General features: G+C 48.0%; 2 protein-coding genes across 2 annotated transcripts; one reads left to right on the plus strand and one right to left on the minus strand.

Moving 5' to 3' along the window:
* Positions 1 to 23569: 23569 nt before the first annotated feature.
* LOC121157003 (5E5 antigen-like) lies at positions 23570 to 24622 on the minus strand. The gene has a single exon (XM_040980956.1). It carries the CDS (start codon positions 24620 to 24622, stop codon positions 23570 to 23572), a length of 1053 nt encoding a protein of 350 aa, XP_040836890.1.
* CEMIP2 (cell migration inducing hyaluronidase 2) lies at positions 24501 to 92134 on the plus strand. The gene is made up of 24 exons (XM_040980941.1): positions 24501 to 24724; positions 38461 to 38805; positions 42331 to 42471; positions 43499 to 44060; positions 48773 to 48942; positions 53353 to 53541; positions 55660 to 55829; positions 57138 to 57347; positions 57644 to 57849; positions 57984 to 58053; positions 60880 to 61008; positions 63452 to 63540; positions 68553 to 68684; positions 71066 to 71101; positions 71535 to 71690; positions 72736 to 72913; positions 75044 to 75259; positions 77285 to 77493; positions 80913 to 81095; positions 83200 to 83419; positions 84445 to 84543; positions 87679 to 87833; positions 89907 to 90010; positions 90384 to 92134. The coding sequence occupies exons 2-24, from the start codon at positions 38475 to 38477 to the stop codon at positions 90578 to 90580; spliced, it is 4152 nt and encodes a 1383-aa protein (XP_040836875.1). The 5' UTR covers positions 24501 to 24724; positions 38461 to 38474; the 3' UTR covers positions 90581 to 92134.
* The last annotated feature ends 50293 nt before the right edge of the window (positions 92135 to 142427 follow it).

Genomic DNA, 142427 nt, shown 5'->3' on the forward strand with positions numbered 1-142427 from the left:
CTAGTTAAAAACAAAACAAGCAAACAAACAAACCTGCCTCCGGCACGGTTTCCCTCAAAGCACCTTCCTTCTCCCTGCGTATAGGATGAAGTTAATAAGAGAACTGACCTCAGAGGACTGCTGCGGGGGTTGGACAAGTTAGTGCCACTAGGTCATTTGGTTCAATATCTTAGCATTTCATTAGTATCCAACATATAGAACTTATTTGTGCTCTTTTTTTAAGGTTTATTTTTAGTTGAAAGGCAGAGTTACAGAGAGAAGGAGAGACAGAGAAAGAGAAATCTTGCATCCACTAGTTCACAGCCATCATGCTGTGCAGCCTCTAGCCTTTTAGAGTGTGCCTAAGAAAGAGGCTGTTCGTGAAGGTAGAGCCAGACCCTCTGATCCGGGATGGAGGTGGTCCAGGCCGCGCCTTGGCCGCTGCGCCGGATGCGGGTGGTCCAGGCCGCGCCTTGGCCGCTGCGCCGGATGCGGGTGGTCCAGGCCGCATCTTATCCTATCGCTGCACTGGATGCACCATTCGTCTTCCTGTTGTGCTGCTGTCACAGTTCTTTGTCTTGATGAGACATGCAGGTTACTCACACCCAAAACCTGCCCCCCCCCATCTTCTCTGCTGTCCCTGGGGCACCACAGACAATTAGGAAGGTCCATTTTCTGTCTTGAATAATCTCTCCTCATCCCCAGAGATATTCCTCATTTGATGACTTATTATTTGACTTCAGACGCTGATAAATCTTTTTGAAAGCCTCCCTGCATTCATGAAATACAAACCTGATTATGTTTCTCCACCAGTGAAACCCCTTCAGTGACAATAGGTGACATATTCTTAAAGGATTCAAAAATTACTCCTGTGTATATAGACAGTCGCATATAATGGGGCAAATTGTTCACAGTAATTAAATGGCAGACAGATGTTGCAGCAGGTTTGTGTTTTCTTTTGCATTGTGTTTATTTGAAAGGCCAGGTGACAGTGAGAGAGATCTGCCATCTACCGGTTCATTTCCCAAATGGACCAGGGCGAAGCCAGGAGCTGGAATTCCGCTGGGTCCCGCACACTCCGCTGGGTCCCGCACACGGGTGGCCGGGGCGCACTTGGCGCTCACTTGCTGCCTCTTAGATGGGTTAACAGGAACCCTGAGCAGCCAGGACTCAAGTGCAGATCCTGCATACAGGATGCGCTGCAGTACCTGTCCCTACCCCTAGTCTTCATTGAGGATTACAACTTCCGCCAACAAAATGCCGTCCTGACTTTTTTCTTTGCAAAGCCCTGCCTTCTCCACAGCCAGGAGAGTGCAGGTGCAGCTCACCCCTCTCCCCCACCTCAGGATGTCAAGCTTCAGTCTCGCACTCGCTGCTCTGCAGGTGCAATGCTATAACCCACTCCTCCTTGTTTATTTGCAAAATTCTTACTCCTCCCTTACTGCTTAGAGGATAATTCCTCCTGTGTTAAGTGACTAGGTGAATTGCTTGCTTCCTCTGTGCCTGCTGTGTTCCTCATTCTGACCCTTGTCCCGTTTTCTCAAAAAGCAGGGTAACTCCATTTCCTCTCCGAAAGCCCACTCTGCCTTCCCCGCTGTTGTGCCACCAAAGCCGGATATCCTGGCTCCTGTCCGCTTGTGTTGGAATGGCCACAGCGCGGAATGGGCTGCCGCTTCCTGCTGTTCCCAGCTGTGGCCTGGCTGCTCTCCCTAGCGTGTTTTGCTTTGCTTTTAACTTTTTCCCCCTGCGGAGGAAGTGAGCTGCCACTGAGGAGGAAGAAGCTGAAAGCCAGTGGTCAGCTCCCGTGCTCACCCTGCCGTCGCCCTCCCCCACCAGGGACTTCCTCCCGCTTCCCGTAAGTCAGGTGGTTTATAGCCAAGAGACTTAGCACTGGAAAGCCCACATTTGCACATCTGTAAAGAGGGTACACTTTGTGCCAGCAGCTTCTGTAACACACGTATTTTCTGTTGCATTTGTTTAGTCCTCTTATTTGGATACACTGTCCCTTGGGTACACAGACAATTAGCAAGGCCAAATCCTTTGTGCTAATTTGTCAAAATTCATCACGTGTTAATAGAAATTAGAAAGTTATTCTTCTTTAGAAATTAAAGTGCCATATGCAACCTGCTTCGCTTATGAGTGCTTCTTCAAGTCCCAGTTGCTTCGCTTCCTGCTGATGTGCTGGGAAAGCAAAAGAAGTCCCGAGTGCCTGGTCCCCTGAGCGCGTCGGGGAGGCTCAGACAAGCTCCCTGCCTTGACCCAGCCTAGCCCAGCTGTTGTGGACATTTGGGGAAATGCACCAACAGATGGAACATTTCTCTCTCTCGCTAGCTGTTTCTGTCTCTCTGTCTCTCTGTCTCTGTGTCTCTCTGCGTATGTGTGTCTCCCTTTCCCTGTAATTCTTTCAAATAAATAAAAAGTACACTTTAAAGAAAAAATATGTCCCCCCCTTTTTTAATTTGAAAAGCAGTCAAGCACACACCTCACCCACTCCCCAGTTGTTGACAAGCTTGGCAGGACTGAAGCAAGGGGCAGTGACTCACAGGCTCACCCCCCACCTTCAAGTGCCAGGATCCCAGAGGGACACCAGTTCCTGTCCCAACTGCTCCACTTCCCATCCAGCTCCCTGCTCGACGCCTGGGAAAGCGGTCGAGGATGGCCCAAAGCTGTGGGAGCCTGCACTCACATAGGAGACCCAGAAGAAGTCCCTGGCTCCTGGCTTTGCATCAGCTCAGCTCTGACTATAGCGTCCACCTGGGGAGTGAACCAGTAGATGGAAGATCTTTCTCTCTGTCTCTTCTATCTATAAATCTGACTTTCCAATAAAAATAAATAACTCTTTAAAAAAAAAAGGACTGAAGCCAAAACCAGGAGTTCCCTGTGGGTCAGTGGTTGTCAGAAGCCTCTTCCGTTGAGCCCTCGTCACCTGCCACTCCTAGAGTCTGCCTGGGGGTGGATCAGGCAGGAGCTGAGGCGGGACATTGACCCCAGCGCTCAGCTATGCAACGTGTGCATCTGAACTGGCAGCTTAGCCGCCAGACTAGAGTTACCTAACACAAGACCAGCGGGCCACACTTCTGGTGAACGTGTGTCTCTTTGGATTCTTACATTTTCCATTCTATAGAGATTTTAAAGTTGGATAATCTTAGCACAGTTTTCTAACAATAAATGACTCTTTTAACAGATCCAAGTTTTCAAGGCTTCTTTGTTTTATTATGTATTTATTTATTTATTTGAAAGGCAGGGTGAGAATGGATCTTCCATCTGCTAGGTTCAATCTTCAAATGGCTGCAGTGGCTGCGGGAGGCAGGCACTAGCCCAGAGCGTTGAGTCTGGAGTTCATCCTGTCACATTCCACAGCTGGCAGGGATCCAAGTAGGTGTGCTGTCTTCCACACCGCAGTGCCACAGTCCAAAGCACATGAGTAGGAAGCTGGGTGGGAGGCAGAATATCTGGGACTTAAACCAGCACTCTGTGGGATGCTGTGCCACAATGCTGGGTCCATCCTTGCCTGTTTTTAGTGTCGTTCAAGATGATATATTTTGTCGGCTAATAAAATGATGATTTAGCAAGCATCATGGACCATGGAGGGTCCTGTCTTTCTTGTTCAACACTGTACCAATGCCTTGGACAGTGCTCGCCCAAAATAAGAATTAAGAAAGAATTTGGCAAACAGACATATGTGTAAATCAAGTCAAGGGCCTAGACACATCGAAGCAAGTAGAATAGAGAATAGAATAGAATAGAATAGAATAGAATAGAATAGAATAGAATAGAATAGAATAGAATAGAATAGAATAGAATAGAGCTGCAGTTTGGAGAGCCCCACGGTTATTCTAAGGCACCGCCTGATGCTTCCTCTTATCTGGAAACATCTTGCACTGCACCTCGCCAGGGCCTTGCCACTGGGCGAAACGACGCCAGGATAAAAGGTGCTAACAGTATTTTCCAGTCCCTTCATCGCCTGTCATTGTACATGATGGCATTTTGAGCCGGGGCTTTTTCTGTAGTCATTTTACTGTAATAAAGGGCGAGTTCCTGCCAGCCATCCTCTTTCTCATTGGTTCTTTATCAACCCAGTCCAGGTTCCTGGAACCACGAGTGACAGGGAAATGACACAGCGGACAGTAGCGCCTGCTGGCCAGCAGAGTCACACTGCTGATCGGGGTCGTACGCCGTGACCTGATTCATATTGTACATGATTGCTCTTACTTTCCTGCACACACATCTGGCTTTCGCGGTGGGTTCGGGTTCACTTGCTCGGTAGTCAAGCTCCAGATACTCAGGCTGTTGTGTGGCTCCAACTTCCTAAGCATCTTACTCCCTTTGCTTCTCCTCTCGTCTGTGGAATTAACAAATGACAATGTTTGGACAAGGGGAAAGAGAAGATTCAGATTTGCTGTCTAACTCAGCACAGCAGGTTGCCTAGACAGTCTCAGCATGATCCAGAGAGGAGAGAAAATGCTCCGAGCGACTCCGTGGGGCTTGGATCGCGTTAGCAGCAGCACGGACTCTGCTGTGGGTTGAAGCCATTTTCTAGTTTGGTCCAATCCGCTCTGTGGGGAATAGTGGAGTCAGGATTTAGCAAGATCCTGGGAGCCGGCCAGCTGCTGCATCTGCTCTAAGTGGGCTGGAAAACCACTTTGGACGAAAGCCAGCAGGGGACCGAAGGGGAGCGCAAGAACTTCTCTCCCCAGGCCACAAGGAACGAGTTCACTGATGACAAGCAGACTGGACTTAGACAAAGTTGTTCTAGAACTCATTTCCTCATATTCATCTGTTAGGTTTCACTCTCTTTTCTGAGGGGGACTCATCATACAAGAATTAGAATCCGAAGGAAATTGTATTTGCAAAAACTTATGTGTTGCTTGCAATACTTGGGCCGAATCTTACAATGCCTTAAAAAGAGTGGGTACTCGACACATCTGAGTGAATTACATAGTGGACTTTTTATCTTCAAATACGTGACTGTATCATCTTATAGGAAGTATTTATTTTTTATTTTTCTAAAAGATTTATTTATTTATCTTTTTCAAGATTTCTTTATTTTTATTGAAAAGGCAGATTCACAGAGAAAAGGAGAGACAGAGAGGAAGATGTTCCATCCATTGATTCACTCCTTAAGCGGCCGCAACGGACAGAGCTGCACCAATCCAAAACCAGGAACCCAGAGCCTCTTCCCGGTCTCCCACGCGGGTGCAGGGTCCCAAGGCTTTGGGCCATCCTCCACTGCTTTCTCAGGTCAACAAGCAGGGAGCTGGATGGGAAGCGGGACTGCCAGGACATGAACCAGCACCCATCTGGGATCCTGCCACGTGCAAGGCAAGGACTTAGCCACTAGGCCATCATGGTAGGCCCTATTTTTTGCATTTTAAGAATTTTTTTCTTTTTTGGCAGTAAGATATTCTACCAGAGGATGGTTAACAAGGCAGAGGGTGTAGTTTGCTGGAAGAATAACTTCCATTTTCTGGTATACAGTAGGACCGTAACTGAGGTTGATCATAACTAGTGGTGTATTTAGAAGACTCAATTTTTCACACCAACATGAAGTAACTTTTGAAAAAAAATATTAAAAGTTAGAGAGCTGGTGGTTGGTAGTGGAGAGACCATTTACTTGTTGGCTCCTGCACGGCCTCCATGGCTGGGGCTGGGCCGGCTGAAGTCAGGGCCTGGAGTTCCACCTGGGCTTTTCCCATGGGTGGGCATTCGCGTGCTTAGGCATTTTCCACTGTGTTCCCAGGCACATTAGCAGGGAGCTGGAAGTGGAGAAAAAGGGACTCAAGCCAACTCTTCATGGAAAGACTTCCTGAAATGGCGGTTGGATTTCAGCAGACAGCTGACAGATGATTCCAAATGCCTTCCACGTCCTTCGTGCCTTTTGGTTTTTTTAGCTTATCAGAAACCCTCTTACATTTACTCATTAATGAATCGGTTATATAAAGAGAATGAAATAGGTCCCTGTGTCTGAGTCACAATTTCCTTAGGTTAAATGAAAGTTTAAAATGAAATTGACAGGCCCAGCACTGTAGCCTAGCAGCTAAAGTCCTCACCTTGAACGCCCAGGGATCCCATATGAGCGCCGGTTCTAATCCCAGCAGCTCTACTTCCCATCCAGCTCCCTACTTGTGGCCTGGGAAAGCAGTGAAGGACAACCCAAAGCCTTGGGACCCTGTACCCGTGTGGGAGACCTGGAGGAAGTTCCTGGCTCCTGGCTTCAGATCAGCACAGTGCTGGCCATTGCAGTCACTTGGGGAGTGAATCAACAGACAGAATATCTTCCTCTCTGTCTCTCCTCCTCTCTGCATATCTGACTTTGTAATAAAAAATAAATCTTTAAAAAAATGAAATTGACTATTCCTAAAGTCCCTGTTTATTATGTTTAACTTTCTAAGATTTGATACTTTGCTGAAAGTGATAATTTATTTTTACACTTCCCCTATTAACAGGAAGCAGTGATTTACTAAGATCTCACTTGATGTACTTCAGGAAATTTACTTGCTACGGTAGTACCCAGGAAGTAGGTTCTGTTATTATTCTTATTTTATAGCAATATTGTTGGGGTAGTAGAAATTAAGAAGATGTAAGTAACTCTCCAAGGTTACCTAGTTAGAAAATGGTGCAGGTGCGGTTGAACTGTGATTTTCTGAGTAGCTAATTTGGCCTTTGAACCCACATTGCTTAAATGACCGGGGATAACAAGCCTGATGTCCAGCTTCGGTGGACGATGTTCTCTGCAGTAGATGGTATGGACTGCGAACGTCAGAGCCGCAGGCCAGGCAGGGATGCGCAAGGTGCGTCCGCAGGCGGGCAGTGTGATTCATACTCGGCTTCTCCTGGCCGGGGCAAGAGGCGTTTTGTACCTTTTTGCTGCCTGGATGCGGATTGCCTTACATCACTGTAGAGCAGTATAAAGGCTTCGAAGGCTACAAGCATACTTGTGGTCTCTTTCACCCTCGCATCCCCTACCCCCAGCCCCAATATTTTATCAAAGACCTGAAATCCAGAGGAGGTGGGAGTGTGCCAAGTCCAAACATCCGAGCTCGCGCACCGGGCCTCTGCCCACTTGGCTGTCTTAGGGAATTCTTGGTTTCGCAAAGGACTACAACTTCCTGGCAGTGTGTTCAGGGTACTCGAAAGCCCCCCTCCTGCCTGGTCGAGATGCTCAGGCCTCTGGTTGAAGCCATTTGCATTCTTGCCCATTATTCACTCTTGGAACAGGCTGGGAGCATGGCAGGAAGTGCCAGCTGGCACAGCTCAGCAGCTCCTCTGAGAGAGGACTCATTTTTGCCTGGCCTCGGAGAACTCACTTGCCTTTTTTCAGCTGTGTCTGCATCAGTGTTGCTGGATGGACAAGGGCTTAGTGGATGTTTCGCCATCTGCCTGTTCAGTGGGGAACTGGCCTTCCTGCTGTTGTAACCGGGATTGGGCAGGCTCGGTGGCCCGGAGCCAGGGCACTGGGGTGCTCTGTGGAGCTCCGTGGGGAGCTTGCTGCCCAAGGGGACGGAACTGGGAGCTCCAGAGGCACGGTGCAAAAATCCGAGAGTACCCTTCCAAGCCAGATATGTAATGAATATATCATTGAATAGAAATAGAAATCTCTTAAAAATGTGAGTGATTTCTCCACTGAGTTTGTGTAGTAAAAACCGAAGCAAAGCTTCTGATATATGTGGAGCTGGGTTGTGCAGAGCGACCCAGGAATGAGCAAAACCGAGCCGGGCCAGGTCTGCTCACTCCTCGTGTGGTCAGATGTTTCTGTCTAGACTGCTGCAAACACCTCCGAAAAGCTCCCGCACCCTCTAGACACTGGCCCCGGGGAGAGCCACCGCACTGCTGTAGCAGCCAGCTCCCACTGGCTGGGCTCGTCCCTAGACGAGATGGGTCAAGGCCATGGCCCTCTGCCCAACACGCACATGGTACCCTCTGCTGGCAGCGTGAAGACATTTCCTGAAAGGCGAGAGGCTGGTTCAGTGCTGGCTTTAGGATGTCTGTTAGACAACACTAAGACAGGTTTTTGCTTATTGGCTTTTTATAAGCTTTGAGTTAAAGGTACAAAATGGTATTATTTTTAAAAAAGCAAAACACTTTTATTTAGTGATGCAAGTTTCTGTGGCCATGTAACATGGTTTACATGAATTTACTTCACATACTTTTCAGCATTTTATTCTTCAAAAAAATATTGTAATATTGGGGGAATTAGGAATGACAGAATTTATGTAGGAAGTTTAATGCCAATCGGAAATTTTTCAAAAGAATTTGTGTGTTGTTGGAATAAAGTATATTTACATCTATATTTGGGGAACAAACACAAGTTATTAAATAAAAACAAAAGCATATTTTAAAAAGAATTAATTTATCTGAAAGTTCACTTGTAAGTGCAGTGTTCATTTATAAGCAACTGATGAGCTTTGAGAGCCCAACGACTTCGCCCAAGTTCTAGTATAAAGTAGACACCCTTCCTACACTTGCTGGATTAAAAATACACAACAAGACAACTGACAGTCACCCTGCCTCCCCATGTTTCTTCACCTCGTAGCTTCAGATTCATTCCTAACACTTGTTATGAAAAGTGTTCTATTCCTGTAAGGAATTTACACCGCCCGTCTTTCCTGCCCATGCGCCCTGTAACAGCTCAGGGGTTTGCTGCGCATGGGGATTACACGTTCAAAGTATTTCACGGTTTGACTCTCAGCTCTGAAGTGACCTCTCTCACAGACGGGAAGCGGAAATACTCCACACACACTTGACTCCTCCCGCCAAGACTGCGCGGCAGACGCGGGCGCCACAGCATCTTTCACTTTATCCCCAAGTCCATTACATTCTGTAAACTTGCTGCATTCCTTTCTCTTAAATTATTGTTATTTTTTATTATTTTTTAATTAATTAATTAATTAATTTTTATTTATTGGAAAGTCAGATATACAGAGAGGAGGAGAGACAGAGAGGAAGATCTTCTGTCTGATGACTCACTCCCCAAGTGAGTGCAACGGCCGATGCTATGCTGATCCAAAGCCAGGATCCAGGAACTTCTTCTGGGTCTCCCACACTGGTACAGGGTCCCAAAGCTTTGGGTTGTCCTTCACTGCTTTCCCAGGCCACAAGCAGGGAGCTGGATGGGAAGTGGAGCTGCCGGGATTAGAACCGGCGCCCATATGGGATCCTGGCATGTTCAAGGCGAGGACTTTAGCTGCTAGGCCACGCCGCCGGGCCCAAATTATTTTTATTTTTGATGATTTGAGCCTCACAACCTTTTCCATTGTACACAAAATGACACCCCCTGTGGCACTGGTGGGGGTCTGAGCCATGAAATCCACCCTGTTTCTGCACCCGCTTCTGCTTCTGCTCATGGTTGAGTCAAGCAAATCAGTAGGACGGGCGGTTCCACGCCTGGGTCCACCTCCTGAGCTCCCTGTCAACTCCCCTTCCCGCCTGGCCACGGTGGAGCTCTGGCTGCCAGCTGCAGGTGGTGTCTGCTCATTGCACACTGCTCCCCCGTCTCCGCTGCCTCCCCATGCCCGTGAGTCTCCAGGTGGCCCTCTGCCCCCTGTACCACTATGCTTAATGTGGTTAGTCCAAGTATAAATATGACAGTTTTCAGGATTATTTCTCAGGAGTCTTGAAAGGAGAAAGAGCAGGAAGCAGAGAACGAGAGAGAATCTTCCACCCGCTGGCTCATTCCTCAACTGGCTGCACTGGCTGGAGCTGGGCTGGTCCCAAGCCAGGAGCTTCTCTTGCTGGGTGCAGAAGCACCAGCACTTGAATCATCGTGCGCTGCTTTCCCTGGCACATGAGCAGAGAGCTGGATTGGAAGTGGGGCAGCCAGGACTCAAACCTGTGTCCATATGGGATGCTTGTGTCGCAGGCAGTGGCTTAACTTGCTGTGCCACAGCCCCAGTCCTGTATTGAATACTATTCTTATCTAGAATGTTCATTAAACTGATGGGTGTTTGGGGATTGTCAACTTCTACTTCAGTTTTGTTAAACTCATTCTGGGATGCAGGAAGTGGCTTCTCTGAAAAGGTGGCACGGACCCTCCAAGGCAGTTGGTCAGGCAGTTCAGGAGTGTTTGCTGGCACATGGGATTCTTATCACAGCCTTCAAGTAGGTTGCCCTGTTCTAGAAGGTTCTGCAAACTAGCACCTCCAAGAACACAGAGTTACCAAGTGGTGGAGGCAAGTTTCGAACTCTAAATTTTTTGTGACTCCAAAAGTTGAGCTCTTTTTACACACTTGAAGTCTTGTCAGTTCTTTAATAAGCACTCTGGCCGCTCCCGGGAATGTGTAGCCCTCAGCAAGTCCTACCTGGCACACGTGCTGGTCTGCCCAGGTCACAGGGAAACACGGCAAAGACGGAAGTCAATCAAAACTCATGATGTTCTTCTTGGCGCCTTCACCTCAAAGGAAAGGCCTCAGCAGAACTTAGATTGGGACCGCCTGTTGTGCAATTCCTTCCCGTCCTCCCTTTACCATGGCAACCATGAAGCCAAACAAGCAAACGCTCACTGGGGAGGAAGACAAGAAACGGGCACCAAGTCAGCCTCCATTCCCAGGTCCAAAGCTGGGTCATGGCTCTCAGCTGGTGCTCCGCCTTCCTGTCTGCTGGCATCTCAGGACCTTCTGCCCTCGTGTAGTCCCCGACGGGCCCCAGGGCTCCCAGAGTTTGGAGCCAAAGGGACTTGCCAGGGTTTTGCAAGTCTTTTCCAACAGCTGGTCTCCATGGATGAAAACGCTGTCAGCGTTCCATAAATGCTACCAGTCAGGGAAGGGGCAGTGGAAGAACACATGTTTGGCTTAGTAGTTAAGATGCCAAAAAGAGAGCCAGGTCCCTCCTGAGAGTTCCAGAGTCCCCATCCTGGCACCACTCCGGATTCCAGCTTCTGCCGCAAGCGCGCAATGGGAAGCCGTGGCGATGGGTCAAGCGGGTGGATCCATGCCACTCATGTGGGAGCTCTGGGCTGGATCCCTGCCTTCTGTCACCTGGCCTTGGTCTGGCCCAGCTCAGGTGAGATCCTAACATCCTTCAGACCCGCTGCTGGCGGAGGGATCTGTGCGGCTGCAAGGCTGAAGATGCTGTGTGGATCTGCGCCAGCCCCACCAGGAGAACAACAGCACTTCAGGGACTGGGGAGCAAGGCCGTGTCCCCTCCGACGGGGAAGTGTGTGGCTTTGAACAGAACTCCTGCCACACTGCAGGGCGCTGGTAGAGATGTAACACCTCACAGTGGTCAGCAAGAAATAGTGCAATGAAACTTTCATCCAAGCTGGGCAGTTTAGCCAGGTCATATTATAAGGAAGCAGTGGGGGCAGAAGTGAGCCATAGCGAAACAAAGGAACTACATTCAAGGACTGAATACAGGCAGGACTGGCAGGTGCAGGGAAGCTGCATGACCAGTGGTAGCCCAGATGCCCACGATGCACTGTGTTCTCCCGTGCCCACCCACTGTGCACACCTGTGACTGCATGAAGCCGTTCTGTAGGACCCATGAAGGACACAACGCGAAGCCTCAGCTTGCTTTGAAAGGAGTTTACCTTGTATTTGAATGCAAGCTGGATGTGAAGGGCAGCTTGTTAACATCACCTCTGATGCAGCCTTGAGGGACTGTGGCAGGACAAAGTCTTCCCAGTGGACAGAGTTTCGCGAAGCGTCCTTGATCACCCATGCTGTGGAGAAAGAGAAAGAGAACGGCCTAGCTAATTAGCCAGGGGTCTGGAAGGCAAAGGAGTGGAATCTGGGTAGAAGCAGACACAGACATAGAGGGCTGGGCCAGAAGCACTTGAAGAACTCCTAGGAGACTCAGTGCAAAGCAGGCAGAGAGAGTGACCTGGCCAGCACTTGTGGCCAGCCACCTCCGAGCTGACCCAGTGGACACAGCAGCCATGGGAGGAAGGCAGGCAGGCAGGGAAGGGCAGTGTGGAGTCCTGCTTATTAAGACTGCCATTGTAAGACGACCAACTGCCCTCACAGAGAAGTGGGCTACCCAGGGTCCCTTTCATCCCAGAAGTGCCAGCGAGTCAGTCTTAGGAATACTCACATATTGTGGGTGTGGGTTTGTCTGCATTCTGCGGTTACAACCACACTCTGAGGACATAGCAAGTGGCTTTCTGGGTACGCACTTAACGGAGCCCTTACCTGGGTTCAATACCTGGCCCTGGCTCTGAACTGCCTCCCTGTTAAGGAAGGGCTAATAGTGGTTGGTTCCTGCCACCCCCGTGGGAGAAGTGCATTGAGTGCCTGGTCCACAGCCACAGCACCTCCAGCACTTGTTGCATTTGGGGAACAGATAATGAAGCAGAAAATGGGAATGCTCTGAGTCTCTTAAATAAATAATAAAATGCTCATTTCCTGGCTTGGATTCCAGGTGAGTTTGCATCAGACCAGGACCTACCACGTTACAGCCCAGCAGATGTGAGAGGAGGCCACCCAAAGCCATCACCCTGAGAGTGTGACGACCCTGGGAAGGCACAGCTCTGGAGCTAGCTCACAGGTGGCACAGTGAGGATGAGAGCTCCCATGGGACTTCCTCCCATGCAGCTCGGCACCGTGCCATCTGCCTGACCACATGGTAGCAATGCTGCTTGTACCAGAGCCGCACGGCCTTGTCGGGCCCTAGGTAGCCTTCTTGATACCCAAGACATGGGCCTAGTCAGGTGTGCAATGTGTTGCTTTCAGAACCCAGAGGTCCAGTGGATATTGTGCTGATACGGGGAAATTAGGCAGGGAGTTTCGTAGAAATAGATGAGCTGGGATTTTTGCTGGCATCGTACGGTAACTTTATGCCATTGCCTGTCCATCCAGTGACACACTCACCTGCCCAGGGTGCACTTGTGTGTCAACAAGGACCAGAAAGGACACACCATATGGCCACATGGAAGCATTATAAAAAAATCTGCCAAAATTTCACACCTGCTAAGGCCCCAGCCCTTTGTTTATTCAAATAAGACCATCCCCTACTTCATAAACAAGGCTCAGGATGAGCCTCTTGGATGGATCTCTCTCTGATCTTGTTCATGTCTCTTCGGCCCACTCGGGAGGGGGTCTCTCTCCGTATGCGGTGGCACATACTCCCAGGAATCCATGTTCAGTCTCTTTAAATAAATCTGACCTCCCTGGTGCACTCTGTGGATGCCTCTGCTTAGGCCCCCGTTAGTGCCTAAGCAGTCATTTGCTTTGGAGGGAGACCCTAGCAGGCTCCTTACTGTGGTTGGGCTCTTGGCAACTCTGCAGATGTGTAGGATTCTGAATTGTTGCAGGGTTTTTCTCCGGTCTCTGGAATGTCTTCATTGTCAGTGTGCTAGCTGCTTCTTGCTCTGCAAGCCCAGCTCACACAATGTTCTCAGTGTGCTGGACATGCCTGACCCCTTCCCAGATGGCCCTGACTTTTCTCTGGACTCTATTATGACAGGCAGCTCAAAGTTAATATGCCCTGGGGGACAAACTGGGGACGTATAGGACTATCTGTGACATGGGACTTTCAACTGTTTCAGGCTGGCCTCTCCTGATTGCAAAAATCAATGGCCTCATTCCCTGTGCCCGAGGCCATCTCAGACCTTGCATGAAAGCGTCAGACCCAGACCATCTGCTAGGATTAGCCCTCTGCTTGTTGCCTTTCTCTAACGTGGGAGCTTACTACAATGTGAGATTGTGCCATAAATCATTTGTTTGTGTATTGCCTACCTCCCCCGCTTCAACAAAACAGCGAGTGCCTCGTGGCGGTCAGTTTGTCTATTTTGTTCGTTGTTAGTGCTAGCTCCCAGAACGAGGCCTGGAATATACAGTAATTTCTGTATCGATGTGTGCATAAATGAATGCATCTTCTGTTTTTCAAGTTCTCTTTGTAAGGGATTATGGGCTCTTGCCCTCATTTTCTCGGTTGGAACTGTGGTAGATTATTTTTGTTGTTTTATTATTTTCTGAAAGGCATGTCTCCATTGTGAGAGACACAGACGGGGATGCACTGGGCCTGCTACCTCCTCCATGCCAGTTCAGCATGGCTGCAGGCTCAGCAAGCCCCCGCCCTAGCGCATCTGAGCCTCCCCTCCTGTCACACGCCAGGCACCGTGAAAGCATTTGTCCCACCCACCCCCAACTCCTCGACCCTCCCCACTCTAATCTGTGCTGCTGGTGGGCATGTATCCTTGTCAACTATATAAACAACATCAAAAATAAAGTTAAATAAAAATGAGATGTACAACGATCAAGTGCAAAATGTGGTCTCCCATTGGATTCTGATGAAATTTAAATCAATACACCAATATTGGAATTGAATGGGAACATCCGGAAATGAATGCTGATCTTCTTAGGTTAGATCGTGCTGATTCGTGTTTTGGCTACAAGCAGAGGATGACCCAAGTCCTTGGGCCCCTGCACCCATGTGGGTAACCCAGAGGAGGCTCCTGGTTCTGGCTCCTGGCTTCTTACTCGCCCGGCTCTAGTCTTTGCAACCACTTGGATAGTGAATCAGCAAAAGCAAGATCTTTCCATCTCTCCTTCTCTCTATAACTCTGCCTCTTAAATAATAATAAAAAAATTAAAATTGGATTGACACAAACCCTTGGAATTACAGTTATTGGATTGCGTACCTAAATTATGGGTCATATGTAAAACAGCTGGCCAGTGATGCTCGTACTTCATATCAGGATGATGGAGAAAGCCCGAGAAACTTCCCAGCAATAGGGAATCAGATGTGACAGCTGCATGGATTCTGAGTTCTAGATTGGGAGAAAGATCTACTAAAGGTAGTCCAGCACGAACGGGTTGATATCTGCCATTTGGGTTCAAATGGTTCAGAAAGCAGGCCCAGAGCTGGACGCTGGCGTGGGGTGAAGGAAGCATGCCCAGCCTACGGAGCTGGGCGAGAGCTGCACAGCAGCCTCAGAGTATTCTTGCCTGTCCTGTGAATTTGGAAGGACTATAAGATGGCAAGGATAATAAATTAAAGAGAAGAAGAAAGGTCACTTAGAGCACTGTTCCCAAATGGGATGCAGAGGCGGGTGATTAAAGATAGCTACAGCTATAGAATATTGCGTCAAAAGCGAGATCAGGGCTGTTGCTCAGTTTATGTCTCAAACTCAGCAAATTTTATATACCCTGAAAGGGAGTCAAGGAAGAGAAAAATAAAAAGTATATGAAGGCATTCAAGTGAAAAAAGGAAAAAAATCCGTGTTTCCTAGCATTTTTCTTAAGCTTTTATCGTGACAAATGTGACGTGTAGTGAAAGGTTATGTGGGAGGTAACCTGCAGTTGACAGTGATCCACATGCTGCCTTGTGCGCTCTGCTCGTTTCAATTATACAGAGACGGACAGGAGGATTTCCTACCTGCTGGTTGGATAGCCAGGACCAGGCCAGGCCAAAGCCGAGGTCTGCCACGCGGGTAGCAAGGACCCAAGTAGTCCAGCCATCACCTCTTGCCTCCTACGGTGCCATCAGCAGGAAGCTAGAACTGAAAAAGGCACCTGCATTTCAGGAATTCAGCACAGGATGCAGAAGCCCCAGGAGGTGTTCTTTATAAACACTGCAGCAGACACCTGCTCCTCTATTACTTTTGCTATGGCCAAAGTTTTTGTTGTTTTCATGTAGCTAAGTGTAGAGCACCAACATGAGACCTTCCACCTGCTAGTCCACTGCTCTAGTGATGGCCGCAGCCATAAGGGGGTCGGGCCGGAGCTGAGCTCAGGTCCCCCGTGTGAATGGCAGGGCCCCAGCACCTGAGCTGTCTTCTGCCGTCTCCCAGCATATGCATCAGTAAGGACATCGTATTAGAAGCATAGGAGAGAGACTCTGGTCTAGGTACCTGAGATGACACGTGGCATCCCCAGCTCTACCACCTCACCCTGCTGCTGTATTTTAAAGTAAAGATGTCATGGCATTCCACTCCTAATACTTTAGCAGAAGACTATTTAAAAATAAGCAAATATTTCCTTTGTAACCACATTACTGTTCACATCAAATGTTTGTTGCTACATTGAAATACCTGAGGAAACCAACTCTACTAAGCAACGGTTTTCTTGGTTTGTAATTTGAGGGATCCAAGTCAAGATGAGGAATCCGTTGGTTTGTCCTCTGAGAACAGTGCATGGTGCAGCAGAAGGACCCCACAGCAGGCCAGGAAGCAGAGGGAGTGTCTAGACCCAACCCAGACTTTTAGAGCCACTGCTCAAGGAGATTACCCTGTGACCCAGTGGACTAAGAACTTCCACTGCAGCCCCCTGCCTAAACACCACACTGTAATTGGATTAAGTTTCCATCCTCTTAGAGTCATTAATTTATGTCTTTGGACTATGAAATCTGTCTGGAGTTTGGGAGTCAAAAGGGGAATTAGCATGATCTAACCTAAGATCAGCATTAATTTCCTGATGTCACCTATTTCTTGGTCCATGTTTAAACGTCCCCATTCCATTCCTATATTGATGTATTGATTTAAATTTCATCAGAATCCAATGGGAGACCACATCTTGCCTTTGATCATTGTACATCCTATTTTTTATTTAACTTTATTTTTGATGTTGTTTATATAGTTGACAAGGATACCTGCCCACGAGCAGCACAGATTAGAGTGTGGAGGCTCAAGGTGTGGGGGAAGGTGGGCAGGGTGTGCAGCGGGGGTCAGGGGCAGGGGGAAGGGAATATGGAGCAGGGAGAGAAGGGCTGCCAGTTGTCAAACTCCATCAGAACCTGGTTTGGAGGATGCCAGTTGATGTCACCTTAGAAACCCCAATGTGGAGAAGAATGTTTTGAGGGTATGGATTGAGTGGTTTTGGTCCTGAGACACTGTGGGTTAAGTGTTTTATAATCTAGAAAAATAATCTAGAAAAATTACATTTTTGCTGTGTTGGAAGTTTTGATAAGGTGTCTAATAAGGCTACATCTTCATGTAGAAAACAGGGCTAATTTATACAACAATATTTAATTTCGGAGTTGACAATGGGAGCTGGCATTTGGCACAGTGGAGTAAGTTGTGACGTTGGTGTCCATGTCAGAGTATGAGTTCAGTTTCATCGTGTCCATTCCAGCTTCCTGATAAAGGACCTGGGTAGCTCTAGGTTGATGGCCCCAGAACTTGGGACCCCAAACCACCCAGATTTCCTGGCTGCTGGCTTTGGCCAGGCCCAGCCCAGCTGCTGCAGGCTTTTGGGGAGTGAATCAAAGAACAGTTGTTGCAGGAACAGAAGAGGATCAATTAATGGAAGATGTCTCTGTGTCTCTGCTCTCTCTGACCGTCTGCCTTCCAAATCAATCAATAAACAATCTGTAAAAAGACTGGGACGGGGGAGGACAGTCCTGGTAGGACCTGCTAATTCCCCACCTCCTCTCAAAACCCAAACCTCAAAACAAGTTGACGGTATCGACTTGCTTACAAAGCTGGGAATAAGTGACGTGGTGGTCCCCCTCCTCCCAGGTGGGGTTGTGTTTTGGATGAGCAGCCGCCAGGCAGGCCCTGACAGGAAGCGTGCTGCAGCAGGCAGAGGGTCGAGACGTCATGCTGGCGTGTAACATCTTGGCACAAACAACCTGCGGGCCCACCTCCGCCCTTTCCCTGCTCTGTGCGTCAGTGCCCTGCAGCACACACCCAGAGCCGCTGTTACTTCCTGTGCAGCAGAAAATACAAAAAAAGATGAAGGATGACAGGGTGCCCTGTCACAGTGGTGACAGCCAGGGGCTGGCTGTAGGAGACAGCTCCCAGGTCTGCCCTGCCTCGGACAATGATGTGCCATCTGCTGAGCAGCCCTCTCTCTCAGGAATGGGCTGTCTCCCCACTTGAAGACCCCAGTCCTGCATGGATATTTCCTTCTTCCCCATTCTAAGCTGGCTTCTCAGTCTTGTCACTGCTGGATTTCTTCATCTATTCACACCTTACAGACACTGTGGGGCCATGGGACCCAACTGCCAAAGGCCCTGACACAAACAGCCAGCCAACAACTAGGTGTGCTGCACAGCAAGGCCGAGAGCCAGCTGGTGAACTGACTCAGAGCCAGGCCGCGCTGGGGTCAGATGTATGGTACCGACTTGCTTTGTAATCTTGCACAAATTACTCAGCTGCCGCCTTGGGTCCCGCAGTTGTAAGATGTGGCCAATAATCCTTCCCCTTGGTGTGTGGAGCCTGTGAGATACACGCTGCTGTGCCCGGCCCATCGCAGCGAGTGTCACCTGAGTGCAAGAGCTGCCACTTGCACAGAGCTCGCCATGTGCTTTGTTAATACCTCCAGGGATGGAGGACTCCCCAGCTCACCAGCAAGCCTTTATTCCTCGGTCAATGCCATCCGCCCTGCTCAGCTGCTTCTATTGCGTGGTGGAGAGAAAGAAAGGAAGCATGGTGCCAAGACTATTTTACATAATGTTTTGCTGGCCTGTTATAACTGTGTGGAATGACTTTATTTTATTCCTGAACATGTGCCTAAAAGAGCATGGAGGGTTCAGGAGACTGGTCCAGTCAAACACAGAGTAGTGGTTGGATCAAGATTTGGACTTTGCTTTGGAGTGCCAACAGCTTCAAGCTTGGAAGACGGCTGCTGCCTTCCTGCAGTTCTACGTCGGCACATGGGGAAGTGCTCAAATGGTAAGAATTGTCAGTTTCTACACCACAATGTAGGGCTCCCCAAAATTTCTTTAATTATTTGAGAGAGAGGGAGAGAGAGATGACATTTGCTGGTTTACTCCCCAAATTCTGGGGCCAGCTTTGGCTTATTCCAAAAGTTGGAAGCAGAAAATTTAATCTGGATCTTGCATGTGAATGGTGGGAAGTCAATTACTCGAGCCATGACCTACTTACCCCTGGGATGAACGTCTCCAGGAAGCTGGAATCAGGAGCCGCTGCGACACTGCTGCGCATGTGTCACGTAGGACAAATGCTCACCTAGGAAATGTTCTTGGTCATTCGTGGGCTTAGGTGCCAGCGCAAAGCAGAATCACTTTTAAAAAAAAAAAGATTTATTTATTTTTATTGGAAAGGTAGATACAGAGAGAAGGAGAGAGAGAGAGAGATCTTCCCTCCACTGGTTTACTCCTCCAAGTGGCCACAATGGCTGGAAATGAGCAGATCAGAAGCCAGGAGTGAGGAGCTTCTTCTGGGTCTCCCACGCGGGTGCAGCGTCCCAAGGCTGTGGACCATCCTCAACTGCTTTCCCAGGCCACAGGCAGGGAGCTGGATGGGAAGTGGAACAGCTAGGATATGAACCAGCACCCGCATGGGATTCCAGTGCATGCAAAGTGAGGATTCAGGCACTGAGCCATTACTCTTGGCCCTAGCAAAATTAACTTATATAAAGATTGTTGAATTGGCCTCAAAAGAATGAAAATATTAGGGCTGTGCAACTTAAAGAGTTTTATGTAAGTTTTGCAGATGTCAGATGGGGGTCAAAACAGGAGATCACTTTTTTCGTTCCTGGTTTTGAAAAAGGAAAAAAAGAAGTTAAAGGTGTACAATCTCACAAAATGTAGAAGTTAGAAAAAGAAAAAAAAAGTTCTCTTTTCCTTGAAAATACCAGGTCAGAGTTGTAGCTGAGCTGGAATTGCTTCCATCATAATTCAAAGCTAGAGTTCCAAGAGATCAACAGGAAACACGCAGCCTTCATAATGAGCCGATGAAGTGTGAGAACGAGGTTGGTTGGGTGGAAAGAAGCAAAGAAAGAAAAGACAGTTTTGTAGACCCGCAGCTGGGACGCAGTGCCGAAAGGTCACACTAACATTGTGTAATGTTATTGCACCGGGCCAGCAGGGAGGAACTCCTCTAACATGCGACATTACGGGGAGGAAGCTGAAGAGTCCGTGGACGCCTTCCAAGTGAGGGTCGCCTGGGATCTTCCCCACCCCTGTACGCCCACCAGGTGTAACAGGAGCAAGCGGAAGCTGGGAAGAGCGTTTCTGCAGACCCCTAGGAAGAAACACTGAAAGAATTAAATTCTAGCAGTCTCAGGGTGGGCTGGGTGGGCAGAGAGGGACAGTGCAAGATAGGCAAGCGACATTCTGCCCCTAGAGGATTGGAAATGCAAGGCAAGCAGAGGCCCTGGCAGTGCTGGGCAGGGGTGCACACCGCTGGCCTTGGGGAAGGTTCTGGTTTTCCCGCCTTCATCTTTCACTGAGCAGGCACCTCTCGGTAGATACTGCGCTAAGCCCTAAGCATTTCAGAATGCATATAGTTGCGTTTTAAATGTCCAGGTGTCCATTCTGTCCACCCTGGTAGAGTGGGCAGGATGAGAACCATCCGAGGTGAGGGTGGGAGGGAGGACCACCATGTTGTGGTGGGAGCAGTGGCAGGTGTGCACTCGGTCTGGCAGTGGGATGTTTCAGAGAGGGCTGGCATGTGGTCCGGCCCACAGCAGGTGCAGTGGCAGATCTGGTGGTGGCTGGGGCCGCAGGGCTACAAGATGCGGCAGATTGGCATCTCAGAGATAAGGCAAAGAAGCACACACAGAGGTTTGAAAGAATAAGCCATGTTTGGAATGCGGCTGCTGTTTCACGCCACTGAAAACAAAGTGCCAGCTTCCTCTAGGCTGTGCTTACTGTCCCTGGAAGCTGACTGACAAATCCCGAGTCAGCCGACCATGGAGGGATAAAGAAAAGAGAACCAGAGGTACCAATGATGTCATTTGCCAAACACAGTCGATAAATCCACCTGAGCCCTTACAGCATGGCCAGATTTAATTCTCACAGTGACTCTCTGGCCTGGGCGCTATCATCACTCCCATTCAGAAACAAAACCCCTCAGACAGGGGGAGCCATCACAGGAGGTTGGATAAGTCAGCCAGCTACGGCCCCAGCCTTGACCCAGGGCAGGCTGATGGGAAGACCTCACCTCTTGGCCAGAATGTTATCCTGGGCGAATGCCCAGTCCTCATCCCACAGGCTTGGGGACTTTCTCTCCTCGTTGGAAAAGTGGCACCTCCAGGGAGGTGACACATACTGTCAGCGTCATGGGAGTGAAATGCCCACATCTGTCAGCACGCAGGAAGGGCTTAGTGGACACAGCAATGCTGGCAGCCAGCCCTTCCGGAGGCACCTCACTTGGCCAGGGTCATGCCATCGCCCGGGGTGGACCATAGCCAGTGAGAGCGATTCAGGAGCTATGGGAGGTTCAGCTGGCAGGCCCAATGAGACTGAAGCACCTCAGCGGCACCAGGGTCTTCCTGGGGTCTGGCCGGCTGCCCCATCGGTGCCTGGCGCCCCGTGGGCTTCCGGCCGCTCCCTCCACATGGGCCCCAGAGGCATTCCTTCCTGCACATCCTGCTGTCTCGCAGCCTGCCGCCCTGGGAACCCAGTCTGTGTCCTCAATCCCAGCAGCCAGACTCACTGCATCTCCTTCCTAATTTCCTTTCACATCAGTTTCCGTTGATTTCTCATCTTCCAGATAAATAGCTAAGAACAAAATGTTATTAAATTCCCAGAGCTAGATTCTACAAAGAATCAACTTCCTCTTTGTGTTATTGTTAATTTTTTTAAGAGCAGTTTGAGTTTCCCAAGAAAATGAGCAGAAGGTTTGCAACGTTTTCTTGTCCCACGGCCTATTAACATCAGCTTTGTTTGATAACAGGTGTAGATAGTGGCAGTTAGATCCCTAAAGACAAAACTCATTAAAATTGTCTACTGAACTTTGTAAATGCTACTTTCCCCCTAAACTTAGTCATTTGAAAGAAAAGAGAACTGGCATGGAGACGGGAGTGGAAGGCAGAAACAAACATGCTCTCGGCTGGTCTGCTCCGCACGGTTGGCCGGGCTGCAGCCTGGACCCCAGAACTGAGTCTGGGTTTCCACAGGCGGGAAGGGCCGGACCCTGCGCTCTTAACCCACCCTGGGCAGCCTGCGAGGTTCCGGGGCAGCAGGAAGCCGGATCGGAAGCAGAGCGTCAACTTGATTCTAAACAGGCTCTCTTGTGGCCTGCGTCACAGTGAGCCATCTCTAAAACAGGCACAATAATGAGGTGGATTTAAACATACAATGCATCCTAACTCCAGGCAAGGATCCCGAAAACGGCACACATTTTATACAGAGTTGGCACAAGACCCTGGGAATGTTGGTTTCCTATGGTTGCTATAACTCATTGCATAAATACAATAACAGAAACTTATTCTCACACTTCCAGAGGCTGAAAGACCAAGCTCCACTTTACTGGATCAACGTCGAAGTTGCGGGGCTTGGCACTGTGGCACTGTTGGCACCAAGGGGCTTGCTGCCACCCTGGCACCCCATCTCAGAATGCTGCTTTACGTCTCCCAGCCGCTCTGCTTTCCATGCGGCTCCTTGCTCAGGTGCCTGAAGAAGGAGCAGAAGGCTGCCCAAGGACTTGGGTCGCCGGCAGCCCTGTGAGAGACTCCGGATGGAACTGCGGCCTCCAGGCTTCAGCCTGGGCCGGCCTCGGTCCTGCAATCATCTGAAGAATGAGCCACAGATGGAAACTGCCCTCTTCTGCTACTGTCCCTTCAGACCGAGAAACCAACCAACAGAATCAAGCCTCTTGGGAGAATCCTTTCCGTCCCTCCGCTCTTGTGATGGCTGCTGCCATTCCTGAATGCATGGCCGTCTCACCACAGACTGCTGGATTCCGCTGGCTCCTCAGGTGTCAGCATAGAACCTCTCTCTGTCTTTTTCTTCAGGGTCAAAGTCATCGATGAGAACTCGGAGCCATCGCCCAGTTCAGGAGCCGATCCTTAAGGCATTCACGGGGGCCAGGCCCCGGGCTCCTGTTACCGTGGAGGAGGCACACCGCACACGGTGACACAGCTCCTGTGTTGTCTTCATAAGGTATACCTTTGCTTCTCAGTCACTTCCAGTTTGTTGTTGAAAACCACATGCCATAAATATGTATTTAATTATATCTATACATATTTATATATTAATTGTATTTAATATATTTATATGTAATATAATTATATATAACTTGAAAGGCAGAGAGAAACAGACCCAGCTCTTCCATCTGCTGGTGCTTGGCTTGGGCCCAATCAGGGTCTGCTGTGCGGGTGGCAAGTACCCAGGTCATGAGTCCATCTTGCAGCCTCCCTCTGGCTGCAGAAGCAGAAAGCTGGATTAGAAGTGGAGGCAGCAGGGCTCAGTGTGTCACTGGGCTATGGACATGTGGGCCTGGCTAGCAGCGACATGATCAGACAACAAATGTCCTCCCCTCGGGAACCTTTCTTTGCTTCTCCTGGAAGAGGCCCTGGCGGCCAGAGGCGGTTGATCAAGGCTGACGCCGGACGCTGTCCCCAAGGCTTCTTTCCAAGGCTTGAACTTATTTGCTGGTGCATTTTAGCACCGATTCCCCAGAAACGTGTCCCAGACACCTGTGATTCAGGAGATGAAGGGGACATTTGGAAATGTAATCCCCCTTTCCGCCACCCCCGCCCCAAGTGCCCTTAGAGCCAAGCGCTGGAGACACCTAGTACTTCCACGAAGTCCGCACAGGGATTGTCCTTCTCACCTGAGGAATGCATTATGGTATAATGACAACTTTTAACAGGGTGGAGAAAAGAAACAAAGTAGAACAACCCTGAGAACTGAATGCTTGTGTGAGTACAGCGTTCGCTGGACCACTCTCCTACTGGCGGACTTCCAGTGCCGACTGAGGCAGAGGGTGAGGACGGGCGGACGCTGCAGCCTCGCGGGGTCACTAGCTCGCCGCCTCGGGGATCGGAGGGGCCGCCCGCACTGCTGCCTCGGCGGGAGCCAGGGCTTTCCGCGGGGAGAGGGGCGGTGCGGCTGGAGGGCGGGGGTGTCGGTGGAGAACTTGTGCGTTGGATGGGCTGGGTTGTGGCTTGGCGCACCGCCTCCGCGTGCGACAGCGGCTCTCGGGGAAGGGGAGGGGAGACGCAGGTATATTTAATCCTGGCCTGAGACCGGGGTACTGGGTCGTTTCCAGCCACCCGAGGAGCTGGCTCTTCCTAGGGGCCTGCGAACTCAGCGCCCGTGGCTGCCCAGGTGGGGTGGACCGTGGCGCGGCGATCCGACGCATGCACAATTGGGGTGGGAATGTGTGGGTTCCTCTGGGGGTGATGGGGCGCAGAGTTGGGCTGAGCCCCCGGCGCTCCACCGACAGGATCCAGCTCGGCGGGCGGGCGGGCTCAGCGACGGAGCTGGAACGTAAGGTGATGGGGACGACCGAAGACGCGCGCCCTGAAAGCCGCCGGAGCCCGCAGCTGCAGCCCGGGGCCGGGGCGTCATTCCTGCGCGCGGCAGCGAGCGGCGCTGAGCGCCCGCCGGCCGTGCACGCCGAGCCGGGAGGAGCCCCGCGCGCCCGGCGCCGCCCCCCGCGCCGCCCCCCGTGCGCCCCGCGCCGCCCCCCGCGCCCGGCGCCGCCTCTCTCCCCGCCTCCCCGGCTCCGGCCCAATCCGCTCCCCGGGCCCGCGGAGCCGGGTAGCTCGTCCGCTCGGCCGAGGTGGAGCGCGAGCCCAGAGAGCCGGCGCCCGGCGACCGGGGACCCGCGGCCTTCCCTGTGCCCCTCGGCTCTGCCCCGGCCGCCACCTCCTGGCACCGAGGCGTGACGCGCGGGCCGAGCCCCCCGAGGGGCGGCTGGCCGGGAGAGCGCGGGCCGCCGGGCGCAGAGCGAGCCGAGGCCCCGGCGGGCGGCTCGGGCGAGGGAAGTGCGCGGCCGGAGCTCAGTTTCCCCCGCGGGCTGCGGCTGCCCGGGCTGAGAGGCGCGGGGCGGCGGGCGCTGCGTGGCCATGGCGAGGCGGCCCGGCGCCGGGGACGGCCGCAGCCCTGCTCCGCGCCCCCGCACCGCTGCCTAGACACCTGAGGCCACCGACGCCGAGCGGGGGAGGGGAAGGTAAGCGCGGCTCGCCCGCCGCCCGCCCGGGCGCTCCCGCACCTTCCCGGCCCCCGGGCCTCCCCTTCTTTGGTTTGGGAGCAGCCAGACGTGGCCCGGAGTCAGACCTCCTCCCTGAGAAAGGATGCCCGGGAGCCGAGTTCGGGTGGCTCCGTGGCCCTCCGGCTTCTCGCCGGCTCCAGGGGGAAGGGAACAATGGGGCTTTGAAAGTCCGTGTGGCCGGCGCTCCCCTTTGCGCCCAGGGGGAGTGAGCCCCACAGGAAGCGGCCGTCGGGGCCAGGTTGCTGGAATGTGTACGGTGGGGTCCCGGCCGCAGTGCGCGCGCACGCCTTTCGGGGTGATCTTTGTCTCCTCTCTACTCGGCGGACTTGGTGGCCCCTCCGCACCCTGCCGAGCTAAGGCAGGGCTCTGAAGGCTCTGCGTCTTTTCTCCCAAGCCGGAGGCAGAGCGGTAGCACCAGAGCCCCAACTGCCAGCTTTTCCTTGCAGAGTCGGGGGCGGGGATGTCTTGGCAAGGCAAGGGGTGGGGGGGCCTTCCAGGGTAACCCCAAGTGCCGCAGTTCCTGCAGAGGACGCCCCCTTTCTCAGTAAAAGCCGGGTGCGCGCTGCCTGGGGTTGATGGGTGCCGCCCGACCTTGCCCTGCCGCGGAACAGTTCACTTCAACTCCCGGGGTAAGGTTAGGAAAACAGTCTTTGATCCGGTTCCCCTTTCATCTGCGCTTGGGGCTGAGGATGGAGCACCCCGTGGTGCTCGCTGGCTGCCTGCACTTCCCTCCAGCCGTGGTGCGCCCTGACAGCGTGCTGGGACGCCGGGTTCACCTGCTCGGCGTGGGTTCAGTTCCTGTGGACCTAGTGGGCTTTCCGGTGCCAAGTTAGACACCAGGGGAGGGGCAGAGCACCTGAGCTGAAGCACACCTGAGCTCCCTGTGGGCAAGCGCGCGCGCTCTCTCTCTTTCTCTTTCTCTCTTTGCTTGCCTAGGGTGGAGATAGGAACGTGACCCTGGAAAGCGTCCTGTTCTCTGAGGAATTGGTCTGGCGAGCACAGCTCCAAGGGCGTATAGACCTTTGATTCTGACTTTGCCTTTCTGGCCACTCAGGAGGCTTCCTGAACATTGGGGTGCACCGTGCGGGGCATTCTCCTTTCTGCTGAGTGAACCCCTCGCGGTCGTTGAATCTGATAGACTGAGAAAACCTCTGTTTTACTTCATCAGCCTGTGATGCGAGTTAAGCCCCAATTGGCATGTGTGTGTGTGTGTGTGTGTGTGTGTATGAGAGAGAGAGAGAGAGAGAGAGAGAGAGAGAGACAGGGAAGTAGAATTCTCACTGCCTGCTTGCCTGAATTCCTGTGTCAAGGTTGGTTGTTTGAGGAAGGTCTCTTGATCCGGCCTGTAACTTGCAAGTTTTCAAACAGGTCAGAGGTCACAACAGGACAACAGAACGGGCAGTTCCTGCTAGGCAACACCAAGCAGACCTGGTCAAGCCTCAGGCCTGCCCTCCTACAGCTCCCTGAAATGCAAACAGCACAGCCTGGGGGAGTGAGCTTTCCCACTTCCCTCCCTCCTTCCCTTCCCTCCTCCCTTCCCTCTTTTCCTCCTTCCTTTTTATTTGAAAGGCAGTTAGAGAAACAGAGGGGACAGGGAGGAAGACGTCTTCCATCTGCTGCCTCACTCTGCAGTTGGTCACAGTGGCCGGGGCTGGGCCAGACCAGAGCCAGGACCCCTGGAGCTGGCATGCTGGGTCACTCAGCTCCGCTTTCCCAGGTGCCTGGGCAGGGAGCTGTAAGCCGAGTTGGCAGGACCTGAACCAGCATGCCTCTGGAGTCAGTGCCCCAGGCATCAGTTTAGCCAGCTGTGCCACAGCGCTGGCCATGTGGGCCGTTTCTGTACTTGGGAGTGTATATGTGTTAGCTGTGTGTCTCCGTACAAGTTTCTGAAGGTTAGAAAAGTGACTCACATTTCAGAAAGAGAAAACTTCATACTCACTGTCTCGCGGTGGTTGTGGTATCACCTTTGGGATGCAGTGTGTGAATATGTGATTGTGAATGGTTCTGAAGTATATGCGAGTGTCCCGTCCTCCTTGCATCCAGTGAGCACGTGTTATTTACCTGTTGTGGAGCCATCTTGACACCTGCTGGGGCAGTGCGCCTGCTGATTGGGAGTTGGATGGCTTGTGTGTGTGGTGGTTTCTGTAAGATGCAGCCTCTGCTTCTGGGGAAGTGAGTGTGGCCAGGGAGACAAGGAAATGGACAGTAAGGTTCAAGGATCTGTGCACATCAGGGGCTTTAATAAGGCGTAGGAGGAACATCACGCTGGTGGATTTAAAGTAAGGGAAGTGTTTTGTGAAGAATAAGTTTATTAGATCCAACAAAATAGCGGAGATGAGAGACTGGTTTAAAAGGTGCAGCCTGCAGGCCTGAGGTCAGCCTTGGGTGTCTAACAAAGGCTGTGCGAGTGCTGCCTTTGTTAGTGAGGCCAGGCCTTTCTTGCTCACATTGTTTCTTTCGCTGTGGGATGAGCTTTAAAATGCTTTATAGAATCTTTGGAGGGTCAAATTTGAGATGTGTATGCTAGATGCAATATAAATTAGCTGGTATCAAAAGGAACTTTGAAAGTGTGTGTGTGTGTGTGTGTGTGTGTGTGTGTGTGTGTGTGAGAAAGCTCTAAATGGAGATTAATCCCAGCTTGATCCCGCTGGTCTCAGCCATGCATTTCCATTTGATTGGCTCTTTTCCAGAATGTTCAGAACACCAGAGTGAGCTTCTGAGCTGGTGAGCTGTTGTGGTGTGGTGTGCCTTCTCCGTGCAGGCCTGTTCCCATCCCGCCCCAGGAGACTTGATTGCATTTGGGCTGTGAGCATTCATTAGCGGCTGGGCTGTCTGAGGGCGGTGCAGGAGGCGAGGAGGGCTCGCCGGGGATTGCACGGTGACATCTGTGGTCTTCTGCCACCCCCTTGCCCAGCTGGCTCCTCTCCTCTGTCCCAGAAGATGACTGTGGGAAAGGAAAAAAAAATAGGCTCTGTTTCTGCATTTTTGAGACCATGAAAATCTGATCTTACTAGGGTTCTGCGTTTGTGAAAGGGTGTAATTTTTGACTAGACTGCTAAAGAAAGGCTAATCACACCAGAGCAACAGCTGCTATCTAGGTGTAATTTGAGTCTGGAAGCAGTGCTTGATTTAATTCTCGACTTGAAATGGACTTAAGCTCCTTGGACATTTTAATAAATTGCCTTTGATATAAATCCAAACTGAGATATTTGGAACCATCAAGTTAAAAATGACTTTTTTTTTTTTTTTGAGGGGAAGGATTGATAGGAATGTGAATCCCTTTTCTGGACCATGCTTACCGGCAACAATGCTTCACAAAGTTTGTAGGAAAAAAGAAAAGATAAATTGACCTTGCAATTTTTTTTTTAATCTTGGCATACTGTTTTTTTTTTTTTGTATTATATATTTTCCATGAACTTTTGGAAGATTCCCTGGAATGCTGAATCTTAGCATGTAGTTCTGAGAGATTTAAGAATTTTGCTTGCTTGCTTTTTATTTATCTGAAAGGCAGAGCAACAGCACGCATGCACAACCCTCACATTGACTACTTTACTTCTCCAAGGTTTGCAGGAGTCAGGGCTGGGCCTGGAGAAAGCGGGGAACCCACCGCACCGTCCTGCTCTCCCGGGTGGGGAGCACACTCCTGAGCTCTGAGCCGCCCAGGGTGCATTGGCAGCAAGCCAGATACACAAGCAGGGACTTACCCCAAGGTGCTTAAAAGTACTGAACTAAGGGTATCGGGCCCAGAGAGGTCAACTGGGCAAGCAAGGGCACCCCAAGGTACTTAAAAGTACTGAACTAAGGGTATCGGGCACAGAGAGGTCAACTGGGCAAGCAAGGGCACCCCAAGGTGCTTAAAAGTACTGAACTAAGGGCATCGGGCCCAGAGAGGTCAACTGGGCAAGCAAGGGCACCCCAAGGTGCTTAAAAGTACTGAACTAAGGGCATCGGGCCCAGAGAGGTCAACTGGGCAAGCAAGGGCACCCCAAGGTGCTTAAAAGTACTGAACTAAGGGCATCGGGCCCAGAGAGGTCAACTGGGCAAGCAAGGGTACCCCAAGGTGCTTAAAAGTACTGAACTAAGGGCATCGGGCCCAGAGAGGTCAACTGGGCAAGCAAGGGCACCCCAAGGTGCTTAAAAGTACTGAACTAAGGGCATCGGGCCCAGAGAGGTCAACTGGGCAAGCAAGGGCACCCCAAGGTGCTTAAAAGTACTGAACTAAGGGCATCGGGCCCAGAGAGGTCAACTGGGCAAGCAAGGGCACACAGGGAATGAATGACCACACCTTCTGTTTCCAAGGAGCACTAGTCCCTCCTCCTGTTGTCATTTCTTACTGTCTGGCTCTGTTAGCAGTTTTATCACTTTCATGTTTGAGTGGTAAATCAGTTTTCTTTTGGGCTTAGAAACCCATGGTGCCCAAGTTTATGGCAGACACTGTATGGTTCTCACTTCTTAGTACTTTCATGTGATAGGGTGACTGTGCTAGGACTTGTGGAGAAGTTCTGTTTGAAAAGGAACCAAGTGTAAGACAGGTTGACTTGGATTTTCCACAAACAGGATGAAAATATAAAATGCTGTAGATGTGTGTGTTGCTTTTCGGAGAGGCAAGTTTCTCACACTGTGATTCAGATGTGTACATGTGCATCACAAGGACAGCCTGGTCACGTTTGCTTTTTCTGAATGCGCTGTGGGAAGGCTAATGCTGGCTGTCCAGTGTTTAACAGGCACTTTATCTCAGTGAGCTGGTGCTGGCCATTGTGGAGAGAAGCGCAAGGTGTAAGTTCTGCATGAAAATGTCTCTGCAGAAACAGTGAAATGGGCTAGGATGCCGTGTATATCTTCAAACACAGAATTGCTGCCCCCGCCAAGTGAGTGCTTTGATCAAGAACATAAGTCTGCTTTGATATTATTATCACCAGACTGCCTTTGCAAGCAGAGTATAATGTAACGATCCACTTTGTTATGTAGTGATGTGGTTAGCTTTTCATATTGCCCACTCAGGGCTCCTCCAAGGCCTGGGAGTGCAGAGGGTGAGGGAGAGCCCTCCTTAGATGGGGGCCTGGCTCTCTCTGCCTGGTGTGTCTGTTCAGTATGGGGTTAGCTGTGCTTACATGTGTCATTAAGACATTGCTAACTAGCACACTTGCAATTTAAGACCAACTGCACTGCGTCCCTAGGGAAGTACTGTTTGGGTTGACGTAGAGTTTGATGTATATGTCACACAACACAGACGTAGCCACCGTGCTCCAGACGTGGGCAGACCTCATTTCTCAGTCGCCCTTACAAGCAAAGTTGGGACTGGTTAGGGTGGTTTTTACCAGATTGCTGGGTTACACTTGGAAGACTGCCTACCTGCTGTAGTCAGGATGGCCTCTGCTCACGGTGACTCACTTCTCTGGGTAGTACTCACACACAGTGAAATTGGGAAGTTAATGATTAACATTGTAGACAAGGGAAAGATGGAGTGTAGCCCCAGGACAGATGTCTGATTCCTGTTGCAGAAGCAATAAGAAAGAATGAGTCATTGAGTTTCTTTTTTTCTTTTTTTTTTTAAGTTATGATTTTAAAAAAAAACACCATTCAATATAACTCAACTCCAAGTACCACTGTATGATCACCTTTGATGATTTGAAAAAGTCACCGATTATTAATAAGCAAGAGGGGGCATTCATTGCTCAGAAGGTCTGGCTGTTCCCCAGCCTCCTCCTTCATAGACCACATAAACACAGCACTGCACAGGTGGAGAAGCCGACAGTTTGGTGGGAAATAGCATGTGTGTGAAAGTAGCGCTCAGACGGCCAAGAGCATGAGTCATCTTCCCACCATGCTTATGACATATATTGGTTAATGACAATGGCCACTTTTCCTGGTGCCTCTGCTGGTTGAAAGGCTGCCTCTGCTCGCCATTTGGCCACCCTTGCCAGCGGGAGCCGAGAGATGCCTTTTCTGGTTCTGATGATCGTGTGTGTTTAACCGTCCAGTGTCTCTTCTGGCTTCCTGTTTGCGCTGTGGCCCTGACTTCGTCATATGGCACCTGTTTTCATGTTTTTCTGGCCTCATCCTGTCCCAGCTGAGCCTTGAGGAGTTCAGTCATGGCTCAGTGTGAGGGCAGTGCCTGTTCACTGCAAGTCCTGCCTCTTAGAACTCTCTGCAACCCTCATGCTTGTTGAGCGCAGAGGGAGCTGTTGAGTGGTGACGTCCCTTTGACTTCATGCCCTGGGAAGAGAGCTGGTGGGAACTAAGGCTGTTGGGGTTTGGTGTGCACCTCACCTGCAGGGCGCCCTGCCTCCTAGCTCAGGAAGTCTTTTGGGCATTGCTGGTCAGTGTTGGCATTTTAGTTCAGACCCCATCCCCCTCCCCTAAATAACACAGTTAATTGGTAACGATTGATGAGGGGTGCATCCCAGCCAGTAAATTTGCCAAGGCTGTTAGACAGTTTCTACGGATTTAATAAACTCAAATGATCCCCTCAGATCCACCACCTTGCTTTCTTGGTGCCAACATACATTATAATTAAGTTGTTTATTCAGGTCGTCTCCCTGTCTCTCCATCCTGTACTTGGCAGTCCCAGGAGACACTGTGTGTGTGTGTGTGTGTGTGTTGTTGTTGTTTTTAAACACTGGACCTCCACTGTGCAACTGAGTCTTTATTAGAGATGCTCAAAATTGAACTGTTCCCAGTTTGGCAAGACTAGTTCCACACAGGCTATAGGTTCAAGTTCAGAGGAATAGTGTACTCAGGACCTGATTCTGGAGCTGCTGTTTGCAAAAGATGTAACTTTGATGTTGGATTGAGTAGCCCTGGGCCATTTCATTTTAGCCTGATCATCTTATATTTGTTATCCACAGGATTTCTTGGTTTGAAAGGCAATTCAAAAAGAATCACTCCATGTTGCCTGTTACTGCACACAGGTGATCTGTATACCACCAGACTGTGAACTTGGGGTGCTTCTGGGTTTTGTTTTTGTTTTGCTGACTTTGTATCTGCTGACTTGCCTTTCCCCACATTTCAGCATTCAAGCCGGGTAACTTTCCCAGCCCTTTGGAGTGTGTGCCGGCTTTGTCTTGGGGCTATGGGGAGCTGCGGCCCACAGGCAGCCCTGCGGGGTGGCTGTGAGCTTAATTAAACCAGCCCCGGGCCACACTTTCTCTTGGTCAGCCGAGAGGCTGCTGACAGGCCTGCACCCTGCACGGTGTCCTCCAGCACAGCCCCCAGCCCTCACCCACAGTGTACCGGCACAGCCTGCAGCCCACAGCCCTTACCCACGGTGTCCCGGGCACAGCCTGCAGCCCACCGCCCTCACCCACGGTGTCCCGGGCACAGCCTGCAGCCCACCGCCCTCACCCACGGTGTCCCGGGCACAGCCTGCAGCCCACCGCCCTCACCCACAGTGTACGGGCACAGCCTGCAGCCCACAGCCCTTACCCATGGTGTCCCCGGCACAGCCCACAGCCCTCACTGTCTCAGCAGGATGGAATCCTGTGTTGGGTCTTCCCAGCTGTTTGGGAGCCAGGGTGAAGGGGCTGGTGGTGGGAGGAGGGTGGTGGACTGGGAAGCAGGGAGAGCAAGGATGGGGAAGAGGGATGGTGTCTGGAGTAATCCCAGTAGGAAGAGAGGAAACAGAGAAGAAAGAACACAGGAGCCAGGTGAAGGTGGGATGGCCTTCTCCCTCGGCTCTTGCTTTTTCTTTCTTTCTTTCTTCCTTTTTTTTTGCAGAGTGAACTACCTACCTGCAGATGATCTGCTAGTTATGTCGAAGAGAAAATGACAACATGTTTACGGATTGTGCCTCATGATTTCTGATGGGGGGCAGCCTCGAGCTGCCAAAAGCAAGCAATGAGGGCTTAATTCGGGCTACTGTTGTAAGGGTTAGAAGCAGAGGGGTTCACTTATGTCCCTGATTCAAGTGGACTGGAATACTTTCAGTCTGTTTGAGAATCTATCTACTTCCTTAAAGTTTTGTGGCAGCCTGCTTGTAGAGGCTTAGGCCCCAACTGTGTTCATTGGATTGTTCTTTTATTTTTCTTTCTTCTTTTCGTCTTCTTTTTTTTTTTTTAAGATTTATTTTTATTATTTTTTTATTGGAAAGGTGGATATACAGAGAGGAGAGACAGAGAGGAAGATCTTCCGTCCGATGATTCACTCCCCAAGTGAGCGCAACGGCCGATGCTATGCCGATCTGAAGCCAGGAACCTCTTCCGGGTCTCCCACACGGGTGCAGGGTTCCAAAGCCTTGGGCCGTCCTCGACTGCTTTCCCAGGCCACAGGCAGGGAGCTGGAAGGGAAGCGGGGCTGCCGGGATAGAACCGGCGCCCATATGGGATCCCGGGCGTGCAAGGCGAGGACCTTAACCACTGCGCCACCGTGCCGGGCCCCGTCTTCTTTTTTTTAAAGGCAGATTTGCAGAGAGAAGGAGAGGCAGAGAGAAAGATCTTCCATCCACTGGTTCACTCCCCAAGTGGCCACAATGACCAGAGCTGTGCCGATCGGAAGCCAGGAGCTTCTTTTGGGTCTCCCACACAGGTCAGGGTCCCAAGGCTTTGGGCTGTCTTTGGCTGCTTTCCCGGGTCACAAGCAGGGAGCTGGATGGGAAGCGGAGAGCCAGGATTAGAATCGGCGCCCATTTGGGATGCAGCATATGCAAGGTGAGGACTCAGCCACTGGGCCCTGCTGGATTGTTCTTTACCTCACCTGAGGCCTGTGGTCTTTATATACACACACGCACACACACACACACACACACACACACACACACACACACACACACACACACATTTATTTAAAGGGGACACATTTCATGTATTTTGTAGTGTTTATTCAGGAAAAATGTTTACATGCCATGTACTGTGAGAATAGAATATGTAATACGTTTCTCTGAATTATATATGAAAGGATCTCCTTCCGTGGTACTTTTTGCTGCTGTGCTGTGGAAATGTATTGAAATACGGAGTCTTTGGGAGAGCACTGATCACACATATTTATTTGACTATCTGGGAGACAAAAGGCGTATTTCCGATTGAATGGTGTTGTGTGACCAAGGCTTTTGAGCTCGGTGTTTTATCAGAAGCTGTCATCTGAATCTTCAGGCAGAACCGAATCAGAGGGCCTACTTTCTCTCCCCATCAACGCCGCGCTTTCCCCTTCCTCTGCAATACGCAGTCCCAAATGTCTCCTAGCTCCTACAGTTGGGAGCTGGGAACATGCGAACCCTTAACCGAAGAGACTAGGGGTGCACACTTGGCTTTGGGGCTCTGATGGCCCTTGGGGTGCCTGCATCCCGTATTACATTGCCAGGGTTCAAGTCCTGGCTCGGTTGCCTATCTCAGTTTGTTGCTGGTGTACGCGAGGAGGCAGCAGGTGCCAGTTCACATGGTTGGATCCCTACCACCTGCGTGGGAGACCAGGAATGTGATTCCAGCTTCCAGGTTAGACCTGGCCCCGCCCTTCCGGAAGTGAACTGACAGGTCGAAGCTGTGCCTTTGGGTCACAATGACCTTGGATGCGATCATAATTCCTGTATAGTGTCTGCTTATGAATATTTTTCTTATGTCTTGCTGTGTGTATTCACTTGTTGATTATGCAGTCAGTATATGAGATGGTTCTTCAAGAGCTGAACAAGAGAAAAAGTTTTCTTCAGCCAAATTTTGGCCAGTTGTGCCAAAACTCTTGGAAAGCAGAAGCTGTAATCTGTACCGCTGACTGTTAGATTGGACACAGTCCCCCAAGTTCCCTTCCTGATCCAAATGGAGAAATAAATGACTCAGCGGATGCCAGCTTCTTGGCTGTTCCTGTGAGACAATTTTTCCATTCAAAAAATTAAATTCTCGTAAAAAGTATCGTCAGGATTTGAGAGAGCTTCAGTGAGTGCAAAGAACTGCGTGTTTGGAAGGTGTTTGGAACACCTTGGCTCCTGTCATGGAGCAGTGGACGGAAGAGGACGTGCACTGTGGGCCAGCCTGAGCTGGCAGTCCATGGCTCACCAAAAACTTTGAACTGTTAGGTTCATTGCTTTTCATCAAACCCCTCAAATCCAGAGATCCAGCATCGTCTGCCTGGTTCCGTGCTCTGTGCTTGGCAATAAACACTCTGGTTTTTCCCTACCATTGTGGTCCTTGGTGATTGGTTTGCATACCATTATGGATACTCAGTAGCAGTTCAAGAGGCTGGCCATCTGTTGCGGGAGATGGACAAGGCTTGAGTTAATTGAAACGTGAGACAAAAAGATGGTCCAGTAGGAGTTCTAAACAGCTCAGGGAAGAAGCGGCAGAGTGGGGCCTTCGTGGAATTCTGGGAAGGTATTGTAGAGGATGAGACAGTGCAGTGATTGAAAACTTTAAGTGAGACTTTTTCTAAGTTTTAAAAAATCCTGCCTTTTTTTTTTTACAGGTTGTAAAAGCAAGATTGCCTCTAACACAAATGAAATTTAAAAAATAATTGCTTTCTATGATGACTGTGATTTGTTCTCAGATAAATTAACTTCCTGCTGCTGCCAGCTGTGCAGCCCTCTCTCCCCTTAAGCTACTATTGTAGATAACATTGTTATTTTCCTTCCAAGAGACTTCAGCTTAAAATGCAGTGATTTTTAAAGACGTATTTTAGTCCAAAGCATTAGGTACTTTTTTGGAGGTTCATTTTTTTTCCCCCAACATTTTTAATTTGCCTTTAAAAGTGTACCCCTAGTCTTAGTCATTTAATTATGCATTTTAAACATTTACCTAAAGTACTTATGCAAATTTATAATTGCTTGCTTGATGTAGAAATGTCACTTGCTATCACCCATAAAATACATACTAACAAAACAACTCCCAGGATCATCTACATAGGAAACATTATGCTGTAAAAATTCTCTGGAGGGCACCTCCCGTTTCACATTCTCCCGAATGTATTATCTGTTTGGTCTTAGAGGTGCGGTCAGAGTGTACCAGCCCTGAAAAAAGAATCATGAAATTCTGACATGCTTCTGGGTGGGAATAGTCCTTTAGAAGTTACAGAGTGTTTTGAAGTCTGTAGAGAATTGCTGGCCTGCTGGCTGTGTCCGCCTGCAGGCATGGAGAGCGGGGAACTGTCCTGCCTGTACCCCTGTGAGAGCCCGCCCCAGGCAAGCAGGGATCCACTGCCTCGTGGCTCACACAGCTGTTGTTGAGGTCACCTGGGAACCCGACAGTGTTTCCTTGACTTGTTTCACTCTGCCTGCTGTTTCAAACAAGTGAAATAAAACTGAGAAAACGAAGGTTCCCAGTGCTTTGCCCAGTCTCCCCTTGTGGCGTGGTCCCTGGCTAGGGTTCTCTGCTGCGTGTTGGCATCTGCACCTGCAGCCGGTGCTCTTTGCTTATTGTTGTCAAGTGTATTCTCCCCCTAAATTATTTTTGTTAAAAAAATCCAACCAAATATTTTTTTAACATATGATTTTTTTCTTATTGATATGCCCATGGACTGTTTTACAGAGAAGAGGGGAGAGATGGAATCCTCTGTCAGGTGGTTTGCTGCCCAGCTGGTTGCCATGGTGGGCACTTAAGGCACCATGGCACAATGCTGGCCCCTTGGGGAACATTCTTTACCCCATGGAAGATCAGCATGTAAGGGCTGGCATTGTGGCACAGTGGGTCTAAGCCTTTACTTGCAGCACTGGCTTCCCATATGGATACGGGTTCCAGTCTGGGCTGCTCTACTTGCCGTACAGTTCCCAGCTAATGGCCTTGTGAAGGCAGCACAGGCTAGCCCAAGTACCTGGGCCCCTGCCTGCCTGTGGGGACCTGGATGACGGCTCTGGCTTCTGCCTGGCCCGCGCTGTAGTGCATGGGCTCTGGTCCTGGCTCTGCCTCTGACCCAGACCCTGCTAGCCTGCACCGTGGGAGAAGGCAGGTCACCTGACATGCTTGGCTCCTGACCTCCCACATGGGAGACCTGGGATTAAGGTACAGGCTCTTGGCTTTGGCACTTGGGACCATGCAGGGTATAAACCAGAGCTCGCTCGCTCTCCCTCTCTCCTCCTTTTCTCTCCCTGTACCTCTGCCTTCTAAAGACAAAAGCAAAGCAGCCAGCCGGTCAGAACAGCCACAGTAAGCAGCAATTGCTGATGAGATCCTGGTTGTGTTTCCATTAGTTTCCGGGCTGTGGTGGTTCTGGGCATGCTTACTTGTGGCTTCTGCAGTGTCCGTGTTGGGTTAACTCAGTTTGTGGATAGTTGAGAGCAGTTTGGAGTTTTCCTGAGGCCTGCGTTCTGTGAATTTTTGATGGAAGGGGTAGGGGACTAGTTGGGGATGCAGTGACTTCATTCAGGTGACTGGTCTCGGGAGAGGCCGGCCTTCTCCCTTCCAAAGCCGTTGAGGACGGCAGTGTCGTGCAGGCATTGCTGTGAGAAGATGGTTTAGTGGCGCCTGGTGTCTCACTCCTCTCCCTCTCTTTGGTTGCGAATGAAGGCAAGAAGTTCATTCAAAACTTCCACTTCCACTCAAAAACGTCCAAGTGTCCACTGTGAAAGACATAAAAAGTACAAAAAGGCCTTCTCTTAGTGTGTGTGTGTGTGTGTGTGTGTGTCGGCTCCGGTGTAGTCTGGCGGACTTGCGTGTAGGATTCCGGGAAGATTGATTTGGCTTCCCGGCTCAGCACGGTGGTAATTGTTGCTCCCCAGACTCAGCTTGGGTGTTCCTCGCCTCCCAAATGCTTGGAAAGACTCCAGTTGTGTCATTGTTAAAACCTTGACTTCAGGAACACAGTGTTTGGGTTTGAGTCCTGGTGCTTTATATCTTTTTCATACTATATACCTTTTTGTGAACTTTTAAATATTTGTGAGAAGTAGAAGCTCTTGACTGGGCATTCCCCCTCATGGCCATAAAGGCCAGAACTGAGCTGAGCTAAAGCTGGGAGCCAGGAGCTTCTTCTGGGTCTTGCAATGCGGTGCAAGGTCCCAAGGTCTCAGGCCACCCTCCTCTGCTTTCCCAGGCCACAAGCAGAGAATCGGATGGCATGTGAGGCAGCTAGGACAGGAACCAATGCTGGCACCACAGGGTGGAGGATTAGCTCGCTATGCCACTGCCCTGACCTCTTGACCTCTGTCATAAACACTTTAAGGATCCTTGGTACTCAAAAGTGTGGCCACCTGATTTAGTGTCACTGGGGTACATTTTTTTTAAATAAATGTAAGATTCAGGAATCTGTTGGCATGAACTGAGCCCCGGGCACCAAGCTCAGGCATGTACATTTGTAATGGGCTTCCCTGGTGATTCCAACAGTGTTAGAATGGAGAACAGTTGATTTAGGAGAGTGGCTCTCCACTTAGATGTAAGTCATGGGGAGGGGATTTACAAAACACAGCTGCGTGGGTTCCGGGCTTTGCTCTTGGTTTGTTGTTTGGGGTTGGCAGTGGGTACCAGCATTAGGGAGCCATTGGGGAGTGCAGGCGGCGGCCAAAGATGAGTAGTAAGTAGGGAGATTGTTGACATGTTTGTGTCTGAGACATAAGGCTAAGTGTATATTCATTCTGTGGAAAACTTACTATAGCACTTGCCAAGGGCTGGAGGGGGCAGGATGAGAAAAAAGTTCTGGCAGTGCGTAGTGGTGACGATGGTACGACTCGTGCAGATGTGTTCGCTGCTGTTGAGCTGAAAGCACACTGAGCTTTGCGTTATAGGTGTTTTACTACGATTAAAAAATACTAAGCCGCCTTCTGAATCTCAGTATCTTTCTCTTTTCAGAGTGACAGGGTATCATGAATGCCGCTGGTTCCAGGGGCCCCTCCCCGGCGTACCTGCAGCCTCAGAACGGGAGCAGCCATCGCTCGTCCGGTTATGTGCCAGGGAAGGTGGTCCCCCTGCGGCCCCCGCCGCCTCCAAAGAGCCAGGCTGCGGCCAAGTTTACCTCCGTCAGACGAGAAGCCCAGGCCACCTTTGCCTTCTCGCCGGAAGAACAGCCCAGCCAGAGAGAAAGCCGGAAACAGAAGAGACACAAAAATACTTTCATTTGCTTTGCTGTAACAAGCTTCTCATTTTTTGTTGCACTTGCCATCATTTTAGGAATATCCTCAAAATACGCTCCGGATGGTGAGTGTGTATTTGTGCGTATATACTTGTGTGTGTGTGTGTGTGTGTGTGTGTGTTAGTATGCTTGTGTGTGTGCACAGGCGTGTACATTCAGTGCAGTCTTGGAGAACAAAGCAAGGGAGGAAGTCGGGTAAAACTTTGTAGAAAATTTGCTCTGTTGAGTTGGCCATAGCTACCAGTTGTGTTATTAGTATGAGGTGTAGCTTATTGTGAATGAAAGCAGTTGTTCATGGAGTGCACTGAATATTTTAGAATTGAAGGATTATTTTTTCCTTTCCATTTCCCAGTCTGTCCCTGTCTCTTGGATTCTCTTTTTTTCAAGAGATAATTTTTTTTTTCATTTACTTATTTTACTTGACTGAGCTGCTTTCTCCCAGGTGTGTGTTAGCAGGACTGGCATGGGACCCCAGGCCCGCCAGGAAGGAGTGCAGTGCTTTAAAACTTTTACTGAAGTTTTAAGACAGTGCAGTCTCATCCTTTGTAAAAGTAGGTACGATTTGTGATAGATTGTTCTAAGTGCTAGATTTGATTTATTTTTTAGGTAAGTGACTAAAAATAGTAAGATTTGAAATGGAAGACAGTTCCAACCGAGGAACTTAAAATGCTTTTGTGTAACAGTATTAACTCAAATATCTTATAATGTCTTTGCTTCTTAAGTTGGTATCAATACTTTGAGTGGTTTCAAAGAAGTTTGCGCATCAGCCTCAAATCCAAAGAATCCATCCCTTCTTCCTAAAAACCAGAGGGCTTCGGGGTGTAGAGTCAAGCCCTGGCAGTTCATATCGGGCACCTGATTTATTTGAATGTTTTGGTAAGCTTTACATATTTGAAAGTTACAGATGGACAGAGAGAGAGAGAGAGGAAGATAGAGATTGAGAGAGAGGGGGTTCGATTCCTTCACTGGTTCACTCCACAGCTGGCTGGAATAGCGAGAACGGTGCCTGGCTGAAGCCAGGAACCAGGAGCTTCTTCCAAGTCTACCACATTGGTGCCCAGGGCACAAGCACGTGGGCTTTCTGCTGCTGGTTTTCCCTGGCTGCGAGCAAGGAGCCAGATCAGAATGGAGCCTCCCAAACGTGAACTGGCTGTGGTCATATGGGATGCTGCACTTCAGGCGGAAGCCCTGTGGTGTTGACTTTGTGGGCCCTTCTCCCAGCAGAAGAGCCAAGATCACCACTTCTGTTCACACTGCCCCAGGTAACTGGAGGAAGGGCCTGGTAGTCCTGGCGGGCAGTCAGTGCCAGATCGCTGGCCGTAACGGATGTTTTCCTATTCCCGGAATGGCTCCAGTTGTTGATGGAGTTCCTTGAGTCAGCATTTTTCAGGTCTGCATTTTGGCAGCGTCCGTGTAGATGATCAGTGGAAAGATCTGGCACATTGAAATAGTTCAGGGTCCGCTGCTCTGCGGTCATTGCAGCTACCTGCACGCTCACTGCTGTACGGGTGGGCACCCACGAGGGTGAGGCTGCCCAGCTAGCGCCCAGTGCTTTCTGCCAACCTGGCATTCACTCGTTACCTGCATTTTCCTGGGAGGAAGTGGGACTTTTGGTGATGATTCTAATGAAGACAGTTTTCCCGAGGGATAATTAGAAACAATGAGGAGGAATTCTGTCACCATGGAAACCGGCTCCGCGTCTCTGGTGCGGCGCTTGTTCTGGCTGTTGGCTTCTTGTGCAGCACCGTGGACAGTCTTGCTGCATGTCTCCTAGGAAAGAGGTGGAAGAAAGCTCCAGAAGTCCATGGTGGGGCTGTGGGTTAAACTGCTGCTCGGGTCACTCACACTCCATATCTGAGTGCCTGGAATGAGATCCCAGCTCTGCCCTCATCACTCCCTGCGAACACCTGGAACCTTGGCACGCACATGGGACACTTGAGGAGTTCCTGGCTCCTGGCTTCAGCTTCGCCCAGCTCTGGCGATTGTGGGCATGTGGCTATTTGGAGAATTACCCAGTGGATACAAGATTTTTTCTGTCTCTTTCCTCTCTCAATCTCTGCTTCTGTATCTGCCTCTAAATAAGAAAACAAAAAGTGGTTGCAGGAAGCAGGAGCGGCTGCCCTGCCTCGGCCTGCAGTCACTGTAGTTACTGTCCAAGGGAAAGCCCCGGCTGGGCGTCCTGGGTGCTTAGCAACAGAAGGGGTGGCTGTAACTCCTGCCCAGATGCAGGAAAGAATGTTGAAATCCACGTGTAAGTTTTTAGTAATCTGCATCTTTTCCATGAATGCCTGGAGGACCCTTGGAGAATCCATCCTTTGGGGTCTGCGTGCAGTGCCGCCTGCAGGAAGCTGCCGTGCTTACTCAGCCCCTTCCTTTGTGCTGAGTCTGTTCACACCTAAACTACAAGGTGGCTCCCCCACCACCCACACATTCTATGCTAGACTGTAACCTCTGAGGGAATGGGTATTTATCTTATTCTTCATAAGGTCAAATACAGGCTCCCTGTCCCCACCCTCCCTGCCCACATCTTCTAAGTTATGTGGCAATGCAGGCTACTTTCATGTTTCATTATTAACTGTTGGAGTAGCAAATTCTTACTCTAGTACAAGGACTGCATTAGTAAAAAACCTCATTTCATAAATGGGGAACTTCCAATCACTGTTTGCTGAGTAATTGTGGGGGTTGCTTCTCAAATGTGTCATTTCCTCATCTTTGAAAAGTCATGGCTTTGGCTGTTTGCTTCCTTTAAGTATGCATGGGGCCCAGTGCAATAGCCTGGTGGTCAAAGTCCCCACCTGACATGTGCTGGGATCCCATATGGGCCCTGGTTCGAATCCCAGCAGCCCCACTTCCCATCCAGCTCCCTGCTTGTGGCCTGGGAAAGCAACCAAGGATGGCCCAAAGCCTTGGGACCCTGTACCTAAGTGGGAGACCCAGAAGAAGCTCCTGGCTCCTGGCTTCATCAGCTCAGCTCAAGCAGTTGTGGCCAGTTGGGGAGTGAATCAGTGGTTGGAAGATCTTTCTGTCTTTCCTTCTCTCTGTAAATCTGAATAAACACTCAAACACATAAAAATAAATCTTAGAGAAAAGGGTGTTAGTGGAGATGATGATGTGTCTTGATCTTTGGCCTTGGAGAGAGATTCTGTTCTCGCCTACTCAAGACTTGAGTACACAGGAAGGAACTTGTGAAAACTAGCATACTTATTCAGCAATTTCCATTTCTTCTGGTCAGTATGTCACAAACATGCTCAGTTTTCTACAGACTCTCCAGTCAGTGTCTGAGGACTGTTCATAATTTTGCCTCTTACTCTAATAGCGATTTGTTTGTGGAGTTGATGACTCAGGAGAGCCTCAGTTTTATCTTGTGAAGTTTGACCTGAGCTGGATGCTAACAAGTTGGTTTTGAAGGGAACATGTGTTGTTTCCCGAGTGTTGAAGTAAAGGATTTGATGTTCCTATGAGGGCGAGAAGGGTTGGGATTTTCACGCTTATAGTGAAGGGTCAAAACGCATAAGAACAGTCTTTGGATTTGGCCAACAGTGTCCTCTTTGTTGGGTCAGATCAGTTATAAACTGCATTTGTTTTCACAGAGAACTGTCCAGATCAGAACCCTCGTCTCAGGAACTGGGATCCAGGACAAGAGTCTGTGAAACACATTGTCGTTAAGGAGGGAGACATGCTGCGTCTGACCTCAGACGCCACGGTGGATTCCATCGTCATTCAGGATGGAGGTCGGTGATGGTTTCTGCCTGTTGGAGCTGCCAGGCTGCTCCTGAATGAAGTGGATATTTGATATTCCTGACACAGAAAACTATTCTTAGATTGAATAATCTTTAGGATGTAGTGTCAGTTTCACCATGGACATGAAAAATTCCCCCAAATCCAAGAACCTTAGAGATCACTTGACTTATCAGTAAGAAAACAGCTTCAAAGAGATACTTTTACTTAAATTTCTGTAACAAAGTATGGAAAATGATGGGAGAGTTAGTACAAATTAGCATGCAAGGGAATTTCAAAAATGTCCAGAAAATTGGAATTAAATTTATTTTGGTGCAAAATCTTTGCAATTGGCAGAGAGGGGCATTCCTTCTGAAAGTTGATGAAAAGCATGTACTACGGAAAGAACTATTCATGGATTTCAGCATTGTTTTTGTACCAAAGTAAACTTTGCATACACACATGAGTACATATATGTATGTGCACACAGGTATTATTCTGTTTTAAGAAACGGATACACAAGCATTAACTCCCCAAATGTCCGTAAGAGCTGGCCCAGACCAAAACTGGGGGTCACGTGTCCCTTGTGGGAATCAAGGACCCAGTTACTAAGTTGTCTGCTTTTCCCAAGCGTGTGCATCCCAGCAAAGCGGAGCTAGGGAGCTGCCACTGGGACTTGGACCCGGGCACTCCGGTGCGGAGTTTGTCTCAACCACCATCTTGACTTTCAGGGCCAGTGCCCACCTCTTGGAATTATCTTTCTATTTGTTTTCCCAGAGGCTTTGGAAGTGCCCTCATGTGTAAACTCTCAGATATCTTTCTAGGAGTGATTTACCTTGAAGCCGACTGGGTTAAGATTCATCCTTGTAGGTCTGTATTAGGTTCAGACATGGGCTGGCTCTTCATGTTTTTCTTGACTGTGTTTTGGAAGCTACTTTGATTTCCCGGACCCAGAATTCTTTGTCCCAGCTTTATGGAAGTGTGTGTTCCCCCTCGGAGAGTGACGTACAAGGCGGCTTACCGTGGTGTCGTTCCCTGCAGGCCTTCTTGTATTTGGGGATGACAAAGAAGGATCCAGAAGCATCACTCTGAGGACTCGTTACATCCTCATCCGGGATGGTGGGGCGCTTCATATTGGAGCAGAAAAATGCCGCTATAAAGCCAAAGCGACAATTGCCTTGTACGGCAAGTCAGACGAAGGCGAAAGTATGCCAACATTTGGCCAGAAGTTTATTGGTGTGGAAGCCGGCGGGACACTGGAGCTGCACGGGGCACAGAAGACAACGTGGACGTTGTTGGCGAGGACGCTGCATTCCTCGGGCTTGCCTTTCGGTTCCTACACCTTTGAGAAGGACTTCTCCCGGGGCCTCAACGTGAGGGTCATTGACCAAGACACGGCCAAAATTTTGGACAGTGTGAAGTTTGACACTCACGAATACCACAATGAGAGCAGGCGGCTTCAGGAGTTCCTGCGGTTACAGGAGCCGGGGCGGATTGTGGCCATAGCTGTTGGAGATTCGGCAGCCAAAAGCCTCTTACCAGGAACCATCCAGGTGATCCAGGACCGGCTGGGAAGTAAGCTGATCCAGGGCCTGGGTTACAGGTAGGGCCTCTTCCTCACCGGGCACGGCTGTGTCTCGGGGTGTTCGCTGGGGGGGAAGCACAGGGCTCCCTGCCCGGTGAGACCATCCGTGGGCACCACCGCAGTGGCTCTGGTTGTCCTTGGCTGTGAACGTGAGATTGTGGAACAGGGGTTGGTAGACAAAGAGTCTGGTGTTGGCTTTGGTCTGTGAAGTCCTTTGTGAAATCAAAGTGTCGGGCTTGGGAAAATTTGCTGCTGAGGAACAAGCAGGTCGTTGAAGGGCAGTTTGCCACAGAAGCAGCTCAACGAGGGCAGAAATCCCGTGCTTGGCTTCAGCACCTGTGTTAAAAACTTAAACAGATACAGTATGCACAGGGTTGTGTTTTTTTTCCTTTTTTGAGGGTGGGGTGGGGGATTCTTTTCATGCTATTTTGATTTTGCTTGTTAGACTGGTGCAGATCTGTGGAATCTTGGCAGAAATAAAAGTTGGAGAACTTGGCAGTTCATACAGATAGAATTTATTTCTACTTTTATGGTGTCTGCCATGTTGTAATTCATGATTTCCTGATGTGGTCCTGTGTCTGCAGGAAGTAGCTGGTTCAACATTCAACTAAAAAAAACAGAAGTTTTAATTCTGCTGAATGTTCTTAATAAAACAATATCGCAGAGAATCCACACACTGAATATTCTAGTTCTTTTTTGATGCTAGGTTGTTGGCATGAAATGCTACCTGTTTAAAAATTGCGGAGTAAGGAGTAAGTAAGTAAGTAATTGTGGTATAAGAAGACAAAAATTAATGATGAGAAATAAGTACATTGATAAAGACATTGTAACCCATTATTTATTTTCATTTGTAAATCCTTTTTATTGATTTGAGAGATGAAAGGTTCTAAGCTGCTGATTTATTCCCCACATGCCACAAAGCCAAAAGCCAGCAGCTGAAGGTGTGGGTAACTCAGGCCCCTCTCACTTGAGCAGCCCTTACCCCTCCTGGGGTTTCCATTAGCGTAAGGGAAAGCTGGGAGCAGCACATGGATCAGGCACTCTGATGTGAGCTGTGGGTGTCTTATCCAGCGTGTGAGCCACCAGGCCGAACACCTGCCCGTTTCACGTCCTTGGTAAAGACCTGTGATGACCACGCGTGGAGACACATGCCACTGTAAAAGGAGCTGGACAGAAGGAGCCCCTGACTGACCCGAGGAATCAGTGCGAGCTTCTCAAAGGCAAGAGATCTGAAGGCAGTGTAGGGGTGTGCTCTGCAGCCCCTGGAGAAGGGAGGCTTTCTAGACAGAGGGAATGCCATGCGTAAAAACTCAGAGGTTGTTTTTGTTTAGAACATACAGTACATAGACAGAAAAGTGCATGTTGAGCCTAATGACTTGTCCCAGCGTGATGCCTGTGTGACACCATCCGGGTCACAGAATAGCCTGTGGCCAGCAGCCCACGGTGCCTTCTATCCCTTATTGTCCCAGCGTGATGCCTGTGTGACACCATCCGAGTCACAGAATAGACTGTGGCCAGCAGCCCACGGTGCCTTCTATCCCTTATTGTCCCAGCGTGATGCCTGTGTGACACCATCCGGGTCACAGAATAGACTGTGGCCAGCAGCCCACAGTGCCTTCTATCCCTTATTGTCCCAGCGTGATGCCTGTGTGACACCATCCGGGTCACAGAATAGCCTGTGGCCAGCAGCCCACGGTGCCTTCTATCCCTTATTGTCCCAGCGTGATGCCTGTGTGACACCATCCGGGTCACAGAATAGACTGTGGCCAGCAGCCCACGGTGCCTTCTATCCTTTATTGTCCCAGCGTGATGCCTGTGTGACACCGTCCGGGTCATAGAATAGACTGTGGCCAGCAGCCCACGGTGCCTTCTATCCTTTATTGTCCCAGCGTGATGCCTGTGTGACACCGTCCGGGTCATAGAATAGAGTGTGGCCAGCAGCCCACGGTGCCTTGGGGCTCCTTAGCAAACACTCGGCACTTCTCTCAATTTTTGGATACGCTGAAGTTCCTTTTTGCCCGTTGTTGACCTCTGCTGACTTGGAAGCAGTTTAGGGCTGGCTTCCTTTCTGGGGTGACATTTGTGGGGGGCACAGTGCTCTCTGTTTTCTGTTGAGTGACTTTACGCCAGATTCCTGGAGGACATCTGAGCGGGTCCAGTCTGGGTCTTTTGCAAGAAATGCTTCTTTGAATATTCATTTGTTCATCTCTTGATGCACAAAGGCAGATGTTTTTATTAATGTATAGAACTAACAGTGGAAAATACTGGGGTTTTTGTTTGTTTGTTTGTTTTTTAGCAGAAGACCTACTTGCTTTCTTTTTATCCTGTCATGCCAGGAACCGCAGCTTCTGTTTTGTGCCATCGTTATTTCTAGATAGGTGTGATCATTCACCGTGACTAGTTGGGCTTTTTGGTTCCTTTCCAAGCTGGGCTCTAGGTGCCCTTTCCACTGCTGCGCTGCCCTGCTGGAGGAGCGGGGAGGGTGGGCTTTGGGCAGCCCCCTTTCCTTTCACGTTGTCACCAGGGCACATGAAGACAGAGCCCTTGGAAGGTGACGCTCCAGTCGGTCGAAGTTGTCCTTCTGCGGAGGAGGGAAGTGGCCGTGTTGGGGAGGTAGTGTCAGTTGCCGAGGCAGTCCTGGCCAATGCAGGAAGCCTCTGACGCTGTCTTTTTCCCTCTCTCTCCAGTAACAGGTAATGATTGGAGGCAGTGTTGATTTGATGCTTTCTCCTGTATTAAGGGTTAGGAGTAGAGCTGGAAAGCATGGTTAGCCAGAGAGTAGCTAATCCGTGCTGGGCCCCCGGTGGGATTTCTGAGGGCGGGAGCCTGCTTTGGCTAACTTTCCTCTGTGAACATCCAGCTATCTGTCTGGCTTAGATTACATTTACTGTCAGTATTTTTTCCCTCCTACATAGGAAGTTGACACTTTCCTTTCCGTGTTTTGAACTAGGAGCCGAAAGGCAAGCATCTCTGGCTTTTCATTCTTGTCCCTTCCCTTTGATTTTGCCTACAGCTTGGGCAAGTCCCAAAAGGAAAATGGCATTTTTCAACAGAGGGCTTTCAGTGAAGAACTGTGTATTATGGACAACCGCAGGCCTGTGGGATCGCGACTGCATGGCTTAAAGCCTGGGACAGAGGGCTTCTCAGCCTGGTCCCCAGCTGCCGAGTATGAGAGCTCCTGATTCCTGGGGCCCCCTTAGGACAGGCTCTGCTCACAGAGCGTGGGACCTCCAGGCTATGGCATTGCAGTCTCGGTTAACCAGGTCTCCGTTAACTGCGGGACCCTTGGCCGGCAGCAGGAGCATCACTTGGGAACTCTCTGGTCCAATTCTCCGGTCCCACGCTGCCATTGGCAGGGTGAGGCCAGCAGCCTATGTAAGTGCGCCCTCTCCTCCAAGTCATTCTGATACTTAGGAAAGTTGCAGAGTTCAAGCTCAGTGGTGCGTGTTCATACCTCCTGGGAACAGCTATGTATCCATCTTAAAATGTGGTCTTGACTGTATTTGGAAAGGAGGGAAGAGTCCCCTATCTGCCTGTTCATTCCCCAAATGCATGCAGGAGCCAGGAACTCAGAGCGGATCTCCTGTGGGGACGTCAGGGACCCAAGCACGTGGATGTTCCTGCTGCCCCCAGGGTTAACAGCAGCAGTTGACTAGAACAGGAAGTACTGCAGGCCCCATGCGAGGGGATGTGCAGGCAGGCTGTGCATCCAGTGTCAGCTCCACAACTGGAACGGGAAGTAGTGCAGGGCCCATGTGAGGGGATGTGCAGGCGGGCTGTGCATCCAGTGTCAGCTCCATGGCTGGAAACTTGCAAGCCACAGTGATTCTGGGTCCAGCAGCCTTTAGGGATTCTGATGACCACGCTGTGGTTCCAGAGGGAGTATTTTGAAAGGATCACATAAAATGGGAATCAAGAAGTTATTTTTGTGCAGAACACACACACACACACACACACACACACACACACACACACATTTATTCGAAAGGCAGTATTGTGCACTCACAGAGAAAGGGCGATGAGGGAGAAGAGGTATTTTATTCACTTGTTCCATCTCCCGAGGACTAGGACAGCCAGCACCACGAGCATGGAGCTCCACCCAGGGCTTCCCCGGGACTTAATCGTGTTCTGCTGCTTTCCCAAGCACAGTAACAGACAGCTGATTCAGAAATGGAGTAGCTGAGGCTTGAGCTGGTAGTGTTGCTGTGCGATGCCACAGTTACAGGTAGCAGCTTAATGAGCTGTGCCACAATGCTAGCCCCCAGTACAAAATTTTAAGTTAATGCATACCAGGAGTCTTCAGAGAGGGCATGAAGAACACGTATTATGAAGAACTATGCTTGCATTTCCAAAATAAATTTGGCTTTTGATTTCAGTTTCCTGCAAACTTTGATACTGTGCAGCTGGATTTCTGTAAGATTGTAGAGAAGGTGAAGGAGGGCGGGTGACAGTCACTTGACAACAGAGCCCGAGTGAGCTTTCAGAATGGTACGTGCTGAGGCAGGAAGCCCTTGCACCTGATGGAGCACAGTGCAAACAAGTGTGTTTCCTCTTATGAGGTCAGTTACCCCAGGGTGTGCAGTTGACACCAGTGTGCAAACAGGCTTGGGCAGGCAGGAAGGCAACGGTTCCACAGCACCCCGATGTGACCCCGATGTGACGTATGTGTGAACGGTTTGGGTCAGGGCCTTGGCAAGTAACCCAACACGCGTTCTCTGTCTTCCTTCCAGGCAGGCTTGGGCGTTAGTGGGTGTCGTTGATGGGGGAAGCACTTCTTGCAATGAATCTGTGAGAAACTACGAAAATCATAGCAGTGGTGGGAAGGCTCTTGCCCAGAGAGAATTTTATACTGTGGACGGGCAGAAGTTCTCCGTGACAGCCTATAGCGAATGGATTGAAGGTAGGCCAGCACAAACATATACTCTTGTGAGATACCCTGGTAAGTATTAAGAGTTTTTTTTTTTTTTTAAAGAAATGTCTCATTGGGCCTGGCGTGGTAGCCTGGTGGCTAAAGATCTCGCCTTGTACGTGCTGGGATCCCATTAGGGCACTAGTTTGTGTCCCATCCAGCTCCCTGCTTGTGGCCTGGGAAAGCAGTCATGAATGGGTCAAAGGCTTGGGACCCTGCACCCGCGTGGGAGGCCCGGAAGAGGCACTTGGCTCCTGGCTTCAGATTGGCTCAGCTTCTTCCATTTAGCTCTTGTTGGCTAAACCAACCAGCTGGGCTGCTGTGAGTATTGGATGTGAAAAATGTTGTTTTTAGCACAGTGCCTATAGTAAATATCCAATAAATATTATTAGCAGTTTTTTACAATTTTGATCTAATTTTATTTGAAAGGCAGACAGAGATGGAGAGAGATCTTTCCTTCGGTTCATTCCTCCAGTGTATCCAACAGCCAGGGTGTAGGGCACCAGACCCAGGAGCTGGGAGCTCACTGTTGGAGTCTCCCACTTGGAAGGCAGACGCCCGAATGCCTGCTGCCTCCCTGGGTGTGCGTTGTGGGCCGCTGGAGCCGCAGAGGAGCCAGCACTGCCAGCAAGCACTCCGGATGGGGTGTGGGCGTCTCCGCGGCAGCTCAGCTGCTGAACCAGCACCTGCTCTGGTGTCAGCTATGTTCCTGCTGGTGCAAACATGTCTTGGGTTATAATGATTGTATTTTGCATCGTTATTACACAGAGAAAGTCTTTTTGTCTTCAACAAGCTAGTAGAATTTCTGGTTTGCAAAAGTTGTTGGTTCTGACACCTCTTCGGTTTGGGGGTGAGGCCTTGCTTTGCCCCTCCAGGACTGCTGGCACTTCACGCCCACCGTGGTTGCTCTGGCAAAGAGCCTTTGTGGATGGGAAACATTTTTGACAGACACTGGATCCTTCAGAAAGGTTAGGTGGTCCTGCTTCCAGAAGATTCCAGGCAGGCCCACAGTCAGTGCTTCCCCCATCAGCAGCATGTCTTCATTTGCACACTGCCCATGATGCCTAGTTCCAGGAGACGTGAGCTCACCTCTCACCTCTCACCCCTCACCCCTCACCCCTCACCTCTCACCCCTCACCTCTCACCCCTCACCTCTCACCCCTCACCTCTCACCCCTCACCTCTCACCCCTCACCCCTCACCTCTCACCCCTCACCTCTCACCCCTCACCTCTCACCCCTCACCTCTCACCTCTCACCCCTCACCTCTCACCCCTCACCTCTCACCCCTCACCTCTCACCTCTCACCCCTCACCTCTCACCCCTCACCTCTCACTCCTCACCTCTCACCCCTCACCCCTCACCTCTCACCCCTCACCTCTCTGTCGGGGGATGTTTGTGCCTGCCGTGCCTCATGAGGCTCACTTTCTGGAACAGGTGAAAGCTGTCTCCAGGAAGTGGGAAGAGTGAACTTACTTCCTTTCCGCCTTGCAGTTCAGGAGAGCTAATGGGAAATCATCTTGGGCAGGATTTTTTTTTTAAAGGTGAGAGAAAAAAAAAGGAATTATGAAATAGTCCAGTCTTTCCTGTGAATCCTTCAAACAAAGTGACAACATTAGTGGTAGTCTTTCAAATCAAATCCTCATTTTCTAATTTTTTTTTTACAGAATTATTGAAATGTCGCACAAAAAAGATGTTTTACTGACAATTTTTAGAAGGACTGCTCTTTGTTTTGTAGCAGATCTGAAATTGCGATAATGATTGTTGCTCAAGTGAGGCTTTTCATGATTTTTGTTCTCTTTTTAATTTTTAAAGTTCATTTGAAAGGGTTAGAGGAGGAAAGGTGGGCTAAGGGAGAAACAGGGAGAGAGAATCGTCATGGGTGACACCGGGTGCCCAGAGCAGGATCGTCATGGGTGGTGGCACTGGGTGCCTGGAGCAGGATCGTCATGGGTGGCACTGGGTGCCTGGAACAGGATCGTCATGGGTGGCAGTGGGTGCCCAGTGCAGGTTCCAGTAGCAGGTCCCCAGCAGGGTGGCAGCAGCCCAGCCCTTTGGACCCTTTCCCACTGCGTTCCTAGGCACATCAGCCAGGAACTGGTTTACAAGTGGAGCAGCTGGGACATGAACCTAGCGCTGCCTACTTGGGATGCCGGCATCACAGCCCATGCCTTTAACACATTCTTCCACAGTGCTGGCCCTGTCGTTGTTCTTAACTTGCCTTCTTGGGAAGGCAGTAAAATTAGAGGTTGAGAAAAATGGGCTCTGAAAATAGTGAACATTCGATTCTAATCTCTACGGTTTGTTGTTGTTTTTTGTTTTTTTAATTTTTAGTTATTTGTAAAGCAGAGAGAAAGGCTACTGGATTGTAGCTGCTATTCAGAGTCTGACCTTTTGCCTTCTGCTGAATGATGAATGCAACATTAGCTGGAATGAACAGGCGGTTTCCCCACGGTTGGCTTGGTGAAAGGTCATTGAGCACGTGAAGTCCCAGCAACTGTTAGCCATTGTTGCTGTCGCTCGACTTACCAGTGTCACTATTTGGATAAAATTCCTTTCGGGGCTTGCATAACTAGACTCAAACAAACAAAAATAAGGCCACACATCTTTTGGTGTGCTTTTACAGCAGTAGAAAAGTAGGCTAGGTTGGAGTCTATGAAGACTAGAATTCCAGATTTGCCCTGTTCGGTTTTATCTCAATAGTTAGCTCAAGACTGGGAACATCTCTGTTATGTCTCATTTCTTGCATGAATTTCCCTGCCTTTTTTTAAAAAAGGACTTTATTTTTTATTTGAGAAACAGATTTACAGAGAGAAGGAGAAAAAGAGAAAGGTCTTCCTGCCACCGATTCACTTGCTAAATGATCACAATGGCCAGACTGAGCCAAACCAGGAGCCAGGAGCTTCTTCTGGGTCTCCCATGCAGGTGCAGGGTTCCAAGGCTTTGGGCCATCCTCGACTGCTTTCCTAGCGCACAAACAGGAAGTTGGATGGGAAGTGGAGCTGCTGGGATTAGAACCAGTGCCCGTAAGGATGCTGGCACTGCAGACTGAAGATTGGCTGGCTGTGCAACCACACCTGATTTTGATGATTCTAACTTGGGGAGGCGTGTTCCTTCACTTATGTCTCTTTTTCTTAGAGTAAGCATCTGAAAAGCTACCACTAGGGTGGTGTATTATTAATTTGAAGAATTATAGTAAAGTACAGATATTTATTAAACAACTACCCTGGAAATGTAATTTTTTTTTTACATTAGTGTTAGCAAGTAATTTTTCCCTAATTCATGCAGGTTTTCATAAAATTAACTTTTAGCCCATGTTATCTAACTCACAACCTGGTTGTCACAGAGTAAGGAAGTGCAGTACCCTGTGAGTTATGGAGAGGCTGGCTCAGCTGTGTAGTTCCCATTTGCCTCATTCTACCTCGGTTTGGAGCTTCAAAGGAGACGTTGGGAGCTTGGAGTCAGCTGTCCCCAGATTCCGTAATTTACCTTGTCTTGGACTGGCGCCCTGTCACGTGACCTCAGGTCCTGGTGCCAAGCATATACGGGGTGTGCTCATCCATTCAGCAGGTGCCTGTGTGTCCGGGCAGCAGAGTCAACACAGACACCAGCGGAGTCTGACTGGCTTCATGGAAGCAGTTCTCAGACCGAGAAAATAGCATGGGAATGTTGAAGCCTGGTGGCTTCTAGCAGAGATATTTGGGAAGTCTAAAGAACCTCCTTAAATTTATTATTTAAGAAAAAAGTGGATAGTATCTTAGACTAAGAACAGATAAAGCCTGTGTTGTGAGGATCCACAGAGCAGGTGTCGTTTTTGAGAAACCGAGTCTTCTCTAGATAAGATCCTTAATGTGCCGGGATCTGTGGGCTTTCCCGGCTCGGAAACTGTAGCAAGTGTGTGTTGTTCGTGAGGGTAGAGGAATGATGATGAAGGAACAGTGGGCGAGGGCACACTAAGGAAGGGTTTCTGGGACACACTTTGCTCTCCCCATGAAGCCCGCCTGTGTCCTGGTTCTCTGCGTTTGCATCGGGCTGCAAGGCGGAGTTACGCTGCAGACCATTCTGGGCCTGGCAATGTGGCCTTGAGTGTGATACGTTCTTGTCATGTGTTAAGATGGTCTGGGAACAACATCAGCACAGTTTGAGCACTCTGTTAAAATGCAGAAAGAGGTTTGAAATGTGGGAATCTTTTCGTGAAAGTGGGGACTTGTGCCCCTTCATGACCGGGGCTCATGGGCCTTCCTTCCCATGTGAACAGGATTCTACGTTTTTGTATTTGATATTGTTCCATATGGTTATTGAATTGCATTGACCTTAAGTTTTTCATTTGCGAATCAGTGAGATTGATGTTAGCTTAAAGAAAGGGTCCTATTGATGCATCTTGTTTTTCCCTTTCTCGGTAGGTGTTTCTCTTTCCGGTTTCCGGGTGGAGGTTGTTGATGGAGTGAAGCTTCATCTGTTGGACGATGTTAGCAGCTGGAAGCCTGGAGAGCACATTGTGGTTGCAAGCACAGACTATTCCATGTACCAGGCCGAGGAGTTCACACTCGTCCCCTGCCCCGAATGCAGTCGCTTTCAAGTCAAGGTCAAAGGTAACAGACGGCTCAGCGTCCTTTTGGGGAAACCCATGGTTTTTGTGGATTTGATGCTTGTTCTTCTTCCTCCCATTCACAAGCACCATCTTCTTCCTCACCCTGGTGCCTTCCACTGCCGCCATCCTCCCGTTCACCTGACATGGTGATCAGTACTGAAGGCCGCGGCAGTAGGTCCGGGTGGCCAAGGGGGTTTGAGAGAAGTAGACACTGAGCAGAATTTTTGCTCTGCGTGTGAGGCAGCGGGCAAGTGAGGGCTTTTGTTTCTCAGCTTTCTTGTTAATAAGTAAATAAATAAAACAAAACACACGAACTAGCTGAATTGATTTCCCAAGGTCCTTTCAATTTCATCTTTACTCATTTTCCCCTGTTGGATAATAGTAAGCTTAACTGTGTTTTAAAAATGAAAGTCTTCCTCAACTAAGATGAAAAAGAAAATTCTGTGCTTTTTAAGTGTCTACTTGGCAAAAAAAAAAAAAAAAGTAGATTTTACTAATATTGAAAATGAAACCAAAGCAAGTATTTTTTTTAAGACTGCATTAGGGGGCCTTAAAAAGTTCTTGGGAAATGTGTATGATGAAAAAAGAAGTCTAGTTTTTTTCTATTTTTGTGGCACAACAGACTTTCCTTTCTTTTTCTCCATGAGCGTTTTGAAGTGCCCTAGAATTACCTGCCATAATCTTGTGTAATACTTTTTGTGAAAGAAGACAGTGCAGGAGAGTTCTCACTATTTGCGGGGATGGCGGATTGCGAGCATTTCCTGGGCACTTACCTAAGCCTGATACATCTGCGCAGTGCGTTCCATTCATCACATGGCTTTTCTGGTTTCTGTACTCAAGATTACACATTTATGGCAACCAATGCTAGATTTACATTAACCGATCAGTAATTACCGAGTTGGTGCTTTACTAATTTATTAAAAATTTTACTTACATAAAAGACACAAATTTATATATCATACATGCAGATTTTTAAAAAAGATTTATTTATTTTTATTTGAAAGGTAGAGTTTACAAAGAGAGGATGAGAGACAGAGATCTTTTATCCACTGATTCACGCCCCAGTGGACTGACGGTCCAGTGTTGAGCTGATTCGAAGCTGGGAGTCAGGAGCTTCTTCCAGGTCTCCCATGTAGGACGGGGACCCAAGGATTTGGGGCAGACTCTGCTTTCTCAGGCCATTAGCTGAGAGGTGGGCCCCAAGTGGAGCAGTCGGGGCAAAAACTGACACCCCTTTGGCATGCCGTACTTCGGGGTGAAGGTTAGCGTGCTGCGCCACCATGCTGGCCCTTCAATATAGAGCCTTAAGAGCCTAAGAATGCTGTGCTCCCCTCCTCCTCCTCCCTCCTTCCCACCTTCTCTTCATTTTTATGAAAATTTTATTAGGATATACTTTCAGCTTTCTTTGTAATCATGAGCTGAATAACAAGGGGAGTAATCCTCAAAAGTATAAACACGGGCCCTGAGCAACAATCCCGTCTCAGCATCTGTCTCACTCATTGACATTTTGTTGTACTCTGTCAGTTACCACAAACCAGGCTTGTTTCACTGAGCATAATGCTCTCCAGTTGTGTACATTTTGCTGCAAAATAGAGAATTTCAGTCTTTTTTTTTTTAATGGTTGAGTAGAATTCCATTTGGTATGAATACCACAGTTTCTTTCACCCGGGTGGTCTTACATGTTTGAGATGAGCTCCTGTAATGACGGGGCAAGCTAACCCTCCTGTGCTGGCTTTTGTTGTTATCTGGACAGATTTTCAGGAGCAGGTTGGCTGGGTCCTGTGGTGGATTGACTCTTAGATCTTTGAGGAATCTCTGCAGTGGCTTCCGTAATGGGCAGGACCTGGAGAAGGAGGGATTATTACTCAGACTTTGCCTGATGAATGCTGGTGGAGGAAGGACTGGCTCCTGCAGGAAGCAGCAAGGGCTCTGGGTTTGCAAATTGACAGCACAGCAGGTGCTGGGAGTGCAGGCAGTGGGTGCCTGCTTCCCGGGAGAAAGGGACAGCAAGAGAAGTTGTCAACAATGCCTAGGGTTGTAGATTGAGGAGACGTATCCTCCAGGCAGGCTCCGTGTTTCCTTTGTTGTAATGTTCATCCCTCTTGCTCCTGTCCGTCAGAAACCCCTCAGTTCCTGCACATGGGGGAGATCATCGACGGCGTCGATGTGCGAGCGGAGGTTGGAATTCTTACCCGGAATATTGTGATCCAAGGGGAGATGGAGCACTCGTGCTACGCGGAAAACCAGTGCCAGTTCTTTGACTATGACACATTTGGGGGACATGTCCTGGTAGGCGAAAGGGCTTGATTATTTCTTTAAAATCCTGGCTGCTAAATACATGTGTTGCTTCTTCAGATTTTTCATTTTCTTTATTTGAGCAGCAGAGAGGGCTGGGGAAGGAAGAAGGAACTCTCCCATCCCCTGGTTCAATCTCGAATGCCCCCATCAGCGGGACCTTGATCAGACTGAAGCTGGGAGCTGGGAGCTAGTTGGGCTCCTGTGTGGGCGGCAGGACCCAGGCAATTGACCCGTCCCTCGATGGCACTCGGGGGGCACGGTCGCAGGAGGCTGGAACGGGGAGCGGAGTTGGGTTCCAGCCCATGTGCTCGGACGGGACTTCTGCAATCCCTGCGTATCCTCGCTGTTACACCAGAGAGCCACCCCTTCATGCTTGATTAAAACAACTTTAAACTTTTGGAATGACATATGGATATTAAAAAAATCATTTTTTGGCTGTTTCAAATGATTGTAAGGAGATCTTATATGGCTAAAGAAAAAAGTCATACATTTATTGAGGTCATCAGGCTGGGATTCAGTCATTTAAAAAGGGGCCAGTGCTGTGGTGTAGCAGATGAAAGCTAACGTCCTCGCCTTGCACACATCGGGATACCATATGGGTGCCGATTCTAATCCTGGCAGCCCTGCTTCCCATCCAGCTCCCTGCTTGTGGCCTGGGAAAGCAGTTGAGGACCGCCCAAAGCCTTGGGACCCTACACCTGTGTGGGAGTCCTGATAGAGGCCCCGGGCTCCTGGCTTCGAATGGCTCAGCTCTGGACATTATGGCCACTTGGAGAGTGAATTAGTGGATGGAAGATCTTCCTCTCTGTCTTCCCTCCTCTCTGTATATCTGACTTTCCAATAAAAATAGATCTTAAAATTATGATTGAAAATCCAGTGTTGAAAATTTCAAATGTTCAGACTTTGAATTTCAGAGGCATTTTAGAAGAGAAATTAATCTAGTTTTAGAAGTTAAATTAATCAAAGGGGGGGGGAGAAGTTACAGAAATGAGAGTAAGAGGAACTAAGAGTGAACGAAATATTTGAACAGAGTGAGACGCATGAACAGAAGCCATGCGCGCAGCTTTTGGAGAATGCTCCCTCCCCTTCACGGGGGCTGTGTGTGGCTCTTGAACGCCTGTGCTTACGGACAGGAGCGAGTGCCAGCCTGCTGATGGGGAGCCAGGACAGCAGGGCCCAGAGCGCCTGCTGAAGAGGCGCTCTGCCTCAGACACTCTGTGGAAGTGACCGTGTTTGCTGCTCCCTTGCTCTGAGAAGTACAGGTGGATTCAGGTGGATTCTGGTGCTTTTGTCATGCAGATCCTGAGGAACTTCTCGGCAGTGCACCTTTCCCACGTGGAGCTGAAGCACATGGGTCAGCAGCAGCTGGGGCGGTACCCGCTGCACTTCCACCTGTGTGGAGACGTGGACGCCAAGGGGGGCTACAGGCCCGCGACGTACGTGGACGGACTGTCCATCCATCACAGCTTCTCCCGGTGCATCACGGTGCATGGCACCCATGGCCTGCTGGTAAGGAGCGTCCCCGAACTCCAACAGTGAGCGCTCCTGCAGTCGCTCCTGCAGTCTCCTCATTTCTCAACTTCATGTACTGCCCACATGCTTTACTCTGCATTGAGAATTCTGTTCTTTTGTTAGCTTTCAATGAAGCTCTTAAGAGATAATATAACTTTCTGTTTGACTTGGCCTGTTCTGCCAACACTGACGACTGCAGTCTGGGTTTCTGCAGAGCAGGCTCTCTGCTGAACAGTACTTGCTCCTTAAGTTCATTTTGTTACCAATGACATGATCCACTTGTGTCTCTGCAGATAAAGGACACCATTGGGTTTGACACACTGGGTCATTGTTTCTTTCTGGAAGACGGTGTTGAACAGAGAAATACTTTGTTCCACAACCTGGGGCTCCTCACCAAGCCGGGCACCCTCCTCCCTACGGATCGGAACAACTCCATGTGCACCAGCATACGGGACAAAGTGTTTGGGAACTATGTCCCTGTACCCGCCACCGACTGTATGTGAGTCACTGGGCGGAGGGCGGCACATACACGGGAGCATCCAGGTCTTTGATCTGCAGGGAAGATGTTTTGGGGAAGTTTTTGGTGGGTAGGATTGCATGGGAGGAGTGTTAATCTTCCACACTGCTTTGCAGGGCTGTGTCAACTTTCTGGATCGCCCATCCCAACAATCACCTGATCAGCAACGCAGCTGCAGGCTCCCAGGTAACCGCTGTTCAGCTTTTGTCAATGTCTGTGTGTGTCCTTACTCATGCTCGTAGATACGTGGATGCGATGTCGTACGTGCCAGGGATGGAAGCGCAACGTTCTTTCTGGTGCTGCTTGTTTAGTTCTGTGCTCACCATGGTTCTTTTATTGCATCTGAATCCTTTGTCTCTGAATCCTTTGTTACTGTCGGTCTGTCTGGTAAGATAGATGCAAAGAAAGGAGAGAGGTGGGGCAATTTCAAGGGTTAAGTCATCTTGAAGGCTCGTTTTAGTGTCTTCGTTCAATGCCTCTGGCTTCTTATGTTAGGGGTTTCCGTTGCTAGTGTCGGAGAACCAATCCTTGAATATTCTCAGTAGAGATGCAGGATTGGGTAGGAAGGTGTGATGGCTGTCCTGGTGGAGGGGCACGTCCTCTTGTTACACACAGCGTCATCTCGGCTTGGAAATGCCATCCCTGAGTGAGGCAGCCCACCTAACAACCTGTCAGGAGTTAACCATTGGCTTGGGCCAACACCAGCCTGAGGACCTTACAAAGGACCCCCAAGATCCTTTGGGCTGACCCTGCCGAGGGGGTCACAGGCACGACTCAAAATTCAGTTACTGAGTTGAGAACTTTGTATGGCCTGCAGAGGATGTTATAAATATCCAAATGGCCTTTTGCAGCAAAAAGCAGCATGCTGTACCCTGGTTTAAGACACACATATACACGTGAAGATGATTTTTAAGACAACAAATGAACTACTTTTAGATGATAAGATGCATTTGAAGAGATGTACATTCATAATTTAAATTTATGATTTAAAACTAATTTATGACATAATTCGTCTTTTATTACCTTATCATGGTAATTATTTTGAAAACTAGAGTATATAAACAAGGACATCAAAGCAGTAACTTTGTATTTTGATATGTAGGCGGGAGAGGTCCATCCTGGATCATTTCCTAGAACAGGGTCAAGGCTTTGTGTGGTCTTACTGGTGCCATCTCCTGGCCTGTTTGCCAGTCAGCTGACCCGGAAGGACTCCTTGCAGCTGCGGTAGGAGTCAGGGGCTGAAGGTTAGAGTCAGTGTAAGGTGAGGGTACCAGCCATCCTTCCTGGGCTCCTGCGGGACCAGAGGAAGCACCTGTACTTGCCCTGATTCCTGCTCCAGCTCGGCCCGCTCGGACTGCGCCTCCCCAAAGCTGTGCGTTTGGCCATTTGTCTGTTCCATCGTATTTCCTTTTTTGTTTACACTTTCTGCCTGTTTGACAGTTGTGTAGCTTCCTCTCTGGCCCCGGGGCAGCGCGCGGTGGGGTCTGTGCCTGCGAGGTGTGTGGTAGTGACACCAGGTGACTGGTCAGCGGGGCTGGTTCTGGATGCGCTGTGGACAGCTCCTGCCGCAGGCTTGCTTGGAGGCCCAGTTCCCTGTGGGCAGCTTTGGAGAGGGCCGCACACGGGCTGTGTGTGTGGCCGGGTAGTCCTAGCTCCGGCAGCCAAGTGTCTGAGCCTCCGTTTTCTGTCCCAGGGCTTTCTCTTGCCTCTGGTTTTGTGGCTCTTGAGCCTGTTGTCCCCAGCGATGTCTGTCGTTTCTTGCTGGCTACAGACTTCTTTGTTTTCTCTCTAGAAAGACTGTTTGAGTAAAGCTTACGTTTGGCAGGCCTTTTCCTCCTGACGTAGATCAAATGGTTTCTTCTTTGTAGCTTTCCACTGCCTTTGACCACGCTCCCTTTACCTGTGTGGACACAGCTGCTCTGCCCGCACTGCGCAGAGAGACGGTCTGGAACCTTCCTGCTGACCCTTTGAATTTTGTGTTGAGTTGTCTGTTGTGTGACCAAAAGACTGAAGGTGTGGCAGAAATTTTCCAGAGTCCTTCATTGCATTAAGACCCGTTTTAAGACTTTCAAGGGAACATGTTGACTTGCGTTCGTGTTGGTGTGTAGGCATCAGTGCTTTTCATAGTTCATCTGACTTTCCTGCTCTGAAAAGGATCTCTCTGTTTGTTACAGATAAGCTAGTAGTTATGGTATCTTTTCATTGCTTCTCTATTTTCCACTGGGCTGTGAAATGTGTAAGAGCAGTGAACTGTAGACCTGGGCCACAGTGCACACTTGCTTAGGTAGCTGTTCTCCCTCGGTGCTGTGTGTTGAACACTTAATAACCTGTTTAATCAAAGTCACATGCAGTTGTCCTCCGCATTGGCTGAGTTTTAAATTCCTTGTAAAATTTTTAAAAAATAACTGCCCTGGGAATGAAGGCTGGTTTCTTCCACTTTTGCGTGTCGGTTTGCGTGGCAGACCCTGGCTCCTGTGCGTGGTCAGTAGTAATGAAAGTGGACAGCAGGCCAGGCTGTGACGGCGTCTTGGTTCATGTATGTGGTACTTTTTTTTTCCTTTTGGCAAAAATTTGTCTCAGGACAGGAAGGGCACTGGAGTGGCTTGAAAGAAGGCAGTGAGCTCTGTGTGTTGGCGGCTGGTACTTTAATAGGCATGACTCAGCTGTTGGTCAGGCTAGGAGGGAAACGGGAAACGGGCTGCTGAAACACTGTGCTGTGCTGGGCGTGTGGAAAACCTGGTTGGTTTGAATTCGGGCTAATACTGTAAAACAGATAGAGTGGTATTTTGAATGCATATTTTGCTACTAGCCAGTCCTGCAAGCAAAATTGTATATATTTTTCCTGTTTAAAAACACACATGATAAAATCACTGTGAGGGTGCTAGGTCTGCAGTCAACTTTTTCATCCGTTGTGAATCTGAAACAGCTCACGTGGCAGAGGTGGCATGAGCTGGCATGGCAGTTGGCTCTCTGCCATGAGTGTTTTTAATGATGTTACTCTTTGAATTACAGGATGCTGGAATATGGTATTTATTTCACAAGGAGCCTACTGGGGAATCGAGTGGATTGCAGCTCTTGGCAAAGCCAGAACTCACTCCCTTGGGTACATTCTATAACAACAGGGTGCATTCAAGCTTCAAGGTAAGTTCCTAAGTTCCGGCTGGTCACATCTGCCAGGTCAGGGATGACTGCTAGACTCGCGGCTCGGCCTGCCTCATGCTGTTAGAACGGAACACCGCAGGCTGGGTCATTTGTAATGAACAGGAATGTCCTTGGCTCGTGCTTCTGAGATCCAAGGGCCGGCATCGAGGGAGCCTTCTGTTGCCTCCCATCTGTGGTGTCTTCCCGTGGCGGAAGGGCCAAGAGAAGGCCCGAGAGAGTGAGAGCAGACTTGCAGCTCGAAGCCCTTTCGTGATGTGCCTGAGTTAGTTCATGAGGGTAGAACCCTCACGCCCTAAACATCTCCTTTAAGGTGCCTTCCCTGCCGTCGGGGCTAAGTTTCCCACACATCCTTTGGGGGGACTCGTTCACACCACAGCCGCTCACCCCTGACCGTGTCGGGTTTTGATAGGACTTGTCAGAGAAGGCCGTTTCTGGTTGCAGGAAGGATGCCAGGCCTTGCGCGTTCAGGGTGGATGGCACACTCACAGAGGTGTGCATGGCATGGTTGCCACATGTCTGAGTGGCGGTGACGTGCATAATTTCCTGTCCCTGCCCCCTTGCCTTCCGCCCTCTCCCTCGGCCTCCGGCCAGGCTCCAGGCTCTGCAGGGCTTCTTGGCTTGTGCATATTTGACATACGCTCTTCGTGGCCAGGAAGCCTACTGCCTTTCCTTGTTTTGGTCCTAGTGCCGCTTGGATGTCTTTAAGCTATTTAACACTAAATATGTAGATAGTGAGATATTGCTTAGAAGTATTTTAACTTATTTTCAAAAATCGAAATCAAGCCACCTACAGGCCATTTAAGAGGCTCCAGGTGCTGGATGTCCCCTATCTTAAATATACTTTGTGCCCACATAGTATTTCCATTATGTGTAATGCCTCAATTCTCTTTCTTTTTAAAAAGATTTACTTGTTTGAAAGGCATTGCCACACTCAGAGAGAGAGAGAAAGAAGGAGAGAGCGAAGGACATCTTGTAGCTAGTGGTTCACTCTCCAAATGGCTGTGATGGTCAGGCGGGCTAGGCCAACGTCAGGAGCCAGGCGTCCCGTCTGCGTCGCCCAGGCAGGTGTCCACGTGCTTGCTTCTCCGATGCAACGGCAGGGAATTGGGCTCAAAGCAGCCTGGGGTAGAAGCGTGCTCTCAGAAGGAAGGCCGCCGTGGCGAGCAGTGGCTTCACCTGCTGTGCCGTGAGAGTGGCTTGGAGCCTGGCCTCTCCCTCCATCAGAGTCGTTCAGTGCTCTTCCTCTCTGGTTCTCCGAGGAACCTCTGAACACCTGCACGGCGTGCTGTGCTTCAGAGAGCTCGGGGCGCGGGGGGAAGCTTGCAAAGGGAGAATACTTGACAGAGCAGTGTGGTCTCTGAGCTGTGTCATTGAGGCAGCCTGAGAGTTACTGAGAGGCAGGTCACAGTAGAAATGATTATTTTTTATGATCGTAAGCAGTATAAAATGCATCTCCTTTAATTTATGTGTAATATCTTGTACCGTGATGACATTTAGTAATCTGATCTGAATTATAAGAGCATTAAATCAAAGTAATGGGAGTCGATAAGTAGGTATAAATTTAGAAATGACTGTTCAAGATAATACTTTGGAGGCAACTTCCTCTGTTGCTATTGCCCTGGTTGTAGTCTTCATGTCTCCGCTGGTTTCTGAAATGCTCTCCTGACTCCATTTGAAGGAGTTTGAGAGGGAAAGACAGAGCTCTCCCACCTGCTGTTTCCCTCTCCAAGTGGCCGCAGCCACCGGGTTGAGCCAGGCCTGAGCCAGGAGCCAGGAGCTCCACCCAGACCCCCCCACCTGTGGGTGTTAGGGACCCATGCGCTTCGCCCGTCCCCCAGTTTTCCAGGCTGTTGGCAGGGAGCTGGACTGGAGGTGGAGCAGCTGGGGGGTCAAGCACCACTCAGAGGATCTACTGTCGCAAGGAGGCAGTGTGCCTGCTTGGCCACACCACTGGCTCCTCTGCCGCCTTCTCGCCCGTCACCCCTTTTGTTCATCATCCGGCTTGTAGATGGCTGTGAGTTTTTTCATCTCTCCTGAGCTCCAGTCTGTCAGGGTCCAACTATGGTCGCTTCTGTGAGCAAACATTGCTGGAATCCTGTCACCCAGAGCAGAGGCATCAGGCTCCCTTTCCCGTAGCTTTCCGATTCTGGACTGCGATTGTTTATTAATTGGTAATAGCAAGGATCATGTTCTCATTAATGAGTGTGAAATACTAAAGAAGTGTATGTAGAATGACCACAGGAGTGATTTCACAAAAACGGCCAGGAAGTCGTTCTTTGTGTTCACACTTTGACTTACTGCCTGCTTTCTTCCTACTCCCGTTTTGGGGGTTAAAGTGGTGCACTAAAGCTTGCTTCTGTGAATCGTTACATCTGCAGGTACTCATCCCTTACTCATTTCAGTCTGTCATTGTATTTCCCAGGCTGGCTTGTTTATTGACAAAGGTGTCAAAACGACCAACTCGAGTGCTGCTGACCCGCGGGAGTACCTGTGCTTGGATAACAGCGCAAGGTAAAATGGGCCCCTTCCGGTCACACTCCGGCCCTTTCCGGTCACACTCCGGCCCTGTCTTTGAGCCACAAGCATGGTGCTGCCTTCCTTTCTCGTCTTACGTTGCTGTTTTCATTGTATGTATTTATGAGGTTCAGTGTGGTCATTGAGTATTCAGCGTGTACTGTTTCAATTTGAATGATTCGTGTTTCCATGATCTTATGGTTACATCTGGGCCCTTTGAGCTCCTCCTTTCTGTTTGTTCATAAATAATGCAACAGTTTATTGTCAGCATCAATGGTACCTGGAACAGCGGGACTTCTTCCTAACCATGTATTTGTTACTGTCTTCTTTTCTCTGGTAACACATTTTGTTTTGTTTTCTTCAAGAAGCAGACACTCATACAGCTCCATCTGTTGGTTCACTCCTGAGGCTGTACCAGCCTGCTCCAGGCCGCGCTGAACCCCAGAGCCAAGTGTGCAATCCAGGTGCCCCACATGGGTGACAAACTCGAGGCCTGGAGCCATGGCTGACTGTTTTCTGCCTTAGCAGTGAGCTGGAGTCAGGACTCGCAGCCAGACACGCTGATAAAGAGTGTGGACAGCTTATACAGTAAGGCAAATGGGCATGCCAAAAGGGAGTTTGAAAAACTTGTGGAAGTGTTCGAGTAAATACTCCCACTCGTGCGCAGGCCCCACGGCTGGGCTCCCTTTGGACTGAAAAGCCAGGGGAGTGAATGTTCTCCCTGTTCTCAGATAGGAACTGAGAAAGAAAAAGGGAGACAGGCTTCTCAGAGGTGACAAACTGGTTGTAGAGTGATTCATTAAAAAACAAGTCAAAGCAAAATTTTTTACTCTATACCTTGAATGCCATAAAGAATTTATTTTTGATGGACAAAATGGAACATTGCTTGGTATCTATTTCAAAGAGGAAACTCTCCAATTTCTTGCTGCAGCTGGTCTGGTTCGGTTATTTGCAGCCTCAGAATCCCGTTGTAGCCAGGACCTGCCACTGTCCTGGAGAACCCCAGAGCGTGGCTGGGAAATGGAGCAGCCGCCCAGCTGAGTTCTTTTATGTGCTTTATGTGAGCAAATGGAAACTGTCTTCAATGGAAATCAAATTTTCTGGAAATGATGGTGACCTAAAATCATATTCAGTAGAATGTGCAGTTTCTGGTGTTGAAGGACTGCTGTGTAAGCTTCGTAGAGAGACATGTAACAAAAGAGGCCTGGGGGCTGACATGATGGCTCAGCTGGCTAATTGTCTACAAGTACCACCATCCCCTATGGACACCAGTTCATGTCCTTGCTGCTTCCCATCCAGCTCCCTGCTTGTGGCCTGAGAAATCAGTGGAGGATGGCTCAGTGCCTTGGACCTTGCACCCATCTGAGAGACCTGGAAGAAGCTTCTGGCTCCTGATTTTGGATCAGCTCAGCTCTGGCATTGTGGCCATGTGGGGAGTGAGCCAGCAGGTAGAAGATCTTTCTGTCTCTTCTCCACTCTGTGAATCTGCCTTTCCAATAAAAGCAAATAAATCATAAAAAAGAAAAGAAGGCAGATCCAGTTGTTGACAAGGGACAGTATTAGCAACCACAATGTAGATTTGTGAGTTAACTTCAGCATGAGGCAGAATCCTTTCAGTACCAGAGATGAGCTCAGTGGAAAGCTAGGCGTGTGTTCTTGGTACAGTTACTTACTGGGATTTCTCGAAGCTCAGGTTGAGCCTGAAGTCTTACAAAGCAGCAACCAGGCAGCATTTGAACAGGCCGGAAACAGCATTGTACACGTCAAGCTGCTGATCACATGAAGAGGGAAACTGAAGGGGTGGACGTGGAAATCAAATGTGTAGCTGGGAACGAATTATGAACCAAACAGAACACTAGCTGATAGAATACAGCAAGCTTGCTGGAAGTGTGCCGCTGCCGCTTGACTGTAACTGGTACAGCTAAGAATGTGTAGGTTGTTAGGTTAGTGTTGCTGGAAAAATCCATTGACACCACACCGCTGGCTCCCTTTCCTGCCTTAAAAGGTTACTCACGTGTGTGTGTGTAAACGCAGTTAAGGTATGTGTGTGAATATAGGCATGCACACTTATACAAAGGGGTCTTTTAAAAAGTTCATGGAGAGTGTGTGCTTGGAAGAAAAGTTATCCATGGCTTTCAGATTTTGTCATACCAAACGGACTTGGAAACTTCCTTGTTCGTGGACTCCGGAAGTAGCATTGTTTTCGTGTCTGCGTGAGTGGACGAGTGAGAGTCTTTACGAATGTTGGTGTTTTAATTAGGCTTGTGATACAGCAGTTTGCTCACGTCACGATAATGGGATCTTCTATAGATGCATACATGTTGGTAAACAGTAGGACTCCATTTGGAAGTCATTATCGAGTGATGTTATGGGAGCCACAGATACTTGGCATCAACGGTGTGTGTTTAGTTTTGTCTGAACCAGCTTACAGACTGTACCTACATGCCTTCATGCAATTCAAACATGAGTAAGAATGATAGCACTCAAACCAGTGAGTCATACAGCAGCTGAAAATTAAACACCAGGCCCTTGGGATCAAGAGAAATTCAGTCTTTCATCAAAAAGGAAGTTGACTCTACAGTTAATCAGATGACCCATTCCTGGTTCCTCAGGAGGGTAAATTACAGGAATCTGAAGATGGGAAATTTTATCACAGGAAAACCCTTGGTTTTATATTGGGAAATTTAATCTTGAGAAAATGAAAAGGCATTAATTAAAACTAACACACTTGAAGCAGAGGAGGCAGTTGGCAGTGAGTTGGGAAGCATGCAGAAAGCCCATAGGTGGTACTGATTGCGAGTTGACGGCCACCCCAGAGGTCGGGTACATGTTCCTGTCTGGTACTTTCTGTTGGGGGTGTGTGGCTGCTGAGGGACTTTAGAACATCATGCAGTTCTTTTTCAGAACGTTTCCATCTGCTTAATATTATGTGATGACTACAGTGCCAGGAGAGTTGGACTTGGCTCTGAGTCAGGTTTTTTCAGTCATTAGGTCAGAGTGAGTGAGCGGCAGGGGCCTTGGTCATGTTGTGTAATTTGAGAGTGGGTGTAAGCATCCTTCAGCCCCTTGGCTGTTCTTAGTTCAGCACAGAGTACCACTGCCTGCCAGGCATAGAGGGAGCCCCCCACTGGCCTGCTCACAGTTGTTCTGCACAATCCATTCTCCAAGGAGCACTGGGCATCATTGATTCAGTGCTTCCATTGACTTTGGGAGATCCTGGAATGGAGCCGGCATTCGCCTTCCCTTCCTGTCCTCTTTCTCTCGCCTTTATCCTGCTTTTTGCTCCCAGGCCACCTTGCTTCTTGTCCTCTTCCATGCGTGTTAACAGAAGAAGCTGGAATCAGGAGGGACCAGGTACTCCAATACAGGATGCTTGAGCAGACGGCCTCCCTGAACTGTGGTCATTTAAGAGGCATATTTTATGTTAGTGACTGAACCTCAGGCACTGTGTTTTTAAATGCTTTGTAAGATCAAGACAAAAATAATCTTGTTACTGTTTAAGCTTTTATTTATTTGTTCATTTGAAAGGTAGAGTGACAGAGATCTTTTAATGTGCTGGTTTGCTGTGAATGCCAACAGCTGCCAAGGCTGGGCTAGGCTGAAACCTGAAGCTAGAAGCTCCAGCCAGGCCTACAGCGTTGGTGGCAGGACCTGAGCACTTGGGCTGCCATTTCTTGCCCTCCCAGGGTTATGTTGTCAGGCCTTGAACCCAGCATTCTAGGAAGGGGCCCTGGCAATGGCTTGAACCGCTGCACTGCCACGCTTACAGTTATTATATTACCTTCTTCTTCTTTTTAAAGATTTATTTGTTTTTATTACAAAGTCAGATATACAGAGAGTAGGAGAGACAGAGAGGAAGATCTTCCGTCTGATGATTCACTCCCCAAATGACCGCGATGACCAGTGCAGTGCTGATCTGAAGCCAGGAGCCTCTTCCAGGTCTCCCATGTGGGTGCAGAGTCCCAAGGCTTTGGGCCGTCCTCGACTGTTTTCCCAGGCCACAAGCAGGGAGCTGGATGGGAAGTGGAGCAGCAGGGATATAAACTGGCGCCCATATGGGATCCCAGCACATTCAATGTGAGGACTTTTAGCTGCTAGGCTACCACACCGAGTTATGTTTTTAAAAGCGGGAACCTTCTAGAATTGTGTATCTAAGTGACTATAGCAAACAGTTTTGATGTCATTTTTTTTTAACCTCTAAGGTGCTTGTATCTTGAAGGGGTGGCCCTTTGGTAGTGTTTGACTTGATGCTTGGGATGCCCACCCACAGCCCACAGCCCAGTGCTTGTTGACAGTCCCGGCTGCTGGGAGGCACAGGTGCTACAAGGCAGGCACGCATGGCCCTGTCACACACGTTGGGAGGTCCAGGTGCGAGTGCCAGGCCCAGCCATGCATGCTGCTGGCATTTAGGGAGTAAGCCAGCAATGGATGATGTTTTCTCATCTGTCTGCCTTTCAAATAAAATGATAAAAAGTAATAAAAGTTTTAAAAAGTTATGTAAATCACTATTAATAATAGCCTCCAAATAGTCTTCCAGGGGAAAGAAAACTTTAGATACAGTCCATTTTAAATTTAGATGTCTCCAGGATCCCGAGCCCTGTTTTGTGCATCCGTAAGACATCGAACACAGCTCCGTACTTCTGTTCACATACATACACATTGAACACAGCATTAGTTTTTTCAATAGGTTTATGTTAGTACCCTGTAGCGTAAGAGTTTCTAAAGCCGTGCTTGACTTGCTGGTCTAAAGTTTTTTTTGAGATGGCTTTTATACTTTTAATGTTCTGCAGTCTCCCTTCTATGAACTGATTAAAAACAAACCTAAGAAGCTGCTGTGTGAACACGTAATTTTTCTTGAATGTTTGATATGTAAATAAATGATCTCTGTAAGATTCCTTTGTTTTGGTCAAATTTGAATACTTCTTTCTGAGGTGTAAGCTAGCAGACAGGTCACATCTGTCGTCTTTCTTCTGCTTCCTGAAGAAGACCTGTTTTATTTTAAACTCTAGGTTCCGGCCTCATCAGGACGGAGACCCCGAGAAGCCCCGTGTCGCTGCTGTAATCGATGGGCTTATCGCTTTTAAAAACAATGACCATGGAGCCTGGGTGAGAGGAGGGGACATCGTGGTGCAGAATTCCGCGTAAGTACCTTCTGCCGCCTCTCTGGTGACGCCGATGTGTTTCTTTTTAAGAATTTTTTTTTTTAATTTTTCACATTTTATTATTATTGCTATCATTTTACGATACAGTTCCATATTCCCCTATCCCCTCCCCAACTCCCTCCCCCCCCCAGTTCCTTTATATCAGTATTAACATATAGTTCTTCATACTCAGTCATATGTTCATCATTGCGGGCATGGACAATGGCAGAGAGTCCAGAATCCTATTGTCAAAATATAATATAAACAGTTTCATTGCAAGTCCATCTTTGTCTGGAAACAGAGATGCCGACCACACTGCATCCTCACATCTGGTTGATAGTCTCCATTACATAACTACTGTACATTCCCTTAAATGAAAAGTCATGATACAAAATCAACAATAGAAAGAAAAATAGAAATTTACAATGCCATGAAGTTAAATGACATGTTACTAGATATGACAGTCTCCATTACACAACTACTATACCTTCCCTTAAATGAAGAGCCACAAAACAAAATCAACTTCCAGGAGAAAAAAGAAATTAACAACACCAAGAAGTTAAACAACATGCTTTTAAATGTCCAACGTGTAGCTGAAGAAGTGAAAATCAAGAACCTTCTTGCAGAAAATGATGCCACTGCATGATCTACGAGTCATTGAATGATTTAATCAGAAGAAAGTGTTTTGAAGAGATGAAACCAACAGAAGACAACAAAACCCACGTGATAGAGTTTTTGCTGATCTTGTTGGAGTTTGTCTCCTCCAGACAATAAACAGATGGGTTTTGTTTTTAATCCAGTCTACTAATCTATGAGGTTTGATTGAGCTTAAGCAATTTACTTTCAGAGTTAAATATACATAGGTGGTACTTTGGTCCTGTCATTTTAAGAATGGGTTGTTCATTGATTTAGTCTTCTGTTGTCATTTTACTGGGATGTTCTTCCTGTTTGCCTTTGGTTTTGGTAAGTGCTATTCCTCTTCTCTGTCAAGAGAACATCTTGAAGTATCATTTGTAGAGCAGGTTTGGAAGAGGCAAATTCTTTTAGCTTTTCTTTACTATGGAAGAATTTTATTTCATTTTCAAAGATGAAAGAAAGCTTTGCAGGGTATGTTATCTTAGGCCGACAATTTTTTTCTTTTAGAATCTGGAATATGTCACTCCATTCTCTTCTTGCCTGTAGAGTTTCCTGTGAGAGATCTCCTGTGAGCTTAATTGGCCTTCCTTTATATGTCAATTGATGTTTTGCACGTGCACATTTAAGGATCTTTTCTTTATGTTCAATTGAAGAGAGCTTGATAATCATATGTCTTGGTGAAGATAGCTCTCTGGTGACGCCGATGCATTTCTTTTTAAGAATTTTTTTTTGAGGAAAAAAAAAAAACTCTGCCTAGAATGAAAGCGTGGTAGTGGCTTCTGGACTGCTGCTCCGAGTAGTCGGGACACGCTCTCGGAAACACACTGGCGCTAGCTGCCTGCCAATGTTTGCAGCTGTCTCATTCAGTGCTTTTACTGGAACTGAACTTGTCTGCTGACATGAGAGAGGTTTTTTTTTTTTTTTCTTTTTTTGAAGAGATTGAACAGAAACCAAAAATTTATATAACAAACTTGGGCAGAGAACTAAGTAAAGAGTTTGAAACTACCTAGGTTTTGTTTTGTTTTTTTTTTTCCTTTCCTCTTGGAAACTCCTTAAAGTGCTCCTGGTGCCCTGCTCTGCCATTCCAAACGCAGCTGTAACGTCCCGTGGAGATCAGGCCATTGCCTTGTGTCCCCACGTCGGCAGGTGCGAGGCATCTGGCTGCTTTCCGTTTGTGCAGCTTTGGAGCAGGTCTCATGCGTGTTGAGCTAAGATGTGGGATTCAAGAAGCCTGCAAAAAGACACTGCCATGGACCATGAGCTTCTCGGCATCGCTGCCGCCCTCTCTGACTCTTTTCAGAAAATTGATCCTGAGTTGAATGTTTACGAAGGGCTTCAGTGCTATAGTGCAGGTTTTGAAGCACTATTATTAATAATAATAATAATAATAATGCACTATTATTAGAGCATTATTAAGCAAGCACTTTAATGAAGCTTGCCCTGTACCAAGTTAGAAATACTTGAGATTTTCATTATGTTTAATGTTCTCAACAATTCTGTGAGGGGCATTACATGCAGTTTCCCGATGAGAGGCGGAAGCCACCGCGAGTGATTGAGAGCTGGCTTCGAACCGTGCCCTCACCGTGAAGCTGGCACTGCTGGTTGTCTCATGGGAACTGAAACTTGTATGTGGTCTTGAGGGAGCAGGCACGGGGTCCTCCGGGTGTCTTGGTCATACAGTACTGAGAGAATGCCCTCTCTGCCAACGTGTGTTGATATGTCTCCCCTTCTCTTTTCTCATGCAGATTTGCCGACAATGGAATAGGACTCACCTTTGCCAGGTTTGTAATGGCTGGCACACATGTATTCGATGGCTTAAGGGCATAAGTAACCTCTGTCTTTAGGGATGTGGAAAATAAGCATGAATATTTTTATTAACATTGAACACACACGAGGATCCTCTTCACAAACCTCTAGGGGGCCTGGAATGCATGTTGATTGCTTGCTTGCGTTGGTATCAAAGTCATGGAGAGTGGGCTGGCTTTCCACAGAGCGGGCAGACCTGTCGTAGGCTTGGCATAGTAGAAAATGCTTGAGAGTTAAGTTCTTAAAGTAAGAGGAGCCGTGTGAACGGAGGAGGAAGATTGTTCCCAAGAGTATTCTTAGAACTTGCTCTAACTCCTCAGTCAGGTTATGTGAAAGTGGTGGCTTGCATTCAGTTAGGGGCAAATGAAAATTACCCAGAGCAAATAACGATTATTCTCCTTTGGGCAGTGACGGGAGCTTCCCAAGCGACGAGGGCTCCAGCCAGGAGGTGTCTGAATCACTCTTTGTTGGAGAAAGCAGGAATTACGGCTCTCCAGCTGGCCAGAACAAGTATGTAGGCATCGGGGCAATAGACCAGAAGATCCGGACGTTACCTAGGAACAGGTAAACATCGCCCCGGCAGTATGATGTGAGATTTAAACAGGGAAGGGAAGAGCCCTTTGAGATGTTTCTGTAAGCAGGTGGATGCGTTGGTCTCCACTGAGAGTCTTTGCTGAGTTTTTACTCTTATTCCAACTGCTGTTATTATCCTGAGTGTTTTGGAGCACTAATTAGTAAGTTAATATTTCATTATTGGCTATGTTTACGATGTATGTGTCTTCTAACCCAGGAGCCTGTCTTTTTTTTCCTTCTTATATAACACCTTGCATAAACCAGTGGCCGCTCCCCACGCCCTTCTTGCTTGAACCACAAGTTGCCAAACCATAAACGATGACACTGGGCCAGTTTTCCCCTCAACTTTGTGATGCTAGTTTTTAGAAATAGCCACGGGAAAAGGGAAGTCACATACTGAAAGGAGTCCTGGAAAATGAGGCTTGATTGGTGGTGCCAAAGCTGATGTCACGCTGGAGCTTGCAGGTTCACTCGGTGGTGTTGCAGAGGGCTGGCTGGCCGGCCGTGCATGGTCCAGTCCTGCAGAGGACGCTGTCTCCGATGTGGAGAGGAATGGATGGGGCCGGTGCGCTGTTAGCTTTAGGTAGGGTGGAGGGAAGGCCAGAGGTGTTAGTTTTTAGGTGCACTTAATGTGCTTTAGCTCTTGCCTCCCTTCTGGGCGAGAGGGGTCTGAGCACTTGCATGGCACCTGCTGCTCACAGTATAGGAGTTAGCAGGACACTGGATCAGAACTGGAAGAACCAGGACTGTACCAGGAACTCATCCAGGGTATGGACATCCCCAGCAGTCACTGAACCACTGCAACAAACACGTGACACCTCCATGACACTCGTTGATTCATGATCCGCAAGGGTCCTTTACGTCTTCGGTCTTTCTTGCTGCACCTGTGTCCCCGCCTTGACTCTCTGTTGATGACTACTGCAGCTTAGAATCCTACGCGTGCCCAGGATGCGTCCGGTGTTTATAACACAAGTGAGGCAGGGTGCCATTGATGGGAGAGGCCCGTGTGTAGTAACACGATTCTACATTCCAACAGGACGTTCCCGATTAGAGGCTTTCAAATTTACGATGGGCCCATCCATGTCACCAGGAGCACATTCAAAAAGTACATGCCCATGGCAGACAGGTACAGCAGTGCCATCGGCTTTTTCCTGAAGAATTCCTGGCAGATAACCCCCAGGAACAACCTCTCCCTCGTGAAGTTTGGCCCGCACGTGAGTGTGTTTCTCTGTGACTGACGGGAAAGGAAGGGATAGCCCCTTGCTAGGACAAAAACGCCAAGCCTTGGCACTGAGTGTGAGGGAGGGACACAGAAAGCCTGTGAACTCCATGTGCTCTGTCATGTTGAGTTCAACCATGCAAGCTTGGGGTTACTCTTCACTTAGGAGATGTCTTAAAGGGAAAATGACCCTGGGCAGAACAATGAGACATAAAGACTGAGAGGAAATGGGGCCCAGTGTGGTAGCCTAGCGGCTAAAATCCTTGCCTTGCATGTGCTAGGATTCCTTATGGGTGCTTGTTTAAATCCCGGCAGCTCCACTTCCCATCCAGCTCCCTGCTTGTGGCCTGGGAAAGCAGTTGAGGATGGCCCGAAACCTTGGGACCCTGTACCCACAGGCTCCGGGCTCCTGGCTTTGGATCAGCTCAGCTCTGGCCATTGAGGCCACTTGGGGAGGGAATCAGTGAATGGAAGATCTTCCTCTCTGTCTCTCCTCCTCTCTGTATATCTGAGTTTCCAATAAAAAGAAATAAATAAGTTTTAAAAGACTGGGAGGAAATGGATGGAGCTTGGGTAGCCTGTGTCCCCGGAGAGACTAGGTCCCTGCCTGGTGTTTGACTTGTGTGGGGATGCACACAGGTCCTGCACAGCGTGATGCCCACTGGGTTATTTGATTGAAGCCGTTCACTGGCTTTTATACACAGTGCAAAGATACAGAAATTGTTTGCAGAGTCTTACAATTTATCCGGCTTGGAGGTTTATGTGGCTGGGAAGCTCTGACAGCAGTTTGTAAAGGGAATAGTTTGTCAAATTTGTTCTACCCAAAGTTGGACTCTGTCATCTGTGGTCACCAGGTTTGATCATCCGAGTCTCGGGAGGAGAGCAAAAGTGCAGAACTCGAACCCCGAAGCCGCTTGGCCACAGCCCAGCTCGTTGTTCCCTCGAGCTGCTTGGCGTTTAGGTGTGCTGTGGCGTAAAGCCACGCCAGGCTGATGCGCACCTCACGACGTTTAGAGGCGTGTCTCTGAATGCCTGTGTGACTTGCACATTAGTGGTTGACGGCTGGCAAGAAACAGCCAGAGGCTGTGAGCCAAGTCGCTCGCAGCCTGCTCTGCAGCTGTGAACGCTGTGTTTGCTAAAGGTTTTCAATGAATGCTACCTGCCCTGAAAATGCCCGAGTTGGGCTCAGTCTGTGTTGAGAAGATGGCGAGTAACACACCGTGTTTTTTAGTATATGCTAGTGAGCTCAACAGTTATACTACGCCAGCACTTAAACTGTGTTATGGTTTTTGAATGGCTTTTTTTTGGCATGGAGATTCATGTAAGCAAGTAGCTCATGTATTTCAGGTGAAATAAAGCTATTAACTTGGAACATATCACTTGGGTTTTGTTTAATTGAGGCATCATTTCCGTACAAGGAAATGCACAGATCTCATGCATATAGATAATTTTTTTAAAAAGATTTATTTGTTTTTATTGAAAAGGCAGATCGGATTTTATGGAGAGACGGAGAGAAAGCTCTTCCATCTGCTGCTTCTCTCCCCAAATGGCCACAACAACCAGAGCTGAACTGATTTGGAGCCAGGAGCCTCCCCCCAGTCTGCCACATGGGTGCAGGGTCCCAAGGATTTGTGCCATCCTGCACTGGTTTTTCAGGCCATAAGCAGTGAGCTACATGGAAAATGGAGCAGCCAGGACACAAGCTGGCATCCATATAGCATCCTGATGCTCGCAAGGGGAAGATTCGCTAATGGAGCCATCGTACTGAGTCCAGATGATAAAATTTTAATGAGTAAATTTGAGTGTGTGGTGTCCATTCTGAAAATTGTTGTGATTTCTCTTATCAGAGATTAGTTTTATTTGGAGATCAGGTGACAGTTTTGAAATGGGGAAATAGAAGAAAAAGCAGAGACGAAGTTTAACCTTTGCTATTTGGAGCCCCGACGGCTCTGGGATTGTTTTAGCTGTCCATGTTATTGTCTTACTGAGGGCTGTGGGAGACGGCCGTGGCTGGACCTGCGTCCGTCAGGGCAGTTGTCACACGTGTGCAGTTGGGTCCTGGGGGACCGAGCCCTGGGAAGGCAAAGCCCTCCTGTCCTGATGCCCCTGGCCTCTCTGCTCTCAGGTCTCTCTGAACGTCTTCTTCGGAAAACCCGGCCCCTGGTTTGAAGACTGCGACTTGGATGGTGACAAGAACTCCATCTTCCACGATGCCGACGGCTCCGTGACAGGGTACAGGGACGCGTACGTGGGCAGAATGGACAACTACTTGATCCGCCACCCGAACTGTGTGAACGTTACCAAGTGGAACGGCGTGGTGTGCAGCGGCTCCTACGCGCAGGTAGGCCCAGAAGGCACCGGCTGATGCCTTCGCTTCCTCACCGTCTCATGGATGTTTCCCAAACATGGCTTGGTGAGTGCATTTAAATAAAAGGGAAAGGCAGAGCTCGTCAGTAGTCATGCTCTGTTGCCATTCTCCTTGAAGCTCCCCTGCCTCTAGTCGCTGGCCAGCTGCCATGCGTCGGGCGTCACGAGCAGTGTCTCCAACCTGGGCTGCGTAGGCCATATCGACAGTTACATGTGGGTGGAGGGGACAGTCGGCGGACCAGGGCCGCCAGGCGTTGGACGGGTTAAAGGGAGCAGTGTCTTTCCTTCTGTGATTTAGACGATTAAATGACAGACTGGCTCAAGAGAAAACAGTCAAGGAAGTGGGTGAATAGATCCTGGGGAGGAGACTGAAAGGAAGGCAGGGGCTCCTCTGACACTCCGAGGGCATGGGAGGCTGGCAGGTCTGCCCCGGGTGCTCGCTCTTCTGGGTGTTTTCCCTGGGAGAGGATCAGCTCTGAAGGTTGCCTTCTGCTGCTGCCATTGCCTGCTAAGGGAATGTTATGTTGCTTCTTTGAGCCCTTGAGTTTTAGGTAGGGGTGTGTGTGTGTGTGTGTGTGTGTGTGTGTGTGTGTGTGTGATGGGCTGTCTGCTGTTGGGGCTGCATTCATGGAAAATGTCAGTTACGAAACACCAGTGCCTGTATGTTCAACTTTTTCCAGTGAATCAGTCAGCTCTTTGAATTTCAAATGTATTGAAAATACAAGCTGAGTCTTCTGCCTCATCAAACAGTAGTATTCTCTGTTTTTATTGATGAAGGAAGAAAGAAGTAAGTTATCTACTAATCGCCAGGAGGCTCTGGGCATGTAGGACCATGGATCAAAAATTTTGTTCGATGAATTTGGACTGGGAACTCAGATCCGCTGCAGTTCATTGTTCATGACAGTGTGGGGTACATTTACCAACAAGGGATGGAAGCAGTTAACCTCAACACGGAGCAGATCTTGTTTTACGGAAATGTCTTTCCTTTGCTGGCTGGAGGGATGGAGGTGCTCAGGAGGATGGTACCACAAAGGGCAGCAAGACTTCATGCCATCCTGTTGTTAAATACATTCCAGGTCTACATACACGTACAGAAATACTCTATGAGGGCATTTCAGAAAGTTTGTGGGAAATTGGAATTAAAAGAGAAGTTTTATTTTGATTCAAAAGTATTGTGAAAACACAAGACACATTGTCCATGAACTCCTTGAAAAATATTTTTTAAAGTAGTGTAATATGTGTGAGAGTCGAGACTTTCCGGTTCAAGGAATGGAGAACTGAGGACGCCACCTGGGGAGACCGGCAGAGGCCAGGCAGCCTGCCTGCCAGTCGGCGTTCTGCCGCGGTGGCAGGACCGCGGGGCAGGTGCTGCCCGACACGGATTTGTCTTGGGACATGGCTCCGGGCTTTGTGCCTTGGTGGATTGCTTAGGAAAGATATTTTGGGCATGGCAAGTAACTGCAATATTGCTGGAATACATTCAGAACCTTCCAGTTTGCTTCAGCTGAGTGTATTTTTCCGGCTGTTTCAGAGGTCTTCATAACATTTTTTTTCCCTGAATGGATGAAAAATGACTTTTTGGGCTTATGTAGGTCATAGAAAATTGGAAGCCAAAGCTGTCTAGTATATGAGTTTTCCATCCCTTGGTTTGGAGGAAAGGGTCTTGGGTCTAACCAGAGGATATCTGTTTGCCCATCGGTTCACTGATTTGTTTGGTGTGTTCTTCTGACTGGGGGCGTTCTTTGTGAGACTAGAAGCCACAGACGTTTTACGTTGTGATGAGTAAGCTGGCTCGTGCTGGTGGAACTGCTGAGGCAAAGCTTGGCTCGCAGGCCGGAGTCTGTTTTGGCCATGCTGGGTTTAAGCGGGCTGCACTGTCAACGTGGCTTTCAGTGTAGGCCGACACTGCTTGGATCTGCTATTCCAGAGTGAAGAGATTGACTCGGTGCCAGTTAGGCTCCTTCAAGTTTGATTTGCTTCCCTTTATTTTTTTTTCAAGGTCTATGTCCAGACCTGGAGCACGCAGAATCTCACCATGACCATAGCACGAGATGAGTACCCATCCCATCCCATGGTGCTTCGGGGCATCAACCAGAAGGCTAACTTCCAGCAGTACCAGCCCGTGATCATGCTGGGCAAAGGCTACACCATTCACTGGAGTGGACCGGCACCACAGACCACTGTCCTATACCTCATCAACTTCAACAAGTACGTGTGCATTTGTTGTGGTTTTCAACAATTGCGCAGGCAGTGGCAAGGAGAAAAATGACAGTGTTTCCTTTTCCTTTGCAAAGCCCATTCCACATTTCCCGTTCCTCCTGAAGGAAGGCTGTGTGTTTCATGTTGATGGAATTAAAGGCCTTCAGGATGTTCATGGAAAATGTGGGTGTGCTGAAAAACCTGCGTGCACGTGAGAAAATGGAGCATCAAAATAAGCTTTTTTTTCCTGTTTTCCCAATAAGTTCTTTTTTTTTTCCTTAAAAAATCATTTTCATATTGTTTGAAAGGCAGAGAGAAATCTTGCATCTACTGATTTACTCCTCAAATACCTGCACCAGTCGGGGCTCAGCTAGGCTGAAGCCTGGAGCCCAGACTCTGTCGGGGTCTCCCCATGAGTAGCAGGGACCCAAGGATTTGGGGCAGCACCTGCTTCTTCACAGGATGCTCATGAGCAGAGAGCTGGAACCGGGAGCAGAGGTGGGCCTGGCCCTCGGAGCTGGCCCGTGGACATTTCAGATAGCTTCAGGACCGCTGGCCTGCATCCCGCTCTCCCGTTTTAGGAGTGTTTGTTTTTCTTTGTGCTCAAGGTATTCTGTACAGAAAGTTGTTCCACAAGGGCTTTTGATGTGGTCTACCCAACGCTTTTGTTTCTGCAGCTGGGATGGGAAGATGTTTTAGGTGATAACCCTAAGGGACACCTTGTGACTTGGATAATAATGACAGGATCGTTGAGTCCAAGTAAAGGCTTGAGACAAGCAGGTGTGCCTGATTAACAGTGTGTGCCATCATGGGGGAGTCGGGCACGGATGGCAGTGGTTTCCTCTTAAAGCACTGTGGCAATCCTTCGTGGTGGCGTGATTAGGCGTCCCAAGAATGTGCTCAAACGTTTACATTGTCTGAAGGGCTCTACTCTTACATTGTCTGAGCGTCTATTGTGTGCTAGTGAATGTAATGATGACTGGACAGTTATCTGCACTCTAGGAGCTTACAGTAGTCAGGTTAAAAAATAAAACTCAAAAAGCTAAAGCAGACTGCTCCTTTAGTGGGCAGAGGGCAGAGCAGCTGCGTAAGAAGTTGGGCCAGTGTGCAGTGGGGTGTGACACTGATTAAGCAGTAAGTCTAGTTCTAAAAGTAACTGCACGGCTAAGCCACCATTTGGCATCCTCGCATCCCATGTTGGAGAGTCTGGTTTGAGTCAGCTGCTCTGCTGCTGGGTCCAGTGATGGCTCAAGTGTTTGAGCCCCTGCCAGCAATGTGAAGTTCCAGACCTGAATTGAGGCACTGGGACTCGAGGTGTCTGTTGGGGACAGGGGATGGGTCCCAGGATTCTCCTTGATGCTAAGGTCTACAGACGCTCAAGGCGTATAGCCTGCACGTATGTTCTCATCTACGTGAGCCGTTTTCTGTCACGTGCACTACCTGAAGAATGTGTCGTAGGCGGAGTTTCTACACTGCATTGGAAGACGTGACTGTGTGTGCTTTTAGTCTTTAGTGCACACTGTACCCAGGATGGTGTTTCAAAAAATGGAATTGATACCGCCAGAGAAGGGCAGGGAAACCAGTGAAAAACATAGGTGATTGTTAGGCAGGAGGAAGAAGAAACACAGCATGTTCAGTATTGCGATTAAGAATTTGGGGCGAGGTCGTGGGGTCCCGTGGTGTCTTGTGTTAGAAGCCCAGCTACTTACCACATATCCGCAAGTGAAGACATTTCAAAGTGGAAAAAGGGCTGAGCCCAGAGGTTTCTAAAACCCACGTGGGCGTGAAGTTCACTCATGCCTTCCCTGGGTAATTCATGTGAAGTCCTGAAAAGTAGACAATGGGCATGGGGAGAGAGGGCAGTTATTTCCCCAAAACTAAATATCATTGTAGGGAGGTCACAGGTTGTGTCAGGGTGCCACTTCTGAAACAGAACACTCTGAAAGTTACAAAAGCTTGTACTCTAACCCTCAGCCGAGCATGAAAATTATAGAAAATTGTAGGAAAACCTGATGAAGATTGTGAAATAGTGTAGAATCCTCTTAGAGTGAAGCACTGTGAACATGGATGAGGTCCCCACTGCCTGTGTGTGTCCAAGCATATGAATGTCTACTTTTTAATGCCCTTTCTCCCCATGAACAGTTAGGGGTGCCTACCCACTTCCCCTCTCTTTGCTGTTATAAACAGTGCTTTAGAGGAAGTCTGCATCATTTGTGTTATTTGTAATTTATTCTTTAGTGGGAATGACTGGGTCATAAGGCCTGAGCAGCGTTAAGGCCTTTTTTTATGCTGTTTCAGAAGTCACTAGAATGATGACATAGTTGTGGAAATGGTAACGGTTGCACAGCCTTGGGCTCATGCTTCATGCCACTGAGCTGGACAGCTCAAAATGGCGGGAATGGTACATTTATATGGGTATCTCACCACCTTTTGGACAAGGAGCAAAAAGCCAAAGAAATTAAAAGGGAACACATTTGTAATTTTTTTTTTTTTTAGAAAGATTGATTTTGTGTCTAAGAGGTGAAGAATACTGCCTGGGTGGTTTGGTGTCCGAAGCCTGAGGAGGTTGCACACCTGTGAGTGTGCAGTCCTGCCCCTAGGGATTTATCTTAATAAGATCGCGAAGGACAGGAACAAATCTGTGGGGTGGCTGTTGGGGACAGCTGGTCAGACACTGCAGTGGAGGTCCAGGTTCCGTCATGACTGCGTGTCCGTCCGATACCAGCTTCATTTCTGATCTGGCTTCCTGCTGCCATGCACCCTGGGAGGGTAGGGCACGGGCGGCAGGTGCAGACCCAGACAGTTGGGTCCCTGCCACCCAGATGAGGTCCTGCTGCCTGGCTCCGGCCTGGCCCACTCTCAGTTGTTCTGGGCATTTGAAGGGTGAACCTGCTGCACAGGGCTGTTTTTCTATCTCTGTTTCTCTGTCTTTCATTGTTTCATTCATAATAAACTTCTAAAATTTATTTTAAAAATAATGAGTTTGTGAACAAATTCTTTCTCAGTTTACCATTTCAACAGTCCGCTTGCTAGTGTCTGTGTTGCAGCATAAGCGTGCTCAGCCATTGTGGCGGGTGACACCTGTACAGTGTATCTAGCTTCAGCCCACATTCCCCAAGACACCATTGAACCGGAGGTTGGTTTTTTTTCTTCTTCTTCTTTCTTCTTTCCTTCCTTCTTCTTTCTCCTTATTTTTTTTTTCTTTTGTAGACCATATTACTGCTGTGAATAGATTGATCAGAGAAATTAGTCTAACGGGTGAAGGTGGATGACTCCTATACGTGCCAAGTCTGGGACTTGAGTTGTTGATGGCTCAGTGCACGGCAGCATGCGCAGTGGAGATGGCATGTTGCTTGAAGGGCACGTGGCTGTAGCGTTCGGAGTGTCTGCTGCGATCTGAACTGATGTCTGCTTGCCTCCCTTTGAAGGAATGACTGGATCCAAGTGGGCCTCTGCTACCCAGCCAGCAGCAGTTTTCAGGTCTCCTTCAGCTTTCTGCAGCGCCACAACCGCTCTTCATCCAAAATGGAAGACTACGAGCCCGTGTCCTCGCTCGAAGAGCTGCAGCGGAGGCAGTCGGAGAGGAGATTCTTCTTCGACTCCAGCACGGGGTAATTCAGTAGGAGCAGGAATGAGGGTCATGGCGATCTTTCTTTAGTGGTGAAATGGCTGGTTCTTCAGCGTAGCTAAGGATAGGCTGTGATGTGACGCCGTTTGGAAGAGCGGCCGGTGGGCGTGACTGCACAGCAGCCCTAGCAGTTCAGGCGAGAGAACGGCTCGTAGCTTCGGTCTTGGCAGCAGGAATGTTTGCTGTGTACCTATTAAGCCAATTTAGGGAGAGAGAAATTATCCTTGTCACTGAACAGCCGGTAAACCCAATTGAAGATGGAAATAATGTCTCTGCCTGCAGCTCTCCAAATGGTTACTTATGTCGGGTAGAGCTTGGTTTCAGCGAAAGCTCCTCGCTCTCCTCCTGCTCATCTCTGCCGAGTTGACCCGGACTTGCTGAAGACCACTGTGTAACCATGCTGTGTTTGCTTCCAACTTTCTCTAGGCTGCGCCTTTGCGCTTTTTAATTCTAACCGTGCCCTCCCGGGGTCCTGTTGGCCTTGTCTGCCCTTGTCACAGTCTCTCAGCCTTGGGTTATGGTAGGCGCCATCTCCTGTCCTCTACCAGCAAGTGGCATGTTCCGTCCATCTCCATGCCTCGATGCCATGACTGTGCACAGTTAGGCTGGGACTGTCAGTAGAGCCCATTCCACATTCATTCCATCAGAGGATGGGGCATGCGCAACAAGGAACCGGAGGGCAGAAGGCTGACGTGCGGGCAGTTATCTGGCAGGGCATGCAGCGTGCGTTTCGGCATACTCAGGGATCCAGCCCAGAGTGAGCGGTGACATCCAAGGGGGACCTGGATGCTTATTCTTGAGGAACAATGCTGAGGAAATGGGAAAGTAGGTGACTTCAGCAGGACAGTGCACAAATGCATGGAGGCATGCAAGAACATGGCATGGCATGTTTGGGAAAATAGCTGCGATTCGGAATGGGCAGAAGGGGGGCAAGATGGATTAGGAGATATGCAAGCTCAGGTTTGGTCAGGAGGGTTAGCCCCGGAGCTGTCCCCTTCAGAAGGCCCACAGTCGGCGTGCTCAGCTTAGGCTTGTTTTGTAAGTCGTAATTGTTGCCGAGTGTCAGGTTCAGATCGGGCTTAAACAGACCTGTTGTGCAGATGACAGAACTTGCACACTGCCAGGTGGTGTGACACCCAGATCTGTAAGGGCAGATTAACGATTCCGCGTGTAAGAAAGGGGAATAGCTTCTCATTTGGGTATTTCACGAATCCCGTAGCTTCTGAATTTCTGGTTTGTTTGCTACCTGCTTGGTATTTTAACTATAGGTCAGAGGGCCTGTGTCTCATCAAGTCCCTGTTTATTTCTTGTGGATGTATGTTACAGTTGCCGGAGGTGGGAAGAAGGGCTAACATTTTGTCTCTGTTAACATCTGAAGCCTTGATTGCCGAGAGTCAATCCCGTTTTATCACATCCTTTAGATTACCGGCTTCCTCTGTTTCAGAGGGACCGGGGTTGTTGGTAGGCGTGGGGCTGCTGCCTGGAAGTTTGGCTTCTCTGCTTGCCTTAGCAGTAGGAGGGTCTTTTAGAATAGGCAGAGCTGTTCACTTGGGCTGGATCTTGGCTCCGATACAAACGGAAGGGCCTCAGGCCCTTGGGCTCCTGGTGGACGTCGCTGGGCTTGGCTTGAGACTTATCCAGGCCCGAGCCAAGGAAGTTAGAGTTTCTGTTTTTACTATTCCAATTTTGTGCCTTAAAGTGAAATAATTTATGGTTACCCCACCTCCCAACAAAGAACATTCCACACCAGTTTACTAGGTCATAAACTCAACAGAAGGATGAAATTTTCCAAGGAATTTTTGAGTTAAGCCAAATTTCTAATCCTTCAAAATTACCTGTGGAGCTAATTCAGACCAGAAATCACTTGATATCTTCCAGAATGACTGAGTCAGAAAGTTAAAATATTTCCTGAAGTGATGTTTGCGGCAGTTGACTCAGCCCTCAGGAAGGAGAAGCAGCCTCAGTGCTCTGAGGGTTTATTTTTTCTTTGTCAGAGCAGTAACCCTGATTTGGCCAGGGTTCTGTCAGAGGAATTTTGTCAGGTGTTGGCGGATGGAGCACTCACTGGGTTGGTTTCTGTTCTGCAGATTGCTGTTTCTGTATCTGAAAGCCAGGAGCCACAGGGACGGCCACAGTTACTGTTCATCTCAGGGATGCGAGAGGGTCAGGATCCAGGCGACGTCAGACTCCAAGGAGGTCAGCAACTGCATGGCCAGAGCGTATCCCAAGTACTACAGGAAGCCGTCTGCGGCGCAGAGCATGCCGGCCATGCTCACCGGGCCCTGCCAAGGCTGTGGCACCCGGCAGGTAGGTGGCAGGGAGAGTGTGTGAATTGCTTTCCTACGGGAGGCACCACTGTAGCCTGCATGGCTGTGAACTTGATGCAGTTGGAAATTGCAGGTGGCTCATTGGATTGTCCCTTTTTCCTCTCTCACATATGTGATTGTGTCATGACCGTGGATGGCTGTTGGGTTTCTGTGTCAAAGAGTAATGTGAAAAGAAAAATGCTTTGTATTAACAATGTGGAAGTTCTCCAAAAAAATTCCTGCAAGCATGGCTTCCTTCGTTTAGAAGCCTCTTCTAATTATGAAGGATGAACTTTTATATTTACCTGTAGTTAGAAGTACAGACCGAGCTTGGTTAGAAGTGAAATTGCCTCTCCTAGCGCATTCTTTAGTAGATGACATCTTTCTGGATCTCGAAAAACAGGCAAAGGAGTCAAGCCTGGAGGAGGAGCTGTCAGCAGACGCACTGACGGAAATCGGGGGACAGAGCAGGTCTAGGGGAAACGTGGCATAGCACTAACAGTGCCCAATCCATCTTCATCCTTATTATTATCATTAGTAAAGATTTATTTATTCTTATTGGAAAGTCAGATTTTTTTCAGAGAAGGAGAGACAGAGAAAGATCTTCTATCTGCTGTTTCACTCCCCGGATGTCCGCTATGGCTAGAGCTGAGCTGATTGGAAGCTAGGAGCCAGGAGCTTATTTTGGGTCTCCCATGCAGGTGCAGGGTGCCAAGGCTTTGGGCCGTCCTCGACTGCTTTCCCGGGCCACAGCAGGGAGCTGGATGGGAAGTGGGCCATCCTCGCCTGCTTTCCCAGGGCACAAGCAGGGAGCTGGATGGGAAGTGGGGCAGCCAGGACATGAACTAGCAGCAGTTCCTGTGTAAAGTGTATCTGGAAATGGAATTCTAGGTCAATGAATAAATATTTTTAAAAAATCAGGAAAAGACAGGTGGCCACTGGTTTGCTGCAGATGAGTTACTTTGGGAGGGACCTTTGGGCAAGAAGATTTGCTTATCGTAGTTTCTGGAATGTTCCTCTGTGCAGGTGGTGTTTACCAGTGACCCTCATAAGAGCTACCTCCCCGTGCAGTTCTGGTCACCTAGCAAAGCAGAGACTCAGCGTGGAGACCCGTCTGTCATCTCTGTAAGTCCTCTCTGCCTGGGCTGCCGTCACCACGCAGTGTAGACCCGTGTCACTCACTCGCTTGCCCACACAGCAGAACTTCATCCCAAGCAGCTGTGGGAACGGGGGCGGCAGGAGGGGACAGCATAGGTTGGTGCCTGATGTGGGCGCACAGCGGGAGCTCAGGGGGATCTTTGGGGCCTGTTTTATAAGGACACTGATCGTAAGTCCCATCCCCCAGGCCTCGCCTCCTAGGATTCGGATTTCAGCATGTGGATTTTGAGGAGGGGGGGGCAATTTCCCAGTACGACAGCCTGTGCCTCACCTTGCCTTCTCAGTTCGTTCATTCCGAGGCCATGCTTACCTCTGCGCATTGACACTGCCTTCTGACAACGTTTGCAGTCTTTGCTAGCAAAGGCATAAATACCTTCTCAGCAGGCCTGTGCTTAAACAAATTGTTGGTAATTTTTTCTTTCTAAACAGAATATGTTTTCTGGTTACTTTCCTTTCAAGCCTGCATTAAAATTTGTTCAAATTGTATTTTTTACACCATGAGGGGACAGTGCGAAGTAATGGTTACACACTCAACCTTGAGGAAATTGTGTTTTACTTTAGGTTTTGGGACTTAGGGCAAGCTCCCAAGCTCTTTAAGACATAAGAAATAAAGGTTTTCAAACCTCTTCGACCTTTTATTTTAAGGTTGCCTAACTCTTGTTTATTATTAGCTCTCTTTTCTAAATGGGATAATGAAAGTATAGGTGTGTGCCTCAGTTTCCACATTTAATTTGGGCTTAAACCCAAGTTAGACCCCGGGAACCAGGCCCTGGCCTGTGGGCTGTCTGCAGTCAGGTGGACCCGTACAGGGTCCCCTGGGTAACAGGTGTCCGGCTGTTCAGTTGAAACCCAGCCGGGACTGTAGCGTAGGCACCCACTGTCTTTCCACTGGTGGGCAGATAATTAAAAATCCATGTATATATTGACAACATTAAATTTTACTTCTTTCCCTTTTTGAAGTGAAGTTTTTTTTTTTCTAGGTTTTATTTAATTATTTGAAAGGCAAAGTGACAGGGAGAGGGGGAGATTGTCCACTCACTGCCACATTCCCCAAATGACAGCCAGGAACTCCATCGGTCCCCTGTGGCGGGGTGTCACTGCTGGGGCTGTTACCTGTTGCCTTGCCAGAGTGCAGTCTCTAGTTGGGACCATCTAGTTGCAAATGGTAGCATTTCATTTGCACACTACAAAAGCGGTAGGGGACTAATATCCAGGATTTACGAAGAGCATCAGAAACCCAGGGACAGTAAAAAAAACAACCCTGTGAAAAAATGGGCGAACGGAATGAATAGATATTTTTCTTAAGAATAGATTCAAATGACTAACAGACATGAAAAGATGCTCAGGCTCCCTAGCTTTCAGGGAAATACAAATGAAAACCACATTGAGGTTCCACCTAATTCCACAGAGGTTGGCCTGCATTCAGAACTCTATTAACAACACCTGCTGGTGTGGCTGTGGGAAGAAAGGTACCCTCCTTCACTGCTGGTGGGAGTGCAGGCTAGTACAAGCACTTTGGAAATCAGTATGGAGAGTGCTTAGAAAACTGCAAATAAACCTGCCATATGACCCAGCTATCCCGCTCTAAGGAATATATCCCAAGGAAATGAAGACTGCGTATGAGAAAGGGATCTATAATCTTATATTTACAACAGCACAATCTACAATAGCAAAGACATGGAAACAATCCAGATGCCGGTCCAAAGAGCAGTGGTTAAAGAAATGTGGTACCTCTACTCCATGGAATATTATTCAGTCATTAAAAAGAACAAAATTATACTAACGTGTGGTTTTAAAAGGAAAAAAGAAAAAAAAAAAACCAACCTAGCAGCTTTACCCTAGGGGCTGAAGATGGTGGCTTTCCTGCTGCACGGCGGGTGCCTGGGCCCTGGAAGGCCTAGGATGTAGTGTGTTGTCATATTTATTTCCATGCGTTTCCTGAACATTCTCTCCTAGCACATGGTAATCCTTTGCTAATGGAAAGTGTTGTTTCCTTGAGGATTTTTGAGGACGAGGTGGTACTTTGGTAAATATTGTTAAATATGTTGGATGACTTCTTAAAAAAGAAAGAGTGAGTTATATATTTGAAAGGCGGAGTTACAGAAAGAGATTTTGTCTGCAGGTTCACTCCCCAAATGATCCCAGGACTGGCCAGGCAGAAGGAATTCCATCCGGGTCCTCCATGTGACTGGCAGGAGTCCCAGGACTTGGGTTATATTTTTCTGCTTTCCCAGACATGTTAGTAGGGAGCCAGGACTTGAACCCGTGCTTACACAGGATCCTGGCTTTATGGGTTGTGACTTGACCTCTAATGCCATACCATCAGTTTTTTTTTTTTTTTCTTAAGTGTACTTCAATTTTTAGTGTCCAGCCTGAAAATAGGGAGATTATTTCTGGTCTTTTCCCATCTAAAGTTTCTTTCAAGCATTTTGACAAATATTCCCTGGATAAGAGCAATGTAAAGAGACCAAACGCTGTTTTGAGTTCTGTGGGGATCACCAGTGCTTAGCAAATGATTTTAAATATCCTATTTTTCCCAGGCAAGGCAAGATGTAGTGGTGAAAGCATCTCTCCTTTGTTAACCTTAATTTTAATTTGAGTGCCTATGTGTTAAATTAATACATACCCAGTTGGTTTTTCCTTTGCGGCTAAGGAATTAATGAATCTTGGGAAAATCTCAAGAATCTTTTTCTTGAAGAAAAACCACTAATTGGAAGAGGGCTGCTGGGAATTCAGGATACAATAATTGTGAAATCAGATATGCTCAATGCTTGCAGCATAAGCAAAAAACGTGCATAGTTCTTTGTTAGATTCATTTTCCACGAAGTTTGATGATTCCTAAAATATAGTCACGTGCCAGATGAAGAGGTGGGGTTTTTATGACAATGATTCTGTAAAGGTTGTGTTGCCCAGTGACATCACAGCCACAACAGTTTTAACTTCCCAGCACCACGCTTCTCAGGACTTGTCCCTGTTGAGCGACACGTGCTGTAATCTGAGTCCCGGGTTTTAGCAGACAGACTGAAGGGACTGGAAGCCCAAGTTCTCCTGGAGATGTTACTGAAGCAGTGATGACATCAGAAGACGTTATTGTATTCTCAGGTCAATGGCACCAACTTCACCTTCCGGAGTGCAGGCGTCTTCATCGTCGTCCTGGACGCGTGCAGCGTGCCTTTCCGGCTGACGGAGAAGAAGCTGTTCCTTCTGGCTGACATCAGTCACGTGGGAGAGTATCTCCAGACCAGCATCCCTCCAAGGTAGGTCACGCATCCCTCCAAAGAAGGTCACGCTGGCTGCTTCACAGAACAGGATGCCCTGTGCATGTGGATTCCCCCAAGCAGACAACGGCCACAGGCCCTGGGCTTCGGTTTGGGCTCGTAATTGTTCACTCCAGAAACATCCAGGGCTCTGTAGACAGTATGTGCCCTTTCTCAGCTCTCTTGGCTGCCCGTGTGGTCCACGTTCCTTATGGACAGCCCTCGTGTATCTGCAGAAGTTGGAGGTTGGAAAGAGAAGCTCTTTGCTTGGAACATCGTGGTCCCGATTGCTAGTTCTAAGTTGATCTGCTTTGCACACACCCCGCTCGAGAGGATCAATACTGATTAGAAGCAAACTTGTGGGCGGTTTGATCTTTGACAGAGGGGCAGCTTTGTCCTGCAGCTGTGACCTGGATCCCTCCTTCACTGGGACGCAGTTGGACAGAGCAGGTCTGAAGCGCTGGAGTGTCTGGTTTCTCTCTTGCTCTGGCCTTCTTGGTTTCAGTTAGTTGATCTGTGAGGAAAGATGTCCTAGACAAACTCCTGGGGCCGTTTCCTCTCCTGGACTTTGATGTAGACATTAAGTCAAATCATGCAAAAAAAAATGGGCTCAAGGCAATTATAGCTGATACATGTCCAAGACCTCAGTATTCCTGAAGGATTTAAAAATTTTTTTTCTAATGTTGAAAACACACAGACACTACCCTCTCTCTGAAACAATCCATGCTGAAATTTCACTACAGCCATTTAGATGTCCTGGTCCTGCAAGGTAACCTATAGATTTAAATTTAAACCAACTTATTAAAAAATCACCAGAAGGTTTATAAGAAAGGGATGTAGGAGAGGTTTTTGAAGTACTGGAAGTGTTCTTTCTTGGTTTGGGTGCTAGTAACAGGTTTGGGTTGTAAAAATTTAAATGTTGCAGACATTTAGGGATGCTGTTCTGTGTGTGTGTTGTGTAGGGATGCTGTTCTGTGTGTGTTGTGTAGGGATGCTGTTCTCTGTGTGTGTGTTGTGTAGGGATGCTGTTTTGTGTGTGTTGTGTAGGGATGCTGTTCTCTGTGTGTTGTGTAGGGATGCTGTTCTGTGTGTGTTGTAAGTACGTGTTAAGAAACTTGAAGAGGTCCCCAGGGCAGCTGTGGTTCAGCTGCTACAGTGACTCTGAATTGCGTCTTTCCTGATGCTGCAACACCCTACACTCAGGAGCCAACACTGCTAAAAACATTTAATAACCTTAGTCTTAAGATTTGTCAAGACTCATAGTAAGGAAATAAATGTATTACCAATGGATACGCGACAAGAATGAAATAAGAAAGCCTGTTTCTGGATTAGAAAAATTGATATGATGGTGTTCCTCTACCTAATTAAAATGCAAATTTAGCATATTGCAGCTAGTGAGGGTAATACATAACTCCTCTGTTATTCTTTAAAATTGACCCTGGAGTTCATCTGCAAGAATTAATGTAAGATAATAAGAAAATATCTGAAAACAAATCAGTGTTATAAAGGACTGATACTAATGTTAAAATGAACCAGGAAGCTGTGGTAATGAAGCCAGCATGGTGTTGAAAGAGCGAGAGAGGGAGGAATCAAAACTAGAAAACCCACCGAGCCATCTCTGGGTGTGCATTCATTCACTAATGAAGAGGGCAGGTTAAACCAAGCCATGGAGAAAGAACAGTTGGCTTGGCTTTTTTGAATTGACATTTATTTGCTCACCTAATAAACAAATAATAGATCTTACAGAGATGGACGGAGTCCTGAAACCAAACAGCCATCCTGCTTTGTTGCAATGGATTATCCCCCAAAAGACCTCTGTCCCAGGAGATCCAGTGTGTCTCCTTACCTAAACGACTCTTGCTTTCCCTCCATGTTGTGTTTGCGTTGGCAGCAGCAGAGTCCTCGGCTGGGCAGAGACTGGGAACTGCAGTGGCAGGCCTGACAAAGCATCTGGGCCATGTCCCTCGGGTGCTCTGCCTCTTTTCTCTGATTTTGGACTGACCCAGCAGTTGAGAAAGCTAGTCCATCAGTCCATGCAGATTGCAACTGATTCTGATTTCTTTTTGCACCCAGGTCGATTGTTCTGTTGAGCACAAGAGGAGAAATTAAGCAGTTGAATATTTCAAATGCATTAGTACCTCTGGGGTTAGCCAAACCAGCTCATCTTTATAACAAAGGTTTGTATTACTCCGTGAAGTTCCCATGAGGCCAGCACTGTTTGATTTTGTATGGTGGAATTTAGCCACCAGACTGTTTTCATGAGCTTGTTTTGCTGGAGTGGGCATCATTAAGCTTGTTCTAAATAAGGCATATTGTTGGAGGAAGTATGTTGGGATGTGTGTTGTTATTTGGGGCAAGAGGTGGGTGGTGAGAGTTCATTTGCTGACAGAAGAAGCGTAGGTTTGTTTTGTAGGGTTGTGTGTGTGTGTGTGTGTGTGTGTGTGTGTGTGTGTGTGTGTGTGTGTGTGATAGCTGTCTTTAATTCGCTTACCTCCTGAGTTATCTTACTGGAAGTAATACACTCGGACTGATTTTTTCTTCCTGTTGTAGGGAGTACCATATTCTTGGGATTCAGTGGGAACTTTAAGCCATCATGGACTGCCCTGTTTACCAGTGCTGCTGGGCAAGGCCTCGGGGTGCTCGAGCAGTTCATACCGTTACAGCTGAGCGACTACGATTGCCGCAGAGCCAGCCCAGTCCACAGGAAAGACCTGGAACTGTTGAAGCACGCTTCCAAAGCACGTTAGAGACGCTGCAGCTGCAGTGCTGGGAAAAGAAAATGTGAACTAACTTATTTAATTTATGGCATTTTTAAAATGACACTGTTAACCCAACAGAACCGTTTTTCTTGTTTGATACAGAACGGAGAGAAAAGAGTTTAAGGGGATTGCTTGAAAACCAGCTCACGCACCTTCTAGTTGTAAAAAATGGTAAAGAATCTATTTGTATTTATCAGGCTGGTGTATTCTGAGAGCAGTTCTCTTACTCCTCGCCTTCCGCCCCAGGGTTCGACCATGGCCGAGCAGGCTGTGCTGTTTGTGTGAAGGGGTGTGGCGTGCTGGGGGCGTCCGGGAGGGTAGCACGTTGGATACTTGAAGTCTGGCTGATGCTCAGTTAGGTTGCTCAGCAGTCAGCCTGGGTGCCTGGGGCCCTGTTCTAGGGGGGAAACCTTTGGGGGTTTTCTGTGATACCGAAGCATGGAGCTTTGAATGGCAACTTGGGCCAAGTTCTTGCCCTGTTTTCGGCCATTCCTTTTAACTCACGTGTCTGGCAGTTGATTCTAAGGATTCAGCTGTCACACTGGAAGTGTGTTAGGGCAAAGGGCTTTTAGCTGTTAGAAACACCTGCAGAGTTAGTGACCACTGGGCAAACAGTTGACTTGCACCGTGACCCAAGGGTGTTGAAGCCATTCTTGCAGCTTTAAAACTAAGCTTGTGTTGACTGCTTGTGTTTAAAATGCAGAGCTGGGCAGAATAGTTACTTTCTTTCTTGTTTTTTAAAGGCTCAGGACATTTTCCTGAACTGTAAACTTGGATTGTCTGAACTTGCACAGAGAAAGTCTGTTCTTGGCACCGCTCTTGCACTTGGCTTTGTTGTTATGTGTGCAGGAAAGCTTTTCTGCTCACCATCCCGGCCAGGAAATACCCTGGAAACAAGGATACCCCCAAAGATCATCACCCAGCCTAGGGGGAAGACCCTTGTAAGGGCCAGAGTCATGGAGGGAATATTCAGAAATGAACTTCATCACAGCCTCACAGTAGTCGGTCAGTCTTCATGAACGAAATTGCCCCAGTGAACTAGAAGGGGAGCTGAGCTCGCGGGGACTCCTGCCGGTGGGGAGGGCAGGTGGTGGAAGGTGGTGGCCCCGCAGCCTGGAATGTTACCACAGCAAGAGGAAAGAGGCTGGCGGATGCCTTCACCTCTACAACCCCCCAATGCAGCAGGTGCAGTGGTGGGGTGCCCGCGGGGTGGTGATGGGAAGTGCATCTGGGATGACACTGGCCATGAGTTCAAGTCCCCTCTCCTCTGCCAAGGGCACGGACTCGTGGCCCGTGCCTTTGTGTCCAGAGGGACCACAAAGCAGCCGTGGGACTCCTGTTCCTTTACAAAGTATGCTACCTCAAAGTGCTACCAAGAAACCTTTCTCACTGAAAGTGCTCTTGTTAAAGTTTAGTGGGTTCTTCTGTTGTTTGGGGTTTTCTTGTTTTGTATATTGATGAGTGAAATCTTACCTATTAAATGTATTACTGGATTGTGGTTCTTGAAGGTGATTAAAGATTCTGTGTGTTTTGTGATTTAAATATCTTTGATATATGTCTCTTTTTTAAGGGATTTGGAGAGGATACATAGGCTCCAGTATTTTCGTCCTGATTTATATAGTAATAACCAGGGTCTACGTCAAATCAAAAATGTGTGTGTATGTATTTTATGTATGTCTGAAGCTTTCAGGTTGCCATCAGTCACCTTGTTGCACACCTGCCCCAGGGGACAAATAAACCGGCCTCATGTTCTGCACTGCCTCAGCTGGAGAACACGGGATTCCTGCCCTGAAGAGATGACGTAATGCTTGGAAGAACCCAGCTGAAAGGCAGCTCCAGTGAGGGATGTACCTAGCTAGTTCAAGTGCCTGCCAGGCTTTCCTGCTGGGCCAGCATGCACATTCCATCAGCAGAGTGCTTGCCGAATTCTTGAGATAGAGGTAGAGTTGACCCTCTTGAAGTCTGTCTAAAAAGCTAATGTGTTTACTTGAACGAGCGATGGGAATGAGATAGTGCAATATCTTCCACCCCTGAGCCATTCCTCAGACGGCTTTGATGATGCGGTGGCCCCAGCCAAGGCCAGGAGCCCAGAACTCCCTACGGACTTCCTTTGAGGGTGGCAGTAACCTGTCCACTGGGCCATCTTTCACTGCTCTCCCAGGTAAATTACCCGGGAACTGGATTGAAAGTGGAGCTGCCATGTCGCAAACGGGCACTCAGCTGTAAGATGCCAGCGTTGCAGGTGGCTGCTTGACTTGCTGTGCCATCGCACCACTCCTCCCAAAGTCTTTAGATTATGTTTAGTATCTGGAGAATCCGCCCCAACCCCAGAAGTGGAGGCCTGCAGGATTATGCCATGACAGGTTACATGCTACAAGTGTGAGCCTGCGCGCTGGGCAGCAGGTAATTTGCAAGATCAGGAGAGGAGAAAAGGCAAACTCCAAGAAAGCCATCACGGCCTTGGCTCACAAATGGTGCTGTTTCTGTCTTGCTGAGCTGTTTGAGTCGTTTTACTCCTGCTTCTCTTCCATGTGAGGAGGAGACGTGGTTAGGCCCGGGCGTCATCGATAAGGAAGCAAGCAGTTTTTCTGTAATAATCGTAGGATGAGTTGTGATTTCAGAATGAGGAACTGTGCCCCAGGGGTCATAGATTTCAACCATGACAAGCTGTGGAAAAATTCCCTCTAAAATACAACTGTTGTCCACGAAACACCTTTATTGGTGCATTTTTGTAGTTTTTGTAAGAGGGGATAAATTATTAGCATCAATATGCAAAGTGTTTTTTTTAATAGATTTGTTTATTTGAAGAGAAATCTTCCATCTACTGATTCACTCTCCAAATGGCCACAGTATCTGGGGCTGAACCAGGCCACAGCCAGGAGGCAGGAACTGGACCCAGACTTCCTCCAAGGATGGCAGGTGCGCACACACTTGAGCCCTCTGCTGCTGCCCTTCCAGGAACATGAGCAGGGAGCTGCTGGAAGCACAGTGACTATGGGATGTGGGCCTCCCAAGTGACCACAACGGCTGGAGCTATGCCAATCCGAAGCCAGGAGCCAGGAGCTCTTCTGGGTCTCCCACGCAGGTGCAGGATCCCAGGCTTTGAACTGTCCTTGACTGTTTTCCCAGGCCACAAGCAGAGAGCTGGATGGGGGCTGGGGCTGCCGGGATTAGAACCAGCACCCATATGGGGTCCTGGTGTACTCAAAGTGAGGACTTTAGCTGCTAAAGGACTTTTGCAGCCTGCTGCGCCGTGCCCTCTGGGAGGCTGCAGCTGGTCCAGTGCTGGGTCCCTCCCTCCACGTGGGAGACTCAGATGGCATGCCCACCCCTGACTTTGACCTCGCCAGCCCCGAGCATTGCAGACAATTGGGCAGGAATGCGTTTTCAGTGTGTGGGAGATTGCTGTTGCCCTTCAAGGGGGCGGGGGGGGGGCGGAGAAAATAGAAGCGAGTGGAAGGGAGGTGTGGGAAGAAAATGGAAAGATCATCCAAAGTGCAGAAAACGCAGACATGAAAATGCAGCATCAATCCCAAGCCAGAGAATCGGCGTCTTCTGGACTTGGAATATAATTTTACAGAAAATTTCTCCAGCTGTTTTTCATGAATTGTGCAGTTTGAAAGCCCTACAGAATGCTGTGTGTGTCATTTCTGGTTGTCCTTTTTCCACAATTTTAAAATGTTACATTTTTTCAGCTAGAAGTCTCATTTACTCGGCTCTCTCCTTGGTTAATTACAGGTCAGTTTTGGAACCCACATCACATTGGGAACTAAATCCAGGCATTTAGACAGAGTGGGATGCAGGATTCCCAAGCAGTGTCTTTTATTATTATTATTATTATTATTGGAATGTCAGATATACAGAGAGGAGAAGAGACAGATAGCAAGGGCCGGAGCTAAGCAGATCCAAAGCCAGGAGCTTCCTTCGGGTCTCCCACAGGGATGCAGGGTCCCAAGGCTTTGGGCTGTCCTTGACTGCTTTCCCAGGCCACAAGCAGGGAGTGGGATGGGAAGTGGGGCCACTGGGATCAGAACCGGAGCCCATATGGGATCCTGGTGCGTGCAAGGCGAGGACTTTAGCTGTTAGGCTGCCACACCAGGTCCCCAAGTAGTCTTAATTGCCATGTCAACCAACTGCCCCAGTTTTTATTTTGATCTATTTAAAATGTATTTGTTTGGAAGGCAGAATATTAGAGGGAGACCTTCCATCTGCTGGTTCAACGTTGAATAGCCACAGAGCAACAGCTGCTGGGCCAGTGGTGGCAGGGGCCAGAACCCCATCTGAGGCCCTCACTTGGGTGGCAGGGGTACAGATTCCTGGGTCATTTTCCAACTGCCTCCCCGGGCACATTAACAGGGAACTGGATCAGCTGGAATCTGAACTGGCACTGTCCGGGATGGGGTGAGTGGTGGCTTAACCACAGTGTTACACCCTCCCTGCTTTACTTGAAAGACTTTAAAGGAAAATGTACATTGAACCACAACTATGAAAAAGTAGCATTTTGTACTTTTAAGTGAAATTGTTACCCTATGCATTCTTCAAGTAGGACGAATTATTTCAGAGCAGCTTTCTAAGCAAAGACTGGCTGTATGACTTCCCTGAGGGCTGCAGGACGTGGACAGGTGGACCTGGGCACTAATGAAGGCGGTCGGTGCTGGGCAGAGGGCGGGACTCTGCTTTGAGTGCACGCTCGGCTCCAGCAGCTGCTAATTGTCTACCCGCGGTTGCCGAAGGAGGACAGCCTTGGTCAGGTATGTTTACAATGTGGCAGATTCGGGGATTTGGGACTTTTTAGCTCCCCCAACTTCTGATGGCAAAGTTTATCATCATTCTGAAGATAAAACCTGTCCACAGCTCTCTCTTGGTGTGTGTTTGGTCTGTAGCTTTCTGGGGAAGTTTTGGTGGGCGAGCCATGGAGGGGACGCAGAGGAAAGCGCCTGCACTAGACGGAGGATGGGCGGTGGGCTTTGGTGATCAACCTCGATTTGGTTCCGGTTAAGGCGCCTTGCTGGTGGTGTTATTTTCAGCAGGACTTTATTCTTTCGGTCCCAAGCTTGCTCATCTATAGAATAAAGCTACTGGGGGCCAGAATTGTGGCATGAGGGTAGACGGCTGCCCGTGCCGGTGAGTCCTGGCGGGTACTGGTTGGCTTCCCGGCTGCTCTACTTCGCTTGCAGCTCCCTGCTAACGCCTTGGAGAAAAGCAGAATAGGGCTAGGTGTTTGGGCTCCTTTCTCCCACATGGGAGACCTAGAAGCAGCTCCCTGCTTCTTGCTTCTGCCTGGCCCAGCACTGGCCAAGTGGCCGTCTGTCTTGTGATTCAAATGAACAAATAAATTTTAAAAGAGGCTATTCACACTTTGGTGTGGTTCCAGGGGAGATGAAATGAAAGCTTTCTGGTGTTAGAAAAAAAAAAAAACCCGCACGGAAACAGCGGAAATAGACCAGAAGGATGGTAAAATCAGGTTGCTTGAGCTCTGCTCCCAGGCGAGGCCCACGGGTCCGCGAGGCCCACGGGTCCGCGAGCGCTGCAGTTGCACCTGCACAGAGCCGCGCATTCTTAAGTAGTGGTGATGAGGGGCCTTGTTGTAAAGGTATGTGTTGCCTTCTGATTGGTCAGCTCCGTGGAAATGAGTCCAGGGCTGCTCTTCTTGCTGAGAATTTTTGGGCCACCTGGGAGCTTTCTGCCTCCCACCCCCGCGCCCCTCCGGGATAACACCTGACTCCCATTGGAGAGTGATAGCTTCTGCCTGTTGTCCGTTTATTAGATTGCAGACACCTGTGGATTCTAACCTAGTCGTTTGCAAGGACTGAGTCGTAGGGAATCTATGAGGTTTGAGAGCCACAAAGAACGCCCGAGGAAAGCCTCTGCTCTGGTGCTAGCACAGTCTGCCTTTCCGTTGTTTGTATCCAGAAAATGGGACCTTGTGGAGCGAATGGGCTTCTGCCTGCTCAGGTTCGCAGCCGTGCTCACACTGTGCAGGCCGTACAATCCAGCAAGCCGGCCGTGCAGGGAGAGCAGCTGCCAAGAGGGAGACGGGAGTTGGGAGGGGCAGCTGGTAACTGTCTTTTTCGGCTCTTGGTTCTTGGGAGGAGAAACTCAGTTGACGGTTTGTCTCCTCCCATTCCGTTCCCCCTAAACTAATGCGGGATGAAGACCATAGGCTTCTAACATGAGACAACCTCCCTTTCCACTGCTCCCTTCTGTCACGCAGAAAAACCGCTGAATCCAGTGAGTCGAGGGCTAAACACACAGTACATGGAGTTAGAGGGCTTAGAACACGGGCCCCTCGGGCAGCAAATCGTCCAGGTGTCTGTGGCCCACTTCTTGCTGGTCCCACCCCTCCTGCTGCCCAGCGTTCCCTCCAGGGAGCCGTGTGGTCCTGCTGAGACCCTCACTCCAGACCCCTTCTGTAGCTCACTCCTGGGGAAGCTCGTGTGCTCCTGCAGAACACTCAGCATTTCAGTGTAAAGTTAGGCTCCACGCTCTTTGTGCCTGCCACACTCCTGTGTGACTAGCAGCAGTAAATAGCTGTCATTTGGATTGTCTGTTTTGGTTGGACTTTAAAGCAGGTTGGCCCTCTAGCATGCTGTAGGAGGCCGGTGCCATCCATGTGAGAGAGAAAGTTGCAAATCTTGAAAATTCACAAACCCGGGGCCAGTGCTGTGGCGTAGTGTGCCAGTCCTCCATCCATGTTGCCAGTATTCTGTATGGATACTGGTTCGAGTCCCAGCTGCTCCACTTCTCACCCAGCTCCCTGTTAATGGCCTGGGAAAGCAGCAGAGGACGATTCAAGACCCTGAGCCTCTCACCTATGTGGGAAACCCAGAAGAAGCTCCAGGCTCCTGGCTTCAGACTGGCCACCACAGCCCTTCGGGACTGAACCAGTGGATGGAATACCTCCAGCTTCTCTTTCTGTAAATCTGCTTTTCAAGTAAAAATAAATGAGTCTTTCAAAAAGAAAGGAAAGTCCACAAATCCAAGAATTAGTTGCTGGGTGATGGAGATAGTGCCATTCCTAGGGACGTGTGTGGCTACGGGTCCTGCAGCAATGTTCCTCCTGCCTCAGCACTCAGAACACAGAGAGATGGCACGAGCTGGCCCTTAAATGGGATCCGTGGAGACGGGCACCGGGGCTTGGCCGCAGGAACACACATTCATTCCAGTATGTTCCTGCACATTGTGTCCTGTGAGCAAACATTGTAAAAAACAAAAACCGTTGTCATGTCTTACATTTGGCAAATCACTTTATTGCAATTTAGTTCCACCTCGAGTGTATGTTAAAGGTAAAGTCAGGACTGAAGCAGGTGACTTAGTACATGTAAAACTGGTTATCCTCAAAACATGCAGATACTATGTTTTTTTTTAAAAAAAAAACATACACAGAGATGAACTCAAAATAATAATTAAAAATTTGGGAAGGTACTGATGTGTGAGGACCAGGAAATCCTTCCGGAATCCTGCCCCTAACACTTGGGCCTTTGCAAGACAGCACAGAGGTGGACACGCGGTGTGTGTGTGGCTCAGCAGGCAGGGATCTAAGGCCGTGGGCCCCCTTGGCTGATTGGGACATGTGGACAGAGCAGAGGCGCCCTCGGAGTGCTGGGTTCCAATCTAGGGACCACAGATGCCCCCTGCTGTGGGCGACACTCTGCACAGCCCGGGAACTTACACCTCGGGAACGAGAAACACGATTGCAGAGCCAAGGGGTGAACAGAGAAGGTGGCAGAACATGGAGCATGATTTTGAAAAATACTTTCCATAATAGAAAAAGAGTCATATTTTTGTATTTCAAAAGAGGCTGGTGATCAAACGCTCTACGGTAACTGGAAGCCACGTGGCAGGGGAAGTTTGGAGGAAATGGCTTTGACTTTGTCACCATTTCTTAATGTAAGGATGTATGCTGAAGAGGGAAGCAGAATGCACTCACTTCTAAGCTAAAAAGGGTCAACATAAGCTTAAGAAATTGGTATATTTTAGTAAAGAAAGCAAAATAAAAAACAACAAAAAAGACAAAAATGATACTAATGTGTATGTGTCAATAGTGACAAAACATAGGCTAAAGTTAGTTTTTCAAATGTTGGTTAAAATGTAAAACATAGTTTTGTGTAAAGATGACTTAAATAAATGCTATGGAATGATTAAAAATGAAGAGAGACAGCATTGTGGCACAGCAGGTTAAAACACCACCCCTGACGGCAGCATCCCACATGAATACTGTGCTCCCGTACCAGCTGCTCCACTTGCCATCCACCTGCTAAGACTTTGGAGGAAAGAGCTACATCTGACCCAACTGCCAGGGCCCTGCCAGCCATGTGGGAGCCCCAGATGGAGCTCTAGGCTCCTGTTGTGAGCCAACAGATGGAAGATCCTTCTCTGTCTTTCAAATAAGCAACATAAATCTGTCGTGTAGGGAAAGGAATGAACCCACAAGGCTGATCAAATCACATAGAATGCCAACAGCAGCACACGATAGGAGGTTGCATTAAGACGCAGGGTCAGGCCTCCGGTTCGACACCATGCCCTTGCCGAAGCTCCTGAGCTGACTTCTAGCCCCCTCTGCTTATGCTCCAGGAATGCTGGGGGCATCATGGCAAGCAGAGGCTGGTGGCCCAAGTGCTTGCAGCCTTGCACCAATGTGGGAGACCGGGATGAAGTTCTGGATTCTAGAACCCGAAGATCTTTGTTCCTCTCCCTGATGTCCTGACTCTCAAATAATTCAACATTTGAATGATTGGAACCACTTAACAAAAACAGTAAGACATGAAAACAGGCCCAGCAAGCAATGTAATACCTCTCAGAAATTGCTGAATCAAGAAGGCTAAACTAAGGAAGCCAGTGTGCTGATGAATTATGAGAGCAGGAAATAGGACTGTTTGTTTTCCCCCAGTTTAAGCTCTGTGCTTTCCTCTCCAATCGACTTGATGGTGTCCATCACGTATTTCCCCTGTGCATATTTTCAGGTCTCCAAACTCATCCCCAATTCTGCCACCTACTGGCCACCGTGTGCTCATTCCTGTCTAGGACTTCCCTGTTTGCTATTCTTGGTTTCCAATCCACCCCTGCCCCCCAAGATTTATTTAGGTATTTGAAAGATAGAATTACAGAGAGAGAGAGAGAAAGAAGCAAAAAGGGAGAGCTTCTGTCTGTCGGTTCACTCCCCAAATGACCACGACAGCTAAGACTGGCCCATCAGTCAGGAGGTTCATCCGAGTCTCCTGTGTGAGCACAGAACCCTAACTATGTGAACCACCCTCCACTGCTTTCCCAGACATGTTATCAGGGAGCTGGCTGGGAAGTGGGGCAGCCAGGACGTGAATCAGTCGGAATCCAGATGAAGTGCTGCGGCTGCTGCTGCAGGCTCTTCTTCAATGTTCTCTCAAGTATTATTTGTTCAGGGAATGGGAGAGTTTAGCCTGGTTTGAGATGACCATGTCCTTTACCGGGACATTGGCTTGCCTTAGTTCAACACCTGCCTCGTGTTCCTGAGCCCAGCTGCCTCCTACTGTAGCTCTGAAAGCCTGCAGTGATGGCTCAAGAAACTGGGTTCTTGCCACCTATACTGGAAACCTGGATGAATTAGTCCGGCAAAGCCACAGCCTTTGCGCGTGTTTGGGGAGTGAACCAACATGTGGGAGTTTTGTCTTTCTGCTTCGTAAAAAATACACACACACACACATTAATTCAACTTTCATATCTTCAGGCAGATTGTCACTGCATCATACACTCCCGAAGCACGTATACCCCTCCATCCAATGTCACTTGCAATTCTCTTGTAATTTCCAGTTACATTCTTTTCTCTCTTGATAGAAAATTAGCTTCCCAGGCCTGGCTTTATGCCCGTTGCTCTGCTGCAGCTCAGTGCTGGCCTTGGTTTGTGTCCTGAAGAAAGCAATCAGTTTGGAAGGAGTTCCATGGAGGCAGATGAAAGGGCTACTTCCACCCGAGCAATAGGCTTCGGAGAGGAAATAGCCTTTATTTACTGGTTTTCTATCCATTGGGTCACTGCCCTGATGGCCACAACAAGGGGGGCTGGACCAGGCAGAAGTCAGGAGTTTCATCCAGGTCTCCCACATGCTGTGATAATCTGCTACCCAGGATATGCGTTAGCAGGAAGTGGGGTTGGAAGCAGGAATGGGATTCCATCATAGACACTCTGATACTACACATTAGCATTCCAAGCAGTGGCCCAACCCATTGCACCACAGTGTCCGGCTGCCTCTCCACATTTCTGCCTACATCTGACTGACTTGGATCAATGCTAATGAGTCAAAGTGATGTGTGGCATATCTAGGCAGAAACTGAGATGCTGTGTGATTTGCCCTGGATGCTTTTCCTGCCTTAGCTTTAATGGAATATTGAGACTTGGTCCATGGGTAAGAATGACACAGAGAAGATGAATTGATTTCTTAGTTTCAAATACAGCGGATGAAAAGAGGTACAAATGCTCCTTTGGCAAGCCATTTCCAAGAAAAGTGCTGCTTAAAATCACTTAAGGAAATGAATAAAATGACAGAGTCAAGAGACATGAGGCATGACTCAACAGGACTGGGATGGAAAATGACAGAGATTTCTCACTTGATGGTGTGGAGATAACTTCTCTTCACTCGGTAGTGGAGCGGAAGAAGAGAACAGCCAACATGGAGTTCATTTCATTTGCAACATAGGAGCCCAAGGTCTTTGGCGATCATTTCAGTGGGGATTATCTGAAAGCAGTATGCACTCTCGTTGGGAGGTCAGCCTCATAATTAACGACTGGCTTTGGGATAAAATAAAGCAGAATTGAGTATGGATTGGAATAACTTACTCTCGGACTGAAAAGAGGTAGTGATTCCAGAAAGGGTGATGTAAGGACGTTTACAGACATCTTAGCTGAAAACCAAGAGGGAATGATGTTTCAGAACTCAGAAGGGATGGAGTTTCAAGTGGTGTCAAATGTTGGAACTTTCATCAGAATCTGAACCAAACAGAGGCATCAGGAGTCCACTGGCATTCCCCCCAGTGACTCATTCATAGAAAGGACAGTTTGAATCAGTGAGACTCCAGCAAGGTATAAACTGCACCTTCTAGAAGTTCTTATTAAATGGCTAGAAAGGGTGGGAGCAAGGATTTTTGAAAACAGTTATCCTGGAGTATGGATGTTATTGGTGATTCAGAGAGCTGAATGTGTGGGCTCTGTGGGACAACAGGGTAAGTGGCCCCAGAGGAGGAGTTTTGAGAGATGAGAAGGGTGTATGATTTAAAAAAAGAAAAGGCATTTACTGAGCTCTAATATGGACCAGATGGCTTTTCTTCCTTGAGATGACTAATTGGAAATTATGTATGTGTAGAAGCCATTAACCACACAGGAAACTGGTGAATGAACTGAGCTTTAGGATATCGACAAGCACCAGGCCAAGTGACTGACCTGGGGGCCTTGGCTGAACAGAATGGCTATGGCATCGTGGGGGTGGGCGGTGATAAATGGTCCTGCTGCCTCTCGGGGCTTGAGGGGTTGAGCCTGGAGCTGCTCTGCGTGAATCATGAGTGAAACGACCACTTAACACTCCGAACTCTTACGAGGGTCCACTTGGGGGCTAGTTAGAGGCAGCAGACACATTTCATAAAGCCTTCGTTCTGTCTATGGTAAGACTGAATGTCATTTGATGTACTGCTGCGTTACAGAAGGAAAAAGAAACCGGCTCCGTCTGAATTACTCACAAGAGCCTCTAACCATTTTGAAATATCTCTTAGCTGTTCCAAAGAGCTTACGGTGTGTACTGTTACACTCTTTGGCTCTTCATAGGTAATCATTTAGCACATGTCTCGGGAAGTTCTATATCAACTGTTTGTGCCTATTGTCTTGTCTTGGTTTCTGTTAAGTACTTAGCTATTCCTTTACCAGAGAAGTGGACATGTAGTCATTCTTTCTCTCCTATAGTCGATATTCTTGGTTCAATTTCTATATCTTTGTACAAATACTGTAGATGGCTCATTGTAATCTTATCGAATGTATATCCCGCTGCAGTTTCTGTGCCGTCCATCATCTCGAAACCTTTGGTTTAGATGTCAAGTAACACTAAATGTTGTTTCGAAAACGTTTGAATAGCAGTGGAATTCAACATCGCACATGAGTCATGAGTTCATGACATTTATATGAATAGCAACGGCCGATGGGATATATCCATCAGCAGTATCAGCTGCTTTGTTACTGGCTCGATGAGACCAGTCGCAGAGTGAAACTCCTTGGGTTGTAGATGGAATCTCAATTTTAGGGATGTTATATATGACAAAATATGCTCTGGTATTGTTGAAATGGGGAAACTAAATTCCACAGATTTAGTCATTGAAATTTACATAGAAACTTTAACCTTAATCATCACGAAACTCTTGGCTGCCTCACCTCTGTCGAGCATCACTCACAGGTATTTGATGAGCATCGGTTTGAGTCTTCTGTTGCTTGTCCTCACCTGAAGGAAGTGTGGAACGGCCACCAGGCCAGGACTGTGGGAGGAAGAAAATGAAGGTGGGTCTGTTTTTACCCTAAATAACTCAGAGTGGCATACATATCCTCTTATATGTTGATAGGCATGGTTTTGTTTATAGATGGTCTTATTCGTTTGTCTTGCTAAAACACAATAGCTGAGGCTGGATGTTTTATAAAGGAAATAGGCTAGTTTGGCTCATGCTTCCAGTAGCTGGAAGGTCTAAACAGCATGACATTGCCATCTGGTGAGGGTCCCCTGGCTATGTCACGATGTTACCAAACTAAAAATCGGACATGCAATATACCAGAGATGAGAGTTGATGCAAGCAAATGATGTCTTTAATTAACAGAGGCCACACATGGGAAGTGGACCGTGTGGCTCCAGACCTGCCCATTCACAGTCAGCCAGCTGCAGGATGACTTTTAAGGGAGATGGCATTGGTAGGGGTGGCTGGGATGGTGGTGGTAGAATGGGCGACAATGGGTCCTGAGGTTCTTGGGCAGACAGGGAGTCACCAGGAAAGTGACAAAAGATGAGTAGATTTGATTACCTCACATGTTTGAAAGGAAGCAAGTACCATTTGTCATAGTGACAGAGGTGTGTGTTTCTGTGTATGAGGAATGTGAGTGTAGGAAAGTGGAAGCAAGTCACAGAGCTGTGAAGTTCCCCTTAGCCTTACCTGACCGTTTTCCACACCCACCTGCTATCTAAGGGTAGGCGCCCTGTGAGCTGAGCACTTTCCACCTTGCCCCACTCCTAAAGGTCCACCTGCTCTTCTCCCTGTTACATTGGGAGCCACGCCTCTAGCACAGGAAACTTGTGGGGACAGGCTGTCTGCAAACGATGGCATGGACAAGACCATGTTGCAATTACTATGAGTTCTTTGCCTGAATTCATACCAGAGTAAGGAGATGTAATTTTACACAACCCAGAAGGTCAGAATTACTCCCAGAATGGGCATGCTGGGAGATGCAGAAAATGTCTAGTTGGAGGATGGCAGGTTAATAGATTGAGTAATTGGTTCATGCAAGTCACATGTGACCAATTTGCTGAGCCTAACTGCATTGCTATTTGATGCGGAGAGAATATACAAACCCATGGTAAGCAGCCAAGTTGGAATTTTTAGTAAGTAAAGTGAAAAATCGTGCTGAGAAGACGTAGTCCTTATTTACCCCTTTTGTTTCCTTCCCCCCACTTTCTCAGGAATAAACCCTTTCCCTGTTTGCGGTCTGCCTTGCATCAGCCACACGTCTCTTGTCATTTCGCTGTGCTTTGTTTCCATCTCAGGTTGGGTCAGGGTTGTTTGGTTCTGCGGAAATAACAAATGCCTGGATTTCCCACTCTTCGCTGCTCTGGGACAAGTTGCACATACAGATGTTAATGAATGGCGACAGTCCCCGTTGGCAGATGTCGTAACAATACCTCTCTGTGGGAACTGGCTTTCCGATCCCAGGAATTTGCTCTCATTTGCATCCGACATTTGAATGCATTGCAGAATGGCCTCTGCTCTGTCAGCTCTTGTAAACCTCGAACTTTGCGAGTCTAATCTGAGAGCCTTTTATTTTTTGAAATTTCCTCTGATCTGTTCAAAACACAGTTCATTATTTCTGCTGGCTCTCAGATCTGTTTCACAAGGAACTTTCCACAGAAATTCTAGGGAGAGAAAAACAATTTGCTCTATGAAACATTCCAGTGGCTGAGTCTTTGACCAGCCAGGGAGCCAAGCCTAAGAATTTCAAAGGAATTTCTGAACTGGATCCCTAAGTCTGGTCACAATGCTAATTGTTTCACATGATCAATTCAGTATATTTTGTGCTACAGGGGCTTCAATGGCGTTTATTGTCACAAACTGGCTACTTGGTCGTGTTCAATCAGGAAGCTGCAATTAGGGTGGGAGGTAGAGTCTGAGAAAGTAAATGCAGGCATGTTCTTGCCTTTTGTTGTCAGTGACCCGTCCTTCCCTGCTTCCATGGCTGGCAGGTGTCGGTGTCTGCCGCCTGGGAGCTCTCGTCTTGCTGGAGAGGGACACGGGGTAAGCATGGAGAGATTTCTGGGCCTGTGCTCCCAAGGGCTGGCCTGGGAAACCAACACGCGAGTGGAGCCTGGTGGTGTTTTGCACAAAACCCGAACATGCTTGGGGTTCACTTAATTTACAGGAATCAACAGAACCTGGAAAAACCCCAAGCCATGAAGCCTTTGTTTTGGAAAGTTTTGCGGGCTAAAGCCTTGCCAAGTCTAAATAAAGCTTTTTCATCAACGTTTCAAAACAAGGCATTTTAAAGAACAGAGAGCTGCTCTATTTTTTCCTTGCCACTGGCCAGGTTTTAAGTTCAGCAAGAGGACTGGAGAGCTGGATGTGGGAAAAGATGCAATCAGACACTTAAAAAAAAAAAAAACCAGCGATTTCTTGCACCTTAGAACATGTGTGGACTGCAGGACTGGGCTGGCTGAAGCTAATGGCAGGCAGGCTCCAGTGTAGCCGCTTGGACTTCAAGATGACGTGAAACCAGTGTGCATTGCGTAGAAACTACACTTGGCCTTTAGCATTGGGGTCTTTGTGCTGTCGGTGGTGCGGGGCGACAGCAGCTCGCTGACAGCGTCACGATCGCGGGACAGCTGTGTGGCCAGCTGTGCTCTGTGTCTTTCACATCCCAGTGTCTGCAAAATGCGCTCCTGTGTGTATGAGAAACGGCTCCCTTTAGGATGAAACGGATGGATTGCGAGATGAGTCTGCCCAGCCGGGGGCTTGTGTCACTATTCCGCGACGGCTGAAGTTGCAGGAAAGCCGAGGAGTCCAGGTTCGTCCTGGTGTCGATACCGATTTATGAGACCATACCGAATGGCTGAAGTAGGACAAGGGAAATCTTATTTAATGAAGAAAAAGAGAAGCTCTGAACGCTGTGGACAAACATCCCGAGACTTCACCAGCGCCTGTGTGTCTCGTGACTTTCACATACATTGGTTTGCCTGCTCATGTATCCGACAACATTTAACAAAACAACAGCAAAGAAGGAAAAATCCCACATGTTAGTTATTCAGTGTGTGTTGAATAAAAGTGCTTCATGGCAAAACATCAATATTATTCTCTACAGCAAAGCGTGCTAAACCAATCCCATAAGCCTCTTCTGCATTTGTTTGAAACGTGTACACACACACACACACACACACACACACACACACACACACTAGTTGCCATTTTACTCCCTGAATGCCTACAACAGTGAGAACTGAGCCACACTGAACTTTGAGAACTAGGAACTCAACCCAGGTCACTGGTGTGGGTGGCTGGTAGTAACTTCCTAGAGTTCTCAGCACTGCCCCCCGGAGTCTGCAACCTGCACACACTCCTGGGTCATCTGGCCATCTCGCACTAGGTCAGTGTCCACTCCCGGCCTGTTCCATTGCACCACAGCCACTCCCAGCATTGGCCAAGGATATTTGCTGCTACAGCAGCAGAAAAGAGCAGTTTTGAGAGAGTGTTTGTGGCTTACAAAGTCCATTTGCAGATGTTTAGAGCTTAGCCTGCTAGCAGAGAGAGAGTGGGTCACAGGCTCTTGTCTTGAAAGAATTTCAGATGGGGGAGAAAGTAGTTGAGAGGGCTGGAGCAGAGTTTAATGTAGAGAATACACTTGGCAGACCAGGTGGGCATCTCAGGCAAAGAGCTGAAAGCTTGGTCCAGACTCAGGTTAATTTGTATGGATGTATGGGTTCGGGCTCTCTGCCTCTTTTTACCCCAATCCCTCTTGGGATGTTGGTTGGTGAAGGGCTTCCTGCACGTGGAATTCCTGAAATTGCTCCCAGGGTTTTATCAGCACACTATTATTAGACCTAATGGTCTTGGCACTTGGGGTAAGGGTGGGGTGGGGTGGGAGATTCTCCTGAGCTGCTTTCAGGAGAGGTCTGGAATGCGTCAACAAGGTCCCTGACCAAGGAGAGGCTTGCTATGCCAGCACTTATCTGCTTCCAAGGCCTGCTTCTCCATTTCTGCCTCATTCAGTCACAAAGTCCCCTTTCTTCAACCCCTCTTACACAGCATGGTAATGTATGAATTGCTACTTAACAAACCGAAAAACAGTATGATACTATTTCTCAAAGAGGGTTCCAGAAAACACTTGTTCTGTGAGCTGTTCCTCTGACTTTGAGAAGTTCAGAAAACAGAGACTTACACCATCTGTGAAGTCTGGCAGTTAAAAGGGAATTTGTACAACTTCAACAAGGAACGACAGAGAGAAAGATCTGTTTTCTGGTTCACTCCCCAAGTAGCCACAATGGTCAGAGCTGATCTGATCCGAAGCCAGGAGCCAGGAGCTTCTTCCAGGTTTCCCAAGTGGGTGCAGGGTCCCAAGGCAGGGTCCGACTGCTTTCCCAGGCCACAAGCAGGGAGCTGGATGAGAAGTAGAGCAGCTGGAACAAGAACCGGCACCCACATGGGATTCTGCTGCTTGCAAGGCAAGGATATAGCCACTGAGTCATTGGCTTTATGGTCATTACTTTATAGTGTTGGTGTTGACACACTGGGTATGAAGGGTGGCCTCAATAATGTTTTTCTTCTTTTTAAAAAAATAATAAATTCATCCTTTTTTGATGATGTTTACATAATTGAAGGGAAGAATGACCGTGTAGATTGCTGATTAGGGTGGGGAGGGTAAAGGATGGCAAAGTGGATGACACAACTGCCTCCAATCTCCCTTTTTCTTTCTGTATCTGGGGAATCTGGGGAAAGAAGGGGAGAGAGCCACTCCCAGCAGCCCAGCCACATCAGAACCTGGGAATGGGGGACGGCCACCTGATGTCATCCCGGGTCCCTGAATGGGCCATGTCCTGAGGATTCTGTTCAGGTGGTTTCAGTATTCTGAAATGCTGTCTTGCACCCCAAGGATAAGAAAATCTGTCCAAGGTCCATTGGCTGATATGGGCCAACTCAGAATCCGTTTGCACAGTACGCTGGCCAGCTGCTGGCTGCTTTCCTCGCAGGAGGGTAACTCTTGCCTAGGTGCAGTGCAACTCAGGCAGTTGCCTACAGCTGGGGTCAAGGATGCTTTTCTTACGTGGATTACAAACGAGTTATAAAGAAGCTTCCCAGCGAGCAGCTGGAAGACCAATTGTCTTATCTCCCAAAATAACTGCTTAGAAGGCAAAATGTATGCCAGCTTGGTGCCCATAGATCATTCTGCTTCTGGTGCTCCTGCTGCACATTGCACGTTTGTTGTACTGCATAGCGTCGTCTCACACTGGTTTGTTTCCCTGCTCCTGAGGGTGGGGTCACGGAGGGAGCAGTTGGAGGGGCTGAGACGCGAGGTTCGCGTTGTACATGGCCTCTGTCTGCAACTCAGGCTAAACTTACCGGTATACTGTTCAAGTCTCCTTTTCCTGCTTGCTTTTCATATGTGGAAGTTTCTCTATATCCTCACAATCCAGAACTTTCCTCAGTTCTGTCTGTCCTGCTAACATCAAAGCCATTCTTCATCTTTATTGTTGTGCTCTAATTTCCAGCATTTCTTTCCCTTTAAAAAATTCTGTTTGAAACATGGAGTTGCAGAGAGAGAGAGAGGCCAGTGGGGGGTGGGAGTAGTGTGGCAGGGAGACTGCCGATTCACTCCCCAAATGGCTGTACTGGCTGGAGCTGGGCCAGTTGAAGCCAAAGCTGGGAGCTTCTTCTGCGATTCCTTTATTATCAAGGTATATTTACTAAGAAGGCAGTACAGACAGAAAGGAAAAAAAAAAATGTGGCAAAAAGAAAAGAGACATAGAAGATAGGTTAAGGGGCATCAGCAAACATCCAACATGATGTTTAGGAGAAAAAAGAATGGTGACAAATAATACTCGAAGAATAGATGAAAGCTTTCCGGTTAGAGAAGTTCATATATCCTCGTGCCTGAAGGAGCGTGAGAAAGGATGGGCGCCATTAAGAGAAGCAAGGGCACGTGTCGCCGCGAGGTGGTGGTTCTACAAGAAATCTGAGCAAACTCAAGCCCAGCACAGTCCTGCGCGGAGCAGCATGCCAGCAACAGGTGCCAGGTGCCAGGCCACAGGAGAGCAGGACCTGCAAGGTGACAAGGAAAATGAACACACTCAATGCTAACGTGGTGTCTTTCATTAGAAAGAGAGACCACATAGAGACAGTTTCAGACATGCATTAAGAAAATTATAGCATTTAAGCTTCTTTTTTATTTATGTAAAGAGAACATATTTCATGTATTTCAAAGATATAATTTAAGAATTTAATGGGACTTCCCTCCCCCTCCTTCCTTGCTTGCTTTTTAAAAAATTCTTGTGGTTGTATGCTTTCATTTACTTTATAATCACAGGCTTAAAACTCTACTAAATGAAGAATTCGGCAGGTAGAAAGTTGAAAGACCATGGTTCCAAAGGAGTATAGACAAGGCCTATAAATAATAACTCTCAAAGTGTCAATTTAACTCATACTTTTCTTACATCCCTATGTTAGCCACCACATATTAGAGTATTGCTTATTTCACTAAATATAAGGTTCGCCAGGTGTATGTATTTGTTGAAAAACACTGGGTTTCATTCCTTTAATGGAAACATAGCTGTGTACTACATTGTCTAGTCTTTAGTTACTGGACTTCTGGCTTGCTTCCTGTCTTAGCTTGGGATGTGAACTGCTAAGAACACGGGGGTACAGATAGCCCTTCATTTGCTGATTTCATTTTTGGGGGAGTCAGTTCCCAGCGGTGGTCTGACTGGGTCATATGGTAGACGTGTTTTGAGATTTCTGAGGAGTTTCTGCACTGTCCTACATAGTGGCTGTACCAAGTCTGCCTATCCCCTGCCGTGTTCTCCTCCAGTCATATTGATGGTTTCAGGACTTCTGTGTAAGTCCTGGTTCCACAGTGAGTTACTTTTTGTACAAGGGATGAGGAAGGGGTCTTGTTTCCTCCTGCTAGATGTGGAGACGAGATTTTCTGAACACTGTCAAAGTGATTGTTCGTCCTCCAGGGAGGGATTTTGGCTCATTTGGCAAAGATTAATTGATTTTAGGGTTTCTATTCTGTTATGCTGGTTTATAGCTCTCTTTTTGTGACACTACCACATTTTTTTAGTTTACAGCCACTGTGTAGAATGTCTTTAAGCCTGTGACTGTGATGTCTCTGGGTTTTAATTTTATTGTTTCAGATTCATTTTGGGTCGCCTGTGTTTTTGTGAGTGTTCATTGTAGAGATTTTTCAAATCTCAAAGTATTTAAATTATTCTGTAGTTATTGTGAATGGTACTAATGTTGCAAGTTCTTTCTCAGCTATGGTATTGCTTGTATTTGCAATTGCTATTGACTTCTATGGGTTGGTTCTATAGCTACAACTTAACTGAATTCTCTTGTGAGTTCCAACGGCCTCATAGAGTTTGAGAGGATCCCCTCCCTTTCAAATGTTTTGACTAGTTTGAGAATTGGGAGCAGTTCTCCTAGTGATTGCAGTAGATTTTATTCATGACACTGCCTTTGCTCTATCCCATAAGCACTGATGTGCTGTGTTGCCATTTTGTTTTCATTGTGTTCATATTAACCTTAAATGTAAATGGCTTAAACTATCAATCAAATGCCATAGACTAGTGCACTGGATCAAAAAACAAGACTCATTTATTTGTTGCCTATAGGAGACACATCTTACCAACAAAGATCAGTGGAACCTACATCTCATGAATTTTGATGTTACTGTTTTTATTTTCATTTCTTCAAATCAGTTTTTTTCTCATATTAAATTCTTCGCCGACTCATAGGTCATACAGTAGTATAATTTTCTTCAAGAAGGTTCTTGATTTTCATTTCTTCAACACATCATCCAGTAGCATGTTATTTAACATCATGGCGTTGTTAATTTTTCCTTTCTGTTGTTGATTTTCTTTTTTTTAATGATTTATTTTTATTATTTTTTCATTGGAAAGGCGGATATACAGAGAGGAGAGACAGAGAGGAAGATCTTCCATCCCATGATTCACTCCCCAAGTGAGCGCAACGGGCCAATACTATGCCGATCCGAAGCCAGGAGCCTCTTCCGGGTCTCCCACACGGGTGCAGGGTCCCAAAGCTTTGGGCCGTCCTCGACTGCTTTCCCAGGCCACAGGCAGGGAGCTGGAAGGGAAGCGGGGCTGCCGGGATTAGAACCGGCCCCCATATGGGATCCTGGGCATGCAAGGCGAGGACCTTAACCACTGCGCCACCGCGCCGGGCCCTGCTGTTGATTTTCTTTGGTGGTTTTTCATCTAAGGGGATATGTAGTAATAGTGTAATGGAGGCTGTCATATCCAGATGTGAGGATACAATGCAGTGTGCATCTCTATTTACAGATCTAAGCTGAACTGCCAATGAAACTGTTAAATTTATCTTGACAATAGGATGCTGGACTCTCTGCCATTGTCCATGCTTGCAATAATGGACTTATGGTTGTTTATGAATACCTCTATTATTGTAATAATATTGTAATAATTTAGGGGGAAATCAGTGTGTGTGGGGGAAGGGGATTTGCAGAGGGGGTAAGGGAAATCCAAGAGCATATGGAACTATATCCTAAAATAATAATAAAATCAAGAAGTGGAAAAAATGTACCTACAGCAGCACAAAACAATGTCTAGATAGAGTGTGTTAAAATGTGGAAATGGTGCATGTGGTCAAAAACAGTAAAGGATTGTAGAAGGTACGATCTTTCTAGTCATCGTAGTAGTGTATCTGGGACGAACTATTTTTATTTGTGCAATTACTTTCCATGAGGTATTATTCTCTAAAATGAAATTGCTACAGGGCCTGGAACAGTGGCCTAGCAGCTAAAGTCCTCTCCTTGAATGTGCCAGGACCCCATGTGGGCACCGGATCTAATCCCTGCAGTCCCGCTTCCCATCCAGCTCCCTGCTTGTGGCCTGAGAAAGCAGTCAAGGACGGTCCAAAGCCAAAGCCTTGGGACTCTGTGCCCGCATGGGAGACCCTGAAAAAGTTCCTGGCTCCTGGCTTCGGATTGGCTCAGCTCCAGCCATTGTGGGGAGTGAATCATCAGACAGAAGATTTACCACCCTGTCTTTCCTCCTCTCTCTCTATATCAGACTTTGCAGTAAAAACATAAATAAATAAGTAAAAACAAAAAAATTCAGTCATTAAAAAAAAAGAAAATTCTAAGTCAAGTAAACTGGTAAGTGTAACTCCTTGGAATCAAGATGTGAAAAATACAAGCTCTTAGAGTATTTGTCTAGAAAACTCAAAAAGTCGTTGTTGTACACATGGGAATAATTGCCTCAACAGTGGTCAGAATGCCAACAGCCATTATGATGGACATCCTTTCCTCAGCAGCTGAAATACATGATGGCAACTCCCCAGTGCCAAGCCTCTCAAAAGACAAACCCAGCCGACCTCAGCATCTCAACCCGCTGGCGTGGTTCGTGCCTCTCCCAGTTCACCCTGTTCTCCTGCCAAGAATCTTGCTAATTGGCCATCTTGTCATGACGCGCGTGTTGAGCTGGCTTCTTGGAGGTAATCCACAGAGCCTATTGTTTCCTCCGATGTAAGTGCCTTCCTTCCGTGCTGTCAGCTTCGTTGAGCCTTGATGGACGGCCTAGTTATGATGCGGCAAGAACCACCCTAGGCACTAGCAGGACTTGGTCGGTGCCCTTGAGTATTTCATGGGTTGGGCCTGAGCGCAATAAGGAGCCAAAGGCTGCTTCCTTCTGCCATCACAGGTGCCAGGCCTGTGCCTGTTAGTGAGACAGGTTGGGGAGAAGAATGGCCAATGCGAGAAAAAGCTCTGAACTCGGTACTAAATCTTGGGTGCTAATATGGTTTCCAGCTCTTCCCACTGCCTTTTTCTCTCTTTGATTTTTTTCTTTTTACTTGTCTTCCTTTTTGCTATTTGTTTCCCTGTCTCCTTGACTCTGTTCTCTTCTCACGTGATTCATGCTTGGCGTTTGTGTTCTTGGGTACCAGCTGCATCCTACATCAGTCCCTTTGAGTAGCAGGTGGAAACATCGCACCAGCCTTAAACACTTGGATCTGATCTGGGGAAGTCAAGCCAAGACGCCTACCAGGCAGAGTATTTCTCCCTGTCACTCTGTTCTCCCTTCTGCGTGTCCTGTTGGGGGATGCTCATGGCCTGGGAAAGCAGTGGAGGACGGCCCAAAGCCTTGGGACCCTGCACCCATGTGGGAGACCTGGAAGAAGCTCCTGGCTCCTGGCTTCGGATCGGCTTAGCTCCGCCCATTGCAGCCACTTGGGGAGTGAATCATTGGATGGAAGAGTTTCCTCTCTGTGCACATACTTTTAAGGTCACGATAGGCGATGACTGCATCCCTGCCTTGACTTCCTGTGTGCAGACTTTGGCCTTGTACCCAGTGGCTGATGCGGATGTCTGGCAGTGGATCCGTTGATGGTTAATCTTTCTGTCTGCCTTCCTTCCTGTCCCTCTGCCTTCCAAACAAAATGAAAATAAATCATTGATAACAAGTCACAGAGGGGGGCTCAGTGCAGTGGCCTAGCAGCTAAAATCCTCACCTTGCATGCACTGGGATTCCATGTGGATGCCGGTTCTAATCTTGGCAGCCCCGCTTCCCATCTGACTATTTTCTGCTGTCTTCCTACAGGGATTAGTGGGGAGCTGGATCTAAAGCCTACTGTATGTGGGACTTGAACCAGTCATGCCCGTGTGGGATGCCGGCCTCCCTGCGATGCTGTGACACCGGCCCTATCCTCTCTTTATACGTTTCTGTCGCTGGATATTGTTGACACATTTCAGAGATGGGAACGTGGAGACCGCAGGGTTGACTGACTCATTCCACACACTGTGAAAATGAGCAATGCAGGTTGAAGCTGTTGGCTTCTGCTGCCTCTGTTGGCTGAGCAGCACACAGTAGATATTGCTCTCCGTAATTCTGCCTTTCAAATAAATAATAAATAAATCTTTAAAAAATAAGATGTGTCTTTTTGAAAGGCATAGCAATGCAGAAAGAGCGCTTCGTGCCCAGCCCAAATGTCCACCACAGCCAGGGCTGGGTTAGGCCAAAGGCATGAGTCAGGAACTCCATCTGTGTGTCCCACGTGGGTGGCAGGGATTTCACCCTCATCTGTGGTCCTCAGATAGGGAAGCAGGAAGCCGGGTGGAAGCCGGGAGTCGGCAGGACTTGTACCAGGAACAATGATGCGGGCGGGGGAGGCCCCAAGTGCACCCCAAGTGTGTCTCAAGCCAGCTGCACCCCAACAACCTACCCCTCGTCATTTTTGCTAATGCTTTGAAACTTTGTGTATTTATTTATTCAGGAACAAAATAATTTTTATTATAATGAACTCACATATGATATTATAACAGTTCATTTAGGAAGGTCACACACCTGCTCAGCTGTAAAGACAAGAGAAAAAAAGTATTTGGATGAAATGAAAATGAAATAAAGAATATCAAAACACATGAGATGCAGCCAAAACCCAGTACGGAACAGGTTATTGAGCTTACGATTTGCAAGATGGTTTCCTTATATTAGAGAGTACATATTGAACAGAAATTCTGATTGCAAAAAGGAATCTACAAAGTAAGAATTCAAGGGGGAGGGGCCAGCACCTGGTATAGTAGGCTAAACTCCTGCTATACGCAGGCATCCCAGATGGGCGCCGGTTCAGGTCCCGGCTCTTCTGCTTCCCATCCAGCTCCCTGTTTATGACCTGGGAAAGCAGCTGAGGGTGGTTCAAGTTCTTGGGCCCCTGCACCCGGAAGAAGCTCCTGGCTCCTGAATTTGGATCAGCTCAGCTCTGGTCGTAACGGCCACTTGGGGAGTGAACCAGCAAATGGGGATCTCATTGGGTCCTTTTTTCAAATAATAAGAAAATAAATCTTTAACAACTTAAATATTTCAAGAAGAGAATGGAAAAAAAAAAAACCCAGCAAAATGAAATGGATTTCAGTGCTAAGAGCAACTTCAGAAGCAAAACAATATCATTATACAACTTAATTAGAAACATAACAACAATAGAAAACAGTGTGCCCGGCAGGGGAGGAGCAGGGAAGGCGGGCGGAGGGGCCGCAGGGCAGAGGCCAGGATGACCGGGACATGACGGCCAGCGCCAGGACCCGCACACCCGGCCATGGGGCCTCCGCTCTCCAGCTGGCTCCTGGCTGGTGATCCTGTTGTTCCCTTAGCCACCAACCCTTCTGCTCACGCACTCTTATCCAGCTTACATTAAACCACGCTCTTTGAAATGACAATGAGATGTTTCATATTGAGGACTTTGATTCTATTTGTTTTAAAAAGTTTAATAAAGCTTTAACAGATTCAGTATGGTTTGAGGAGATAATTTAAAGTCCAAAGTCATATTCCTTGTCTCTGTTTTCATATTTATCCAGTAGTTAAGCTGTGTAATTAAGCTAAATATCCAGCAACTGATGAATAGATAAAATGTGTTATAGATCCATGTTTTGCTGTTGAGTTTCAGCTCTTCATGGCGCCTGCATGTTAACCCGTTATCAGTGGCAGGTTTGCAGGTGTTGCCTCGTGCTGTGAGTGGTCTCTTGGCTGTGTTGACGGCTGCCTTTGCACTGCAGGAACTTCGTAGCTTGATGTAATTCCGCTTGTTTATTTTGGTTTTGATTAGCTATGCTTCTGGAGGCCTCTCCAAGTATTTGCCTATGCTAATGTGTTGGAGACTTTCTCTGAAGTTTCCTCCAGTAATTCGATGGTACTAGGTTGTGCATTTAAACCGTTTTCCAATTGGAGTAGATTTTTGTGTAAGGCAGTGATCTGTTTGATGTTTTTTCTTGTGTAGATCTGATTTCCCCAACGCCATTGTTTGAAGAGCCTGCTTTTTCTCCCTGGATTGATTCCGGTGTGCTTGTCAAAGCCGAGCTGGCTCTAGACTTGTGGATTCGCGTCTGAGGTTTTGACTGCTCCGTTGGTGACCGTGTCTGTTCTCGTGCGAGCGCGGGGCTAACTTGATTCCAGGTGCCCTGCAGTCCTCCAGGCCCGGTGGGGATGCCCTCAGCCTTGGCTCTGCTGTAACTGTTTGGATTCTCTTGTGTTTCCAGATAAGTTTAACATCATTTTTTTCTAGACCTGAGAAGAATGTCGTAGGTATTTTCATTTGAATGACATTGAATGCCTTAAATTGTTTTCAGTGGTATGGACATTTTATAGCATTAATTCTACCAAGCCACAAACACGGAAGGTTTGTCTCTCCTGCTTTGCAGTTTCCATCAGAGACCCCTCATACCGTTGGTTGGTTTATTCCGAGTTCTCTGAGTTCTCTCCAGCTGCTGTGAGTGTTGTTCACCTTGGAAGTTCTCTCAACCATGGCATTCTCCGTGGCATACCACACTTTGTATGAAGATGGACATCTTGCTTTATTACAAATTTTGGCTGTTGTGAAAAATGCTGCTATAAAGGTGGTGTTGCAGATATCTTTCTAATCCAATATGTTCATGTCTTTTGGTAATAATACCCAACAGCTGGATTTGCTGGATCAAATCCTTGTTTAGTTTTTAAGAAATCACACACTGTTGGGTCTGGTGCTGTAGCCTAGTGGCTAAAGTCCTCGCCTTGCATGTTCCAGATATGGGTGATGCTTTGTATTCCAGCTGTTTCATGTCCCATCCAGCTCCCTGCTTGTGGCCTGGGAAAGCAGTTGAGGATGGTCCAAAGTCATGGGACCTTGTACCTGTGTGGGAGACCCAGCAAAGTCTCCTGGCTCCTGGCTTGTGGCCTCCGATCAGCTCAGCTCTGGCCATTGCAGCCACTTGGGGAGTGAATCAGTAGCTGGAAAATCTTCCTCTCTCTCTCTCTCTCCTGCTTTCTGTAGGTCTGACTAAATAACTAAATAATTTTTTTTTTTAATAAAGTCATGCTATGCTGTAAAATTTGAACACCTAAATGGGGTTGCAGATGGACTGGCCAGTTCCACCTAAAGTTTGTGCTCCGCCTTTTCCACAGCGCACAGGACACTGTCTGGTGTCCTTCGGTGCCCTTCACTCACTGATGGTGAGCTTTGTCTCATCTGACCTCTACTTCTGGACCCCGCTGGCAGGTCACTTCCCATCACTGCTCAAAGCCAAACATCCTCTCCGTGCGGCTGTTCCTGCATCCCGGTCTTCCGCAGTGAGTCCGAAGCAGCGTAGCTCCTACATGCGTCTGAGGGCAGCACTCCTAGCTTTTCTGATGCCTCCCTAGCTGCTGCAATGTCTTGAGTGTACCCAAAGGTTTAGTTCCTTGTTACCTTGCATCTCTAAACCCATGCCACGTTCACATAAACTGCTTCATTCCGGGGGTTGGAACTGGGCACAAACATTTCTTCAACCTGTTCTGATGGTTTGGTTCATAGCGAGTCCTGCCGGCCACCTGGCCACCCTCCAGCGGTCTTTCCCCTGATGTTAATTCCATGTTGACCAGTAGAAAGGGTTTCCCTTCACTGATTTTGGTCAAGAAACAGACAACTCTGTCACTGCGTTTCTGACAGTGCACTCAGATGTGACAGCCCTGGCCCTCTGCTGCCAAAGAGAAGGTCTTGTTTTCCTGGACTTTGTCCTTTTGGCAGTGGCATCCACTTTACTCCAGTTGCAAATCCAGCAAGCAAAGCCAACCAATCACCCGGACACACTAGCATTTCTCATGGCTTCATACTTTTTTGCATTCCTCCATTAGCCATTAGCAAGTGCACTTCACTCTTATCACATATTCCACATCTTTTTTTGTTTTGTTTCTGTCAGGCCTGGATTGCTGCAACCCTTAACTGGACTTCTATTTTTTTCATTTTCTTCCTCTTTGATTCACTCTATACACAGGCATTAAATTGGCCTTCTAAAAATGCCAGTCACTTCATATTTCTTTCATTCTTGCTCATACATTCTAAAAAGACTCTGTGTTACATTTTTGAATAAAGTCACAACTTTCTATCTTGGCTTAAGGTTCCCTTTGGAATTTTAAAATTTTGTGCAATTGCTTCTGTCTACTCGCAACACGCCCCTCGTTTTCTGCCCTCCCGCTGAGCTCTGGCCGCACGGCCCTGCATTCTCTTACTTAGAAATCCCATATTTATTTATGCCTTGGGCACTTTCCTCTCCCTTCTTTGTAGGATGCCCTCTTCCTCCTCCACAAAACCTTTTACTGATTGGCTCTTCTGAGTTGTCCGAGACTCAGCTCCATGTCACCCACAGAGAAGTCTTTCTTGGCTAAAACACTTTCCTTTGCTTACTCCCCTGTCCTATCTTGGCTTTTGTTTTCTTGCTTTTGTTGTTGCTATTGTTTTGTCCCGTAAAATGTAAGTTCCATGTACGTAAGGATTTTACTTTTCCATTCTCATCTGGTGTCTCAATAGCTGGTGGCAATGTTATTGCTGCGGGGATGCAGTGGGGTTTGGGGCGGTATTCAGGGTTAGCTGCGGTTGTTGGTTTTCAATGTCTATGGGCAGTTTTCCGTCACTACAACAGAGTACTTGAAGCTGACTCAGAGTCTTCAAACAGTTCATAGAAAACATATATAATCAAAAATTATGAATAGGTTACAAAAATTTTTTTTGCACGCAAATAAATTTGCCTTTTCATTGCATTTTAATGAAGCTCTTGCTGTATTCTCCTGTGGTCTCAGGTGGGGTGGTTTGTTGGGTCAGTCTTTGGTGAGGACGTGGTAGTCGAGGGCATCACAGTGGCTAGTGTGCCCGGGGAAAGGAGAGATCATGTGGTAAGGCAAGAACAACCTGAGCGCTGGCACTATGGTGCAGCAGGCAAAGCTGTGGCCTATAGCATTGGCATGCCATAGGGCTACGGGTTCAAGGCCCAGCTGCTTCACTTATGAGTCAGCTCACTGATAATGCATCTGGGAAAACATGGCCCAGATGATGGCCCAAGGTCATGGGTCCCTGTACCTATATGGACTTCTGTACCCACATGTGTTCTGTACCCACCTGGGTGTCCTGGAAGGGGCCCCTGGATCCTGGCATTGCATTGCACTAGCTCTGGCCATAGTGGCCATCTGGGGAGTGAACCAGTATGTGGAAAATATCTCTCTCCTTCTCTCTCTTTCTTTCTCCCATCTACCTTTCTTTTTTAAAGATTTTTTTTAAAAAATTGAAATTAAAAAAAATGAAAAAGGGAACAGTCTATTCCCTTTCAAGCTCCCTTGATTCTTTTCAATGATGATATTTCTTCCAAAGAACTTACCACTTTCTGCTAGTTTCTGCTCTTAAGTTTCTCTTTTGTTCTCCTAATATTTATTAATTTGAAAAAGCAGAAAAGCAAGATAAAGGTAGGAAAGAGAGGGAACCAGAGGGATTGATTATTTTCCATCCACTGGTTCATTCCCGAAGTAGCCGTGACAGCCCAGAGGCAGAACTTTCATCCTGGTCTCCTTTATAGTTCTGGCCCAAGTGTCCATTTCCGCTGCCTTCCCAGGCCCGTTAGCAGAAAGCAGGGTCAGAAGAGAACAGCTGGGACTTGAACTGTACTTTATTACAAGATGCCAGTGTCGCCAGGGCAGCTCAGCCTTACACGCTACCTTGCAACATTGCCCAACTATAGGCTAAATTTCTAAGATATGGATTTTGGGGGGATGCACTCAAACCACGTCCCAACCATAGCGTGCAAAGAACGAGACTCATTGCAGTTGATTTTTCTCTAACGTTGCTCAGGTATGGAGAACTCAGTGACTCGGTTCACTCATGGTGGGTGCTTGGCTCTCAGTGTGTGTAAAACTAGGCAAGGGTCCAAGGGAAGTTCAGGAGTTTGCACAAGGAAGATTCCAAAGAATCCCAGATGGACCACGAGGGAAGCAAAGAGGCTGTCATGAACGAGTTGACAAGTTTCACACAGTGTTGTCCCAGGACATTTGATCTGTCTTCCATTCACACACAGGGAAAGAACAGCAGGAGTAACCCTGACAAGTTCTGACGCTGCTGGAGCCACCTGGCTTGGCAGTTTGGCACAAGCTACCAACACGAGCCTCAGTTTGCTTCTCTGTAAATACTTTAGTTTAATGCTTCCAGTGTATCTCGGACTTCACATGAATTATTTGAGTGTCTTCTTAAAATGCTCTGAGTTGGAGAGCTGTGCATGGGGCCTTAGCTTTTTCAGTCCAACAAGCTTTTAAGTCCCTCGTGGCCAGGGACTGCACACAAAACAGCGGGGAGTGATGACGCCCGCAGGCTTCAGCATTCTGACGAGAAATGCTGGGCCTTGGGCTGTTTTTGCCTGTTTCTCCTCTGTATCTTTTCTCTGAACTTGGCCAATCTGAAACCGCATCTCTGAACACTTCTGTAGATTTCCCCTTCACAGGGCAGGAAGTAAATACAGAAAGATGCGAACCCTGCAGAATGACTAACACCCAGCGATGGAAACAGAGAGCGTTCAGATGATGCCGAGCCTGCCTGGCTGGGTGGGGATGGCGATACGGCCTTTCCCAGGCACAGGCTGCCAAACAGGAATGCGCTATCATGCAGGAAATGGCCTCAGGACCATCAAGCACATCAGCATCAGGGTGGGAGAGACACAAACGGCCACTCCCCGAGAAACACTCAGATCTGCTTCCTTCCTTTGTCCCGTCACATGTGTCCCCGTGTCAAGCTTCCTTTAGTTCAGACCGTATATTCCCAATCTAACATGTTCACATCCTCTTTTACTCAGCCAACCTGGCTCCTCCTGTTTTGAGGCTGAACATCGTCTTGCAGTGACTTGGAGAAACCCACTCAACCTGTTCCCATGTCGTGTGCATATCATATATAACTTTCACATTTCAAAAAATCCTTGCTCTACATGCATGTAATCATCTGGGCTAAACATGTTTATCATAGGCAATAAATACATATTTCAATGATTAGAAAGATAATAAGTGCTTTGCCAGACTGACTCATGTATTAGAGGCAACGGAACATTAGTTGTAAGGAGAACTAAATGAAAAAGAAGCATTACATTTTTATAATAATCCTGTTTAAGCGGCCTTTCTGTTGAATAAGATCGCGTTAGCAATAGTAGCAAGTGCTGGCTGTTGGTAATTACAGCTAACATTTCCTTGTGGGGTCTGTCTCCATGGAAGAGGAAACCATCTCAAGAGGTGTATGTGGGTTTGTGTTACACGTCAAGTTTAGTGAAGAATGCATAAGGCACATCCAGGCCTGGAAGGCAGGGCACCTTGCTAGTCTTCACTCTTGCGGCTGAAGAAAGGGGTTCGTGTGATCGAGTGGTGTCATCTTGCCTTCTGGAGGTTGGTTGGCCCGAGATTTGAGGATGGCAAAAAGGGAAAAAGCTTAACTTGGGTCAGTACATTGGATTTCCGTAAATATCCTGATTCATTCCAAGAAATGGTGTCGGGTTTGTTTCACACTGAAATCCAAGCCCTCTTTATCTTCAGGAAATGGCGGCTGGGTTTCCCACATGCGGGTGTGTTTCTTGATCACAGCCTCTGCACGGGGGAGGCAGCCTCTGGCCTGGGAAGAGAGCCGTCACAAAGGCCCGCTTCCGCTGCGAAAGGACAGGGTGCTCAAGCAACACAAGCCAAGTGCAAACGGTCTCCGCTCGGTGTCCCCCACTTCGTTGACTTTTTAAAGACATCTTCAACTCTATTTTGCTATGACACTGTCTTTATAGCATCTTTATAGCATAACAATTTAGTTTTTTTTTGAAGATTTATCCTTTTCTATTGGAAAGGCAGATTTACAGAGAAGGAGAGAGAGAAAGATCTTCTATCTGCTGGTTCACCCCCCAAATGATGGCTTCGACTGGGGCTGAGCTGATCTGAAGGCAGGAGCCAGGAGCTTCCTCCCGGTCTCCCACGTGGGTGCAGGGTTTAAGGCTTCGCCCATTCTTCACTGCTTTCCCAGACAAAAAGCAGGACACGGGGTGGAAAGTAGAGCAGCTGGGCCATGAAGAGGTATTCACATGGGATGCCCTGCCTTGCAGGTGGAGGAGTAACCAATTGAGCCATCATACTGGCCCCATCAACGGGTTGAAATGAGGCAGAAGGAGCTGGGATAGTCTTGCTGAGACACATTAGCCCTATGCAAAGCCAGTTGTCACAGTAAGTGCTGTAGGGATTCTTTCCCGAGGGAACAGAGCAAGGGCGTGGGGGTGCATCGTAGGATGGCAGGGTGCTTTGAAAGGAGATTCTTTTCATGGAGGGAGTTTCAGCTGCATGGAGCAAATTAAGTTCCAGATGTTCACCCCTAGAAAATCTCTGCCAGATGTGTAAACTTGTGGTGGTTCAGGATGTTTATTGCAAGGAATGCATTCAGTACCTGTTCTATAGGGTGCTGCCTCTTCCTCCTTCATCTGTCCCAGCGTGTTCATCAGGCGGGAGGGGAGAAATATTTCAGCCTCCGTTGGTAATTAAAGAGGTTAGGAAAATATTTGAAACTGTTAATTACTCCAAATGCCACTTAACCAAGTGACAGCAATGTTTCTGTGGGGACCTTTTGGAAGATTTATGCTGCTGCAAAACATGGACTGTCTTGTTGGAAGCCAATTTAAAGTAGGAAAGAGTGTTCAAATCCGACAAGCCACGCCAAAGGACAGACCCTGACGGTGGCATGATGTGTCCCAGCTGCTGCTCTGCAGGAGCTCACGGCCGAGGAGACGCTGGCACAGAGCCCCCACTTCTGCGAGCAAGGCTCGCTGCTGTCTCTTTTACGGAGGAAAGGGAGACACTGGGTGGGCAGCACGTAGCCCATCGCAGGGAGGCCATAACTGTTGGGATCGGGGCCTCCAAAAAGTCTTGTCTGCTAATGATGTCATATTTGAGTCTGTTGGTTTGAATGGGACAGTTTCCGATTACACTTAGCACACACTAGCTGTAAGTGTAACCATTGCTACGTTAGAGGGATTGCTTCATTTGCTACGAAAGCAGTAGGAATCGAGTGTTTTCCGGGTCCGTGAGCTTGCTGCCTGGTGAGGAGGCTGAGCAAAGGAGGAGAAACAAGTTAGGTGTTCTTAGAGCTACAAGCTGCCTCTACACAGCCCGTCGCGCACACGGTCTGCTTTCTCCAGCTACAGCAGCTTGGGGGAAGCAGGCAGACCACGTTTGTGCTAATCTCCTTTTGCCTTTTGAGACCTCATTTTGTGATGAACCTATTGAAGATTATTTTTAAAATAAAATTTATTTATGTGTTAGAGAAGCTTTACATTTGCAGAGAAATTGAGTGGAAAGTTCAGAGACTTGCCATGGGACCCCTGCCCGGGGCATGGCGAGTCTCCACTGACAGCACTTGGCAGCAGAACGGTGGTGTTTCAGCTGCCGAAGCCACGTGGAGCCGGCGTTACCCGAGGCCTAGTAGGACTCTGTAGGGTTTACTCTGGGTGTTCCTTTGATGGGACTTGACAAATACGCAAGGACACCCATCCCTCACGGCTGTGTCGTGCTGACTTGCCTGGCGGTCTTAAAAAGCCTCTGGGTATTTCCGCTCCGTCTCTCCATCCCGCTTAACCTTGCCATTTGCCTCTCAGAACATTCCATCGCTGTAATCACATGGTATGTTGGCTTTTCAAAGGTGTGACATGAAGTTCCCCGTTTCTTTTCGTGGCTGAAAGTCCGCTCCTAAACCCCCACTGTCGCCATGGAGAGGAGCAGCCCTCGCCGAGAGCCGGGGCTTCGGTGTGTGGTTGTTTTCTGGTAAGGTCCCAGGCCACCCGTGTTGGGTTCGGACACCCCATCAATGCACCTGGCCAGATTTTCTGTGCTAAATAGCTTAACATATTTCACCACGTGATATTCACATCTGTTTCATGTATGTTTGCTGTTCCCCTGTCTTCCTTCATTCCCATCCCAACAGGCAGAAGAACCTTGCGAGGTTCTAGATGGGATAGCAGCAGGAGGGGATCTTTATTATGTAACTGAAAGGTGGAGTATTTTTGTTTTCCTCCTCAGATGGGCTTGTATTCTGGTTTCAGCAGAGGGCACTCTGACCTTACCTAGAGCTAGCTTTTCATTTGATCCGTTTTTAGGAAGTAGCCAGCTGAACACATCCGCCCTTGTTTCACAGGCAGTGTGAGCTTAATGCATTCTAGGGACAAGCTCAACAAGCAACTACGGCTTGCTCCTGCTCAGAGTGACCGAAGGCTTTGTGCGTCTTTCCCCTAAGGCGTTTGCTGTTCTTAGTATTATTATCATTTTAAGATTTATTTATTTTTATTGGAAAGGCAGATATACAGAGAGGAGGAGAGACAGAGAGGAAGATTTTGCATGCAATGGTTCACTCCCCAAGTGGCTATAGCACCTGGAGCTGAGCCAATCCAAAGCCAGGAGACAGGAGCTTCTTCCGGGTCTCCCACGTGGATGCAGGGTCCCAAGGCTTTAGGCCGTCCTTGACTGCTTTCCCAGGCCACAAGCAGGGAGCTGGATGGGAAGCAGGGCTGCCGGGATTAGGACCAGTGCCCACATGGGATTCTGGTGTGTGCAAGGCGAGGACTTTAACCACTATGCTATTGAACTGGGCCCCTTGTTCTATATTATAAAAATGCATCTAGGAGCAGTATTTTAGACCAGTGTGTGAAATCCTTGTGTCTTTCTTTGTGCGTTTCATCCTGATGGTGTAGAAAATGCCTAACATAGACTGCGTTCTCAATCAATGTTTGTTGAATGAATAATAAAAATGTTAGAATCTTCAATGGCTTTTGCAAATGGAAGCATGCGCATGGCATTATGTTTTGTGCCTGCAAAAGCCCTGCTCATAGCAAGCCATCTACACTAAATCACACCTCTATGAGGACACTGCACCATGGGCCGTGACCTCTGGCTAACTGAACAACTCTCCGGGGCTTGGTGTTTCCCCAGTTCTTTTTTGTCTTCTAACGGTTTGTATGTGTGTGTATTTTCTTCTTTAGTAAGAGGTTGACGTGTTCTATGGTCTCGGCATGTGCTGTTTCAATCAGTTCTTAGTTTCAGCGGTGCCTGTTACTGTCCTGGCCCTGCCGAGGACACCAGAGCTCAGAGCAGTGCAACATCTTGGTCGTACTGCCCAGCTGGCAAGTGATGGCGTGTGGTTTTCCCTTGATGAGATCCTTCTGCCGGAGTGCAGGAAGCACGGGACTCCAGCAACGTTGAGTGCTAAGCAGCTTGGGAAAGTCGAGCCCTTTGGCTCCACTCTCTGGAACGCCTCCAGTGTTACGGTGCTTTTCTTGTTTGATGACTTACCTGCTACAGAAAAGAATCTGTGGCTCTCCCAATAATCAATTAATTCATATATATGACACGTAGGGATATTTATATATCTGTATATTTGTATTTATGGTGATATATGAACTTCATGTAGTTACATACTAAACTTTTAGATGTACAACTTGGTGAACTTCTACACTCTGTGACAAAAAGTATTAACGTATAAGGTTGGACTACTGTTCCTGGCAGGAGAAGGTGACCTGGATGTGGGAACCCGTGTTTCAGGAGGGGCCCGGTTTTTCCGGTAAGAACAGCTCTTTGTGTATTTACGTGACTGCCGTGGTTTGGGCTGAACGCTGGTTTTCCTTGAGGGATCCGGCGTGTGGTGCATGCTAGGGAAGGTGGCCTGGCTGCGAGCGCGCAGGAGTCACCTGACCTGCATCTCCGGCCAGTCCCCAGGAGACTCACCAGCTCTCACGTTGCTGCGTTGGGCGCTGCCGGATTTAAGAACATTCTCTGACTTCACCAGGAGTCTCCTGCATGTTTGCGCCTGGAATATCCCGATCTCTGTCCTGTGTGTACTTTCTCGTTGCTGATTTCACTTTCATCCTTTTTGTTCTGCGATAAATCATGGTCGTGAGTAAAACTGCCCTAAGTCTTGTCAGTCGTAGCACGTGATGAGATGGTTGCGTGCGTGGAGGTTTCTCACGAAATGGGAGGATTCAGATGAGGCTGACTCGGTGCTGGCCAAGAAGCAAATATGAAATGTCTCGGATTATAATTGCTTCTTACAAAGACTCAACTGGCGTTCTTGACTGGAAGATGAAGCTAGCGATGGCTTGCGTTGTGTATATGTGTGCATGTGTGTAAAATCAATCTTTTTGGATTTACTAGCGTAAAGAAGTAACTGTAATGAAAATCAGGTCTGATATGTTGGTTTGGAAGTAGCATGGGGGAGTTGTACTTTTCTACGTTTCTGCATCAGTAGCCCAGGTTACCTTTAACAAAAGCATTCTGTAGTTACTTCCTTTTTTTTTTTTTTTAAGATTTATTTATTTATTGGAAAGTCAGATATACAGAGAGGAGGAGAGACAGAGAGGAAGATCTTCCCTCTGATGATTCACTCCCCAAGTGACCGCAACGGCCGATGCTATGCCAATCTGAAGCCAGGAGCCTGGAATTTCTTCCGGGTCTCCCACACGGGTGCAGGATCCCAAGGCTTTGGGCTGTCCTCGACTGCTTTCCCAGGCCACAAGCAGGGAGCTGGAAGGGAAGTGGAGCTGCCGGGATTAGAACCGGCATCCATATGGGATCCCCGTGCATTCAAGGCGAGGACTTTAGCCGCTAGGCCTCGCAGCCAAGCCCTGTAGTTACTTCCTTGATCGGAGATCATTTGCTGCGTTGGAGAATGGGTTTTCTCAACATTGGGAAAAGTTTCCAAGGTCATTCAGTTGGATATTGATTCTTATTTCCTGTCTGAGGACCAGTCTGGGTGTTGTGTGGGTATATAAAATAACTTCCCATCTTTTTAAATTTCATCAAAAGACAAACCATGGGAAGACTCATATTTCTGAGATGTTATGCTGAGCAACCCAAGATGTATAGAAAAGTCCCTGCATGTTAAACTGAAAAATGTTGTGAAGCTCTGTTTAAATAGCGCTTGCAAGTCTTTCAGACAGGTTGAATGATGAAGACGAAGCAGCATCGGAATGCGTGTCTGATTCTGTAGTCACAAATGCAGAGGCGTGGGAAGCCTTGACCCTTGCCAGCTGCCCCTTCCTCAGGTGCGACACGAAGAACCCCTGCTGCCCTGGAATAAGTTAAGATGAATGAATATTGGACAGTTTCTTCTAGTGAACTGTTACTTGGCAACAGCCAAAGGGCGCGAGCTGTTATTACCAGGATAAGATAGACTAAGCCAATGGGCTTGGAAGGGGTGTGTAACTCTGTGCTCAGCTCTTTTCTATTTGTTTCTTTAAAAAAAAACAGAAACAAAGCAAAACAAAATTCTCCCATTTCCTCTCCTTATTTTGAATTCTTGGGAGTCTGTTTTATGGATTTCTTATGTAAGGAGTAGCTGAGCAAAAGAAACTTCCTAGACTCATTCCTCACTTCCAAAGCAACCACTGATGAAGCTTTGTATTCAATCCGAACACACGGTGCCAATTCACAGGGCCGTGTGGGATCTTTGCCTACGGAAGGGCCTCCCTGGGATGCTTGCTCCACTCTCCATCTCGTTAGGATTCCTCCGCTATGGAACCCAGATAGCCTTTTGGTTATTCCCTGGTCAGTAACCAATTTTAGATGAATCCAAATTGGGGTAACGACATAATCCAATACTTCTCTAACTTTGTTTATATAAAAATGGCCTGGGAATTCTATATACTGCAAACCACAGACTCAAATTCAAAATTACAGGGCGAGCCTAGGAGTCTGCACAAGGCAGACTGGAATGACGTTGTGCAGTTGCTTGGTCCAGGAGCCAGACTTTGAGAAACATTAGTAGTCTCTGAAACTGTTTGCAGAGGATAAACCCAAGCTAAGCTTGGTACCTACCCAAGGTAGGCAGTCAAGATTCAGAAAAAAACTGTTTTGCACAAACATTAATTTGTGCATGGTTTTGAGTTAGCATTGAATGGTCATGATGTGTCAGGGTCAGAGCTTGCTGCTTGAATTCTAAGACGAATGAGATGAGCTTATTTTCATAGCCAGAGTGAGACAAACATGCAAAGGAGAATTCCAAAATAATGTCCAAAGTCAAGTTCATTGTCCTTTGTGTTCTCAATTGAGGTGTCTGGGAACTCTCTGATCTCACCTCAGGATGCCAGTGGTCAAGGCTGAAGGGTTAAGACTCTCAGGAAGATCCGGGGTCAAGGCTGTTATGTAAATTTCTTTTTTACTTAGTGGCAGCTGCAGCATTCGGTTCCAATTTTGTTTGGTACAACGATAACTCCCAGTCTGGCCTAATAAGAGTGTTAAATCTAGAATTTTCAGCGGTTATACGAGATGAAATTTTGGTAAAATAGTGCTTCTTGAATATAGGCAAGGTTGTTCAATTTCAGAGGCCCAGGCCATGCCGCTGCTTGCTGTGACTGCACAGCTCAGGAGTTCTCTGACGGACTCTCCTAGCGGATGTTAATGCTGACATTCTGACCAGCACAGTTCTAGCGGCATTACCCATCAGGCTTCTAGACAGGAGAGCGGCAGCGCACGGAGACACAGACGTACTGGCCGTGGGCCTGGCTGCATGGGGCAGGTTCAGCACGAGTCTGACCACTGGAAAAGTGCACCCGACGGAGGAGGCAGGCAGACGGGCGAGTGTAAGCAGTACAGTGTGTGCGGTCCGAATGCCTGACTGCTGAGACAGTGGAAGGCATTAAGCTGCTTCTTGAACATCAGAGGAAATGACAGTCACGGAAAAGCTCAATTCCTACCGGGACGGCAGCGGAAACGAAGACAATGATACCTGAGCTTCAAGGAAGCGACCTGTGCCAAGAGATAGAAGGATGGGCTGCCCATCCCGGGTCTCTTCAAAATAATTTGGCGAAAGGATGGGTGGTTTATTCCAGGAATGAGCTGAGTCAAGTTTTGCTTGCACAGTTCAAGCAAAGGTTAGAGCGCTCATCCAAATTTCTGATTCCATGCTTTTAAAAAATGCACTCGGAATTCAGGACATGAAGCAAAACATAAATTTTGTGGATATTGGCATATGTATAAAGACCGCGTGATTAGACCTGCAGCATCCCACCAAAGTGGAAAGCCAGTCTCCGTGGCAGAGGGAGAAGCTCTTCAAGGCTCTGGCGCTGAAACCCTGAAGACGTGCGTGCGTCGTTAGCTTAGGCGGTAGCTCTTCACTGCAGTTGTTGGTGAAGAATCCCACGATGATCCAGAAGGAGCTGTGGGAGAATGTGTGTTGGGTGGCAGAAACACGCCGTGCTTGATGGCCACAACAATCGGACGCTCTCGCCAGCAGCATCTGGGGTTCACACAGAAGAAGCCGCGTGAGAAGGAACCTTGGTTAATGTGGCTCCGAGGACTTGCACATGGCCAGGTCTTTTCTTTCCCTAAGAGGATGGACATGCTTTTTGCAGGAAGAGATGAAGTTCAGTCCACAACAGTGTGTCTGTGTGTTTTTAAGGAGAAAAATAATACCTCCTTTTATCCACACATTTTCCTGAAGAAAGGTGCATTTCCCAACCCCAGGCCCTCGAGCCCCCAGCTTCTGTGTAATTCTGCACCGGAGTATTTCCATTGTCACAAACAAAATCGCACCTTATCTCTCAGCAGCACTTAATACGGACGCTCGGCCATGTCGGTAGTCCGACATCCTTCTTTTTCAATTTCCACCATCCAAAGCCACGGGCAAAGGCCAGCCGAGGCTCGAAGCAGGAGCTCTTTATTGGCTCCTGATTGGCTTGGGAAATGAATTTGTCACAGAAATCTCCACTGAAAGGAAGGCCCCGAGTCAGTGGGCTTTCACTTGCTTTTTCTGTGCAGCTAAGAATTGGGTCGCATTCAAGCTCTTTAATGGCGACCCCGCACAACTCATCAGCCGTTTATCCACTTCTGAATATACAGCAAAGGACTGCTGTGTGCCAGAAGGCTTGCAGCTACAGCAGTACTGACTAAGGTCTGGCTTAAGAACAGTATCAGCTTAATCTTAAAATCGCTTTTCACCCTCAAATCCATTTCCATACATTTCGCTGACGATTCTGTTGTAATCCTGTTGGTGTAAGGCTTTTTCTCTTTTCGGCTCCAGGCACAGTGTGATCGGACTTTTGTCAGCGTGTCCGAAGCACTAAGGAGATCACAGGTAAGGGATGAGCGATGGGCTTTTGCAGCGACACCGCAGTGCTTTTCCGTACTGAGGCATCGGAAGCCGTGGCAGGGGCTGCCAGAGGCTGCTCCCGCTGCAAGGGCAGCGCCAGTGTCGCTGGAAAGAGTGGGGAACCTGGAACATTTTCCAAATTGTACAAACTTTCATTTTTCTATTCCTTTTCTCATTTTTAAAAAAAGATTTATTTTTTTATTGGAAAGGTAGAGTTACAGAGAGAAGGAGAGAGAGATCTTTCAGCGGCTGGTTCACTCCCCAAGTAGCCACAACAGCCAGAGTTGAGCTGATCTGAAGCCAGGAGCCAGGAGCTTCTTCTAGGTCTCCCATGTGGACAAAGGGTCCCAAGGCTTTGTGCCTTTGGGCTTTGTGCAGGCCACAGACAGGGAGCTGGAAGGGAAGTGGAACAGCTGGGACACAAGCCAATGCCCACATGGGGTCCCGACATGTGCAAGGTGAGGATTTAGCCTTTTAGCCACGGAGCTGCTGCTCCAGGCCCCCTTTTACTGTTCTTTGAGGCCCATTCATTCCCAATTAATATCTTCTCATGTAAACATCTTGGATGAGGTTGGAATTCAAGTCATGGTGTCATTAGGATCAGACAGCACAGATGCTGCTTGGCGAGATCTTTCGAGCAGTTGTCAGAGAAGCCAAGGCGCCTTCTGACTTTGGCCAAAGTGGACATTTTCTTTGTTAAGTCTCTGGCACAATTAGAAATAGCTCTTCTCACGGTGCCACTGTAAACTCCGTGTTCCTCAAAAATAGCTGTTGACGGTAGTGGCTTTGTTTGACCAAGCCTTCTAGCAGCTCTTTTATTCAGGATGAGCATAGTCGGAATTGGAAACCCTGAACATTCTTTAGGAAATTGGTGCCTTGCCTTGTAATGCTAACAGCTCTGTCTTCCTTCACGCACAGTCAGAATACATAATCATGGGCTGGATATTGTGTGTTCCCCTACATTTACAGTTTGGAGCCCCAACCCGCCATGTGTTTAGTTGTTAGAGCCCATGACAGCATTAATGCTGTAGTCAGGAGGGGAAGAGGGACCAGCATTGCCTCTTTCTGTTATCTGAGAGAAAAGCAAGAAGCCGCTCTTTGTCAGCCGGGAGAAGCGAAGGAGCCCATGAGTCACCACGTTGACAGATTCGGTATTTTGGACTTCTCAGCTTCCAGAAAAATCTGTTGTTAAAGGGCCAAATGTGTGTTATTTGGTTATGGTAGCCTAATAAGACCAATATAATAACCATTGTTGAGTTTCATTTCCTTAAAGTGTCCAACTTCTTTAGACGCTTCTGCTGCGCATCTCTAGCTGGCCCAGATAATTAGGAGCTATTCTGAGTAGTTGAAGCGCAAGGGGATGAATTTCAGGGTTCTGAGTACACGACATTTCCCAGAGGACCAAGGAGCTAAGCTTGGATACTGTCCATTAGCAAAGCCTAGCAAAGAAAAACTAACCCGCCATGGAATTGTCTCAGTGGGAAGATTCCCCTTGCTGTAGCCTGCTGTGTGGTAGCCATGACACCAGTGATGGGAGTGTAGCACTTCAGTCACACTCGTCCAAGGCGTCCGAACAGCGTGGGTGGGGGAGAACTCGAAGGAGCCGTCCTTGGTACATGGAGCTTCACACTAAGAGGCACTGAATTGGGGTCGAGCGGATCACTAGGCAGCACCTGCCGCGGTTGCTAGGAGAGATACTTGCAGAGACATCCCTCTGGAAGCTTCTCAGTGTTTAGGTAGGTTTTTGTGCAGCAGTTAAATCCCCACTTGGGACACACACACACCCCCTATAACCATGCACTTGAATTTGACGTCCTGCTGTTTCCGATCCCAGATGCCTGCTATGGCACACATCCCGGAAAGCAGCAAGTGAGGGCTCAAGTGCAAGGTGAGCAAGCTCGGCTGAATCCTAGGCTCCGGACTTTGGCTTGCCCAGCTCAGGATTGTTGCAAGCATTTGAGGTCTGAACCATAGGATGGAAGATCTCCTGTTCCTATCTGTCTCTCGCTCTGTCAAGTGCAATGAAATATAATGGAAATAAAGCAACAACAACAACAAAAAGAATCGTAAGGCCCTTACCCAGAAGAACCTTAAAATTAACGAGAAAAAAAAATCCCAGAAGGTTCTCAGCCTGATCTCTTATTATTTAGCTTAGATGTTCAAAGGACCCTCTATTTTGGGAATGTAATCACAGTTGCTAACTGAGACTCCGTTGGGAAACAACCCATCATTCTAATTTATTCTTTGGGAGACATAGCCCCCAGATACCATCCTTCTGTGATAATGAGATGCACATTGGAAGCATGTTATTGTACCTGGCTGCCTCATTTCCTAAGTAAATGCCATCTTTCATAAAGACACGTTAGGGAGAAGTGGGCACGGGAGAGAAAAAGTAAGTTGGAACTTTCTTCCTGTTTCTGTTTCCAGGCTTTTCTTACGTTCAGAATCCAGTGTGTGCACATCTACCTGGGCGTTTGTTTCCCTCTGACAGTCAGGAACTGTCACAGTGCAGGCTGATGGCTGTGCCGCGCCATCCCCTCCTAACCCCTCCTGGAGTTTGCTCTTTCCCTGGCACCTTGGCTCCTTTGTGCTCGCCCTAACAATGCAATGTGTTTAGCAGTGGTTGCTGTTTTCTGGTAATCTTTCATCTCCTGTGAAAAGTAATCTGTCTTCTCAGATAATAAACCACAGGAACGCCAGCCCCCCGCAGGCCGTGTTCTCACATTCTCGTAAGGTCTGAGTGCAGAGAGCTGTAGGATTTCTACCAAAACACAGTTTCAGTGCGTCTCTGAGGATCGTGTTCCTAACAGAAGCAGTGTGGCGGTTGGCTGAGGACAAAGCCTGCTGGAAGACTGGATGTTTCTTTGTTAAAGAGAACTTTGGGGTGGGAAGGTAGGAAAAAGGAAAAATACTAAAAAGCCATTCCGGTCCAGACCAGGAGGGGCAGCGGCTGGATCCTGCACCCTCACTCCTCCACCCCCTGCCTCACCCACTCTGCCCGTCTCCTCGGCCCAGTCAAGGCAGTGCAGAGCCCCACTGCATGCCAACCCACCTGTATTGTTCTGCCCCTGCATTTTGCCCCTTCCCCCTTTGCCCTCATGTCTGCCTTTTTGGCTTTCGCCCTCCAACCGGTGACTGGAGATTTAACCGCTCCAAGTCCGGCTCCGAAGAACACAACTTGACACAGAGACCGGCATGATTGAAAGTGTCCCTCCTGTCACCTGGCTACTGAGGCATGGCAAGGACGCTGTCCTCACCCTGGGGAAGGAAGGAGAATCTGTTAGGAGAAGTGAACAGAATAGTGCACATGTTAGCAGCTCAGAGGGGATTGTCACTGGCTGGACCCACCAATGCTGTCTTCAAAGCCTTTGCTCTGGTCATTGAGAGACCGTAAGGGGACAGCAACAGCACAGTGGCCAGTAGACCTCTGGTGACCCTGACGTTGTGGTTCCTGCTAGCCAGTGTGTTTCTCTCATTAGAGAAGGTGTTGCAAGATCTAGGAAAAAGAAAGAATTCAGGTGCTCAGGTGCAGGTGGCAGGGCATGAGCCCAGCTCAGCTGAGCAGACCACTGCTATTACTGTCATTGCACAGTCATCATTGAGCATCAAACAGATCCGTGTGGTCTTGCCGGGGACTCTTCCAGTCTCCGCGGAAGGGTATAACTGTCCCACAGAAGCCCAAGCTGTCCAGTTCTCTCTGGTCATTCTTGCACGTGTCAGACTTCTACCAGTCAAGGACAACGTGCTGCTCCACAGCCAGATTTGATCAAGCTGCGCACATTGGCAATGCAACAGTCTCATTTCCTCATGAGGCATGGAAATGCTGGGTTCAAGTGCACGTCCAGATGCCTCTGCTCAGCTAACTCACGAACTACAATTCCAAATGATTTGATCAGTTGCATAACTGGGGGTCAAGGCATCAACATTGACATAAGTTAGACGTCTGGGGTGCAGATCAAAATTGCGGACCCAGTAGAGAGACCTACCAACAGGCAGGTTATCATGATGGACTCTGTTGCCAATGTCAGTCTAGCTCAATACCTAAGCAGCGTCAGGTTTTCTTTGGTGATGGGTGGTCCGGGAGCTGCTAGGACAATGCCGACTCATCCCTAATCCGTTGTTGCTGTCCACCTCCACCCATGGTCTGTCTGTGCAGTTTCTGAACAGTCTGCGACCCCAGGTTTTAGATAGTTTGAAGGCTTCCAGCTTTTATAGTCTGTACCATGCAGTTAGGATTTTTCAAAGTTAAAGCATTCTAAATCCTTTCTGTTCTGCTGTTAATTCTGAGATCCATATCTAGTTAAAAGAAAAAAAACTACTCAGGAATCCTGTTCAGAAAGCAAACTATAAATTATGTTTTAATCTGAAATATATTCTTAAGAAAGAAATGTTTGAACAAAAAGCATAATGTGTTAAGTTTGGTCAGACTCACCTGCTTTGCTTCCGGTGCCCGCCAGCCTCCCGCACTCATGGACTTTTTAATGTTTCCTGTGAGTCCGGGTCGCCGCATAGGCGCTCAGTCTCTGCCGGTTGGCTTCTTTCATGCCGTAATCGCCTCTGTGTGGTTTTAGAGTGTACCAACTCCTCTCTTTTAAGGATTGAGTAATATTCCTGTGTTTGGATAGGCCAAGTGTATTCTCTCATTTGCTTACTGAGGAGCATTTGGCACTGGTTGCCTCCAAGTTCTGGCAATTATGAATAAAGCTTCTATCAATATTGTACTTAGCTGCTTGTGAGCACATGCGTTTCCAGATCAAATACTGAATATCGTGATCGCTGGATCATATGGTGGGAATATGCCAGGTTTGGCAAGAATGTCAGATCACCCTCCTTAGTGGCTGTCTGGTTTTTCATTCCCATTAGCGAGGAATCAGAGTTCCGGTTGCTTTATGTGTTCTACACCTTTGGGGTGTCAGTATTTTGGATTTTATTTATTTATTTATTTTTAAAGATTTATTTTTACTATTTTTTCATTGGAAAGGCAGATATACAGAGAGGAGAGACAGAGAGGAAGATCTTCCGTCCGATGATTCACTCCCCAAGTGAGCGCAACGGGCCGATGCTATGCCGATCCGAAGCCAGGAGCCTCTTCCGGGTCTCCCACATGGGTGCAGGTTCCCAAAACCTTGGGCCGTCCTCGACTGCTTTCCCAGGCCACAGGCAGGGAGCTGGAAGGGAAGCGGGGCTGCCGGGATTAGAACCGGCGCCCATATGGGATCCCGGGCGTGCAAGGCAAGGACCTTTAACCACTTGCGCCACCGCGCCTGGGCCAGTATTTTGGATTTTAAAAAAGATATTTATTGCAAACACAAATTTACAGAGGGAGAGAAGAGATGTGTGTGAGAGAGAGAGATCTTCCGTCCACTGGTTCACTTCTGAAGTGGCCGGAACAGCTGGAGCTGGGTTTTTCTGAAGCCAGGAGCCAGATGCTTCTTTTAGGTTTGCTATCAGGTGCAGGGACTTTGTTAGGCCGTGAGTAGGACACTGGATTGGAATGGAGCTGCTGGGACTTACACTGGCACCCACGTGGCATACTGGCACTGCAGGTGGTTCTGGCCCAAACTGTTTTAGATTTTGACCATTCCAGTAGTGTATGGTAGTGACCTGTCATTCTAATTCGCAATTCTCTCTGACATATGATGCTGAAGTTTTATTAGTTTTTTTTTTTTTTAATTGGAAAGGCGGATATACAGAGAGGAGAGACAGAGAGGAAGATCTTCCGTCCGATGATTCACTCCCCAAGTGAGCGCAACAGCCGATACTATGCCGATCCGAAGCCAGGAGCCTCTTCCGGGTCTCCCACGTGGGTGCAGGTTCCCAAAGCTTTGGACCGTCCTCGACTGCTTTCCCGGGCCACAGGCAGGAAGCTGGAAGGGAAGCGGGGCTGCCGGGATTAGAACCGGCCCCCATATGGGATCCCGGGCGTGCTAGGCGAGGACCTTTAACCACTGCGCCACCGCGCCGGGCCCGATGCTGAAGTTTTAAAAAAGATTTATTTATTCATTTGAGAGGCAGAATGACAGAAAGCGTGTATGTGTGAGAGAGAGAGCAGGGAGAGATTGCATTTGGTGACTTGGTTTCCCAAAGGGCTGGGCCAGGCTGAGGTTAGGAGCGGAACTGGGCTCGGATCTCCCAAACCTGCTGTGGGCTGTGCCTTTGATGTTGTTTTGTAAAGGACCACGGTTAGACTCGAAGCCACATAGGTTTCCTTTTGTGTTGTCTTTTAAAAGCGCCATTTTGTGCTTTATTTACTGTGATTCAATTTGAATTAATTCTAGAGAAAAATGTCAGATTCATTTATTTTTACATGTGTATTTCCACTTATTCCAGCAGCATTTTTCAGATCGTCTTTTCTCCCTTGTACTGCCTTTCCTCCTGTATCAAAGCTCATTTTATTCTATGAATGTGGGGCTGTTTGTATACCTGTTCCGTTGATCCATTTAGTCAGTACCACACCGTCTTGGTTACTTTGGCTTTGCAGTAACTCTTTTTTTAAAAAAGATACTTAAATATATATGTGTGTATGTGTAGAAAGACATCATGACAGAGAGAGATAGAGACGGAGGGAGAGAGAGAGAATCTTTCATTCACCGAATTGCTTTCCAAATGGTCAACAAATTGAGAGTGGGCTCAGTTTGTTCTCAGTTGTAGCTGGGAGGTGTGTCTGGGCCTCCCACGTAGGCGGCAGTAGAAACTGAGGCAGCTGGCTATCAGCACTGCATCCCAGGTGTGTTAGCAGGTGCTGGATTGGCAGTGGAGGAGCCAAGATGCACACCAGCTGTTCCACGCAGGATGCCAAGTGACAGTGGAACCTGCCTCACCGCCATGCCCAACCCTCCCAGGAAACATTGACGTAAGTCCTGTGATTAGGGTTCCTTTATTGGCGAGTAGGTAATTTGAATCTTTCACTTCTTAATGTGAACTTTAGAACCAGTTTGTCAACATCTGTGTAAAAACTACGATCTAGATTAGGAACTGATATCTTGATAATATTAGATCTTCCTATTTGCAAATAGGAAACCATTGATTTTGTTATATTTTGGTCTCTCTCATTAAGTTGAAATAATTTTCCTCACAGAGATCTGGTACACATTTGTTCTATGTCTAAATATTTCGTTTTGTACATATTAATGTAAGTGGTAATGTGTGCTTTCAAAAAGTTGTATTTGTTTAAAATAAATAACAGAGAAAAGGAGACGCACCCACACAGTAGATGGATACACAAGAAGAAACCTTTCAGCAGTTCACTCTCCAAGTGGCCACCAAAGCCACAGCTGGACCGGACTGCTGGAGCTGGAGCCGGGCCCTACATCCTGGTTTCCCGCAAGCGGCAGGGGCCCAGCATCCGGACTGTCCTGTGGTGTCTTTTGAGATGCGTGAGCAGAAAGGTGAATCACAAGATGGGTAATCAAGTCTCAAGCCATCACTCTGACACGTGGCTTTGTAAGCAGCAGCCCAGCCTGCTGTGCCAACATTCTGGCCCCCAAAATGTGTTTTTAAATTCGAATCCCATTTGTTAGTCGCTGCTCCATAGGAAATGAATAGACTTTTATGCATTTAACATTTTATCCTGCTGTATTGTTGTAATCACTTCGGAGTTACTGTAGTTATTTTGGTAGATTCTTTCAGATTTCTACATGTACAATGGGGCGAGCTGGATGGGAAGCAGAGGCCCAACTCCATTCCAGTAACTACCATGGAATGCAGTCACTCCCAGCAGCGGCTTAACCCACTGTGCCAAAATTCCTGCTTTAGTCTAAAAACATCTTAGGAAAACAGTGTAACTTCTTCCTTAGTTGTGTGGTAGCATTTGCTAGTGAGTCCATCTGGGTGTGGCGTTTTTTGTTTTGTAAGCTGATTCATTGTTGATTTAATAGGTACAGGTCTGTTTAGAGAATCTGTTTCTTTGCCTGTGGGTTTTGGCAGATCATGACTCCCCGTGTTGTGGTCCATTTCCCATAGAGTAAATGGCTAATTGTTCCATGTTCTATGAGCTTTTGGAAGCACCTGCCCATCCTGCTCTAAGTCTGCAATCTTATTGTTAGGGTCTGTTTGATCCCCTGCCTTACATGCCCTTTCCTTCACTGAACTCTCTTCGGTCAGCTGGATATGATTATTCTAACTGCTCTGTTTGCCTGTTAGTGCTCTGCTCGCAACAGTTTCCCAGAGGTGATCATGTAAGCCGTTATTCTCCACAGTGCCTGAGGTTGCTCATTGCTCTGGATACATCTGGGAGACCGCAATTAATCACAAGAGCTCGCCGCCCCGTAATTCCACTCCCCGGGACGCTAAACCTGACTTGTGTCAAATCTTTAAGGTTGACTGATAAGTTTGGGGGAATTTTGTAAGTACTTGTTGAAACATTGGCACTTTGAAATTCGCTATGCTGGGAATATTTATGTCCCAAAAGTGGAAAAATATCAAACTAGTATATATATACATGCCTCTGTGTGTGTGTGTGTGTGTGTATAATTTTGAAAAAATATTTAGACATTCATTATCATATTACTGCCTGCTTCTCAACTGGTGTTACTGCTTCCATGTATTTACATACTATCTGTTGACATTTAGACTCCACGAAGAATTATTAATATTGTTTTGTACAGTTGATAACATGAAATAATATTGACAAAATTTTCCTAACTGTTTTTTTTTCAAATTAACATGCTTTTCCAAGCAGAGAGGGTGGAAAGAGAAATGAATACAGATCTGACTGGTGGAATTCACGTGCTGTAGGAACGGGCTTTGCTTTGACGTCCTTGCGTGCTGGTAACTACGTGTGAGTGTCAGCTAGGTTCTTGGACGTTCAGCCTGCTTTTTGTTAAAGACAATGGCATGTAATTTCTTAGATACCGCTAACTCGCATACAACTACTGTTACTATGATTAACATGATAAAATGAAGCAAATTCCTTTTCTTGACACATTGTGCATGTTCAATAAATATTTGTAGAATCTGTGAATGAATAAGGATAAGCCACAGCCAAGCAGCTAACCTCACCAGTCTAACCTTTTATGACCCTGGCAAGGTTGTCTTACCTGGAAAGGCCTGATGGTTTGTTACGGCTTCACCTCTTCCAGAGATCTGTCTTCTTGATTCCATGGGCCCCTTGTGCTCCCACACAGCTCCACACTTCCTCTGGCATACCACATACAGGCGTGTTGTAATTGCCTATTTTTTTTTTAAAAAAAAGGTTTATTTATTTTTATTGCAAAGGCAGATATACAGAGAGGAGGAGAGACAGAGAAGTAGATCTTCCATCCATTGATTCACCCCCCAAGTGACTGCGATGGGGACCTGAGCCAATCCAAAGCCAGGAGCCAGGAGCCAGGAGCTTCTTCTGGGTCTCCCACCTGGGTGCAAGGTCCCAAAGCTTTAGGCAATCCTCAACTGCTTTTCCAGGCCATAAGCAGGGAGCTGGATGGGAAGCAGGGGGGCCACCAGAATTGGAACTGGTGCCCATGTGGGATCCCGGCACATTCAAAGTGAGGAATTTAACTGCTAGGCCACCATGCCGGGCCCATAATCATCGAACTATTGATGATTCTGACCATTCTATAAGCTCTGTTATTCTATAGCTCTGTCGTATAAGATTCATGACTCTGTCATTGTAACACAAGAAACACATTTTGGATTTACATTTAACACATAGGAGCTTTTGCATTTTCAAGTGCAAGAGCTAAATTTAATCTGCCTGTTTTCCCTTCCTGACAGAAAACACAGTTTGTTACATGGTTTTCAACATAAAATTCTTGGTTGAAATTATGTCTTTCCATTAGACAATGTGGACAAAAAACAAACTGTTTTTAATATTAAATTGAACAAAGCATGGAGACAAAGCCTGTGTAAAACACAATGGGATTTGAATGATTTTTCCATCGTGGCTTTCCAACATTCATTCCTCTCCAGCAAGGGTTGACTAATTCCTGTTGAGATTTCCAGAAAGGGAGAATTTGCAAATGTATAACGTGGTTTTAGGTGGTGAAGTTTAGTAAAAGTGAAGGAAGAGCATGTCAAATGTGATACTAGAATCAAAGTCAGGCATCTGGAGGCAAAGGCTCATGGTTGAATAGTTTGGTTTCATTTCCTCCACCAACAGAATGTCTTGAAGCTCTCTGCAGAGCCCAGCCCTGCCCTGCCCCCACCATGCTGCAGAAGCCAGAGTCCTAGCCTTCAGTGTAGACACCGCTCAACTGAGTGTTGCACTCTGTTGAACAGGTGCCTTGGTCATGGCCTGCTTGCTCTTTGTGTTGCCACTCTCAAAACATCGTGAATTTGGTGCAGCAGAGACTTCAGAGAACTCCTTGCATGTGGCCTTCAGCCCAGGATCAGTTGGCAACTCCAGTTGGTTAGAAGGATCAATGACATTTTTAAAGGTTTTAGTTCTTAGAAAAGTCATACTCCAGGAATAATGAGAAAAATGAAAACTCCCTTACTTGGCTTCAGTGAGGCTAGTCATGTCATCTGTCCTAAATTTAAATTTGCTGTAGAAAGAGAACGCTAAGCTCTATTTTTAATTATTGCAGGTCATGGTTTCCATAGCCGGATAGCTTTTGGCAGCGTGGTGTTGTGTCAGATGGCACATAGACAATTTTCAAAGCCAAAGCATGAGCTATTCCTCCTTTGCTTTTGCAAATCACAGCTTACTCTCCGTAGATCATCTCTTTGGCTATGCTCTTGGAGAATTCTGCTCAGAATTTCATTAGGGAAAAGTCTTTGAATTGGTCATTGAACACATTTTCTCCTACTTATGAGATCACTTTTAATGAGTAATTGAAACTGATAGATGATCTAGTATTTAGTTCCTCTTGGCAAAAAGTGATCAGGGCCTTCAAGTTAGATGGAGACGTGTTTGCTGCCAGATCAAGTTGGAAGAAAGCTACTCCAAGTCACAGCTTGTTATTATTATTTTAAAAAATATTTATTTAGCCATGACCCACAAGCCTGTGGCAGAGATCCAGACATTTTCTGCTTGAATTCAAGAGCCCACGCTGGCGGGAGACCGTGCTCTTTGCAGGGCCTCCTTAGAGAGGACAAAGCGAGCTATCAACCCTTGAGATCTCTCATCAGACCTTGACACAGGCCCAGCCTTCATCTGCTTCTTCATAGCTTTGGGAGGATGGCCAGCTTTCCCAGCGGCGGGGCGATGGCTTCTGCTGCTTCCAGGACCGTGTAGTCCTGGACCCCACCTGCGTGTTTCCCGTGGTACCCACTGCTGCAGTGTGGCGCGTTGTAGAGCTGGGTGCTGAGACAGCTGTGCATGTTTCTGACCGTCAGTGGAGAAGACGCTCTCCAAGTGGCAGCTTTGCCACAGCCCTCCATTTTCCCTCAGCAGTGTTTGTGGCATGTAGCTTGCATCTGGATTAATAGAGAAGAGGTTGTGGCCACAGACAAATGAAGAACACCTTCCCTTGTGGCTGTTCTTGGTGGCCTGTGCCCCTGGGAGATGACTCAGTGTTTAAGTAGGGGTTAAGCATGGATTTCTCTCCCAGAGGTGTGTTTCGTGATTGTTCTTGGTGGCTTGAGCCCCTGGGAGATGACTCAGTGTTTAAGTAGGGGTTAAGCATGGATTTCTCTCCCAGAGGTGTGTTTCGTGATTGTTCTTGGTGGCCTGTGCCCCTGGGAGATGACTCAACGTTTAAGCAGATGTCAATCCTGAATACCTTGAGAGCTCACCATGTTCTCATTTTACCTTCTGGTTTCGATTCCAAGCTTATGAAATACCATGATTGTTGACATTATTACACGGTAGGAATCCGTTTCAGAAGTCTTATAGCTTCTTTTCCTCCTCCTTGAAAAAAAAATGTAGTAAGATAGAAAGAAAAAAAATATTTCTTTAAAATATTTCTTTATTTGAAAGTCAGCATATGAGAGATAGATAGGGAGAGCGAGAGAGCACTCCCATCTCCTGATTCACTTTCCGGATGGCTGTGACAGCCTGTGAACAGCCAGGCACCAAGCGAGGAGCCAAGCCCGGCCACAGGGACAGCAGAAGCCCACACACGTGTTTCATCTTTCATCGTGTTCCCAGACCATTAGCAGCAACCTGGATTGGAAGTGGAGCAGCTGGGACTTGAACCCGTAAGGAACGCCGGCATGGCAGGCAGTGGCTGTATGTGCTATGCCACGATGCCAGCTCCAACATTTGAGATACTAAGAAAGTGCCCTGATAAGCGTTAGGAGGGAGGGAGCAGTAGAATTGTCATGAATTTGGGATCTGGGCAATTTGACCAATCCTAACATCATTTAGGAGGTTAGCAGATAATTGAAATTTCAGAGCCTATGAAATGGGAAAGGAGGAAATCGGGATGTCTTGTGGACAAATCTGGCAAGGAATTTGAAGGTAAAAGACAGATTTAACCATCTTGTCATGAGGGAAAGATGCTCTATTACATAAAAAGAGGTTAAGGAATTTCAGCTAATGAGATGCAGATATTAATTCACTGAGAGCTGAGCGCCCCCTAGGGGACAGTGGGTGAGGAAGGTCCGGGGC

Source organism: Ochotona curzoniae, unplaced genomic scaffold (assembly GCF_017591425.1).
Source record: "Ochotona curzoniae isolate NIBS_2020 unplaced genomic scaffold, NIBS_Ocur_1.0 contig_3502, whole genome shotgun sequence".
In the NCBI taxonomy this organism is placed as follows: Eukaryota; Metazoa; Chordata; class Mammalia; order Lagomorpha; family Ochotonidae; genus Ochotona; species Ochotona curzoniae.

Excerpts from the sequence above, each read along its gene's own strand:
- LOC121157003 (XM_040980956.1), bottom strand. The coding sequence starts at position 24,622 with ATGGCCACGCAGCGCCCGCCGCCCCGCGCCTCTCAGCCCGGGCAGCCG.
- CEMIP2 (XM_040980941.1), top strand. The coding sequence starts at position 38,475 with ATGAATGCCGCTGGTTCCAGGGGCCCCTCCCCGGCGTACCTGCAGCCT. Across the intron at positions 48,943-53,352 it reads CTATAGCGAATGGATTGAAG|GTGTTTCTCTTTCCGGTTTC; the intron begins GTAGGCCAGCAC and ends CTTTCTCGGTAG. Across the intron at positions 72,914-75,043 it reads TCGTGAAGTTTGGCCCGCAC|GTCTCTCTGAACGTCTTCTT; the intron begins GTGAGTGTGTTT and ends CTCTGCTCTCAG.